The sequence below is a fragment of the Triticum aestivum genome, chromosome 7A (genome assembly GCF_018294505.1).
Source record: "Triticum aestivum cultivar Chinese Spring chromosome 7A, IWGSC CS RefSeq v2.1, whole genome shotgun sequence".
Classification (NCBI taxonomy): Eukaryota; Viridiplantae; Streptophyta; class Magnoliopsida; order Poales; family Poaceae; genus Triticum; species Triticum aestivum.
The window spans coordinates 388,808,815-388,952,993 of NC_057812.1; positions in this window are offsets into that span (position 1 = coordinate 388,808,815).

Sequence of the window (144,179 nt, forward strand, 5' to 3'; positions counted from 1 at the left end):
TTCATTTTGAAGGATTCACAAGGCGATACTGTCATGAGACAATTTGGTGTGCAACACCAACATTTACGAGAATCTCCTAAAGGTGAACTCCTTCCCTTTGAGCCATCCTCAATTACACATACTGGATGGGTCACTCTTTCATTGTTGTCTCCTTCTTGTTGTCTACATGATACATCTCGTGAACGGAGGAGCGACATGGGAGATTGGCTCTATGGACCTTCAAATTGAGGAGCGCTCAGACTTATTGGAAGCACCTTCGAACCTCCACTCATGCCACGACATCGAGCATTGGTACACCAACACCTCCATATTTGTTGATTGTGCTCACACATGTCATGCTCATTGGACATCTCACACTCATGACAAATTTGCATCTTATGCATGGATTGACTCATATTATGATTGCCTTGTTGCATCTTGTATTCCCTTGTCATCCATGATATATGAGCTTGTGCATTTCCTTAGCAAATTTGTTGTGGTCTTTCTTGACGGCATATATATACATCATGATCATATTTCCCATCATCAATTGCATGATCACATACTCATATTGAGCATCCATTGCCATATTCATACTATTGATAAACCGTCTCTCTATGACATCATTTTGCACCATGGTTGCTTTGATCACATTCACAATACATCTGTGTGCACAATGAATGCTTTTGCTCCCATGAATGCTTTGCATACCATTCCATATATTTTGGATAAGCTTCATGCACCTTGTCATGATCAATCTTGTCGCACGGACTCTTTCTTATTTGATGGACACTTTGTGTGCGCTACTAATTGTATTTCTGAGTGTCGCTTGTGTTTTCTCCTTTTGCATGTATACCACTCCGGCGACACCTTGGAGTACTTGGATTGCATAATGTCTTCAACTCCGTCCAACTACAAGTCCATCCACAACAACCGTTTCCATAGTGATGAGGATCACGATCCAAGGTCGGATCTTTCCGAAGGGAGGGGAGATGATGCGGAGCATCCTATGATCATCCCCATGTACACTCAAGCATACGCCTTTGGACCTAAGGTGAACTCGCTCCTTTCGGAATCTTCCTTTTCCGCATGTAAGACATGGATGCTACTTCAAGCGCGGACCTTATGCATACTCAAGTACACCCGAGGAGACCATGGAAAGCCCAAGGACCAAGGCCAAGCGTGCACGTAAGTGAAGGAAGGAGAAGGAAGAAGGGCCAGCTACTACAGCGGCCAGACATCCGGCCCTAGCCCGGAAATCCGGCATCGGCCATCCAGAGGGCACCGCAAAGGCCCAGTGCAGCCCGGACATCCGGCCATCACCCCGGACAAACGGCTCCTCCCAAAGCCATGGACATCTGTCCCCCTTCGCCCGGAAATCCGGTCCCTCCATCACCGAATGCATCTGGAAGACCCACGCCAGCCCGAACATCTGCCCCCTTGCCTCGGACATCCGGCCTGTCCCGAAGCCCCGGACATCCGGCCCCCAACCCGAACATCCGGCCCCTTCCTGTGCATGGACAACGGGCCAAGGGCCCATGTATCCTCTCCCACTTACCCCTTTGTGGATAAGGCCTATATATACTCCTCCACCTCCTTCTAGTTAGGGTTAGCATTGTGTTAGCTCATTTGTGAGATAGAGCTTCGCTCATCCATATCGGATCTACTCCTTGAGAGAGACCGCAGCCCCTCTTTGGAGAAGATCCACATTGGATTCAAGACCTCCTCACGGAGAAGACCATCAAGACCTCCTCACGGAGAAGAACCGATTACCTCTTGCATCGTCCTTTGTTGACTTTGGATGGTGTATCTCTCTTTGTGTTTCGAGGATCTAGCATATGTGTGATCGTTCTTGTTGGTTTGAATGATTCTCTCGTGTTTCCCCTCGTGTTTTCCCTCGTGTTCTTCGTGGGATCCGCTCCTTTCATGAAAGATCGGCCATCTAGGGTTCCACCCTACATCAAATTGGTCCAAGAAACTTGATGATGCATTATGGGCTTATAGAAACGCATATAAAAATCCTATGGGTATGTCTCCGTATAAAATGGTTTATGGTAAAGCATGTCACTTACCTCTCCAACTAGAACATAAGGCATATTGGGCCATTAAAGAGCTCAACTATGATTTCAAACTTGACGATGAAAAGAGGCTTTTTGACATTAGCTCACTTGATGAATGGAGAACCCAGGCCTATGAGAATGCCAAACTGTTTAAATAAAAAGTTAAAAGATGGCATGATAAAAGGATACAAAAACGTGAGTTTAATGTAGGTGATTATGTATTATTATACAACTCTCGTTTAAGATTTTTTGAAGGAGAACTCCTCTCTCGATGGGAAATTCCTTACGTCATCGAGGAGGTCTATCGTTCCGGTGCCATAAAAATCAACAACTTCGAAGGCACAAATCCGAGGGTGGTGAATGGTCAAAGAATCAAGCATTATATCTCAGGTAATCCCATAAAAGTTGAAACTAATGTTATTGAAACCGTAACCCCGGAGGAATACATAAGGGACACTTTCCAGAACGTTTCAGACTCCGAAAAGGAATAGGTACGTGGTACGATAAGTAAACCGACTCCAAAATAGTTCTAATAGCATTTTTCTCCGTTTTGGAATATTTAAGAAAATAGGAAAATAAGAAGCAGTCTGGGAAGGACACGAGGCGTCCACGAGGGTGGAAGGCGCACCCCCTGCCTCGTGGGCACCTCGTGTGCTCTCCAGACTTCGTTTTCTTGCATGATACTTGTTTTGGTCGGTAAAAATTCATTATATAATCTCCCCACCATACCACGCAAATATCTCATGTTTTTGTTTCGAGCTATTTTCTGCCAGGGTTGTCAAGGCCAGGCATCATGTCGTCTCCCTCCTCCTCCAACAATGAGGGCAACGATGCTTGGCTAATGAAGATAGAGCTGAAGAGAGAAGAGCCCAGAGAGATCAGCAAGGATGATGGGATCAAGAAGGCCGTGGGGGATCAAGTTCCAGCAGTAGCAGACGAAGACATCCTTCAACCTCATCACAATCTCTTTACCCCAACAGAGATTGAAGCTTTCAAGATGATTGAGTTAGCTCACATTCAAAACAAGTATCTCACTAGTGAAAATATTTTGTTGAAGGAGCATATCATCGCACTCAAGGGCATTATCCGCAAATTGGAGGATCTCCTACGTTCGATGTGCGACTATCCGTCATCACCAACACCTTCTTCACCAACAAAGAAGAACTGAGTATCGGGTATGGACACTCCCCTTTGCAACTGCCAAGCTTGGGGGAGTGCCCCGGTATCGTATCACCATCACTTTTATCTTTACCGTTTTTCTTAGTTCGATCCTTTTGGTAATATCTTGATCTAGTAGAATAAAGTTTTAGTATGATCTAGTTTTGAGTTTTGCTTTATGATCCTTCTATGTAATTGAGTCTGTGAGCTATATATAATAAAGATTAGTGTTGAGTCAAGGGCTTGATTATCTTGCTATGATCTTGAGGGAATAAAATAAAAGAGAAAGAATAAAGAGAAATAAATAGATCATATGGATTTTATGGAGAGTAATGACTTCACATATAAAGAGTATGATGAACAAAAGTTGTTGAGAGTTGACAAACATAGTTTTGGTCATCTTTACAATTAATAGGAAGTAATAAAGAAAGAGAGGTTTTCACATATAAATATACTATCTTGGACATCTTTTATGATTGTGAGCACTCATTAAAATATGACATGCTAAAGAGTTGATGTTGGACAAGGAAGACAACGTAATGGGTTATATTTTCTTACATCTGAGGTAAATTATATTGTCATGGATCATCCAACATGTTGAGCTTGCCTTTCCCTCTCATGGTAGCAAAATTCTTTGCACCAAGTAGAGATACTACTTGTGCATCCAAATATCTTTAAACCTAGTTTTGCCATGAGAGTCCACCATATCTACCTATGGATTGAGTAAGATCCTTCAAGTAAGTTGTCATTGTTGCAAGCAATAAAAAATGCTCTCTAAATATGTATGATTTATTAGTGCGGAGAAAATAAGCTTTATACGATCTTGTGATGTGGAAGAAATAAAAGCGACGGACTGCATAATAAAGGTACATATCACAAGTGGCAATATAAAGTGACGTTCTTTTGCATTAAGACTTCATGCATCCAACCATGAAAGCACATGACAACCTCTGCTTCCCTCTTCGAAGGGCCTATCTTTTATTCTTGTCTTATACTTCATGCAAAGAGTCACGGTGATCTTCACCTTTCCCTTTTACATTTTATCCTTTGGCAAGAACAATGTGTTGGAAAGATCCTGATATATATATAGCTAATTGGATATGAGTTTTCATGAACTATTATTGTTGACATTACCCTTGAGGTAAAAGGTTGGGAGGCGAAACTATAAGCCCCTATCTTTCTCTGTGTCCGATTAAAACTACATAACCATAAATATCGCGTGAGTGTTAGCAATTGTGAAAGACTAAATGATAGTTGAGTATGTGGACTTGCTGAAAAGCTCTTATATTGACTCTTTCTGATGTTACGATAAATTGCAATTGCTTCAATGACTGAGATTATAGTTTATTGGTTCTCAATGAAGTTTATGATTCATACTGAAATTGTGAATGAATTGTTACTTTAGCATAAGAAATCATATGACAATATTTATATATGTTGCTGTTATAAGAATGATCATGATGCTCTCATGTCTGTATTTTATTTTTATCGACACCTCTATCTCTAAACATGTGGACATATTTATCGATATCAGCTTTTGCTTGAGGACAATCAAGGTCTAAGCTTGGGGGAGATGATACGTCCATTTTGCATCATGCTTTTATATCATTATTTATTGCATTATGGGCTGTTATTACACATTATGTCACAATACTTATCCCTATTCTCTCTTATTTTACAAGGTTTACATGAAGAGGCAGAATGCCGGTAGCTGGAATTCTGGGATGGAAAAGGAGCAAATATTAGAGACCTATTCTGCACAACTCCAAAGGTCCTAGAACTTCACGGGAGCAAGTTTCAGAATATATAAAAAAATATTGGGCGAAAGAGGCATCAGAGGGGGGCCACCCACCATCCACGAGGGTGGGGGGCACGCCCTACCCCCCTAGGCGCGCCCCCATGCCTCGTGGACCCCCTGGCAGCCCTCTGATGCCCATCTTCTACTATATGAGGTCTTTTGTCGAGACTAAAATCATAAGCAAACTCATGGGGCAAAACTCTGCCGCCACGAGGCAGAACCAATCTAGGGCTCCGGTGGAGCTGTTCTGCCAAGGAAACTTCCCTCCGGGAGGGGGAAATCATCACCATCATCATCACCAATGATACTCTCATCGGGAGGGGGTTAATCTCCATCAACATCTTCACCAGCACCATCTCATCTCAAACCCTAGTTCATCTCTTGTATCCAATCTTTGTCCCAAAGCCTCAGATTGGTACCTGTGGGTTGCTAGTAGTGTTGATTACTCTTTGTAGTTGATACTAGTTGGTTTATTCGGTGGAAGATCATATGTTCAGATCCTTTATGCATATTAATATCCCTCTGATTATGAACATGAATATGATTTGTGAGTAGTTACGTTTGTTCCTGAGGACATGGGAGAAGTCTTGCTATAAGTAGTCATGTGAATTTGGTATTCGTTCGATATTTTGATGAGATGTATGTTGTCTTTCCTCTAGTGGTGTCATGTGAACGTCGACTACATGACACTTCACCATGGTTTGGGCCTAGAGGAGGGCATTGGGAAGTAATAAATAGATGATGGGTTGCTAGAGTGACAGAAGCTTAAACCCTAGTTTTAGTGTTGCTTCATAAGGGGCTGATTTGGATCCATATGTTTCATGCTATGGTTAGGTTTACCTTAATACTTCTGTTGTAGTTGCGGATGCTTGCAATAGGGGTTAATCATAAGTGGGATGCTTGTCCAAGGAAGGACAATACCCAAGCACCGGTCCACCCACATATCAAATTATCAAAGTACCGAACGCGAATCATATGAACGTGATGAAAACTAGCTTGACGATAATTCCCATGTGTCCTCGGGGGCGCTTTCCTTTATATAAGAGTTTGTCCAGGATTGTCCTTTGCTAAAAAAAGGATTGGGCCATCTTGCTGCATCTTATTTACTTTTAGTAGTTGTTACCCGTTACAAATTACCTTATCACAAACCTATCTGTTACAGATAATTTCAGTGCTTGCAGAGAATACCTTACTGAAAACTGCTTATCATTGATAACCCGCAAGTATAAGGGATCGCAACAGTTTTCGAGGGCAGAGTATTCAACCCAAATTTATTGATTCGACACAGGGGGAGCCAAAGAATATTCTCAAGTATTAGCAGCTGAGTTGTCAATTCAACCACACCTAGAAACTTAATATTTGTAGCAAAGTGTTTAGTAGCAAAGTAATATGATAGTAGTGATAACAATAACAAAAGGTAACAGTAGTAAAAGTAGTTTTTTTGGTATTTTGTAGTGATGATAGCAATAGCAATGGAAAAGTAAATAAGCGAAGAACAATATATAGAAAGCTCGTCGGCAATGGATCGATTATGGAGAATTATGCCGGATGCAGTTTATCATGTAACAGTCATAACCTAGAGTGACGCAGAACTAGCTCCAGTTCATTGATATAATGTAGGCATGTATTCCGAACATAGACATACGTGCTTATGGAAAAGAACTTGCATGACATCTTTTGTCCTACCCTCTCGTGGCAGCGGGGTCCTTACGGAAACTAAGGGATATTAAGGCCTCCTTTTAATAGAGAACTGGAACAAAGCATTAACACATAGTGAATACATGAACTCCTCAAACTACGGTCATCACCGGTAAGTATCCCGATTATTGTCACTTCGGGGTTAACGGATCATAACACATAATAGGTGACTATAGACTTGCAAGATAGGATCAAGAACACTCATATATTGATGAAAACATAATAGGTTCAGATCTGAAATCATGGCACTCGGGCCCTAGTGACAAGCATTAAGCATAGCAAAGTCATAGCAACATCAATCTCAGAACATAGTGGACACTAGGGATCAAACCCTAACAAAACTAACTCGATTACATGATAGATCCCATCCAACCCATCACCGTCCAGCAAGCCTACGATGGAATTACTCACGCACGGCGGTGAGCATCATGAAATTGGTGATGGAGGATGGTTGATGATGACGATGGCGATGGATTCCCCTCTCCGGAGCCCCGAACGGACTCCAGATCAGCCCTCCCGAGAGGTTTTAGGGCTTGGCGGCGGCTCCGTATCGTAAAACGCGATGATTTCTTCTCTCTGATTTTTTCTCCTCGAAACTCAATATATGGAGGTGGAGTTGGAGTCGGAGAGGCAACAGGGGGCCCACGAGGTAGGGGCGCGCCCTAGGGGGCAGGCGCGCCCCCACCCTCGTGGCAAGGTGGTGGCCCCCTGGCCTTCATCTTTGGCAGGTATTTTTCTTATTTTCTGAAAAGTGTCTCCGTGAAGTTTCAGGTCATTCCGAGAACGTTTGCTCCTGCACATAAATAACACCATGGTAATTCTGCTGAAAACAGCGTCAGTCCGGGTTAGTTCCATTCAAATCATGCAAGTTAGAGTCCAAAACAAGGGCAAAAGTGTTTGGAAAAGTAGATACGTTGGAGACGTATCAACTCCCCCAAGCTTAAACCTTTGCTTGTCCTCAAGCAATTCAGTTGACAAACTGAAAGTGATAAAGAAAAACTTTTACAAACTCTGTTTGCTCTTGTTGTTGTAAATATGTAAAGCCAGCATTCAAGTTTTCAGCAAAGATTATAACTAACCACATTTGCAATAACGCATAGGTCTCAAGTTTACTCATATCAATAGCATAATCAACTAGCGAGCCATAATAATAAAACTCGGATGACAACACTTTCTCAAAACAATCATAATATGATATAACAGGATGGTATCTCGCTAGCCCTTTCTGAGACCGCAAAACATAAATGCAGAGCACCTTTAAAGACCAAGGACTGACTAGACATTGTAATTCATGGTAAAAGAGATCCAGTCAAGTCATACTCAATGTAAACTAACAATAATGAATGCAAATGACAGCAGTGCTCTCCAACTGGTGCTTTTTAATAAGAGGATGATGACTCAGCATAAAAGTAAATAGATAGGCCCTTCGCAGAGGGAAGCAGGGATTTGTAGAGGTGCCAGAGCTCGGTTTTGAAACAGAGGTAAATAATATTTTGAGCGGTATACTTTCATTGTCAACATAACAACCAAGAGATGGCGATATCTTCCATGCTACACACATTATAGGCGGTTCCCAAACAGAATGGTAAAGTTTATACTCCCCCTTCCACCACAAGCATCAATCCATGGCTTGCTCGAAACAACGAGTGCCTCCAACTAACAAGAGTCCCAGGGGGAGTTTTGTTTGCAATTATTTTGATTTAGTTTGCATAAAGCATGGGACTGGGCATCCCGGTGACCAGCCATTTATCTCGTGAGTGAGGAGCGGAGTCCACTCCTCTTGAGAATAACCCGCCTAACATGGAAGATACAGACAACCCTAGTTGATACATGAGCTATTCGAGCATACAAAACAGGATATTTATTTGAAGGTTTAGAGTTTGGCACATACAAATTTACTTGGAATGGCAGGTAGATACCGTATATAGGTAGGTATAGTGGACTCATGTGGAATAACTTTGGGGTTTAAGGGATTGGATGCACAAGCAGTATTCCCGCTTAGTACAGGTGAAGGCTAGCAAAAGACTGGGAAGCGACCAGCTAGAGAGCGACAACAGTCATGAACATGCATTAAAATTAATCAACACCGAATGCAAGCATGAGTAGGATATAATCCACCATGAACATAAATATCGTGAAGGCTATGTTGATTTTGTTTCAACTACATGCGTGAACATGTGCCAAGTCAAGTCACTTAAATCATTCAGAGGAGGATACCACCCTATCATACCACATCATAACCATTTTAATAGCATGTTGGCACGCAAGGTAAACCATTATAACTCATAGCTAATCAAGCATGGCACAAGAAACTATGATCTCTAGTTGTCATTGCAAACATGTTTATTCATAATAGGCTGAATCAGGAACGATGAACTAATCATATTTACAAAAACAAAAGAGGTCGAGTTCATACCAGCTTTTCTCATCTCAGCCAGTCCATCATATATCATCATAATTGCCTTCACTTGCACGACCGAACGATGTGAATAATAATAATAGTGCACGTGCATTGGACTAAGCTGGAATCTGCAGGCATTCAATAAACAGGAGAAGACAAGGCAATATGGGCTCTTTTGTCAGATCAACAATAATGCATATAAGAGCCACTTCAACAATTTAATTATGGTCTTCTCCTATCGACCCCCAAAGAAAAGAAAAGAAATAAAACTATTTACACGGGAAAGCTCCCAACAAGCAGAAGAAGAACAAGAAATCTTTTGGGGTTTTCTTTTTAATTACTACAACAAGCATGGAAAGTAAACTAATTAAAACCTACAACTAATTTTTTTGGTTTTTCTTAAGGTTTATTAAACACACAAGAAGAAAGCATAAAAAGGAAAATAAACTAGCATGGATGGTACAATGAAAAAGTATGAGCACCGACATCTAGCAATGAGTGTGTGAACATAAATGTAATGTCGGTGGGAAATACGTACTCCCCCAAGCTTAGGCTTTTGGCCTAAGTTGGTCTATGGCCACGGCTGGCCTGGCGGATATCCATAATAATAGTTGGGGTCATACTGAGAAGAAGAAGAGGAAGACTCAGCTTGCCACTGGTTGACAATCATCTCCGGATCCCACTGGTAATTAGACTGTCGTGAAGGATCAAATTGTGGTTCCGGCTCTGGCTCCTCGGCTGGTGCAGGGTTCTGGTAGGCGTGGATAGCCGTCAACGGAACGAGGTACGTGCCTACAATCAAATCAAACAAAGAAGGAGCAGGCAAGGTAATAGTCTCGGGATGATGTTTATTAAAGAACAATTGATATTTAAGCTCTCCTTCCCTATTCTTAACAATAAAATCATGTGCTACCATACTTTTATAATCTAAATAAACACGAGGCAGCACCTTTTCTTCCTTCTCACAATGCCTAATAGGTATGTTAAAATGTGCAGCTAGGCGTGTAGCATAGATGCCTCCAAAGATGGGGCCCTTGGTACGGTTCATACTTAACCATTTGGCAATAATGCCGCCCATACTAAAAGAGTTATCTCCGTATAAACCGTGGTGCAAAATAATAATATCAGGGATACTCAGGTTTCCATAGTTTTCGCGACCAATTAAGCAACGACTAGCAAATAATGCAAAATAACGTAAAACAGGAAAGTGTATGCTAGTGATTCGTGCATCGGAAACCTTCCTTGTTTCCCCTACAGTGATAGTGTCAATAAATCCCTCCACATCATCACGATGTGGTTCTTCTGTATTGCCCTCAAAAGGGACTAAACAAACCCGACAGAAATCATAAAGTGACATCTCCTTATGCTCATCATATAAATAACACTCCACCGTAGGTGGTGAGCTCCTAGAATGGAAATGAAAGTTTTGCACAAAGATATTTGTGAGCAAGAGATACTGATCGCATTGGTCGTGGAGGAAAGCGGTAAGGCCTGCAGTCTGAGCCAATTCATGAAAATCTTCATAAATCCCGGCTGCTCTTAAGAAATCCTCGGAAGGCCATTCACACGCCCGAACCTCCGCGGTGCGAGGCAGATTATACTTAGGCTTCGGTGCCTTTTCCTTCGAGCTTTGGCTCGATTAGCCCCTCAAGAGTCTCCTTATCATTTTCTGAAAAATTTTGAAATTTTTTAGTAACTTCAAAATAAAAGTAAACCAAACTCAATAATATTGATAGCAACTACTCCTACAAGTGCCTAGGGCCTAAATCATGCATCAAAACTACTTTTGACCATATAAATTTGACATGCAAGCTCAAGAATAGGGTCACCTAAGCAGAAAAAATTTGAAATGAATAAAGCACTAGAACAAAAACTAATTGTACCAATGGGGGAGTCACATACCAAGGAACAATCTCCCTAAGCAGTTTTGTGAGAGGTGCTTTGAGCAAGGAGATCGAAAATGGCAGCAAAACGAGCTTGGACTCGGGTTTGAGCTGGTTATTCGTGTTTGGGGGAGGAAGAAGGAGTGTATGGGTGAAAGGATAAGTGGAGGAGGGCCACCGTGGGCCCACGAGGTAGGGGGCGCGTCCTAGAGGGGTAGGCGCGCCCTCCACCCTCGTGGGAAGGTGGTTGGCCCCCCTGGTGTGTTCTCAGTTCCATAAATCCTCAAATATTCTAGAAAAAATCATATTTAATTTTCAGGGCATTTGGAGAACTTTTATTTTCGAGGTATTTTTATATTGCACAGATAATTAGATAACAGACAGAAAATATTTATTTTTATTTTATTTAATATAAATAACAGAAAGTAAAAGTGCGGTACAGAAGGTTGTGCCTTCTAGTTTCATCCATCTCATGATCATCAAAAGGAATCCACTTACAAGGTTGATCAATTCTTGTTAACGAACTCATTTCGAATAACATGGAACCGGAGAAATTTCGAATAACACTATGTTACCTCAACGAGGATATGCACATCCCCAATAATAAGAATATCATATTTCTTCTTGACAATAGGAAGAGGAAATTCAAAGCCTCCAAATATAATCGATGGAATTTTTCCAATAGAGTTGATACTATGAACTTGAGGTTGTTTCCTCGGAAAGTGTACCGTGTGCTCATTACCATTAACATGAAAAGTGACATTGCCTTTAGTGCAATCAATAATAGCCCCTGAAATATTCAAAAAGGGTCTTCCAAGAATAATAGACATACTATCGTCCTCGGGAATATCAAGAATAACAAAGTTTGTTAAAATAGTAACGTTTGCAACTACAACAGGCACATCCTCACAAATACCGACAGGTATAGCAGTTGATTTATCAGCCATTTGCAAAGATATTTCAGTAGGTGTCAACTTATTCAAATCAAGTCTATGATATAAAGAGAGAGGCATAGCACTAACACTAGCTCCAAGATCACATAAAGCAGTTTTAACACAGTTTCTTTTAATAGAGCATGGTATAGTGGGTACTCCTGGGTCTCCAAGTTTCTTTGGTATTCCACCCTTAAAAGTGTAATTAGCAAGCATGGTGGAAATTTCAGCTTTCGGTATCTTTCTTTTATTTTTAATAATATCTTTCATATACTTAGCATAAGAATTGGTTTTGAGCAAATCAGTTAATCGCATACGCAAAAAGATAGGTATAATCATTTCATTAAAACGCTCAAAATCATCATCATCCTTTTTCTTGGATGGTTTGGGAGGAAAGGCATGGGTTTCTAAACCCAAGGCTCTCTTTCTTTACCATGTTTCCTAGCAACGAAGTCTTTCTTATCATAACGTTGATTCTTTGATTGTGGGTTATCAAGATCAATAGCAGGTTCAATTTCTATATCATTATCGTTACTAGGTTGACAATCATCATGAACATTATTATTAGCATTATCACTAGTTTCAGTTTCATTACCAGGTTGTGTTTCACCATCATAAATAGAAATATCATTTGGATTCTCAGGTGTTTCAACAATAGGATCACTAGAAGCATGCAAAGTCCTATCATTTTTCTTTTTCTTCTTTTTAGAAGAACTAGGTGCATCTATATTATTTCTGTGAGAATCTTGCTCAATTCTCTTAGGATAGCCTTTAGGATACAAAGGTTCCTGAGTCATTCTACCACCTCTAGTCATAACTCTAACAGCATTATCATTATTCTTATTATTCAATTCATTGAGCAAATCATTTTGAGCTTTAAGTACTTGTTCTACTTGAGTGGTGACCATAGAAGCATGTTTACTAATAAGTTTAAGTTCACCTTTGACATTAGCCATATAATCACCCAAGTGTCCAAGCATATTTGAACTGTATTTTAGTTGTCTACCAAAATAAGCATTAAAATCTTCTTGCTTATCCATAAATTTATCAAACTCATCTAAGCATGGGCTAGCAATTTTAGTGAATGAGATTACAGCTTTATCATATCTGTAGAGAGAATTCACCTTTACTACCTGTGTCGGGTTATCAAGATCATGAGTTTCTTCAATAGGTAAAGGATTTGGATTATATGTTTCTCCAACAGGCGGTAAATTAAGATCATGTATTTCTTCAATAGGAGGTAACTTCTTAACATCTTCAGCTTTAATACCCTTTTCTTTCATAGATTTCTTTGCCTCTTGCATATCTTCAGGACTGAGAAATAGAATACCCCTCTTCTTCGGAGTTGGTTCAGGAATAGGCTCAGGAATTGGTTCCGGAGGTGTCCAATTATTTTCATTTTTCAACATATTATTCAATAGAATTTCAGCTTCATCCGGTGTTCTTTCCCTGAAAACAGAACCAACACAACTATCCAGGTAATCTCTGGAGGCATCGGTTAGTCCATTATAAAAGATATCAAGTATTTCATTTTTGTTAAGAGGATGATCAGGAAAATCATTAAGTAATTGGAGAAGCCTCCCCCAAGCTTGTGGGAGACTCTCTTCTTCAATTTTCACAAAATTATATATTTCCCTTAAAGCAGCTTGTTTCTTATGAGCAGGGAAATATTTAGCAGAGAAGTAATAAATCATATCCTGGGGACTACGCACACAACCAGGATCAAGAGAATTAAACCATATATTAGCATCACCCTTTAATGAGAACGGAAATATTTAAAGGATGTAAAAGTAGCGAGTTCTCTCATCTTTAGTGAACAGGGTAGCTATATCATTTAATTTAGTAAGATGTGCCACAACAGTTTCAGATTCATAACCATGAAAAGGATCAGATTCAACCAAAGTAATTATATCAGGATCAACAGAGAATTCATAATCCTTATCAGTAACAAAGATAGGTGAAGTGGCAAAAGCAGGGTCAGGTTTCATTCTAGCATTTAGAGATTGCTTACTCCATTTAGCGAATAATCTTTTAAGTTCAATTCTATTTCCGCAAGCTAAAATGGCTAAAGAAGCATCTTGATCAAAAACATAACCCTTAGGAATAGCAAGTGGTTCTTCATCATCACTTTCATCAGTATCATCAGATTCAATATTTTCAATCTTTCTAGCCCTAGCAAGTTGTTCATCGAGAAAATCACTAGGTGGCATAGTAGTATCATGCATAGAGGTAGTTTCATCGCAAGTATCATGCATAGCAGAAGTGGCATCATCAATAACATGTGACATATCAGAACGAATAGCAGAAGCAGGTGTAGGTGTCACAAACTTACTCATAACAGAAGGTGAATCAAGTGCAGAGCTAGATGGCAGTTCCTTTCCTCCCCTCATAGTTGAGGGATTTGGTTTTTGGATCTCTCAAGTTATTCATAATGATAAGAAGATATATATCCCAAGTGACTCAAAGAATAGAGCTATGCTCCCCGGCAACGGCGCCAGAAAATAGTCTTGATAACCCGCAAGTATAGGGGATCGCAACAGTTTTCGAGGGTAGAGTATTCAACCCAAATTTATTGATTCGACACAAGGGGAGCCAAAGAATATTCTCAAGTATTAGCAGCTGAGTTGTCAATTCAACCACACCTGGAAACTTAATATTTGCAGCAAAGTGTTTAGTAGCAAAGTAATATGATAGTAGTGATAACAATAACAAAAGGTAACAGTAGTAAAAGTAGTGTTTTTGGTATTTTGTAGTGATGATAGCAATAGCAACGGAAAAGTAAATAAGCGAAGAACAATATATGGAAAGCTCGTCGGTAATGGATCGATGATGGAGAATTATGCCGGATGCAGTTTATCACATAACAGTCATAACCTAGAGTGACACAGAACTAGCTCCAGTTCATTGATATAATGTAGGCATGTATTCCGAACATAGACATACGTGCTTATGGAAAAGAACTTGCATGACATCTTTTGTCCTACCCTCTCGTGGCAGCGGGGTCCTTACGGAAACTAAGGGATATTAAGGCCTCCTTTTAATAGAGAACTGGAACAAAGCATTAACACATAGTGAATACATGAACTCCTCAAACTACGGTCATCACCGGTAAGTATCCCGATTATTGTCACTTCAGGGTTAACGGATCATAACACATAATAGGTCACTATAGACTTGCAAGATAGGATCAAGAACACTCATATATTGATGAAAACATAATAGGTTCAGATCTGAAATCATGGCACTCGGGCCCTAGTGACAAGCATTAAGCATAGCATAGTCATAGCAACATCAATCTCAGAACATAGTGGACACTAGGGATCAAACCCTAACAAAACTAACTCGATTACATCATAGATCCCATCCAACCCGTCACCGTCCAGCAAGCCTATGATGGAATTACTCACGCACGGTGGTGAGCATCATGAAATTGGTGATGGAGGATGGTTGATGATGATGATGGCGACGGATTCCCCTCTCTGGAGCCCCGAACGGACTCCAGATCAGCCCTCCCGGGAGGTTTTAAGGGCTTGGCGGCGGCTCCGTATCGTAAAACGCGATGATTTCTTCTCTCTGATTTTTCTCTCCTCGAAACTCAATATATGGAGGTGGAGTTAGAGTCAGAGAGGCAACAGGGGGCCCACGAGGTAGGGGGCGCACCCTAGGGGGGCAGGCGCGCCCCCCACCCTCGTGGCAAGTTGGTGGCCCCCCTGGCCTTCATCTTTGGTAGGTATTTTTCTTATTTTCTGAAAGGTGTCTCCGTGAAGTTTCAGGTCATTCCAAGAACGTTTGCTCCTGCACATAAATAACACCATGGTAATTCTGCTGAAAACAGCGTCAGCCCGGGTTAGTTCCATTCAAATCATGCAAGTTAGAGTCCAAAACAAGGGCAAAAGTGTTTGGAAAAGTAGATACGTTGGAGACATATCAATCATTTCCTTCTGCTCCTCGTTGGGTTCGACTCTCTTACTTATTGAAAGGACTACGATAAATCCCCTATACTTGTGGGTCATCAGTAGAAAATCCTCTAACCAAATACTAGTAGCTTATAGTGGCAGTTTTCTAGGGAGTACTCTTTTCTGAAAGAAGCACCAATCAATTTTTCTTTATTTGTAAACAATGTCACGACTTTGACCCAAAGGGCCAGAGCTATTTAGGGTGATTTGCGTACTACTCGGAGACTGATTGTAAGCATGATTTTCATTAGCTGTCACACTGATTGTAAGCATGAGCAGATGGAAGATTAGGTTAGTGAGAAGCTTACCTTAAACCCTACCGCCGCTGTTGAAATGAGGCGAGTGTCGAGGGAACCCTGGAGAATGCCGGCGAAGCAATGTCGCACCATCCGGCCTCCTCTTGCGGTGGGAGAACGAATACACATGTGGCTCTAGCTGGCTCTGCACCCTCATGAACGGCACATCATACTCGATCGATTTTTTATCCTCTAGATGCTCGACCTTCGACCTGTACTCCCACCACCTCCACCTGGCTTTTGTCTCGGGCGAATTTGTCTGCTCCATCACCCAAAGGAGATACTCGATGAACTTGAAGGACTGGGGTGTGACTGCCGCTGAGGAGTACACCGCCACCCTCATCACTGTCGTCTCGCTCTTTCGCATACATTTCCACATGGCCCTCACCGTCCTCAAAATCTCCCACTCATTGTCAAACCAAGTAAGGATCTCCTTCAACCCGGCTAACTTTGCCTGGTCGCCGCCGGCGATCTGCCCGATTCGCTGGATCCTCTCCATAGTTGTCCATCTGAGAGGTCCAGTGCTAGCTTTGGAAGATGGGAGGAGAGACGGTGGTCTTGCAATAGAGAAGAGGGAGATGCGAGATGGTGGTTTTGCAATGGAGAAGATGGAGAGGAGAGGGGGTTGTTTTGCAATGGAGAAAAGGGAGAGGCAAGACGGTGGTTTTGTAATGGAGATGATGGAGAGGAGAGGAGGTGGTTTTGCAATGGAGAAGAGGGAGAGGAGTGTGCGGCAGCAATTTAGGATTGGACGAGAGGGTTGGCGCGCTATGACCGGATCAAAATCAAAATCAATTTATCCTTCAATTAAGAAAGCGACCCCACATTAACTAGTCTCCCTTTTATTCTGGGTCATAATTGACCATGATTTTCACAAATAAAATATATGTTATACGTTGCAAAAATAATATAATTTGAAAGTACATTCACATACAAAGCAAACGATACAATTTTTGGTGACATGCATTCACATTTTGCTTGTCAAATACAATACGTGGTCAAACTTTGACCCAAAATATGCAAAACAAAAAATACTTCCAAGACCAGCGCCGCTCCTCTCCTCTTAAACCACCGCCGCTCCTCTCCTCTTCCATTCAAAAACCACCGCCGGCGAGTGAAGGTGCTGTGGAGAAGTAGATCGATGGAGGAGTACAACCGATACGTGAGGATCACAGACGGTGACCCTGTGAATCTAGCTAGGATGTTGGAGATACAGTCTTGGTTTGACAACAAGGACCAACTAGCGGCGACTGCGACATCCATGGCCAAATATCTGCAACGGAGCGAAAAGGCGGCGATACTCCTGAAGGGAGTCGCGCCGGAGTACATAGAGCTGCTCCTCTGGGCCATGGAGCAAACAGATTCACCGAATCTGATCGTGAGGCAGCGGTGGTGGGAATATCGATCCCAGATGGAGCATCCACCAGAGATTGAAGGATCGAGCATCTACAGGGTGTCGTTTGTGAGGGTGTTGCGCCAGAGCAAGCCGATGGAGTCTTCGTCGACCGAACCCAACTACAAGAGGAGAAAAGCAGTTGGCCCGATGACGCTTCCCCGCCATCCTCTCCCTCGCCGTTCACATCGTCTCACGGGGCGGCTGTCTGCCGCCGAGGAATAGGAGGGGACTGCCCCCCCCCCCCAGCCCAATAGTCGGGCAGGTTGTGAATTGTCAGGAGGAGCTTAGGATTGTCAGTATTTGCAGGTTGTGAATTGTGTTTTGTGTTGTGTGTTTTGAGAGTCCTTTCATATATGAATGTCTTTTGAATTTCAGATTTGCAGTATTGAGCATATGAAGTATTTTATGAATTCTAGAGATCTATTTTTAGCACTTAAAAATGTAGTTTCATAGGAGTATAAAAGTGTAGACAATGTGATTCTCAGAGAAGAAACTGCAAGTTTCAGTTTCAGATAAGAAACTACAAGTTCAGTTTCAGATAAGAAACTGCAACTTTCAGAGGCAAAGCATTTATATTAACATGGCCTTTTCAAACAGGGATAACATCATGTTGGAAGTTTTATTCATGGTCGAAAATGGAACTACCCGCCAGTTAACATCATGCTGATCAACACTCATGCATAGCACATCTTAATATGATGCACAGTCAAAAAGATATCCTATTTTCAAAATGCCCACACAACATTGAGTGTGCGAAAAAAATAGAGAAAACGAGGGACAAAGTTTTGGCAAGTGTTGGACATGGTGTGCGTAGATGGCAATGGGGACCCACATGTAAATAATGGCAGAGGCAAAAAAATTGGAGATATTTTCCCTGCATCAGGTGGAATCGAACCCGGGCGGAATAGTAGTCGGGTAGTGTCACTTGGCCACTGGGATAGTTCAGTAGTTTCAGTACAAAAAAAGGCATTGCCTCAGGTGGTCCAATCTCGTCCTGTGCCTTTGTGCGCTCACCGCGGCGCCGCTGTCTGCCATTGTGATGTAGGGTGGAACCCTAGATGGCCGATCTTTCACGAAAGGAGCGGATCCCGTGAAGAACACGAAGAACATGAGGGGAAACACGAGGGGAAACATGAGAGAATCACTCAAACCAACAAGAACGATCACACATGTGCTAGATCCTCGAAACACAAAGAGATACACGATCCAAATCCAACAAGGGACGATACAAAGGGTAGCCGGTTCTTCTCTGTGAGGAGGTCTTGAATCCACAAGGGGATCTTCCCATAAAGGGGTCTTGAATCCAAGGTGGATCATCTCCGAAGAGGGGCCGCGGTCTCTCTCAAGTAGTAGATCCGATATGGATGAGCGAAGCTCTATCTCACAAATGAGCTAACACAACGCTAACCCTAACTAGAAGGAGGTGTGGGAGTATATATAGTCTAAGCCACTAAGGGGTATGTAGGAAAGAGTGATACATGGGCCTCGGGCCCTGTCCATGCACGCAGGCAGGCGCCGGATGTCCGGGCTAGGGCCCGGATGTCCGACCGTTCGCGGGGCACCGGATGTCCGGCCTGGAGGTGGTTGAAACTATTGCTCTCTGGATAGCTGTTGTCCGGATTTCCGGGGGCGATCCCGGATGTCCGGCCTGTTGACAGGCGCCAGATGCCCGGGGGTTGGCCGGATGTCCGACTGCTGAAGCTCTTCCGTGCATGCGCCGGATGTCCGGCCTCTGGCCCGGATGTCCGGACACTGTAGCTTCCAGCAGCTCCGTTTCTTTCGTCTTCGCTTCTAGGCTTCCCTCGCGGATGGTGTAGTTGTTCCTTGGCGCTTGCACTCCTCGTCATCGTTCGTAGTGTTCCGACAATACCTATGCATGCACACGAGAGGGGTGTCAAGTAGTATACCATCCTTGAAGGGGTCAAATGAGCACGTGTAAAGGAGATGATTCACCTTTGGGTATGTCAAGTAGATGTCGCACGTGTCACTTGCCAAACGGACTCTTGACATGGTGATGTCCATAGGATGCTCCGCATCATCTCTCTCCCCCCCCCCATGGGAAAGATCCGACCACGGATCGAAAACCAAATCACCATGGGAAGGAGATGGCTTCGCCATGTAGAAGTGGACGTTCACCAAGTACTCGTCGTCTTGAAGCTCGAAATGGGCACTGTCGGTGTCAAAACCGGCGGATCTCGGGTAGGGGGTCCCGAACTGTGCGTCTAGGCCGGATGGTAACAGGAGGCAGGGGACACGATGTTTTACCCAGGTTTGGGCCCTCTACCCGAGATCCGCCGGTTTTGACACCGACATTGGTGCTTTCATTGAGAGTTCCTCTGTGTCGTCGCCATCAGGAAGGATGCCTCATCCCATCTTTAAAGACGGCACCGTTGCTAAGGGAGCTTTGGCTGTCGGCCAAACTCTCCGGCTAGGTGGTTTCCTTATGACCACCTGTTCGGCTACTGCGCCGACGATGACCTCTCGGGTCATCGAAAGTAATCTTCACGTCAGCTCGGAATTCGCCGAGTAGCTAGATCCAATGGAGCTCTCTTCCCTAAACGAGCTCTTGGATCCCATCGCCGCCCTGGGAGTCGCTACGGATTACGACCAGATTGGGCCTAAACCCGATCTGAGAGAGATTAACTCTCCCCAGGTCACCCATCATGTTGCCATGGTAGAGGGATAGTGCGGTGACCCTTCATCTATCTTAAGGACTAGCTATGTCCGGATTCCCGATCCCTCCAAGCCGGATACCCGTGGAGGGGAGGAAATCACTCAAGACCTGAACTTAAAGTCAGGCGACGGGCTAGATTCATTGGACAGCATCCAAGAATCCAAACTTCCGAGTTCGGAAACTCCTTGGCCCCTGGGTCTTAGATTGGGTGAGGTTTCAGATTTGATTCCACCCACCCACCCGTACATAAGCGATCTATCCCAAATTAGGCAAGAGCCCGAAGAAACAGTACATCATTATTGGGCCAGATTCCTCCTGGTTATGAACAGGATAAAGGACTGCCGCGAGGAAGATGCAATTTCATTCTTCTTCAATAATTGCACGGACAAGGGAATCCTCAACGCCATAAGTCGCCGTGATATTACACGCTTCGCTGACTTAGCGTCCATAGTACGAAATTATTGTGCGATGGAAAGCGCCTGGAAAACCGAAATAAAATTTTGGGACAATCCGGCCCTGAATACAAACCCAGTCCGAAATAAAAGGGTGCATCATCGCCAGACACCCAGGTTCAATACCAAAAAGCAAAAGCCCTCTACAGGGCACGGAACCGTACTGGAAGGATGGCTTAATGGACCCTGCAAAATTCACAGTGCAGAGGGCGCCACACCAACTCACAGCCTTAGAGCATGTTGGATACTCCGGCAGGTGGCAAAAATTGGCGAAAATCTTCTAATTCCAGAAGCCACAGAAAGCCACCCCAGAGAAACCAGTACGGTATTAACAGTCTTCGAGACTTTCGCATCAAATAATATGCGAAAAAGAACACTCCGAAGCCTTGCCGAAGTCTACCAAGTAGCAACAATAAAGCCATGGAGTGACACGGCTATTACTTTTAACGCCAGTGATGAACCTAAATTTCGAACGTCCCGAGCACCAGCGGCATTGGTCCTCAGTCCAATAGTGGATGGCTTTCGTCTTACCAAGGTACTCATGGATGGCGGCAGCGGATTGAACCTCATTTATGAGGAAACCCTTCAAAAAATGGAAATATACTGGAACCACATTGAGTGAAGCAGCACAACCTTTAGAGGAATAATCCCCAGTCGGGAAGCGCGCTGTACAGGAAAAATCACACTAGATGTGGTGTTCGGCACGCCGGATAATTACAGGTCCGAAGAGGTCACGTTCCAGGTGGCCCCGTTCAGTAGCGGATATCACGCTCTGCTAGGGCGGGAAGCGTTTATAGTCTTCCAAGCAATACCCCATTACGGGTACATGAAGCTCAAGATGTCCGGGCCTAACGGAATCATCACTCTCGCTAGTGATCCAGACATAGCACTCCGCGCAGAAAACAAGACAGCCGCACTAGCCCTCGAGGCGCTATCCGAAGCCCTAGCGGCTGAGGAACTGACTGCATTGCGCTCCATGGTGAATAGGGATGCTGTGATACTCGATAAAAGATCCAAGTCCACCTCCTTTAAACCGGCGGATGAAATAGTCAAATTCCAGGTCCATCCAACGGACCCCAATAAAACAGCTTCCATCGGGGCACAGTTAAGCCCTGATGTAGACGCCGCACTGCGAGAGTTCCTACGAGAGAACTGGGACATTTTCGCCTGGCACCCTTCGTACATGCCAGGAATCCCACGCAGGCTGGCCGAACACAGCTTAAATATCCTAAAAGGATTCAAGCCAGTCAAACAGGCTCTTTGGCGTTTTTCCGAACCTAAGAGACAGGCCATGGGAGAGGAACTAGCCAAGCTATTGGAGGCCGGATTCATCAAAGATATAAAACACCCGGACTGGCTAGCAAACCTGGTGATGGTACCAAAGAAGGACAAATCCTGGCACCTGTGCGTTGATTTCAAAGACCTTAACAAGGCTTGCCCAAAGGATCCCTTCCCTCTCCCCCGCATCGATCAAATTATCGACGCTACTGTAGGACACGATTTGTTGTGTTTCCTCGGCGCATACTCCGGCTACCATCAAATAAAGATGGCAGAGTCAGACCAAGCTGCAACGGCATTCATCACACCATATGGCCCATTCTGCTTCAACACAATGCCCTTCGGGCTCAAAAACGCCGGCGCAACATATCAGCGCATGATTTAGACATGTCTGGCAAACCAGATCGGCAAAACAGTGGAGGCATACATAGATGATGTGGTCGTTAAAACAAGACATGTCGAATCTCTAGTAGACAACTTGAGGCTAACATTCGATAACCTCCGAACATACGACATCAAGCTCAACCCGGAAAAATGCATTTTCAGTGTTCCAGCCGGAAAGCTCTTGGGCTTCATTGTATCCAGTAGAGGAATTGAAGCAAATCCAGCCAAGATCCGAGCTTTGTCACAATTGGATATCCCAAAGGACCTCAAACAAATACAAAAATTAACCGGATGCGTGGCGGCTCTAAGCCGCTTTATCTCCCGCTTAGGAGAAAAGGCCCTACCCCTTTACCGCCTCCTTCGGCGCACCGAACACTTCGAGTGGACGGATCTAGCCACAGCCGGACTCGACAAAATAAAAGCCATATTGGCAACAAACCCAGTCCTGGCCGCGCCAAACATTGGCGAACCAATGCTATTATACATTGCAGCAACCCATCAGGTCGTAAGCGCAATGCTCGTCGTCAAACGAGAAACGGACGGACACAAATTCCCCCTTCAAAAGCCGGTCTACTATGTGTCCACTGTCCTTACTCCGTGCATGTCACGGTACCCGCATTATCAAAAGATTGCGTACGCGGTATTTACGGCATCCCGGAAGCTGCGACACTACTTTCAAGAGTGTTCAATAACAGTAGCCTCGGAAGTGCCACTTAACGATATTATAAACAACCGCGACGCAACGGGCCGGATTGCAAAATGGGCCATTGAGCTCCTCCCATTCGACATAACTTACAAGCCACGGCGAGCTATCAAGTCGCAAGTTTTGGCCGACTTTGTCGTAGAATGGACGGAGGCCGAACTCCCTAAAGAGTACGACACATATTCAAACTGGGTCATGCACTTCGACGGCTCCAAAATGTTGGCCGGTCTAGGGGCTGGCATCATTTTGACGTAACCCACAGGAGACACAGTTCAATACGTACTCCAGATAATGTACACAGACTCCAACAATGCAACCGAATATGAGGCCCTTTTACATGGTCTCCGGATGGCAGTATCCATGGGCATTCAACGCCTAGAGGTGTGCGGGGACTCGAACCTCGCCATATCGCAAATAAATGGAGACTTTGATGCCAAGGATCCAAAAATGGCAGCTTATCGCAACGCCGTCCTAAAAATGTCAGCTCGGTTCGAAGGGCACGAATTTCACCATATAGCCCGGGAAAATAATTAGGCGGCAGATGTCCTGGCACGCATAGGCGCAAAACATGATGTAGTCCCCCCCAACATCTTCTTGGAAAGGCTGTTCAAGCCATCCGTAGTATGGGAAGGAGAACCCGGCAATAACAGCCCGGACCCAACCGCACTGCCGGACACCGAACACTCTGACATAATTGGAGGCTCTGCTAATGAAATAACACCTTCAGCCCACGTAATAATGGCCGTCATCGCCCCGTGGACAGAACCATTCCTCGCCTAACTTACTAGGTAGGAACTCCCCGAGGACCAAATTAAGGCACGCTGCATAGTGCGGCGATCTAAATCCTATAAAGTCCATGAGGGAAAGCTTTATAAGAAAAGCACTACCGGAGTCCTTCAAAGGTGCATCTCCGAAGAGGAAGGGCAGAACCTCCTGGCAGAAATTCATGCCGGACTCGGCGGTCATCACGCTGCAGCTTGGTCCCCTGTAAGCAAGGCCTTCCATATAGGCTTTTATTGGCCGACGGCCCGGGCAGACGCCCAGGACTTAGTCCAATGATGCGTCGGTTGCCAGCTTTTTGCAAACCAAAGCCATATGCTACCCACCGCCCTCCAAACTATCCCCATCACTTGGCCCTTCGCGGTCTGGGGACTTGACATGGTTGGACCCCTTAAAGGCGGAACCCACAAGAAAAAATACTTACTGGTCATGGTGGATAAGTTCACCAAATGGATAGAAGCCAAGCCTGTTAAGGCGGCCGAATCCGGACCGGTGATAGACTTTATATCCGGGGTTGTACACTGTTACGGCGTCCCCCACAGCATCATCACTGATAACGGCATGAACTTTACGACCGGCAAGGTAAAACTCTGGTGCAAAAACATGGGCATCAAGCTCAATTATGCTTCCATCTATCACCCACAAACTAACGGCTAGGTCAAATGTGCAAATAGTCTTATCATGAGCGGCATCAAAACCAGATTAGTGCGGTCCCTTAAGGAATCTAATACGCACTGGGTAGAGGAGATCGACTCCATACTCTGGGGGCTACGGACCACGCCGAATCGCACCACCGGATACACACCATTCTTCATGGTGTACGGCGCAGAGGCAGTTTTGCCCTGCGACATAATTCATGACTCACCTCGAGTGTGCATGTACAAAGAAAGAGAAGATGAGCTCGATTGGCAGGACAGTTTGGACGCCTTGGAGGAAGAGCGTGACGTGGCAAAAGCCCGTTCCGCATTCTATCAATAGCAGGCTCGAAGATACCAAAGCAGAGAAGTATGGGCCAAAAATTACAACGTTGGCGAATTAGTTCTACGCCTGCCGGAGAAGAAAAAGGACAAACTCAAGCCCAAGTGGGAAGGTCCCTTCATAATTGACCAAGTCCTGACTGGTGGAGCATACCGCCTACGAGATGCATCGGATAACCGACTCGAGCCGAACCCATGGAACACAGCACGTCTCCGAAGATTCTACGCCTAGTGCCGGACTCTGTGTTCGTCTCCTTCCTCTGTCCATTTTTTATATACTTTCTGTCTTACATTTCTCTCCTTCTTCTCTCTCTCTCTCTCTCTTAGCCTTTAAAGGCTCATAAAGTGATGCGCTATCCGCGCTCATTAAACCTGGGGGCTTCTTTAAACAGAAGCTTATTTATATGGGCTTCATGCCCAACACATGTGTCACACTTCCGCATGTACCTTTTATTCACCATTATATGCATCGATATGACTTAAGTTTTGGCCAAGCTGGGTTGCCTGGCTCCTGTGCTTACCCCTACGTTCCCGATTGTTCGGCTAGGTGGTAAAGGGAGCACCTCTGCGATTGTTACTGCCGGGTCAGCCGGATGTGTACCTCAGACTAGGTGAAGCCGAAAGCTAGCATTCTTAAGGGAATATTCGGTCGGTGAACTAAAGATGATCTTTTTTCACTTATTTATCTATACGCCCCCAGATGTTTTTCCTACGTCTCTTTTCGCAGAATGGACATGCACTTTAGGGCATGCCTCCCAGGGAAAGGAACCCCTAACGGAACTATTCTCCCTGGAAGATGTTTCTTACTAACCATGTAATATAACATAACTAGTTGGGCACTTGTCTGTTCAAGCACTAATGACCCCTACACCTGGTCTCCATGCATACCCCGGTTCTTATATAACCGCGAGGGTATTCGGACACACTCCAGACCGTCAGGTCTCGAGGTTGAAGCGAAAAGGTCGGCCATGACAAACGATCTACAATCCGGCTAGAAGGCATTACACATGTCAATTAAAGTTACATAGTCAATCTGACTGATTGTATTCCTCTTCAATACCATCTAATAGGCTGTCTAGCTTACAGTCCTGTTGGGAATACTTTGCAGCCAATTCTACTTGGCCGTATACTAAGCTCATAGGGATCTCCTTCCCATCGGGCCCCATGGGTCCGACCTCGGCCATGTGGTTTGGGTCAGCCTTCGTGTATCGCGTCTTCACCATGGCCCAGGCCTCCCTGGCGCCTTGATGGCAGGCCGACATCTTCCACAATCAGAAGCGCCGCCGCGCTCCCTTCAGCTTCTCTACAAGCTCTCCAAGGCCTTCGGGCATGGAGACAGATGGTCACAAGGCCTGGGCAACGCCTTGCATCACCTGCCGAACTCGCTCGTGCAGTTGTGAGAGCTCGGGAAGAAGGTCACCCGTAGAACCGGGCATTTCCTCTGCAGGATGACCTGTTAGCATACCTACAGACATTACTCTGTTAGTCGACTTCCTCGCCAAACTCTTTTTTCAAAGTTCGTTTAAGCACTTACTAAATATGCCGCATCGAAGCCGCTGATTCTCCTTAACAGAGTCCAACAGTTGGGCACGAACATCCTTTAGTTCAACGCCCAGCTTGGTGTTGGCATCTTGGAGATCGTTCTTCTCCCGCCTCACCTTTGTCAGCACACTCTCACCAGCCTTCAGCTGGCGTAGGAGTTGTTGCTTTTCCGGATTTAATCCGGCGCCATCTGCAATTTCATTTGTCAGATTTGCACCCACGCCGCACTTCGCAAAATACTTATCTTTCGAAGCGTATATTACCAGAGGGGGTCTCCTTGGGCTCCCCTATCGCGGCTAGTGCGGCCTCAAGTTGGGCTTCGCACTCTTCCAGCTCCTGGGACAGTAGGGTATTCTTTTCTGTAAGAACCTGCATAACAAATGATCCGTAAAACAGTTATTCTAACTGTTTCAAGTCTCGGGGGCTACTGGTATATATATAATTACCAAAATTTTCTTACCTGTATGTCTTTTACATACTGCTTCGTGGCTCTGGCTAGACCATTTTGAGTGGCACGGAGGTACGCATCTCCCGAATTGAAGGCATCCAATGCCTCTCAGGAGAAACAAGCGCCGCGAAGAACTGTCCGGCGACGCTTGTGGTTCATGGCACTCTCCACCTTGGAATTGGTGGCAGATAGCCTGTCCGCATCCTCTGTCGGAGGAGCGTCCGGTGCGCGCCTTGTGTTCGCCTCCGCTTCCGGACCAGGCTTTGGAGCCTGGCTGGTGGAGGCGCGATTGGCAACCTGTAACGCCCCAAGACCGATGTGCCAGGTGTCTTCCAGTTATTCATTGTCATTGCCATGTCATTTGCTTGCGTGTTGCATTTCATCTTGTCATCATGTGTATTGCATCATCATGTTTTCAAAACTTGCATCCGTCCGGGTCTCCCCGTTCCTTCCGTTATCTGTTCTGAGTCCAACCACACTTGCACGCACCCACGGCATGTCCGAAATAGTATTTTACAAGTGGACGGAAAATGTCCTCGGAATGGGATGAAAGTTGGCGTGTGGTCTTATTATAGTGTAGATAGACCGCCTGTCAATTTTCATCGTATTCGGAGTTCGTTTGATAGCCCAACCGGTAAACTATAGCGGCAGTATAGCCGGTCTTTTCGTCGGACGTTTTCGGTCTCCGGAAACTACTGTCGGGCCTCTCTCTCTCTTCTCTCCCCTCAGCCCGAGGCCTTCCACACAGCCCACCGGCAACCCACCTACTCCCCCTCCACTCCGGACCATCCGATAGCGATCGAATGGCTCCAAAACGGAGCAAAAACCCCAACCCTAGACCCATGCCTATAAAAGGAAGGACCCCTTCCACTTTTGTCAGCCGCCAGCCCCTACCCTTGATTTCAGCGAGCCCCTGCCACTTGTCACCTGCGCCAGCTGCCTCCCCCTCGTTTTCCGGCGCCAGCCACCACCATCTCGCCACATGGCGCGCCGCCGTTGGCCGAGACGTCGCCAGCCACCTCCCGCGACCAATCCGGGCATGCCACGCGTTCCCCCTGCCTCTCCGCGCCGTCGTGGCCCGCCCAGGCTTGGAGCAAGCCCGCGGAGCCCATCGGGGCCCGCCCCCGAGCCCGCACGCCGCTGCCTCCGTTCCAGTTTTGGGAGAACCCCGATCACTCCTCCCTCGCGTCCCCGCCGTCCGCCGTCGGCGACCAAGGCCGCCGGAGCATGCTCATCGTCGGCCGCCTTGAACCCAGGTCACGCCGCCGTCGCCTTTTCCTTTCCTCCCCATCTCTCTTTCTCTCCCTAACCCCTTTGCTCTCCTCCTTGGTCCGCGCCGCCGCCATGGCGCCTAACCCTCGCCGGCCCCGCCCGATCCGGTCTCCCCTCGTCGGAAATTGAGCCACCCTGGCCATATCTGCCCAGATCTGGCAGGGCCCCGCCGTCTTCGCCACTGGATCATCACCGGATCACGCTTCTTCATCATCCCGCCACAAGTCCCAGCGCCGCCACCCTCTGCTTCACTGCGAGCACGCCCCTGCATTGCTGCCGTTGACCATGGCGTGGGCCGCAGCCCAACCGCTGCCAGATTCAGCCCACATCTAGCCTCCCACTAAGCCAGGCCCAATGTGAGGAAGCCCATCTCTGTTTGCTCCTGTGCAGCCCAGTTCGGGCCAGTTTCGGCCCATAGATGTTTTTTTCCAGTTATGCGAATTTGTTTAATATCCAGGAGTTTGGCAGTTTTACATAAAAGACTCTCATGTTCATACATTTAATTACTCACAAACAGTGCATCATATTAAGACAAACTTAATATGAAAGTTGCTTAGAATTTTGTCTAGTTTCATAATATGCAACTTTCATCCATGTTTAAAATGTCTAAAATGTTGTTTGGTTAAATTTGATCCTATGCCATGCTAAAATGATTTAATTCATAACTAAATAACCGTAACTCGGAATTTAATAAACTTTATATGTAAATGGGGTAGAAAAATGCCTAGTTTAACATGGTGACATTTATTGGAATGTTAAACAACTCTAAAATTGTGTTTAGGGCAGAACAGTACCAAATCTATAATATGCTCATGAGGAGTTTCCGGAATTGTTGTTCGTTGCTTCCGGCCTCATTTAACCTTGACTAGATAGGCAGTTTTCATTTGCTTCACCCTCTTGCCATGTTAATCAACATTTAATATTGTTGAGTACCTAAACAAGAGAGAACTAAATAATTCATGTGGTGTTCCACAATATGCAACTCGTTGCATATTGAGCTCCACTTAACTTGTAGTGTTGTTTGTGCATTTTGCCATGCCATGTTTCATTAAACCGGACATGCATCACACTTGATTATGCATCATGCCATGTTATGTGGTGGTTGTTTACTATGTTGTGTGCTTCTTTCCGGTGTTTGCTTCTTCGGATTGGTTCCGGTTACGTCGCGTTTGTGAGGATCCGTTCGACTACGTCCGTTTGTCTCCTTCATGGACTCGTTCTTCTTCCTTGCGGGATTTCAGGCAAGATGATCATACCCTCGAAATCACTACTATCTTTGCTTTGCTAGGTGCTCGCTCTTTTGCTATGCCTATGCTGCGATACCTACCACTTGCTTATCATGCCTCCTATATTGTTGAACCAAGCCTCTAACCCACCTTGTCCTAGCAAACCATTGTTTGGCTATGTTACCGCTTTGCTCAGCCCCTCTTATAGCGTTGTTAGTTCCAGATGAAGATTGAAGTTTGTTCCTCGTTGGAACATGGAGATGTTGTTCCTTGTTGGAACCTGTTACTTGTTGGGATATCACTATATATCTTATTTAATTAATGCATCTATATACTTGGTAAAGGGTGGAAGGCTCGGCCTTATGCCTGGTGTTTTGTTCCACTCTTGCTGCCCTAGTTTTCCGTCATATCGGTGTTATGTTCCCGGATTTTGCGTTCCTTACGCTTTTGGGCTATTATGGGAACCCCTTGACAGTTCGCCTTAAGTAAAGCTTTTCCAGCAATGCCCAACATTGGTTTTACCATTTGCCGCCTAGCCTTTTCTTTTCCCTTGGGGGTCGCGCGCCCAAGGGTCATCATTATTTTAACCCCCCCCCCCCCGAGCCAGTGCTCCTCTGAGTGTTGGTCCGACCGAGTAGACTGCGGGGCCACCTCGGGGCAGCTTGCAGGTTGGTTTTACTCGTAGGATGTCTCATCTGAGTGTGCCCTGAGAAAGAGATATGTGCAGCTCCTATCGGGATTTGTCGGCACATTCGGGCGATGTTGCTGGTTTAGTTTTACCCTGTCAAAATGTCTTGTTGTACCGGGATACCGAGTCTGATCGGAATGTCTCAGGAGGAGGTCTATTCCTTCGTTGACCATGAGAGCTTGTGATGGGCTAAGTTGGGACACCCCTGCAGGGATTGAACTTTCGAAAGCCGTGCCCGCGGTTATGGGCAGATGGGAATTTGTTAATGTCCGGTTGTAGAAAACCTGAAGTTGACCTTAATTAAAATGAATCAATCGCGTGTCTAACCGTGATGGTCTCTTTCCGGCGGAGTCTGGGAAGTGAACACGGTGTTGGAGTTATGCTTGACGTAGGTTGTTTAGGATCACTTCTTGATCATACTTTCTCGACCGTGCTTTGCCTTCTCTTCTCGCTCTCATTTGCGTATGTTAGCCACCGTATATGCTAGTCGCTTGCTGCAGCTCCACCTCATACCTTTACCTTGCCCATAAGCTTAAATAGTCTTGATCGCGAGGGTGCGAGATTGCTGAGTCCCTGTGGCTCACAGATACTTCCAAAACCAGCTTGCGGGTGTCGATGAGACCGTGCAGATGACGCAACCAAGCTCAGGAGGAGCTCGATGAAGATCTTCTCCTTTGTGTTGTTTCGTTCTAGTTGATCAGTAGTGGAGCCCAGTTGGAGTCGATCGGGGACCTTTGTTGCATTTGGGGTTCTTCTTTTATTTTGGCTCCGTAGTCGGACCTTGATTGTATTTGGATGATCTAATGCTTTATTCATGTAATTGTGTGAAGTGTCGATTGTAAGCCAACTATGTATCTCTTTCCCTTATGTATTACATGGGATGTGTGAAGATTACCTCACTTGCGACATTGCTTTCAATGCGGTTATGCCTCTAAGTCGTGCTTCGACACGTGGGAGATATAGCCATATCGAGGGCGTTACACAACCTCTCCGGATATAGTCCGGCGAGGTCTCCTTGTCCTGAAGAGAGCACGAGCGTTAATATGCCTCGAAGGAATGACACCTGGGAATAAGATGGCGCGCTATACCTTTGTGCCGGCGTCTCAGTCCGGACCACACTTCTTTTCATCCCGCGGGGCCTTGCCGCCCCTCGTTGGCTAGTCGCCGCAGGCTTGGCCTCCCGTCTCAAGGACCTCCCCTGCAAAACACGGTTGTCATACGACAATCGAAAACATGCGAGGATAGATCCCTTTTCAAAGTGCTGGGACTTCGGTCTCAGTTACCTATGAGGCTGGGAGTAGTCCTAGGTAATCGGCCGTAATGGCCACCAAGGCGTTGTCCTTGCTCAATTGATGAAACACCCCATCAATCAGCTCCACAGATAATTTCGGATCCTCTTGAGAGGCCAGGTCGAGGGACCGTCCTGGATCCTCGGGTTGTGGAGGAGGGCTGTTTATTTCTTTAATAGCCTGGCGCAGTTCCTGCGTTGAAGTCGTTAGACTAAATATTTAACGATGGGAATATAAAACAGATGGGCAAGTAAAAGTGTCCACTGACCCAACTTGGGGGATTATACATAGAAAATCCACCCTGTGGGTTGACGCGGAGAAATTCCTCCTCTTCTCCCTTGTACAAAGCGGACAAGGTCTTTATTAGAGCGGCAGCCGAATCCGGCCCCTTATGGCCGTGGCGGGTGGCGTCGTCCTCCCCGTTGAAGTCGCACATGGGCTGGCCTCTATACTGGAGCGGCTCCACCCCTCACATGATGCATGCGGCCATGACCCCGATCATGGTCAGTCCGGAATGGGCTAACAATCTTATCCGGCCCATCAGGTAAAGAACGTCCTTGTCACGTTCCCTCTGAGGGCTCCATGGACGCCAGCTTAGGCACTTCTTTAGGGGAGCACTGTCGAACTCAAGGAGGCCGATCCGGACAGGATCCGGCAGCGGGACGTCCTCTACATAAAACCATTCCGAAGGCCAGTCCTCGGACGCCTTCTTTGGGGTTCCGGATAGATATCCGGTCCCGGCGATGCGCCACACTTCGGCTCCGCCCACTTGATATATTGACCCCTTCTGAGAATGGGGCACAAGGCAGAATAGCCTTTTCCACAGCGCGAAATGAGCCTCGCAGCCCAAAAACAGCTCACAAAGGGCTACGAAGCCCGCGATGTGCAATATGGAGGCAGGCGTGAGGTTGTGCAGCTGGAGGCCATAGAACTCCAGGAGGCCCCGGAGAAACGGATGAATTGGAAATCTGAGCCCTCTTATTAAGTAAGGGACAAGGCATACCCGCTCTCCTTTGGGATTGGGGGCGCTCTCCGCTTGCTCTCCGCCATTATAGGTGGCAAGTCCGGCTCGAACCGGGGCCATATAGGCCGGGGGGAGAAATCCCTTGGTCTGGAGCGTCACTAGCTCGCTGTGCGGGATGGAGCACCTCTTCCAATCTCCAGGCTGAAGGCTAGAAGGGCAAGAGGAGGAGCTGCGGCGGCCGGTCATGATAGAATGGACCTCTGTCGGATACGCTCTGATGAATACTCGCTGAGGGGAGAAGGTGTGGTTTGGATCTAAATCCTCGTCCCCTTAAATAGGCGGCTCATTCACGCGGCTAGGGGTGTAAATATAAAAAACACCCTGACTTTTCGTATTCGTTTGACACATGGAAGATGGCCATTATTGGATGTAGAAGCCAAGGAGCACTACATTTACAAGAAACCGGACACTATTCAATAGGTACACGGAATTTGGAGGAGAACCCGCCATGCAATGTCAAAGACAATTTGCGCGCCGGACTCGTCATCATTGAAGCCTGGTTCGGGGGCTACTGAGGGAGTCCTGGATTAGGGGGTGTCCGGATAGCCGGACTATACCTTCGGCCGGACTCCTGGACTATGAAGATACAAGATTGAAGACTTCGTCCCGTGTCCGGAAGGGACTTTCCTTGGCGTGGAAGGCAAGCTTGGCGATACAGATGTGTAGATCTCCTACCATTGTAACTGTCACATCCCTAGCTGCTGGCAGTGCTCTAGGCTAGCTTCATGTGTGCATCATATTTAAATTTCTGAAATTTGAACTGAGGGAAATTGGAAGCCTCAAAACCCTAAATAAAAGAGGGGCAAAAACCCTAGAAATCTCATTCATTGCTCCAAAAGGCTCCTCTTAAATGTTTGATAATTTTTGGTAAGGGTTCTGGTCCCAACCAAAATATTGAACATTTTTAAGGATTTATTTTTGGGACTTTGAATTTAATTCATTAACTATTTGAATTTGAATTATATTCATATAATTAGAATATAATTTCAAATACCCCTGAAATATTTTATAAGCTTTTGGAAAAGTCCATCTAGCAATATAAAATATTCAGAGGAGTTTTGGCATTGTTTGAATTATTTTTAAATTCAAAACAGTGGCAAAACAGATTAAATAAAAGAAAACAGAACAAAAATAGAAAACAGTAAATAAAAAAAGAGAGAAGGAACTACCTGGCGCTCACCTGTGCTGGCCCAGCCCCCCCTGTGCAGCCCACCTGCGCGGCCCAGCCCACCTCCTTCCCCCCCTTGTCCTCTTCTTCCTCTGCCAGTAGGCAGAGGCGAGGCGTGGCGCGCGCCCGAAGAGCTCCGGCCACCTCCTGCTTACCTGCTCGCCGCTGGAGGCACCCGAGGGAGCCACGCACTCCCCCCTCGTTCCCCACGACCTCTCTCACTCTCCCGTAGCACTCCCTCGCTCCTCCCCCTCCTCTGCTCTCTCCCTGCACGCGCCCGAGCGGAGCTCGTCGTCGCCGACGCCGTTCGCCGTAGCCACCGTGCTCCTCACTGCCACCCGAAGTACCCAGGAGATCCGCCTCGACCACCTCTTCCTCCTCGCCGAGAAGCGCACCGCGGGAGCCCCTGCAACGTCGCCACCGCCGTCTTCTTCAACCTCGGGACCGCCGGCCATCTTCGTCAAATTCGTCGGCTCCGGTGCCTCCCCGAGCTCCCCGAGGCCACCGTCGCAACCCCTGTGAGCTACTCTTCCATTCCCCCTCCTCCTCGCGCTCGTTCCCGTACCCTAGCCGCCTTTTCACCGGAGCCGATTGCTCCTCGCCGCCGGCCATGGCGTGGCCGTGGCCACAGCCACCGCAGCTCGCTCCTGAGCCCACCCGCGTGCTCACCGCAACCTCAGGAACCCAAAGCACTTAACCATTCGTCCTCCCGTGCACTGCAGCGCCGGTCCCGCGAAACCCCGAGCTCCGGCCGCCGCCTCGGGCTCCACTCCGGCGAACTCCGTCCACCCCCGCACCTCCCGTTGGTTCTCCTAGATGCGCGCGGGCACGGGCTATCCTCTGGTGCCCCTGGCGCGTCGATCCGTCGTCTCTGGCGCAACTCCGGCGAGCCACCGCCGCTCTGATCGTCGCCGTCGTCCAACCGCCGGCGCATCTGACGTGAACCGTCATTAGCGGTTAATCCCCCCCCATTAACACTAACAGACACTGACAGCGGGCCCCGTAGCGGGTCAAAGCCCGAGTCAACGCGGGATTAGCCCCTGTGTCGCTGACGTGTGGACCCCGCATGTCAGATTTGACCTGGACCTGGTCGTTGACTCGCTGACGTCATGCTGGCGTCAGGCTGACGCAATTAAATCATTTCTGGATTTAATTTAATTCTGAAATTTCAGAAAATGCCTAAAACTTCAATAAATCATAGAAAATTAACCGTAACTCCAAATTAAATAATTTATATATGAAAAATTATCAGAAAAATTCAAGGAATCCATCTGTACCATTTTCATGCATGTTAGAACAACTTATCACTACTGTTTAGCACAAATCATATAAAGGGCATTTAATTAATCACATATGGAGTTTGAATTTGAATCTTGGATTCAAACCAACTTCATTTAATCTGGTTTTAGGTGCATTAGCCCAAAACACATTCATATTGCCATGTCATAGCATGCATCATATTGTGCATTGCATTGATCGTGTTTTTCTGTATTTGCCGGTATCTGTCCCCTCTCGATAGACGTGATACCGATGATGTGATCGTTGACACTGATGAAGACTCAATGTTATCTTCAGAAGTGCCAGGCAAGCAAAACCCCCTTGTTCATTCCGATAAAATCCCACTCTTTCGCTCCTGCTCTCTTTTACTGCATTAGGACAACAACGATTCATTTGTTACTTGCTGCGGTAGCTGAACCCCTTTATCCTCTGCATGACCTGTCATTGCCACAGTAAATAGATGAAACCCACTAGCATGAGTAGGAGTTGTTTGAGCCCTGTTGTGCCTACTCATTCATGCTTGTCTGTCATGCCTGCTACTGCTTAGAGTTGAGTCAGGTCTGATTCATCGGGGATGAATCAGAGGCGTGTGAACATGTCCCAATGTGTGTGAGCTAAGTGTGTGAACACGATTTGGTAAAGGTAGCGGTGAGAGGCCATGTAGGAGTACATGGTGGGTTGTCTCATTGCAGCCGTCCTCAGGAACTGAGTTCTGTGTTTGTGATCCATGATCAGTTACTACCACACATTGGGCTCCGGGCGCTCCAAGCTCTCTCGACTTATTAATCAACATGATCTCTGTCCAGGAGTTGCAACTAGTTTCTGGTGTTTGTAGGTAGTGTTAGTAGTCTACCAAGTGGCACCCGGTACAGGTGGGCTTGGGACAGACTAGGCACAGTGGCACGGTGTACCAAGTGGCACCCGGTTGGTGGGCTTGGGAACCCTGCACACATCGTTTGGGGCCGTGAGCGACACCCCGGCCGGATCTCCTTGCGGATGGAACCCGAATAGGCGATAAACCTGGACTAGAGACTTGTTCGGTTAGTCAGGTCGTGGCCGACTCCCTCGCCCGGCTTCCGCTTGAAGGTTGCCGAGGTACATGACGTGTACAGGGCGATAAGTGGCGAAAGCGTGTGTGAAGAAGTACACCCCTGCAGGGTTAACATCATCTATTCGAATAGCCGGATTCCTCGGATATGGAAACTTGGACCCCTTGCATAGTTCATAGACAAGTGAAAGTGGATACTCTAAAATACGCAAGATAAGCGTGAGTGCTATGGATGGCGTTCTCGTAGGGAGACGGGAGCGGATCCATAGTGGTGTATTGGTTGGTGAATATGTGGACTCGTGTGCGCCACCTCAAAAGAGTTACTTGCAGTCGTAGTTCAGGATAGCCACCGAGTCAAAGCTGGCTTGCTGCAGTTAAACTCCACCACCCCTTTGTTGATAATGATGCATATGTAGTTAGTTCTGATGTAAGTCTTGCTGGGTACATTTGTACTCACGTTTGCCTATTTTATGTTTTGCAGAGAGACTTCAGTCTCACTAGTAGTTCCACTGTGGACTTCGACGTTTAGCTTGTTACCTCAGCTACGATCTTGTGCCCCGGCAGGATCTGGTAGATAGTCAGGCTTCTCAGCCCTTTTCAGTTATAGATGTCTGTACCCAGACATGATAGCTTCCGCTTGTGCTTTGATTTGTATGCTCTGATTGTTGGGTCATGAGACCCATGTTTGTAATATCTCGCTCCTCGGAGCCTATTGAATAAATTACTTGAGTCGTAGAGTCATGTTGTGATGCCATGTTGTATTTGCACATATCGAGCATATTGTGTGTATGTTATTGAAATGCTTGGTATGTGTGGGATCTGACCATCTAGTTGTTTACCTTTAGTAGCCTCTCTTACCGGGAAATGTCTCCTAGTGTTTCCACTGAGCCATGGTAGCTTGCTACTGCTCCGGAACACTTAGGCTGGCCGGCATGTGTCCTTCTTCGTTCCTGTGTCTGTCCCTTCGGGGAAATGTCACGCGATGAACACCGGAGTCCTGTTAGCCCGCTACAGCCCGGTTCACCGGAGTCCTGCTAGCCCAGTGCTACAGCCTGGATTCACTCGCTGATGACCGACACGTTCGATGCTGGGTCATGGATGCCTGTCCCTGTAAGTCTGTGCCACTTTGGGTTTACGACTAGCCATGTCAGCCCGGGCTCCTTATCATATGGATGCTAGCGACACTGTCATATACGTGTGCCAAAAGGCGCAAACGGTCCCGGGTAAAGGTAAGGCGACACCCGTGGGAATACCGTGCGTGAGGCCGCAAAGTGATATGAGGTGTTACATGCTAGATCAATGTGGCATTGAGTCGGGGTCCTGACAGCGTTGGTATTAGAGCTTGACTGCCTGTAGGATTACCAAGCCAAACTGGTCGAAGTTGAGTCTAGAAATTCTTTAGTTATATAAGGGAATTGATTGTGGGATGGAACGTAAGGCTCTTTTTACTCCTTATACCTCATGGCCTTCTGATCTGAGTCATCATCTTCTCTTCTACGGGGATTAAGAACTAGGCTATCTCTTCTTTCTATTAGGATCACGTGTTACTAATCCGTAGGCTTATAAGATTGTTGATTCAAGCCTCAGTTCAGTTCCTACTATCTTCTGTATGTTAACTGTTGATCTCGAAACCGTGATATTGTGCTTCTGAGTGGTTATGCCACCATTTTTGTGAATGTCTCAAATCTCTTCTGAGCATTTACAGCCGTTATGCTGTCCGAGTCATCCCAGGTTTCTAAATAGTCGGATGCATTTGCAAATCCCTTCCTCCTGTGTCCGATGTGCCTTTGGGCCAGATTAACCACACTAATCAGTGAGTTGAGGTACTCCGTTACCTTGACATATATGTTGGAGATATTATTATGACCTAGGTGTCTTAGGGGATCACCTAGTAATCTAGCAATGTTTTGTGATCCCAGTGTGATGATTCTGGCTTTTATTCTCGAAAGCATCCCGTGATGCCACTTAGTAGTAGGTATTCTACTCCTTGGGTTCTTGAACCCGAGATTCACTCTACCTACTTCATGTTGATAGTAATTGCTAGTGCCTTTAGGATATTAGTAACCTTTGCGATAGTCCTTGAAGTCCGTGGTATCTTCTTCTTCCAAATACCATGAACTACTTATGGCAGAAGTTCCTCGTTGAACTGAAATATCACAACAGGATTATTCTTGAGGAGTTCTCCATTCATAAATCGTGACTCTGCCAGTTCTACTTTTCTGCATGGGTTATCCGGAAGAAATATGTTGAACTTGGTTCGACATACTAATTTATGCATCCACAACTCAGAAAATTATATGTTCCTTTGAGTTGTTCTCTTTAGTTGCATTCTGACCCTCGTCTATCAATTGTTAGTCAAGAGTATGCGTGCGTTCGTTTATCGATGCCTATTACTCTTGTGGTCCGTCAAGCCATTCTATCGCAGAATGACTAGGAGAAACAAACTCCAGTACCTCTTCCATATCCAGGATTGGGTCAAAGAAGTTGTGCTCCGCAGATCAAATTGCTAATCCAGCTTTTGTTCTGTTCTACCTTGGAGTATTACCATCTTTATATCGGGATTGTTATAGGAATTGCACACCATCCTATGAACTCTTGGTACAGTGATACTTCTTCCATCATTAGTCATTCCTCGGTCTTCGTGTTAATGCAACCGGAATACCGACAAATGAATTGTGATGTGTGAATTCAATACTCCTAGCAACCTTGTTCCTTGGTAGTTAATGGACAATAATTTCATTCTTAGCGTGTTGGTTTTGAATCATCGTTCTAAGGTTGATCATGCTACCTAGTCCTTGTTCTCGGTGCACTCCTCGATCGATGAGTTAGGATTATTTCAAATCTTCGCTCTATTGATCATATCGTCTTGCATCAAAAAGCAAGATTGCTCTCGAGCCTAGTAACATATCGGTGGTTCGTGATTTTCCGAAGATCTTCTCGGAAGTATTACCAGGTTGTCACCTGACCGCTGTGTTGAGCTCGTGATCAAGTTGGTTTCTTGTGAACCACCCTTCTCCAAGAATCTGTGTTGGATATCCCTGAGCTAGTTGGTTAAGCTAGACAACAACTTGGAGAGTTGGAAGGTAAAAGCTTGCCTGACTTAGTTCGTTCCAAAGGGATATTCTTGTGTAGTGTGTGTTGAAGAAAGATGACATCTTCATCGATTGGTCCCTGTGATCAGTTGCTGGACCTATTGTCTTATCAATCCTTTGATTTGAGTGTGGGCTATCGTCAAATCAAATCAGTACCAACGATGCTCGTAATGTTGTCTTATTCGTGGTTGATCCCTCGAGCATACCCCATTACATCTTTGGTCTGACCAATGCTATCACCGTGTTCACTTAACTATGGAATTCCTTTTTAAAGGAAACCTAGATGAATTGTTGTTGAGCCCATTGACAACATCCTTATCTCCTCCATGATTTTGTTGAACATTAAGCTAGTGTTGGAAACTTTTGAAAGCATTTGTTCATGCTAGCTCATGAAGCATATGTTTGGATGAAGGTAGTGACTTCCTTTAATTCATGTGCATCTGATGCAAGTTGCCGCCGTGGATTTGAGAAAGTCAATGTTGTTTCCTTTGGAATCATCCCAAATCAGTCATGCATACGTGCGAAGTATTCTGTGGTTCGGAGACTTGCAACCTCCATTCTATATGGGTCCCTAGCACACCAAGCCACTGACTGATTTGTTCAGGAAAAGGAGTTGATGTGCTAATCCTAGGTCATGCACAAGACTTCAATATTCCCGATTATGGTTCCCCCCCTCCTGAACTCGGTAGTGTTTTATTATAAGACTACCTTGTGGTCATGCTTGTCTTGGACATCGTGTTCACATGTTGTAGCAGAACCAGCTCATGTTTTGGAGCTTGCTATCGTAATTCATCTCCCGAGAATCTCGCAACGTCATCTCGTCGATTTGTGTTGCAAACTTTCATTTTTCTTCCTAGACTCGATGAGTCTGGAATATCCTGACACCAACCAGATCTGAGTCTCAGGCAGATATGATGGTTGGAATATTTCCCAAGAACTATAATATTGGTCCCTCGATAACCGGTAAAGTGGATGTTGTGGCCAACACACCCAGCCGGAAGACCTATTATTGTAGTATCTTGTTTGAGGAAGTTGGCCACCTCCCCATAAGGATTTCGTAGGAATTACCTCCATAACTGTTCCTTATGGATTCTATTGCTCCCGAAGTCCGACCTTTTACTTGATGTCTAGTTACCAAACCATTTCAATGATTGGATTACACTAGCACATCAAGGAGAACATTAGAAGTGGAGTGCTAAATGTCTCTCGGTCGATCATCCAGATTTTGTTTCCTTGGCCTCGCTAGGATGAAATCTGAGTTGATGTTATCTTCCTATGCATCTGCTTCGTCCATCGTTGTTCATCATGGTGGTATGTTGTGTTGCCAGGATCCTTGACACGGATGTTGGTAAAACCTTGATGAATATGGAAATGCTCAAGTTCTTGAGAGCACGCACAAGCGCTACGTGTTATCATCGGCACTAACCGGGATTGCTCCTAGTCTCTTCGGTTATGCTATAACCACTCCAACAGTGAATTCACTCTTTATTGTTGGGTTCTTCCCCAGTTACCAGAATCATTCCCATCATTTGCATTTTGTTCCCAGCTTGCACCGCCAATGTGCCATTCTACCATGGGTCTCTTCCATTTCCGGTGGTAAGCAAGTTCATCCATTACGTTGTCTTCAACAAGGTAATCCACATCATCCAAGTCTGAGTATGCCATTCTACCGACCCCCTCCAAATGATCGCTTGTGATTGCCTTAGGCTGGTATAAAGAGTTTCAATGATCTCTGAATCAAAAGTAATTCTTTTTGCCACTTAAGGGGATATTTCTACGAGTCACCTTCCCTAAGGTGCATCGTTATGGTATCATGGCAACTCAACTCCTAGCTACGTTGGCAATCGTTTACCACCTTCTTAGGTGTGGAATTGTTGTCTACCTAGTGAACCCTCGTCATCTGTCCACTCCATCCCTCTAAAGGTGTGCTTCGTGTCTCAGCTCGAGAGATGTTGTTATGTCTCATTCCGTGGGTTAATCCTGAGTTGTTCGACCTTCGAGAAGAACAATTCTTTAGGGTTTTTCCTTTCCTCTCGTTGTCATGATAGTTGGAGTTCTCAAGGCAAGACTTCAAGACAATGATGGTGAATGAATCAACGTTCCTATGAGGTGCAACCTGGATCGTGAAGATTATACTAGTTGCGTTTTCCCCTTCACCTTACCCTACGCTTGAATCTCGGGACGAGATTTTTGTTTAGTGGGGGTGAGTTGTCACATCCCTAGCTGCTGGCAGTGCTCTAGGCTAGCTTCATGTGTGCATCATATTTAAATTTCTGAAATTTGAACTGAGGGAAATTGGAAGCCTCAAAACCCTAAATAAAAGAGGGGCAAAAACCCTAGAAATCTCATTCATTGCTCCAAAAGGCTCCTCTTAAATGTTTGATAATTTTTGGTAAGGGTTCTGGTCCCAACCAAAATATTGAACATTTTTAAGGATTTATTTTTGGGACTTTGAATTTAATTCATTAACTATTTGAATTTGAATTATATTCATATAATTAGAATATAATTTCAAATACCCCTGAAATATTTTATAAGCTTTTGGAAAAGTCCATCTAGCAATATAAAATATTCAGAGGAGTTTTGGCATTGTTTGAATTATTTTTAAATTCAAAACAGTGGCAAAACAGATTAAATAAAAGAAAACAGAACAAAAATAGAAAACAGTAAATAAAAAAAGAGAGAAGGAACTACCTGGCGCTCACCTGTGCTGGCCCAGCCCCCCCTGTGCAGCCCACCTGCGCGGCCCAGCCCACCTCCTTCCCCCCTTGTCCTCTTCTTCCTCTGCCAGTAGGCAGAGGCGAGGCGTGGCGCGCGCCCGAAGAGCTCCGGCCACCTCCTGCTTACCTGCTCGCCGCTGGAGGCACCCGAGGGAGCCACGCACTCCCCCCTCGTTCCCCACGACCTCTCTCACTCTCCCGTAGCACTCCCTCGCTCCTCCCCCTCCTCTGCTCTCTCCCTGCACGCGCCCGAGCGGAGCTCGTCGTCGCCGACGCCGTTCGCCGTAGCCACCGTGCTCCTCACTGCCACCCGAAGTACCCAGGAGATCCGCCTCGACCACCTCTTCCTCCTCGCCGAGAAGCGCACCGCGGGAGCCCCTGCAACGTCGCCACCGCCGTCTTCTTCAACCTCGGGACCGCCGGCCATCTTCGTCAAATTCGTCGGCTCCGGTGCCTCCCCGAGCTCCCCGAGGCCACCGTCGCAACCCCTGTGAGCTACTCTTCCATTCCCCCTCCTCCTCGCGCTCGTTCCCGTACCCTAGCCGCCTTTTCACCGGAGCCGATTGCTCCTCGCCGCCGGCCATGGCGTGGCCGTGGCCACAGCCACCGCAGCTCGCTCCTGAGCCCACCCGCGTGCTCACCGCAACCTCAGGAACCCAAAGCACTTAACCATTCGTCCTCCCGTGCACTGCAGCGCCGGTCCCGCGAAACCCCGAGCTCCGGCCGCCGCCTCGGGCTCCACTCCGGCGAACTCCGTCCACCCCCGCACCTCCCGTTGGTTCTCCTAGATGCGCGCGGGCACGGGCTATCCTCTGGTGCCCCTGGCGCGTCGATCCGTCGTCTCTGGCGCAACTCCGGCGAGCCACCGCCGCTCTGATCGTCGCCGTCGTCCAACCGCCGGCGCATCTGACGTGAACCGTCATTAGCGGTTAATCCCCCCCCCCATTAACACTAACAGACACTGACAGCGGGCCCCGTAGCGGGTCAAAGCCCGAGTCAACGCGGGATTAGCCCCTGTGTCGCTGACGTGTGGACCCCGCATGTCAGATTTGACCTGGACCTGGTCGTTGACTCGCTGACGTCATGCTGGCGTCAGGCTGACGCAATTAAATCATTTCTGGATTTAATTTAATTCTGAAATTTCAGAAAATGCCTAAAACTTCAATAAATCATAGAAAATTAACCGTAACTCCAAATTAAATAATTTATATATGAAAAATTATCAGAAAAATTCAAGGAATCCATCTGTACCATTTTCATGCATGTTAGAACAACTTATCACTACTGTTTAGCACAAATCATATAAAGGGCATTTAATTAATCACATATGGAGTTTGAATTTGAATCTTGGATTCAAACCAACTTCATTTAATCTGGTTTTAGGTGCATTAGCCCAAAACACATTCATATTGCCATGTCATAGCATGCATCATATTGTGCATTGCATTGATCGTGTTTTTCTGTATTTGCCGGTATCTGTCCCCTCTCGATAGACGTGATACCGATGATGTGATCGTTGACACTGATGAAGACTCAATGTTATCTTCAGAAGTGCCAGGCAAGCAAAACCCCCTTGTTCATTCCGATAAAATCCCACTCTTTCGCTCCTGCTCTCTTTTACTGCATTAGGACAACAACGATATATTTGTTACTTGCTGCGGTAGCTGAACCCCTTTATCCTCTGCATGACCTGTCATTGCCACAGTAAATAGATGAAACCCACTAGCATGAGTAGGAGTTGTTTGAGCCCTGTTGTGCCTACTCATTCATGCTTGTCTGTCATGCCTGCTACTGCTTAGAGTTGTGTCAGGTCTGATTCATCGGGGATGAATCAGAGGCGTGTGAACATGTCCCAATGTGTGTGAGCTAAGTGTGTGAACACGATTTGGTAAAGGTAGCGGTGAGAGGCCATGTAGGAGTACATGGTGGGTTGTCTCATTGCATCCGTCCTCAGGAACTGAGTTCTGTGTTTGTGATCCATGATCAGTTACTACCACACATTGGGCTCCGGGCGCTCCAAGCTCTCTCGACTTATTAATCAACATGATCTCTGTCCAGGAGTTGCAACTAGTTTCTGGTGTTTGTAGGTAGTGTTAGTAGTCTACCAAGTGGCACCCGGTACAGGTGGGCTTGGGACAGACTAGGCACAGTGGCACGGTGTACCAAGTGGCACCCGGTTGGTGGGCTTGGGAACCCTGCACACATCGTTTGGGGCCGTGAGCGACACCCCGGCCGGATCTCCTTGCGGATGGAACCCGAATAGGCGATAAACCTGGACTAGAGACTTGTTCGGTTAGTCAGGTCGTGGCCGACTCCCTCGCCCGGCTTCCGCTTGAAGGTTGCCGAGGTACATGACGTGTACAGGGCGATAAGTGGCGAAAGCGTGTGTGAAGATTACACCCCTGCAGGGTTAACATCATCTATTCGAATAGCCGGATTCCTCGGATATGGAAACTTGGACCCCTTGCATAGTTCATAGACAAGTGAAAGTGGATACTCTAAAATACGCAAGATAAGCGTGAGTGCTATGGATGGCGTTCTCGTAGGGAGACGGGAGCGGATCCATAGTGGTGTATTGGTTGGTGAATATGTGGACTCGTGTGCGCCACCTCAAAAGAGTTACTTGCAGTCGTAGTTCAGGATAGCCACCGAGTCAAAGCTGGCTTGCTGCAGTTAAACTCCACCACCCCTTTGTTGATAATGATGCATATCTAGTTAGTTCTGATGTAAGTCTTGCTGGGTACATTTGTACTCACGTTTGCCTATTTTATGTTTTGCAGAGAGACTTCAGTCTCACTAGTAGTTCCACGTGGACTTCGACGTTTAGCTTGTTACCTCAGCTACGATCTTGTGCCCCGGCAGGATCTGGTAGATAGTCAGGCTTCTCAGCCCTTTTCAGTTATAGATGTCTGTACCCAGACATGATAGCTTCCGCTTGTGCTTTGATTTGTATGCTCTGATTGTTGGGTCATGAGACCCATGTTTGTAATATCTCGCTCCTCGGAGCCTATTGAATAAATTACTTGAGTCGTAGAGTCATGTTGTGATGCCATGTTGTGTTTGCACATATCGAGCATATTGTGTGTATGTTATTGAAATGCTTGGTATGTGTGGGATCCGACCATCTAGTTGTTTACCTTTAGTAGCCTCTCTTACCGGGAAATGTCTCCTAGTGTTTCCACTGAGCCATGGTAGCTTGCTACTGCTCCGGAACACTTAGGCTGGCCGGCATGTGTCCTTCTTCGTTCCTGTGTCTGTCCCTTCGGGGAAATGTCACGCGATGAACACCGGAGTCCTGTTAGCCCGCTACAGCCTGGTTCACCGGAGTCCTGCTAGCCCAGTGCTACAGCCTGGATTCACTCGCTGATGACCGACACGTTCGATGCTGGGTCATGGATGCCTGTCCCTGTAAGTCTGTGCCACTTTGGGTTTACGACTAGCCATGTCAGCCCGGGCTCCTTATCATATGAATGCTAGCGACACTGTCATATACGTGTGCCAAAAGGCGCAAACGGTCCCGGGTTAAGGTAAGGTGACACCCGTGGGAATACCGTGCGTGAGGCCGCAAAGTGATATGAGGTGTTACATGCTAGATCGATGTGGCATTGATTCGGGGTCCTGACAGTAACCGACTCTATGTAACCCTAGCCCTCTCCGGTGTCTATATAAACCGGAGGGTTTTAGTCCGTAGGGACAGACAATCATACCATAGGCTAGCTTCTAGGGTTTAGCCTCTTTGATCTCGTGGTAGATCTACTCTTGTACTACCCATATCATCAATATTAATCAAGCAGGATGTAGGGTTTTACCTCCATCAAGAGGGCCCGAACCTGGGTAAAACATCATGTCCCCTGCCTCCTGTTACCATCCGGCCTAGACGCATAGTTCGGGACCCCCTACCCGAGATCCGCCGGTTTTGACACCGACAGGCACTCTCCAATGTCGCACCGTCTAGTGATTCCTTCAAAAGGAGCAAGGACAACAAACACTTGGAAAAACAAATGTGGTTAACATAGTGCAAAACCAAGCATTCAAGAGGTGATTCACCAAACAAGTGTCGTCATCAAGCATAGCATAGGGTGTGACAAAGGATTGTGACATGGCATGTAAGCATATCAATCGAGCACAAGAAAAGATATCATGGGGACAAGTATGTAAATATGAGGTAGTGATGTGAGTATGTGTGTCAAGATAATAAGCATCCACCTCAAGTTCATAGCAAGCATGCACAAAGCGCTCAATGAAAGGTCTATGGTAGGCATAAGAAGCATTCACAACACCAAATAAAATGAAGTGTCCAAACACATGGGTCAAATGCAAGACAATCCAAGCATAATGTGCATGGGGTGTAGTGAATATCGTGTGGCACTCAACACAATGGAAAGAGCAATTGTTCATCATGTGTGAGGCAATCAAGGCAAGCATGTAGCAATCAATGGGACATGGCATAGACAATGACATATCGCAAGCACGAACACAAAGCATGATCATAGTATCATCATAGGAATGGGGCACAAAGCAAACATGACAATAGCAAGCAATATCTCCACCAAGCTTGCAAATACACATACAAGTACTAGAATCAATCATCACGTGTAATGCAAAGCATGGGTCACAAATGCATGGCAAAGGCATAGGAATGAGCATATCATGCAAAGTGAACATGGCAAGGGCAAAGGATATATAATGGACAACAACCCATAGCCAAGTGAGGGTCATATAGAAGAAATGCGTGAAGTCTTTGCGCGAAGAGAGCGGTGGGAAAGACAATCCATGGGATCCCAAGTCATCATTGCTCTCTAGAGCTCGTTATGTCAACTCGTGGGATTGCGAGGTTGACAAGTATTCATGGGTACCTACACAAAAGAGACACAAACAAAAGAAATTGTGCGCGTGGTAAATGTACACATCATCCATCATGATGTGTTTGTGCACATGAGAGTTAGCACAAGATAAGCATCGCTTAAAGAAGTTTGATGCATGGTATAAGAACATGTCATCCATCATGGAAGAATAGTTATTGTGCATAACACGATGAGGACACAAATTGAGAATGCAAGTATATGGCACAACAATAGCATTTTTATTCATGGGGAGCATATGGTGCACACAAGTATGTGGATCATGCAATGGATGGGATGAATCAAAATCTCCTAAAATGTATGAGGAAACTATGGGGGTCTCCTCATGAGTAATATTGGAAACATCATATGGAGAAAATGGACAACATCCAAAACAATGCATATCCGAAGCTAGGTGGTCATGGCATGGCATATGAGATAAATGATGCAAAGGGAGCATATCAATATCATCACAAGAAAAACAAATGCCGATAACCATGGGCTTGTCATATATGCCATATGTGCAAATTGGGTTTATTTTAATAGCATATGCATAGTCACTATGAAGAGATTGCAAATATGACATATGATTGATCTCATGCATAGCATATGACAAGTCAAGCGGGTTGTCAAACATGTTGTGAGCTAAAGAATTGTCACAAGAAATCCTATGTAACATGGCATCACAACTAATAGAATCCACATGAGAATCATCATACTCATCATAAATGGGTAAATCATCACATGGGGAAGTCACACTAGCATGAAGCATGGAAATAGGTTGATCAACATCATGCAAGCAATCAATGTCACGAATGTCCACTAGTGGGACTAGAGCATCACCGTCACATATGTTACCGTTTTCATTCCACTCAAATGGTGTAGGTGAGGTGGGAAAGACCAGATGGTGGTAATCTTCATCGTGATGGAACCATGTGGGGGTGCATCATATTCCACCATGGCCATCGACTTGTCCAAAGGTAGGATGAAGTCATCGAGAATTGGCGCATCATCATATATGGGACCTAACACCAAATGAGAAGACACAATAGAGGTAGAGGTTAAGTCGTTAGAAATCATAGTGGCCTCACATGCCCTATCAACTATCACACTCTCTCTATGTGGTGGTTCACTCACTCCCTCAAAATAGGTGCACTCAAACTCACATATGGTGGAGTCACTCATCTCACTCAAGTTGTGGGGGTTGTGGCTCTCCTCACATGGGAATTGTGGCAACACATCATATATGGGGATAGTGCTGAAGTCACTCTCACTCTCAATATGGTGGCTAAAGTCACTCAAGTCAATATATGTCGCCGTGGTCGAAGGGAAAATCCCATGCTCAACCATCTCATTGTCGTCGCCGTTGATGAAGGCCGAACATGGCACATCATCACTCTCTCCTCCTGCGATGGAAGCATCCTCCGTGCTCATCACCATGTCGCATGCCTCCAAAGCATGTTCCTTGATTGGCTCCATAGTCGTAGTTATCGCCACACCATCTTGAAAAAGAGTTGAAGTATACTCGTCACCATCAATGCCACAAAGAGGTATGGCGATGAAGTCGAACTTGGGAGCATCGTCTTGGAGCACGTCGGGTTTGAACATCTTGGTGGTACTATCCTCATGCTCGCCTTCTTGGAGCTTGGTCTTCGAGAAGTGTGGTTGGGGTGGAGAAGCCTTGGCATTCATGAGTTCTTGTTCCGCCTTGAGAGAACCAATGTAGTAGTCGTCGAGGGACTTGTAGTTCTCGAGGAAGAGAGTTTTGGAGATGTCGTTGTGCAATCCCATCATGAAATGGAACTTCATCGGAATGGGGTCATCCATGCCGGCTTGTCGCAAGGCTTTCTTCATCTCCTTAAAGTACTCATCGATGGACTTGGATCCTTGGGTGGTGTTCTCCAATTGGCGTAGAAGTTGTTCCATGTAGGTTGGAGGCACGAACTCACGCCGCAAAGCTCTCTTCATCTTGGGTCAACTCATGTTGTAGGTCTCCGAAGGTGTGTGAAGCGACCATGTGGACGCGTAGTCGTGGAAGTTCCTTATGGCGCACTTCACTTGATCTTCGGGAGGAACTTGATGTAGCTTAAGGTAGTCGTCCATCAAACTCTCCCACTCGAGATACTCCTCGGGTTCTTGAGTCCCATAGAAAGGAATCACGTGGTCGATGTCAAGGTCGTAGTAGCTCGTGGAAGTCGCGGACTTGAGCTTGGGGAGCTTCTCTTTAGGTGCTTGTGGGCGAAGATATTGTATGTCCGTAGGCGAAGATGCCTTGAAGTCGCTTGGCGAAGATGTCAAGGGAGATGGTGAAGTCGTTGAGCGGTTGTTGGTGTTGAGCTCTTGACATTCATGTTCTTTTGGGTGATGGTGTCGATGCCGATGTGATCTTGCCGGAGCTGGTAGTTTTTAGGCATGTGCTCTTGAGCGTCTTCTCGAAGATGAGGAAGACCGCTTGTAGGACTTGATGAGGGATTTGATCTCCTCCATTTTAGCTTGCATCTTGGTGTCGCTGGAGTTGTTCATGGCATCGAGCTCGTCGTTGTTGTTGTAGACCGAAGATGAAATGCCTTGCCTATCCATCACAAGACTCGAGCAAATGTGAGTGGATAAAGGAGAAGAACTATACCAAATGTACCTTGACCGATGTTGAAGATGGATCAATGATCACTCAATTATGTAACAAGGAAATAGCACAATCGGTACCAATTCTTGTCGGGTTCTCACACCTACACAAATAAGGCTTATAGTGGAGCTCGTTGAGGATAGTGGCACAAAAATTTGATGCGAAATGTTAGCAAGAGTCAATAATGTTGAAAGAGATTCACAAATTCGCAAGTGAAACAAGTAGACCAATAGCACGGAAACGCACACACGGATAGATAAATGGGGTCGTGCAACCAAGGAATGAGCTCAAAATGTGGAATCCACGGAAAATTCTCTTGTTGCACAACTCTAGAGAGACGCTAGCACAATTTCTCAATAGGCGGATACGTCACTTGTGCAGAACCTATAGGAGACAAAAATGCAACGACCTCTATCCCAAGTATGTTATGTATATGATGTTCCAGTGGTATGATCCAAGATGATTGGATATGACAATATTAAATGCAATGTGGTATGATGCTATGGCACTTGCTTACAAGCTCTTTGTTCACTCTTTTGCTTAAAAGCTTTTTTGTGTATGGCCACAATGCGAAATGCACAAACCAAGATAGCAATTGGGTATATATGGGAACAATCTTGTGACACAAGGGATGATATGATACCAATATGGTATGGTATGTATGCAATGTATGGTGTTGATCACTAATGCGCACAAGTAATGTTGCCGGCAATACTCAAATGGCTAGTCTCGATAGGCAAGTGACGCAAAATGGGCTAGGGGTTATCAATGCAATGGCAAGGAGAATATATAATGGAGGGATACCACGATACCAATATGATATGGAGGTTACGTGGTGATGATGAGTGGCAGTGATCTTGATGGAGATACCAAGATGATGGAGACTCGTCCCTAAGTAGCCGAAACACCTTTGGAAACGGAAAAACCGCAAACTCAAAATCTCAAATGTCAAAAGTCAAATGGTGGTAGCGGGAAAGCGGTGGTGGTTTTGGAAGCTCAATGGGCTTGCGAAAATGCAATGATGGCTTTTGCGAGTAGGCCTAAAGTTGATTTGCGTAGAGGATACCATCAAATTCGTATGAAATTGGGAGATGAATGGAAAACTGCATTTAAAACTAAGTTTGGTTTATATGAGTGGTTAGTCATGCCTTTTGGGTTAACTAATGCACCTAGTACTTTCACGAGATTAATGAACGAAGTTTTACGTGCTTTCATTGGACGATTTGTGGTAGTCTATTTTGATGATATAATGATTTATAGTAAATCTTTGGAGGAACATTTGGAACATTTACGTTTTGTTTTTATTGTTCTACGTGATGAACGTTTGTTTGGTAACCTTGGAAAGTGCACCTTTTGCACCGACCGAGTATATTTTCTTGGCTATGTTGTTACTCCACAAGGAATTGAAATTGATAAAGCAAAGATTGAAGCTATTGAGAGTTGGTCGCAGCCCAAAACGGTCACACAAGTGAGGAGTTTCCTTGGCCTTGCTGGTTTCTATAAGCGTTTTGTGAGAGATTTCAGCACCATTGTTGCACCTCTCAACGAGCTTACAAAGAAGGATGTGCCTTTTGTTTGGGGTACCGCACAGGAAGAAGCCTTCACGGTATTGAAAGATAAGTTGACACATGCTCCTTTACTCTAACTTCTTGATTTTAGTAAGACTTTTGAGCTTGAATGTGATGCTAGTGGGATTGGATTAGGAGGTGTGTTATTACAAGATGCCAAACTTGTTGCATACTTTTCTAAAAAATTGAGTGCGCCTAGTCAGAACTATTCTACTTATGATAAAGAATTATATGCTCTTGTTCGGACCTTAGAAACATGGCAACATTATTTATGGCCCAAGGAATTTGTTATACATTCTGATCATGAATCTTTCAAACACATTAAAAGTCAAGCAAAACTGAACCGTAGACATGCTAAATGGGTTCAATTCATTGAGACTTCCCCTTATGTCATTAAACACAAGAAGGGTAAAGAAAATGTTATTGGTGATGCATTGTCTCGTCGTTATACTATGCTTTCACAACTGGACTTTAAAATATTTGGTTTAAAGACCATCAAAGATCAATATGTGCATGATGCTCAATTAAAGATGTATCGCAGAATTGTAAGGAAGGGAGAACTTGGAACAAGTTCGTCGTTAACGATGGATTTGTGTTTCGTGCTAACAATCTATGCATTCCAGCTAGCTCCGTTCATCTTTTGTTGTTGCAGGAGGCGCATGGAGGAGGATTAATGGGACACTTTGGCGTCAAGAAGACAGAGGATATACTTGCTACACATTTATTTTGGCCAAAGTTGAGACGAGATGTTGAGCGTTTTGTTGCTCACTGCACTACATGTCAAAAAGCTAAGTCATGACTCAATCCTCATGGTTTATATATGCATTTGCCTGTACCTAGTGTTCCTTGAGAGGATATATATATGGACTTTGTTTTAGGTTTACCTCGAACAAAGAAGGGGAGGGATAGCATGTTTGTTGCCGTGGATAGGTTCTCGAAAATGGCACACTTTATACCATGTCATAAAAGCGATGATGTTGTTAATATTGCTGATTTGTTCTTTCGTGAAATTGTTCGCTTGCATGGTGTGCCAAATACTATTGTTTCAGATCGTGATATTAAATTTCTTAGCCACTTTTGGAGATGTTTATGGGCTAAGTTGGGGACTAAACTGCTTTTTAGTACTACATGTCATCCTCAAACTGATGGACAAACTGAAGTAGTCAATAGAACATTGTCTGCCATGCTTAGGGCTGTTTTGCACAATAACAAGAAAATGTGGGAAGAATGCTTGCCTCATTTTGAATTTGCTTATAATCGGTCGCTGCATTCTACTACTAAGATGTGCCATTATGAATTTGTGTATGGTTTCCTACCTCGTGCACCTATTGATTTGTTGCATCTTCCATCTTCGGTGAAGGTTAATTTTGATGCTAAACAACGTGCTGAATTGATCTTAAAAATGCATGAGTTAACTAAGGAATATATTGAGCGCATGAATGCTAAATATAAACTTGTTGGAGATAAGGGTAGAAAACGTGTTGTCTTTGCACGTGGAGATCTTGTTTGATTACATTTGCATAAGGATAGGTTCCCTAATTTGCGCAAGTCAAAGCTAGTGCCACATGCTGATGGTCCTTTTAAGGTGTTAGAAAAAATAAATGATAATGCATATAAACTTGAGTTGCCTGCAGATTTTGGGGTTAGTCCCACTTTAACATTGCAGATTCGAAGCCTTACTTGGGTGAGGAAGATGAACTTCCATCGAGGACGACTTAAATTCAAGAAGGGGAGGATGATGAGGACATCACTAACAAAGTTACACCCGCAGCCCCTACTGATACATATACATGACCAATTACTAGAGCTCGCGCATGCCAATGAAATCACCAAGTACTTTCGTTTCTTGGTAATGATTCTAATGTTTGTGAGAATATGATGCTGCCTAAATTGGATACATTTGTCTTGCTTGCAAATGAAGGGCCTAGCTTGGACAAGAAGGATGACCAATTGGAGCAAGATCAAGCATGGAGATGATGGCATGCGCAAGGGGAACAAGAACAGAGTTACAAGTGATGATTTCAGGACTTTGAAGCCACCATAATGGGTGCATGAAGCCTTGGACAAAATATACAAGATGCCACTTCATAAATTTCGTACAGAGGCTATTATAGGTGCTGCGTCACCTTATTATTGGGCCAGGCCCATGTAATTTCGACATACTTGAGTATAGGCTATTTTTAGAGTCCGTATGTGTGGGGAAACAAGAGTTAGGGTTGGTTTCGGACCTCTCCTCCAAGGGCCACGAAATTCCCCCCTCTTCCTCCATATATACAACCCTTAGGGCGTCGTTTAGACTTTGGGTTTGGTTTAGATTAAAGTTCGCCATAGCTTCAACTTCACGTAGTTCGTTTGTGTTCAACGACCAGAAAAAGGCGTCATAGAACCCCACCTTGATCAATAAAGTTTTCCTCTTATGTTCGCAATATCCAGATTGCAATCTTAGTTTCTTGCTTGTTCTTTGTTTGCCTGGAGGAAACAGACCTTCGTGGTCAGGTTGATAATGCTCCGGCATGGTCAATAACCTCTCGGAGTTGGTTTAGCGATTGCTAAGGCGCGACGTCCTCGCACGTTCATAGTCGGATCGTCAAAGTCGACTTCCTCCAGAACGATAACCACCATCTCATCGAAAGACGGGACATATTGTGATATAATGTGTAATAACAGCCCATAATGAAATAAATATCAATATAAAAGCATGATGCAAAATGGATATATCAACCACCTTGGTGTTCTCGGCACAGCGTGGTCGACGAACGACATCCATCGAAACAGGACTGTACGTGGAGAGGCTGACAGCTGGGTCCACGGCCGCACGCAAGGAAGTGCCTCCTTTTTTGCGAGTAGGAAGTGCCTCCTTATTATGCACAAAATAATGATTCCTCCTCCTAACAGCGGGGACCCACCGGAAGGGCCTCTGTATTTCACGAAGAAAACATCCCCCCTGCTGACAGCTCGGATCCACCAGCTATATCTTCGCACGCAAGGAAGTGCCTCCTTATTACGCACAAAAAATGAACACCCCTGCTGCTAGGTGGGACTCACCATATTTGTAGGCTGACTTGTGGGCCTAGTAAGTTGACGCGGACGCAGGGCTTTGTCAACTTGCTCAATATAAATGATTCTAGTTGTGTTGATCGTACGATGTCCATCCAACGGTCATCGTGCTTCTTCAACCTCTGGTCTTCTTGCTCCAGCCTCCCAAACCAGCGCCGGCCGTGCCGCCTGCTCCTACCTCCCGTGCCCGGTTGTGCTGCCATGCAGGCGTCACCGGCCCACCCTACTACATCCCTGGCCTGGCCATCCCTGTACTCACCAAAACGTCTTGTTATTCTCCGGCGACGGTAGCCTCACTCTGCAACCGAACCAGTAAACCCTCGTACCCCCCTTTGCATGAGAAACAACTGCTGTCGGCGCTCTGGGAACGGGGGTCCCCAGACTTGCCTGCCTGCGGCCTGCGGCGTGGCTCAAGCGGGGCCCCAGCACGGCCCATCTTCATCAGCTCAAGCTCAAAGACCCTCGCGAGGGGCCAAGCCTCACGGGGCGGATGACAGGAAGCTTCCTTAGAGGCAGCCTCATCAGGCAGGCTCGCGAGGAGGCGGAGAGATCAAGGCAGGGGTACCTCACGAGGAACCCATGACGCAAGCCATGACGATTGAGACCAGGCGGGCACCAGGCGGGCGCTGGCCTGCGCAGTGTCCTTGTTTCCCCTTTGGTGCAAAGGGGGCAAGCATAGGCCAAGGCATCAGGCAAAGGTTACCCTTCCGGTCCAACGAGACCAAGACCAGCCGGACGGCAAGACGGTGGTCACCGTGGAGCCCAAGACAGCGTCATCGCCAGTGCTTTTGGTAGTCGGAGACCACCTTTGGTCAGGATAACTTGTACTAGATGTTCCCCTTTGAAATGGCCAATTGTTGGCGCCCTTCCCGCTCATTATTTGGGGAGAGGCCCAGGGCCTCTATAAATAGAGCTAGCCACCACAGAGTAGAGATATCTAGACACCCCAAGAACATCGAGAGATCTGGTAGAACCCTAGCAGAGAGAGAGAGGCGATGAACTCACCCTAGCAGTTCATCGCACCAGCTCAAGAACACCTCTCGCGAGGCTGTTCTTCCCTTGTACTGTCCATCATCAGCCCCAGAGGCAATGCACCACACAACACACTGGAGTAGGGTATTACACCACAACGGTGGCCCGAACCAGTATAAACCTCGTGTCTCTTGTGTTGTTCATCATTTTCATCTTAGTTCGCATGAGAGGATCAGACGTAGATCGGTAGGGGAGAGATCTCCGCGCGCACCCCAGTGTTCGAACCTCAAGGGTCTGCCGGAACCCAAAACCCGACATTTGGCGTGCCAGGTAGGGGTGCGTCGGAGTCCTCCTTCCTGACGACCCGCTCTCCCCCGACATCGCATCCCGCCCTCATGGTGGACAACGCGCCGCCCGCTCCAGCAGCGGATGCCGACACTGGGGCCAGTGGGCTCCGGTCCTTGACCCCGCCTTGCGGCAAGTGCAGTGGCCGCGCAAGTTCAGGCCCGAGATGCCGCCGTGCTACGATGGCGCGACGGACCCAATGATTTTCCTGCTGGCGTATGAGGAGGCCGTCCTCGGAGCCGGGGGCGACGATCGGGTGATGGCCAACTGGTTACCTATGGCCCTCCCCGGCGTCCCACGTGCATGGCTCCTCGACCTGCCGACGGCCTCTGTCACCTCCTGGGAGGAGCTGCGCGACATCTTCCTCGCCCGTTTTGCCGCACCAGCGCCGCCCGTCGTCGCAGCTCTCCTGGGTTGCTCCCAGGCACCACCCTCGAGCCATCACGTCAAGCCGTTCACCCGCCGAATCAGCACCGCCTCCAAGCGCCGAGAAGCCCCCCCGGGCTGGGTGGCGCCCGAGGCCGATCTAACCTTCGACTCAGAGGACCACCCCTTCAACCCCATTGGTTCGGGCGCACTCCCGATGCTGTGCACCCCCACCATCTGCCAAGTGGCCATCACCAGGACCCTCATCGACGGTGGTGCCGGCCTCAACGTGCCCTCGATGGAGGCCTTCAGCCTCCTCCACGTACCGCTGGAGCGGCTCCGACCCAACAGGCCTTTCTCGGGCGTCGGAGCCGGTTCCACCGCCTCCTTGGGGCAGATCCGCCTTCAAGTGACCTTTGGCACCTGCGACAACTTCCACACGGAGCTGGTCGACTTTGACATCGCCCCCATCGGCCTCCCCTACAACACCATCCTCGGCTATCCGGCCCTGGCTTAGTTCATGGCAGCAACTCACCCAGCGTACAACCTCATGAAGATGCTTGGGAGCAGCGGCGTCCTCACCGTGTCAGGAGACACAAAGGATGCGCTGCAGGTGCTCCAGCTTGTTTTCAGGGTGGCCGCAGTGGCGCAGCCCACTGGCACCGATGCCCTCGAACCCAAGGGGGCTGCGCCGGCTAAAAAGAAGCAGTTGTTCACCCAAGACAAGGCAGAAACCAAGCAGGTACCAGTCGACGAGGACGGGTCCGCTAGCACCACCTTCACCATAGGGGCCAACATCGAGCCTGAGCAAGAGAAAGCCCTGATCGGTTTCCTGCGTGCGAACAAGAAGGTGTTTGCGTGGGAACCTGATCAGTTAGCGGGGGTCCCAAGGGAAGTGATTGAGCATCACCTCAACGTGTGCCCCAATGTGCGCCCCGTGAAGCAGAAGGCAAGGCGGCAGTCTACTAAGAAACAAGCTTTCATCGTCCAAGAGACCCGGAAGCTAGAGGCGGCAGGAGTTATCTGTGAGGTCCGCTAACCTGATTGGTTGGCTAATCCGGTCGTTGTGCCGAAAAAGGGAGGAAAGGAGTGCATGTGCGTCGACTTCACCAATCTCAACAAGGCCTGCCCGCAGGATCCATTTCCGCTCCCCCGCATTGACCAGATAGTCGACTCCACCGCAGAGTGTGACCTATTGTGCTTCCTAGATGCCTTCTCGTGCTATCACCAGATCAAGATGGCGGTAGAAGACGTGGAGAAGACGGCCTTCCTGACCCCATGTGGAGTGTACTGCTATATGTGCATGTCATTTGGGTTGCGCAACGCATGCGCGACCTTTCAGCAGCTGATGCACATCGCCTTAGGACGGCAGCTCGGGAGGAACGCAAAAGCTTACGTCGATGACATTGTGGTGATGTCTCGTGAGGCAAGGACCCTGATACAGGACCTGGAAGAAACCTTCGCGAGCCTCAACGAGGTGGACCTACGGCTCAACCTGGAGAAGTGCGTCTTTGGAGTCCCCTAGGCAGCTCCTGGTTTCTCGTATCCCCACAGGCTCAAGGCCAACCGTAGTAAGGCAGGCAGTCGAAGCATGACCCACCAAGACCCCAGAGAGAATCAGAAGCTCACCGGGCGTCTAACTGCCGTAGGGGCGTTTACATTCCAAGCTAGGGCGAACGAGCGCTGCCCATTCTTCAAGCTATGAAGAAAAGCCCTTCGAGTGGACTGAGAAAGGCCGACCAAGGCATTCCAAGACTCAAGAGCTACCCTTACCAGTCCACCAGGATTGGTGCTCCGCTTCCTCAGGAGCCCCTTGTGCTCTACCTTGCGGCCACCCCCTACTCCGCTAGCACCACCTTGTAGCGTTAGGAAGGAGCGCTGGCCAAGGCCGCACAACCGTCTGACTGAAGCGAAAGAGCATGAGGCCTCGCGAAGGCCGCACCCCGCCGGAAGATGTAACACCCTCGATGCGACTATATCTCCCACGTGTCGAGGCACGACTTAGAGGCATAATTGCATTGAAGGCATATGTCGCAAGTTAGGCAATCTTCACAACAACCCATGTAATATGATAATAAAAGGGGAGATAACATAGTTGGCTTACACTCGCCACGTCAATCAAGTACATAAATAACATTACATCATCCAAACACTCATGGCCCGACTACGGCGCCAAAAAGAAAGATAACCCAACATGCGACACGGTCCCTATCACCCCCAATTGGGCACCACTACTGATCATCAGGAAAGGAAACATAGTAACATTGAGAGTCTTCGTCGAACTCCCACTTGAGCTCGAGTGCGTCACCTGGAGCGGAACATCGGGCCCTGCATCTGGTGTGATAGTAATCTGTGAGCCACAGGGACTCAGCAATCTCGCACCCTCGCGATCAAGACTATTTAAGCTTATAGGTAAGGCAAGGTAAAAGTAAGTGGAGCTGCAGCAAGCAACTAGCAAATATGGTGGCTATCCTGTTCGCAAAAGAGAGTGAGAAGAGGAGGCAAAGCGCGAGCGAGAAACTAGAGAACAAACTACGCAAACATTACTCCAACACCGTGTCCACTTCCCGGACTCTGCCGAGAAGAGGCCATCACGGTAACACACTCAGTTGATTCATTTTAATTAAGTTAAGGTTCAAGTTATCTACAACCGGACATTAACAAATTCCCATCTGCCCATAACCGCGGGCACGACTTTCGAAAGTTCAAATCCCTGCAGGGGAGTCCCAACTTAGCCCATGAGAAGCTCTCACGGTCAACGAAGGAATAGACCTCCTCCCAAGACGTTCCGATCAGACTCGGTATCTCGGTTCTTCAAGACATTTCGACAGGTTAAAACAAGACCAGCAACACCGCCCGAATGTGCCGAGAAATCTCACTAGGAGCTGCAAATATCTCGTTCTCAGGGCACACTCAGATGAGACTAGCTACGAGTAAAACCAACCCTCAAGTTTCCCCGAGGTGGCCCCGCAGGCAGCTCAGTTCGGACCAACACTCAGAGGAGCATTGGCCCGGGGGGAGGGGGGGGTTAAATAAGATGACCCTCGGGCTCCAGAAACCCAAGGGAAAAAGAGGCTAGGTGGCAAATGGTAAAACCAAGGTTGGGCATTGCTGGAAAAGCTTTAATCAAGGCGAACTATCAAGGGGTTCCCATTATAACCCAACCGCGTAAGGAACGCAAAATCCGGGAACATAACACCGATATGACGGAAACTAGGGCGGCAAGAGTGGAACAAAACACTAGGCGAGAGGCCGAGCCTTCCACCCTTTACCAAGTATATAGATGCATTAAGATAACATAGCAATATAATGATATCCCAACAAGTAAATAAATGTTCCAACAAGGAACGGCCTCCAATCTTCACCTGCAACTAGCAACGCTATAAGAGGGGCTGAGCAAAGCGGTAACATAGCCAATCAACAGTTTGCTAGGACAAGGTGGGTTAGAGGTTTGACATGGCAATTTGGGAGGCTTGAAAGCAAGTGGTAGGCATCGTAGCATTGGCATAGCAAAGGAGCGAGCAAACTAGCATAGCAAAGATAGTAGTGATTTCGAGGGTATGATCATCTTGCCTACACAGTTGTTAGAGTTGACTGGATCCTCGAAATTAAACTCAACGGGCTCCTCGTTAGCGAACTCGTCTCTCGGCTCTACCCAAACAAGACAAGCAAGCAACAAGGACACAATCAACCACGAGCAAGACTCAAACAATATGATGCAAAGATGATATGCTATGCGGGATGCGATGCGGGATGCATATGCAAGATGTGACAAGGGATGCATGAACCTGGCCTCAACTTGGGAATCCAAGTGTGGCACCGGAAATATGAGATGAAATCGCTTGAAAACGATATAAAGAACGCCGGAATCGGAGTTACGGTTTGGAAATGGCAAGCGATTCAAATATGACACCGGTCTGCGATTTACAGCAAGTAGCCATCTAAATGCAATGAGATGAACATGCTACAGCACCCAAACATGACAACAAAATACATGGCAGGGATGCATACAAGATGCTTAACAAAAGTCTAGCACTGAGCTACGGCCAATTCATCCATGAACAGGTTCAAACAAGCATGGCAAAAATGCATATGGCAAACAGATTTCAGACTTAGTGAAATTAACACTTATCTGAAATTTCAGATCAGGTAGCGCTCTCCGGAGCAACAAAACTACATGCTACAGGACCTGAACATGGCAAAGTAAAGCATGGAATGGAGATACTCAAAGAGCTTAACAAAAGTCCCTTAGTGACCTTGAGCCAAAAGGGATCAGAAAATACAATTGCAAGCAAGTGAACATACCAAAAACATAACTCAAGTAGGCATGTTTACGAGCTCGATGCACTCACCACAGGGAAAGTCATGATAAGCTAAGCATACACCCATCAAGAAGGCACAAAATTCAAGCTATACATGGCAAGAACAATAGCATAGCATGCACGGATCGACTACAACATCATCGGCAAAATTGCAAACAAGTTGACAATCTGCCCAGATTCACAAAGTAGCAAAAGTAGAGCTCGATTGACTCAAGCTAGGGTGCTCCATAAATGCAAACAAAGACATGGATGGATAGATCACTACAAGATTAACAAAACATCCTTACTGATCATCCTCAAAAGAGGCACGGATCACTAGGAAACAACATGAACATATGGCCATATGAAATAAACAGCTCAAGGACTTGGTGAAAATGCTAAGTCCCTGAAAACAGAATTAACAAGTGCACCACTTTGCAAGCTTGTGCAAGTGACCACATACATCACAAAAATACATGGGTTGCACCTCTGGAAATATGACAAAACCCTTAACAAAACATATGTAGAACATCAGGGCATATCATGCACACATTAATCATGGCAAAAATGACAAAAAGCTAAACGGAGTAGCAGATCTGACAATTATCTCAAGTATCCCTCTTCTAACAGCATTTCGGGCATCAAGATGAACTCAAATGAAAATGATGCAATGGAATAAAATGATGTACTCTCTGAGATGAACATTTTGATATGCTATATGCCCAAATCGGAGCTACGGATGCAAAGTTACGAGGCTATGAAACTGAGCACTTGGATCTGGAATTTTGGGACTTAGAAGAAAAAAACACCTCCGGATCTAGGGTTTGACCCGGCACGCAAACCGAGGTTCATCGCCGGGGCTTCCCCGGAGTAGGAGGGAGAGGCCGAGAGGGCGGGGGCAGCGGACCCGGCGGCGAGGCGGCGGCGGAGGGCGGCGTCGGTGGGGCGGCGGAGCCATGGCGGCGGCGGCGACGCGTGGATGCGGCGGCGCCGGCGATGGCGCGTGGTGGCGGTGGCGAGGCTCCCGGGCGGCGCGCGGGCAGAGGGAGCCCGGGTGGCGGCGGGTGGCGACCCGGCCGGGAGGGCCCGCCTGGGCTCTCCGGGCCAGCGATGTGGGCGCAGGGCGCGGGCGAGTAGGACGGCGACACGTGGCGGCAGTGGAGCAGGCGGACAACATCCGTCGGTGGCAATTTTGTCCGGTGGCGCGCGATGATGAGATCAAGGGTTTCAGACAAGGGGGATCCGGATTTTTGGGGAGAGGCCTTTAAATAGGCATAGGAGGAGCTAGGAGAGTCCAAATGAGGTGCGGTTTTTGGCCACGCGATCGTGATCGAACGCTCTAGATGATGGAGAAGGCTTAGGTGGGTTTTGGGCCAAATTGGAGGGGTGTTGGGCTGCAACACACACGAGGCCTTTTTGGTCCCTCGGTTAACCGTTGGAGTATCAAATGAAGTCCAAATGGTACGAAACTTGACAGGCGGTCTACCGGTAGTAAACCAAGGCTGCTTGGCAAGTCTCGGTCCAATCCGGAAATGTTTAATCCCCACACAAGAAAGAGAGGTAGAAATGACCACCGGAGGAGAACGAAGCGCCGGAATGCAAAACGGACAACGGGGAAAATGCTCGAATGCATGAGACGAACACGTATGCAAATGCAATGCACATAATGACATGATATGAGATGCATGACAACGACAACAACACATGGAGACAAAAACCCGAACCCAAGAAAATAAAATAACTTAACGCCGGAAACGGCAAGAGTTGGAGTATAAATTGGGAAAGTTACATCCGGGGTGTTACAACACTCCACCACTACGAAAGGATCTCGTCCCGAGATCTAGGACTGAAAGAACGCCGGGTACTCAGAACGGAGGTGACCCTCGCGTTCCCAGGTAGCTTCACGGTCGGAATGGTGTGACCACTTGACTTTGAGAAATTTGATTGACTTGTTGCAAGTCTTGCGTTCAGTCTCTTCAAGAATAGCAACTGGGTGCTCACGATAAGAGAGATCTTCTTGGAGCTCAATGTCCTCGAAGTTGACGGTGCGGTCAGGAGTCTTGAAGCACTTTCGAAGCTGAGAGACATGGAACACGTCATGAACATTTGCAAAGTTTGAAGGAAGCTCGAGTTGATAGGCGAGATCGCCTCTCTTGCTGACAATCTTGAAAGGTCCCACGTATCTAGGGGCAAGCTTCCCTTTGATACCGAAGCGACGAGTACCTTTCATAGGAGAGACGCGGAGGTAAACATGATCTCCGATCTCGAAAGCCAAATCACGGTGCTTACTATCATAGTAGCTCTTCTGGCGGGATTGGGCTGCTTTGAGGTTATCACGAATGACTTTGCACATTTCCTCTGCCTCTGTGATTAAGTCATTACCCAAAAGCTGACGTTCACCGGTTTCAGACCAGTTGAGAGGGGTACGGCACTTCCTGCCATACAGAATTTCAAATGGGGCCTTGCCCGAACTTGCTTGAAAACTGTTGTTGTAGGAGAATTCAGCATAAGGAAGACAATCCTCCCACTTCATGCCGAAGGAGATCACACAAGCCCTGAGCATATCTTCAAGAATCTGGTTGACACGCTCGACTTGACCGCTAGTTTGAGGATGGAAAGCTGTGCTGAAGCGGATGTTGGTGCCCATGGCCTTCTGAAAAGAATCCCAAAACTTGGAGGTAAAGATGCTGCCACGGTCTGAAGAGATCACTTGTGGAATACCGTGCAGAGAGACAATACGAGAGGTATAGAGTTCCGCCAATTGAGCTGCAGTGATCGACTCTTTGATAGGCAGAAAATGAGCCACTTTGGTGAGTTTGTCGATGACAACGAATATAGCATCATTGCCACGCTTGGACTTTGGAAACCCAGTCACGAAGTCCATTTCAATGTGGTCAAACTTCCATTCTGGAATGGCAAGAGGTTGGAGGAGACCTGCTGGCCTTTGGTGTTCTGCCTTCACTCTTCTGCAGACATCACATTCATTCACGAATTGAGCAATCTCGCGCTTCATTCGAGTCCACCAATAAGCCTGCTTGAGGTCCTGATACATCTTCGTGCTCCCAGGGTGGATGGAGAGGAGAGAATTGTGAGCCTCGTTCATGATCACTTTACGGAGGTCACCTTTGGGTACAACAATACGATCCTCGAAGAAGAGAGTGTCCTTGTCATCAAGGCGGTAGCACTTGTACTTGGGTTGACTCTTGGCAATCCCAATCTTCACCTTTTTCACCATAGCATCAAGAAGCTGAGCTTGGCGAATCTGGTCTTCCAAGGTAGGAGAGACTTGAAGGTTGGCGAGGAAACCTTGAGGAACAACTTGCAGATTAAGTTTGCGGAAAGCTTCACAAAGCTCGGGTTGATAAGGCTTGAGAATCAGACTGTTGCAATAAGCTTTCTGCTCAATGCGTCAGCAATCACATTGGCCTTGCCTGGAGTATACTCGATACTCGGATTATACTCTTGAATCATTTCGACCCATCGAGTTTGCCTGAGGTTGAGATTAGGCTGAGTGAAGATGTACTTGAGACTCTTGTGATCAGTGAAAATGTCCACTTTTCTTCCCAATAGAAGATGTCTCCAAGTCAAAAGAGCATGCACAACTGCCGCCAACTCGAGATCATGAGTGGGGTAGTTCTTCTCATTAGGCTTCAACTGGTGAGAGGTATAAGCAACAACTTTCTTCTCTTGCATCAATACTGCGCCAAGACCTTGGAGAGAGGCATCACAAAAGACCTCGTACGGCTTGGATTCATCAGGCGGAGTGAGAACTAGAGTAGTGATCAATTTCTCTTTCAAAGTGTTGAAAGCAATGTCACACTCCGGAGACCAAACATAGGTGACGTGCTTCTGGAGAAGATTAGAGAGAGGCTTCACGATCTTAGAAAAGTTTTCAACGAATCTTCGGCAATAGCTTGCGAGACCGAGGAAGCTATAGAGTTGCTTCGCGTTCTGAGGAGGTTCCCAATTCACAATTGCAAACACCTTCTCAGGATTCACGGCAATGCCCTTGGCAGAGATGATATGACCAAGATAAAGAACCTCATCGAGCCAAAATTCACACTTGGAGAACTTGGCGTAGAACTGGTGTTCTCTCAGCTTATCAAGAACCAAACGCAAGTGCTTGGCATGATCTTCCTTGTTCTTCGAGAAAACCAGAATGTCATCGAGATAGACCAAAAGGAAGTCGTTGGTGTAGGCGTTGAAGATGAAGTTCATCATACGAGAGAACGTCGAAGGAGCGTTGACGAGACCAAAAGACATGACTGTGTATTCATATGAACCAAAGCTTGTCCTGAACGCCGTCTTGGGAATATCTTGCTCATGGATTCGAATCTGATGATAACCCATACGGAGATCAAGCTTGGAGAATACTTGAGCACCTTTGAGTTGTTCGAACAGCTCGTTGATGTTGGGAAGTGGGTATTTGTTCTTGATGGTCTTCTTGTTCACTGGACGGTAATCAACACAAAGTCGGTCCGTTCCATCCTTCTTCTTCACAAAAAGAACACCACAGCCCCACGGAGAAGAACTAGGCCAGATGAGACCCATTTTCTCTTGAATATCGAGTTGCTTCTTCAGCTCCTTCAACTCTTCAGGTCCGAGCTTGTAAGGACGTTTGCACACAGGTTCCGTGCCGAGCTCAAGATCAATAACGAATTCAACTGGCCGGTGCGGAGGCATTCCTGGAAGCTCTTCTGGAAAGACGTCTTGATATTTGTAAACGACTGGAATTTGAAAGATGGCATCCAGTTCACCCTTCTCATTGAGAGAAAACATACGGATGGTATTATCCCGAGTGGCAAAGACAATTACATCCTCAGACGAATGAGTCAATTGAATCTGCCTTGCCGCACAATCAAGTTGAGCCTTATGCTTAGAAAGCCAATCCATCCCGAGAATGAGATCAATATCCGAGTTACCAAGAACCATTGGAGAAGCCAGAAACTTGAAATCACCCATCATGATAGAAATATCCGGAACCATCATACTAGAACTCAGACGCTTAGCCGGAGAGACGACTTGCATAGCTCTAGGTAAAGCCTTAGTGCTAAAATTGTTCTCCGAAGCAAATGGGAATGACATGAAGGAATGCGATGCACCAGAGTCAAAAAGAACTTTTGCAGGAACATCGTTAACAGGAAGGTTACCCATGATGACATCTGACGAATCTTCTGCCTGAGCTGCATTCATCAAGTTGACCTTGGCGTGCTTGGGGTTATGCTTGACCACAGCTGTACTTGCTGATCTGACAGGAGGAGGAGGAGGAGGAAGACGCCTCTGGTTGAGACACTTGTTGGCATAGTGACCCTTCTGTTGGCACTTGTTGCACGTGACCTCTGAAAGCGGACGGTGATACGGAGCACTCGATCTTGGAGCTTGAGACGAAGTCTTGTTCTGAAAGCCAGGGTTGGGTGGGTGGGAAGAACCACTGCCACCTTTGCTCTTCTGCTGATACGGCTGACGGGACGGAGGAGGAGGAAGCCAATACTTCTGCTGCTTGGCCACTTGAGTAGAGGAAGAAGGAGTAACATCTCTGACTCGCTTCTTGGAAGCATCACACCTCAACTGAGCAGCCTCTTGCTTCATTGCCATGTTGTAGAACTCATCGTACCTCAAGGGCTCAAAGAGAACAAGAGCTAGCTGGATTTCTTCTCTGAGACCACCCCTGAACTGGTATATCATGCTCTTCTCATCAGGTACGTCCTGCTTGGCAAAGCGGGCGAGCTTCTGAAACAAATTGTTGTAGTCATAGACAGACAAAGAGCCTTGCTTCAGGTTGCGGAATTCCTCATGCTTGCTTCCAACCAGGCTCTGAGGGATATGATGAGCTCGGAAATCTTGACGGAATTCATCCCAAGTGATAACACATCCACCTCTGGAATCTTTGTACTGCTGGAACCATTCTGCAGCTTGATCTTTGAGTTGGAAGGAAGCGAACTTGACAAAGTCCTCAGGCCTGACGTTACTGCACTCGAAATGCTTGCACAGATCCACTAGCCAATCGTCAGCATCGGTTGCCTCAACACAATTGCTGAAAGTCTTTGGCCCGTTAGCAAGGAACTGGTTGAGTGAAGCAAAGTGATTCTGATTGTTGCCTTGGTTCTCTTGGTTGCCTTGATTGCGCTGTTGGAGAATTTGCATGATCAAATGTGTGTTTGCATTGGTTGCGGCCATCACAGCTTGCCATGCCTCCGGAGGAGGTGGAGGTGGTGGCGTATCAGGATTCGGAGTCGTGCGCGTTGGAGGAGCCATCCTGAAGAGGTTGACATCCATTAGCACATCGATAGACAAGTATTGAAGCTGAATCCAACGGAATGAAAATTGCAACATATAGTCTTCACATCCGAACAAAATGAACGAATGCATTCCTCTTGAAATGGTCACATATCCATAAATTGAGAAGCCACGTAGAATTAAGGTAGAGAAATAAATCAACAAGGTACGGATCAAGAACGAATAATCGGTAAGAAATCCCAATCTCAAACCAATATTCGTGGAAGAAGAACTAGAGCTACTAGAATTCCCACCTATGAAACTCCCGAACCTTTCCGGTTATGCAATCAGGTGTTGGGGATATAGGGGAAGCATAATATCTCACCCAATTCTAGCAAATCCTACATCCAGCTGTATCCATCCTTCAACACATAACCAAGAAACCTTCGGAAACCATCTACCTCAACCTTCAAAAAGCATCTGTTATACAAGTTATGGCGATACTCCCGAACTCCCGCCCCAGTATTGGGTGGCGTCGAGGTTATCTCACCAACGAACTACATAAAATAGATTTTTGATGTCGGTGTACTAAACTCAGGTATTCCAGAACTGCAACGATAAAATTATGATGACAACACCTCAGAGCTCAACTCCCCGGGACACTTCCACTAAACCCTTGACAGGAGGCACCAAGACAATGTTCTCATCATAAAACCATCAGAACGATTCCAAGATACCCGCGTGATCCTAAAAAAATTTAGTGAAATTTGAGAAGAGAAGAGTCAAAACTCAATGTCAGGATGCCTTACCAGAGCGATGAGGAGACTGGGAAGTAAAAAGAATTCCTAAACTCTCCGATATATAATTCCTAAATGACTCAAAACATTTTTCTAGACACAACTCGGCTGCTAATAACGATCAAGCAATGGGGCTCCTAAGGTCGGGGAAGGCTCTGATTACCAACTTGTAACACCCTCGATGCGACTATATCTCCCATGTGTCGAGGCACGACTTAGAGGCATAATCGCATTGAAGGTATATGTCACAAGTTAGGCAATCTTCACAACAACCCATGTAATATGATAATAAAAGGGGAGATAACATAGTTGGCTTACACTCGTCACGTCAATCAAGTACATAAATAACATTACATCATCCAAACACTCATGGCCCGACTACGGTGCCAAAATGAAAGATAACCCAACATGCGACACGGTCCCTATCACCCCCAACTGGGCACCACTACTGATCATCAGGAAAGGAAACATAATAACATTGAGAGTCTTCGTCGAGCTCCCACTTGAGCTCGAGCGCGTCACCTGGAGCGGAATCATTAGGCCCTACATCTAGTGTGATAGTAATCTGTGAGCCACAGGGACTCAGCAATCTCGCACCCTCGCGATCAAGACTATTTAAGCTTATAGGTAAGGCAAGGTAAAAGTAAGTGGAGCTGCAGCAAGCGACTAGCAAATATGGTGGCTATCCTGTTCGCAAAAGAGAGCGAGAAGAGGAGGCAAAGCGTGAGCGAGAAACTAGAGAACAACCTACGCAAACATTACTCCAACACCGTGTCCACTTCCCGGACTCCTCCGAGAAGAGGCCATCACGGTAACACACTCAGTTGATTCATTTTAATTAAGTTAAGGTTCAAGTTATCTACAACCGGACATTAACAAATTCCCATCTGCCCATAACCGCGGGCACCGCTTTCGAAAGTTCAAATCCCTGCAGGGGAGTCCCAACTTAGCCCATGACAAGCTCTCACGGTCAACGAAGGAATAGACCTCCTCCCAAGACATTTCGATCAGACTCGGTATCTCGGTTCTTCAAGACATTTCGACAGGTTAAAACAAGACCAGCAACACCGCCCGAATGTGCCGACAAATCCCGATAGGAGCTGCACATATCTCGTTCTCAGGGCACACTCAGATGAGACTAGCTACGAGTAAAACCAACCCTCAAGTTTCCCCGAGGTGGCCCCGCAGGCAGCTCAGTTCGGACCAACACTCAGAGGAGCACTGGCCCAGGGGGGTTAAATAAGATGACCCTCGGGCTCCGGAAACCCAAGGGAAAAAGAGGCTAGGTGGCAAATGGTAAAACCAAGGTTGGGCATTGCTGGGAAAGCTTTAATCAAGGCGAACTATCAAGGGGTTCCCATTATAACCCAACCGCGTAAGGAACGCAAAATCCAGGAACATAACACCGATATGACGGAAACTAGGGCAGCAAGAGTGGAACAAAACACTAGGCGAGAGGCCGAGCCTTCCACCCTTTACCAAGTATATAGATGCATTAAGATAACATAGCAATATAATGATATCCCAACAACTAAATAAATGTTCCAACAAGGAACGGCCTCCAATCTTCACCTGCAACTAGCAATGCTATAAGAGGGGCTGAGCAAAGCGGTAACATAGCCAATCAACGGTTTGCTAGGACAAGGTGGGTTAGAGGTTTGACATGGCAATTTAGGAGGCTTGAAAGCAAGTGGTAGGCATCGTAGCAATGGCATGGCAAAAGAGCGAGCAAACTAGCATAGTAAAGATAGTAGTGATTTCGAGGGTATGATCATCTTGCCTGCACAGTTGTCAGAGTTGACTGGATCCTCTAAAGCAAACTCAACGGGCTCCTCGTTAGCGAACTCATCTCCCGGCTCTACCCAAACAAGACAAACAAGCAACAAGGACACAATCAACCACGAGCAAGACTCAAACAATATGATGCAAAGATGATATGCTATGCGGGATGCGATGCGGGATGCATATGCAAGATGTGACAAGGGATGCATGAAACTGCCCTCAACTTGGGAATCCAAGTGTGCCACTGGAAAGATGAGATGAAATCGCTTGAAAACGATATAAAGAACGCTGGAATCGGAGTTACGGTTTGGAAATGGCAAACGATTCAAATATGACACCGGTCTGCGATTTACAGCAAGTAGCCATCTAAATGCAATGAGATGAACATGCTACAGCACCCAAACATGACAACAAAATACATGGAAGGGATGCATACAAGATGCTTAACAAAAGTCTAGCACTGAGCTACGGCCAATTCATCCATTAACAGGTTCAAATAAGCATGGCAAAAATGCATATGGCAAACAGATTTCAGACTTAGTGAAATTAATACTTGTCTGGAATTTCAGATCAGGTAGCGCTCTTCGGAGCAACAAAACTACATGCTACAGGATCTGAACATGGCAAAGTAAAGCATGGAATGGAGCTACTCAAAGAGCTTCACAAAAGTCCCTTAGTGACCTTGAGCCAAAAGGGATCAGAAAATACAATTGCAAGCAAGTGAACATAGCAAAAACATAATCAGTTTTCAGACTTAGTGAAAACTGGAGCATGCTGAAAACATAACTCAAGTAGGCATTTTTACGAGCTCGATGCACTCACCACAGGGCAAGTCATGATAATCTAAGCATACACCCATAAAGAAGGCACAAAATGCAATCTAGACCTGGCAAGAACAATAGCATAGCATGCACGGATCGACTACAACATCATCGGCAAAATTGCAAACAAGTTGACAATCTGCCCAGATTCACAAAGTAGCAAAAGTAGAGCTTGATTGACTCAAGCTAGGGTGCTCCATAAATGCAAACAAAGACATGGATGGATAGAGCACTACAAGATTAACAAAACATCCTTACTGATCATCCTCAAAAGAGGGACGGATCATTAGGAAACAACATGGACATATGGCCATATGAAATAAACAGCTCAAGGACTTAGTGGAAATGCTAAGTCCCTGAAAACAGAATTAACAAGTGCACCACTTTGCAAGCTTGTGCAAGTCACCAAACACATCACAAAAATACATGGGTTGCACCTCTAAAAAGATGACAAAACCCTTAACAAAACATATGTAGAACATCAGGGCATATCATGCACACATTAATCATGGCAAAAATGACAAAAAGCAAAACGGAGTAGCAGATCTGACAATTATCTCAAGTAGCCCTCTTCTAACAGCATTTCATGCATCAAGATGAACTCAAATGAAAATGATGCAATGGAATGAAATGATGTACTCTCTGAGATGAACATTTTGATATGCTATATGCTCAAATCGGAGCTACAGATGCAAAGTTACGAGGCTATGAACATGAGCACTTGGATCTGGAATTTTGGGACTTAGAAGAAAAAAACACCTCCGGATCTAGGGTTCGACCAGGCACGCAAACCGAGGTTCGTCGCTGGGGCTTCGCCGGAGTTTTTCGCCGGAGTAGGAGGGAGAGGCCGAGAGGGCAGGGGCGAGGGAACCGGCCGAGAGGGCAGGGGCGGCGGACCCGGCCGCGAGGCGGCGAGGCGGCGGCGGAGGGCGGCGTCGGCGGGGCGGCGGAGCCGTGGCGGCGGTGGCGCGTGGATGAGGCGGCGCCGGCGATGGCGCGTGGTGGCGGCGGCGATGGCGAGTGGTGAGCGAGGCTCCCGGGTGGCGCGCGGGCAGAGGGAGCCCCGGGCGGCGGCGGGTGGCGACCCAGGCCGGGAGGGCCCCGCCTGGGCTCTTCGGGCCGGCGATGTGGGCGCGGGGCGCGGGCGAGTAGGACGGGGACGCATGGCGGTGGTGGAGCGGGCGGACAACGTCCGTCGGTGGCAATTTTGTCCGGCGGTGCACGATGATGAGATCTAGGGTTTCAGACGAGGGGGATCCGGATTTTCGGGGTGTGGCCTTTAAATAGGCATAGGAGGAGCTAGGAGAGTCCAAATGAGGTGCGGTTTTCGGCCACGCGATCATGATCGAACGCTCTAGATGATGGAGAAGGATTAGGTGGGTTTTGGGCCAAATTGGAGGGGTGTTGGGCTGCAACACACACGAGGCCTTTTCGGTCCCTCGGTTAACCGTTGGAGTATCAAACGAAGTCCAAATGGTACGAAACTTGACAGGCGGTCTACCAGTAGTAAACCAAGGCCGCTTGGCAAGTATCGGTCCAATTCGGAAATGTTTAATCCCCACACAAGAAAGAGAGGTAGAAATGACCACCGGAGGAGAACGAAGCATCGGAATGCAAAACGGACAACGGGGAAAATGCTCGAATGCATGAGATGAACACGTATGCAAATGCAATGCACATGATGACATGATATGAGATGCATGACAACGACAACAACACACGGAGACAAAAACCCGAACCCGAGAAAATAAAATAACTTAACGCCGGAAACGGCAAGAGTTGGAGTACAAATTGGGAAAGTTACATCCGGGGTGTTACAGAAAGGAACAGCTCCGGCAGGAGAACGCACCCGGAGCAGGAGAGGCCCCCTCAGGAGACCAAGCACTGGGAGCTCCGTCGTCTCAAGAGACGCCTCGACCTCCGGAGGACACAAGCAGTGCCAGCACCCTCAACCTCATCGAGCACCCCGTGTATTTCGTCAGCACAGTGCTACGGGACGCGAGGGCGTGGTACCCCATGCCTCAAAAGCTCCTCCTCGCTCTATTGGTGGCCTCACGCAAGCTGCGGCACTACTTCCAAGGCCACCCCATCAAGGTCATCTCGGCATACCCCTTGGAGAGGGTACTCAGGAGCCCCAACTCGGCTGGAAGGGTTGCTGAATGGAACATCGAGTTGCAGGCATTTCAGCTAGAATTCAGTACGACCAGAGTCATTAAGGGTGTCGCGTTAGCAGATTTCATGGCAGAATGGGCAGAAGCGCCGGGTCTCGAGGCAGGCGAAGACCGGTCACTTTCCCCGGGAAGTGAAGCACCGGATGGTTGGGTCATGTACTTTGATGGGGCGTTCTCCCGGCACGGTGCGGGAGCTGGCGCAGTGCTCGTATCTCCTACCCAGGACAAACTCTACTACGTCGTGCAACTTTGCTTCCAGCACAGAGAAAAGGTCTCCAACAACATAGCGGAGTACGAAGGCCGAATAGCAGGCTTGAAGGCCGCAGCTGCCTTAGGGGTGAAGCGCCTCATCATCAAGGGCGATTCGTAGCTCCTCGTCAACTTCTCCAACAAGATATACAAGATAAAGGACGAGCACATGGAGGCCTACCTCGCTGAGGTCCGCAAGATGGAGAAACAGTTCTGGGGACTGGAGTTGCAGCATGTGCCTCGCGGCACCAATCAGGAGGCTGACGACATTGCCAAGAGGGCATCTAGGCGGCTGCCTTAGGGGCCCTGCGTCTTTGAGGAGCGGCTCTTCAAACCCTCGGCGTTGCCGTCGCTATCTAGCACGGCACAACCAAGGGAGGAGCTCCCTCAGCCGCCTGCCTGGGAGCTCCGGTCTGCGGCCCGGCATCAGGGGCACGCCTGCTCCTGGCGTTGGAGCCTCAGGAGGGATGTTGGATCCCAGAGCTCAAGGACTACCTGATGCAAGGGATTCTGTCGGAGAACAAGGAGGAGGCGGAGCGTGTGGCACGGCAAGCCACGGCTTATTGCATCCAGGATGGCGAGCTCTATAGGAAGCGGCCAAATGATGTGTCCCTACGTTGCATTTCCAGGGAGCAAGGAAAGGAGCTGCTGGCGGACATACACAGCGGAGACTGCGGGCACCACTCGTCGTCACGAACCCTCGTCGGCAAGGCGTTCCGCAGTGGGTTCTACTGGCCCACAGCACTCAGTGACGCCGTTGATCTGGTGAAGGCTTGCGAGGCCTACCAGTTTCACGCTAAACATATCCATCAGCCTGCGGGGGGGGGGGGTCTGCAGACCATACCCCTCTCCTGGTCATTCGCAGTTTGGGGGTTGGACATTCTGGGCCCGTTCCCTCGGGCGCCAGGGGGCTATCGCTACCTCTACGTCGTCGTGGACAAGTTCACAAGTGGGCCGAGGTGGAAGCTGTCCGCACAATCCCGGCAGGCTCGGCAGTCAAGTTCATCAAGGGCCTCGTGAGCCGGTTTGGGGTGCCTAACCGCATCATCACTGACAACGGTTCGCAATTCACCAGTAATCTCTTCAAAACGTACTATGCTAACCTTGGAATGCAGATATGCTACGCTTCGGTAGCACACCCCCGGAGCAATGGCCAGGCTGAACGAGCCAACGCGGAGGTCCTGAGGGGCCTCAAGGCCAGGACCTTCAAGAAGAAGCTGGAGGCCTGTGGCAGGGGCTGGCACAACGAGCTCCAGTCCTTGCTATGGTCAATCCGCACGACAGCGACCAAGCCGACTGGCGAGACCCCGTTATTCCTCATCTACGGAGCGGAGGCTGTTCTCCATCACGAGGTCAGACGTTGCTCCGCACGGGTCCTGGCTTTCGACGAGGCTTAGCAGGACGCCATGCGGGGGACGGATCTCGTGCTGGGGGAGGAACACCGTCGGGAAGCCGCACTGCGAGCGGCAAGGTGTCAACAGGCTCTACGACGATACCACAGCTGCAACATCCGCCCCAGGACCCTTGAGGTAGGGGATCTCGTGCTCAGAAGGGTTCTCTCCAGGGAGGGGCTGCACAAGCTCTCTCCCATGTGGGAGGGCCCGTTCAAGGTTGTTCATGTTTCCAGGCCTGGCTCCGCGCGCTTGGAGACTCCGGAGGGAGTAGCCATCCAGAACCCATGGAACATTCAACATCTCCAGAGGTTCTACCCCTGAGTGAAGCCGCTGTGTTTTGGAAAAGGCCCGGTGCCTGTGAAGAAGGCGAATGCCTGTGAAGCCGCTGCGTTTTGGAAAAGGCCCGGTGCCTGTGAAGAAGGCGAATGCCTGTGAAGCCGTTGCGTTTTGGAAAAGGCCCGGTGCCTGTGAAGAAGGCGAATGCCTGTGAAGCCGCTGCGTTTTGGAAAAGACCCGGTGCCTGTGAAGAAGGCGAATGCCTGTGAAGCTGCCGCATTTCAAGACAGGCCCGGTGCCTATGAAGAAGGCCAACGCCTGTGAAGCTCGCCGCCCATGACACTCTCACGTAATAATGAGTGGGGCTGTACACGCCCCGGAGTCTCCGGAGTGCCGCCCTCGGGCCTCGGGGGCTCCCGCCCACGCCCAGTGGCAGCACTTAGCTCCGCGCTGGTGAGAAGACGTCGAAGACTAGAATAGGCGCCGGATGCGACTTTCCCATTTGCTTTCTGCAGTTGGCTTGTTTATTCCCGTTTGAAGTTTTTATTGGAGTTGCTGACGTTCCTGGCTTGTGGCTCTTTGTCTTTCTCTCTCGCTCACCTCGTTTTCTCTCGCGAAGTCTCGCGAGGGAGGATCGCGGGCGCCCTCGCGGGTGTTTTCTGCCCCGATCGTTTGGAGCTTTCCTATCCGAGTCCTCTGCGGGAGCACCCCTCCCAGTCCGTGCCCCACGGGCATCGCGACACGAGCGCAGGACCTGGGCCGATCGCCCCCACAGCTAAGACCATAAGTTACCCCTCCTACTGATCCTTGCAGGGCACGAAGCGCATGTGGAGGCCACGGCCTCGGGAGGCGAGGACCGCGCCAAGCCCCACCGAGCTAAAATAGTTCCCGCACATGGGAGCGCGGCGTGAGAACACGGCGCAGGAATAGCGGAAATGGCGCGATGGTTAAACATCAATAGTTCTAATACGCCCCCGCAGGGCCCTACATTACTTACTATTTTTGCGTAGGATAAGAAAGAAAACAAAACGAGCGCGATTCGTCATGCGCCAACCCACAGCAAAGGCTCGAGCTGCTCCTGGGACTCAGGCGGATCCTTCCTCTCGCTTCACGGGGGCGCGACGGCGGGCTGACCCGCTACCTTCACCCAAGCGGGCGCGACGGTGACGAGGATGGTCACGGCCACCGCTGGAGGAGCTGCTGCCTGAGAGGGGGTTGCTGAAGCTCGGCAAACCCCGAGCACCGCCGCCTGTACGCCAGTCGCCATCTTCATCCTGGTCAGAGCCGGGGCTGGGCAGGCGGCCGCGGTCGTCGTCTTCAGGGCAACACCCAGCATGGCGACCGTCTTCCCCAAACACCCTCATGTAGAGGGTGGCGCCGCCATCAAAATTGAAGTATAGGGTGCACCACCGGCTCAGGCCACGCACGCGGGCAAATGTTTGCCAGCCACGTGTCAGAGCCCCGTTCCCAGAAATGGAGACCTCCGGCGACGCCCAGGAGGCCCTGCTGCAGCATCCGTCTGCCTGGAGCCAGAAGCCGCACCGGGCGCTGGCCGGCAGTTCATCTACGAAGAAATGGGGGAGCTGGAGCCTGGTGCTGGATGGGTCTGCCGACCACACGACAAACTCCGGCAGCACCTCCACAGAGCGAAAGCGTGGCCTAGGGGGCGCACACCCATGGCGTGCCCCCCGTCGGCAACCTTGTGCTCACCACCGCGCCGGGAACCGCCTCCATGGCCGCGGGAGGCCACCATGGGGAAGTGCAGACGCCCACGCCCACGCCCAATCAACCGCCACGCGGCACCCAAGGCCGCAGGCTATTAGGGCCCACGGCGCTTTGCGCTTGCCCCTTCGCTTCTCTGCTAAGCCAAGCCCGCGTGCGCCTTGGGCCCGGGGGCTACTGTCGGCGTTTTGGGAACGGGGGTCCCCAGACTTGCCTGCCTGCGGCCTGCGGCGTGGCTCAAGCGGGGGCCCAGCGCGGCCCATCTTCATCAGCTCAAGCTCAAAGACCTTCGCGAGGGGCCAAGCCTCGCGGGGCGGACGACAGGAAGCTTCCTCAGAGGCAGCCTCATCAGGCAGGCTCGCCAGGAGGCAAAGAGATCAAGGCAGGGGTACCTCGCGAGGAACCCGTGACGCAAGCCATGACAATCGAGACCAGGCGGGCGCCAGGCGGGCGCCGGCCTGCGCAGTGTCCTTGTTTCCCCTTTGGTGCAAAGGGGGCAAGCACAGGCCAAGGCATCAAGCAAAGGTTACCGTTCCGGTGCAACGAGACCAAGACCAGCCGGACGGCAGGACGGAGGTCACCGTGGAGCCCAAGACAGCGTCATCGCCAGTGCTTTTGGTTGCCGGAGACCACCTTTGGTCAGGATAACTTGTACTAGATGTTCCCCTTTAAAATGGCCAATTGTTGGCGCCCTTCCCGCTCATTATTTGGGGAGAGGCCCAGGGCCTCTATAAATAGAGCTAGCCACCACAGAGTAGAGATATCTAGACACCCCAAGAACATCGAGAGATCTGGTAGAACCCTAGCAGAGAGAGAGAGAGAGAGAGGCGATGAACTCACCCTAGCAGTTCATCGCACTAGCTCAAGAACACCTCTCGCGAGGCTGTTCTTCCCTTGTACTGTCCATCATCAGCCCCAGAGGCAATCCACCACACCACACACTGGAGTAGGGTATTACACCACAACGGTGGCCTGAACCAGTATAAACCTCGTGTCTCTTGTGTTGTTCATCATTTTCATCTTAGTTCGCACGAGAGGATCAAACGTAGATCGGTAGGGGAGAGATCTCCGCGCGCACCCAAGTGTTCGAACCTCAAGTGTCTGCCGGAACCCGAAACCCGACAACTGCCTAGTCTTCCCCAGCTCCAAGTCATTCCCTTCCAAGGCCTTGTCGTCGTCCACCGCCTTGGTGCTCTCGGCGTGGCATGGTCAACGTGGTCAAGCAATGACTTCCATCAGAAGAGGATTGTATGTCAAGAGGCTGACAACTGGGTCCATGGCCATAGCAATGAAGTGCCTCCTTATTACATGCAAAATAATTATTCCTCCACCTAACATTGGGCACCCACCGGAAGGGCCTCTGTATTTTGCGAAAAAAAGTTATCCCCCGACAGCTGGGATCCACCAGTTACATCTTCGCACATAAGGAAGTGTGTCCATATTACGGGCAAAAATGATTCTCCCCTCCCCCCCCCAACAGCTGGGACCCACCAGTTATATCTTCGCATGCAAGGAAGTGCCTCCTTATCCTCCCTGACAGCTGGGACCCATCCGGTCGAAGCGTACGTAGTGTTGTTTGTCTGGTTGCGACGTGTATGTATGTACAGGTTGATCGGTCTCTCTACAAGTACGAACCGTGGCCGAGTAAGTAGCGGCACGTGTCGTAGTAGAGCACCCGGCGTAGCAGTTCACACAGTCCCGTCTAAATCCTGTACATGTACGTACAACCACAGGGCAAAAAATACGGCCACATACGTACATACAAGCAGGGTCTCGAACACGTACTCGCGCATACGGACGGCCAGGGATCATGTGCATGGAGAGGCAACGGATGGCAGCAACTGCGTCCTATTCATCGGGCAGCCAACCAGCTGGGTCGGAATGGAGAAATAATGTCCTGTTCATATGGAGGCAACAGACTGGGTCGGAATGCATCATGTTCAAAGGGAGCCAACCGGCTTGGACGGAATAGCCTAAACAGAGTCTGGCATACCGCAAAACGGAGGAAACAGACTTGTGTTCGAGCTCCTACGGTCGAAACAGGGTGTTGTTGATCGGGAGGGGTGTGGTGTACCGCAAAAAGAAGGAAATGAACTTGTGTTGGAGTGCCTACGGTCAAAACGGGGCCCTGTTCATCGGGAGGGGTGTGGCGTACTGCAAAACGGGACTCCACGGGATACTGTTCATCCACCGTCTACTGCCTCACTCCAGCCTCCACGGGCTACTGTTCATCCATCGTCGACTTCCTCCACCCTTCACCTGCTACTATTCATCCATCGCGTCGTCCTTCTGCCTCCACCAGCTACTGTTCACCCACGGGCTACTCTTCACCCAGCCTACACCGGCTACTATTCAACCAGCCCTCCACGGGATCCTGTTCATCCACCCCAACCGGCTCTGGTGTGTGGTGGCCTCCTCGATCAGGGTCCTATTCATCCAGCGGCAACGACCTACTACTACCACGGGGTCCTGTTCATCCAACCCCCACCAGGAAATTGTTCATCCAACCCCCAACAACGGTCACTGTTCATCAAGAGGCAGCAGGTTCGATCGGCTTCAGTTAGCAGCAGTAGCGAAGGAATCACTCGGGTTCAGTTAACAGCCAAGGGATCGGTCGCTCGGGTTCAATAACGTAGCTAGTGCAATCGCTCGGGTTCAGTAAGCGAACGCCTCACTCCGGTTTAGTTAGAGCCCAACGCCTCGCACACACGCGCATACATGTACGAGAGAAACATGCAAACCTCCGTACATCGCTTGGCCCCACCCACCCACCGTAACTGGGAACTCCCTGATATTTTCCTCGCCCTCACTTCTACCATGATTTTTTCGGTCATGGACGGCCCAAAGAATGTCATGCAAGTGCGTCTCAGGCCTGCCCATGACAAAAAGCCCATTTTCTATCGTGATTTTTTGTCATATAAGTAGGAGCACACCATATATATGATGATACATGCTTTTGTCACAATTACCATCATAGAAGTGTCATAAGCATGACAGAAAAAATATGTTTGGGCCAAAATGTCACGGATGTGTCTTTTTTTGTAGTGGAGAGACTGTAGCTTGCTTACAAGAATTCCAGGCAATCAAGTTGGGACCAAAATATACTGCATATCCCCATGTGGATTGACGATCTTCTGGATTAGCAACCACGTTAGCATCAAAGAAAGCAGATAGAACAGTAGAAGGAGCAGCCTGAAGATGAATACCATGTGAAGAAGTAGAGCGAACATAGCGCAGAATGCGCTTAACAGCGGTCTAACGAGTCGCCCGTGGAGCATGAAGATACTAGCAAACACGGTTAACTACAAAGGAGATATCAGGTCTTGTGATAGTGAGATACCAAAGACCACCAACAACACTGCGATACTCTACAGCGTCTTCAGACGAGAGCAACGAGCCATCAATAGTAGATAGTTTGTCAGTCGCTGACATAGGTGTGGTGGCCGTTTTGCATTGAAGCATACCAGCCCGATGTAACAGATCCATGGAATACTTGCGTGGAGTGAGAGTCAGTCCATCATTCGAATGAGTAACCTCTCAACATGGCAATGGGTACCCGCAACCCGCGAACCCGGCGGTTAAAAACCCTATGAGGGTAAGGGTTTGGGAAAAATAAATACCCATGGGTTTATAAATGGGAAAAATTATACCCATCGGGTAAGCCGGGTACGAGTACCTGAAGGCAATACCCATACCTACGTACCCGCATATGGTAACACAACCACCAGCCTCAACACAAAATCCTTTGCCCTTACCCATGTGCATGATCTTTTGAAAATGTATTGATCTTGTTTTGTGAACTCATGATTTTGTCTACAATTTTGTTGATCTTATTATATAGTCTCCTTCATTTGATCATTTCGAGTAACTTCAATAAAATAAATTAGAGAAAATTGTCTCCCTCTTGTTTGTCTTGTAATTGGAAAAAAGAAGAAAGAATATATGTGAATGTTTATCTAAGAAGTACACTTACAAGCTACCCATCCACAAATGTAATTGAACATTGTTCCATCTAGTTCATGCTTATTGCTATCCACTTGTGAAAATTAATACTATTTTTTATTCCATCGCATAAAAAATTGTGATATATATCTGCTGAAATGCTAAAATGTGGTATATATGTGCCGAAATTTTGAGGTATGCATGTCGAAATGTTATGTATATATGCAGAAATGCTAAAAAATTACATGATAAGGTGTGAGTTGGGTAAGGTGGCCGAGATGGGTATTTTTACTCGCGGGTATTACTCGCCCCCGGCCGGGTACGAGTATGGGAACCATTTGAAACCCAAGGTGCGGGTACAGGTATGGGTTTGGGTGAAAAATATTAAGACGGGTAAGGGTTTGGGCAACCAATACCCACACCCGAACCCGATGGGTGCCATGTTGAGTAACCTCCAAGCCCAAAAAGAAATGTAGCTCACCCAAATCCTTAAGCGCAAATTCAGAACTCAAGGCAGCCATAAGGCGGTCAGGAGATGAGACAGAGGTGCTCACCAAAATAATGCCATCGACATAAACCAGAGGATACATAGTGACCCCTGATCGCCAAAGAAGAAATAGAGAGATGGCATGTGTAGACGGAACAAAACCAAGCTTGAGACAGAGGAGCTCACCAAAATAATGTCATCGACATAAACCAGAGGATACATAGTGACCTTTGATCGCCAAAGAAGAAATAGAGAGATGTCATCTATAGACGGAACAAAACCAAGCTTGCAGAGAGCAGGACCAAGCCTGGCATGCATGCATGGGGAGTCTGTTTTAGCCCATAGAGCGCCTTAACAAGATGACACAAAATGTTGGGGATGATTCTGATTAGCAAAAGCAGGAGGCTGGTGCATATAAACATCTTCCTCCAAAACACCATGCAAGAAAGCATTCTAGACATCAAGTTGGCGCAAAGACCAGCCTCTAGTGATAGCCAAAGATAGGAGGAGTAAAATAGTGGTCGGCGCAAGCGCCGAGGATGTCGAAGCTACATGGGGCGCGTACGCTATGGGCTGCGCATAGCCTGTGGGCGAATAGGGCCCATAGACGATAGGTACGAAGCCTGCGGGCGTGTATCCGTTGGGCGCGTAGCCGGCGGGTCTATAACCGGTGGGCGCAAAGCTTGTTGATCCATATGGCATCCGGAAGGGCGACAGTTAAGGAGCAACCAGACACTACTAGGGAAAAGCCTAGCAGTAGCGCGAGGTGCTAGGCTACTGATAAGGCGCTACAGCTAAAGGTTAGCAATAGTGTTGGTCAACACACGTTGTTGCTATAAGTACTTAGTAGTAGCGAGTTTTCCGGAACGCGCTACTGGTAAGTACTAGCAGCGCGCCTCTACGCCCGCACTACTACTATTATTGTGTATTCTATTTCTTTTTCATTTTATGTCGTATTCATACACCATTATACAAGTTTTCATACAATAGCAATTTAGAGATTGTTTTTACATCATAATGGGTTATTACATCACTGGGTGAAAGAACCGTGGACTAGTTTCAAGTGGATGGATCCATCCACTTGAAACTAATATGTGGTTCTTTCATCCAATGATATAATAAATCATCATCGTCATATCATTAACAAGTTATCATCATAATACATCATTGTCATGTAAAACCTCCTCATGATCATCATTTTCATCAATGAGACATCATATAGCAAGTTGGTCACTAGTCATAATCACAACTCCTCCTCATCATCACTAACTCTAACACATTGTAGCACATAATAACACATTGTACCTAGGACCTACTCCTCTCTCATAGGGCCTACTACCTTCTCTTAGGTAAAATAGCATAAAACAAGATAGGCCCTGACTCTCCATTATGGAGAATGGAGATTATCCTGTGTCCAATTATTGCGCTTCACACAATGTTGCTTCCAAGTAGTTCCATATGATTGACCATACATTTTTTCCAATCTTTGATTGTCATGTCTCCATCGGTTTTAGAAATCCGGTATGAATAGGAGACATTCGTAGGATGACCTGGCCGTAAGTTCAAAACATCAAGGCGGCCTTTCGGAAACATCAGATGAGGCACACGATATTTCGGGATTTTCTATTTATTTATTTTTTTGAGAGTACGCCAAGAGCGTACCTAAGCTTTATAGAAGGGAGAAATAATTACAAGAGGATTGTTTTGGCCATCACCACAAGTCGGCAAGGCCAACTAGACTCCCACTCCTATCCTACCAACATGACTACTCACACAAGTGTTGAACACTCCTTGCTCCTGTCGCTAGCCAAAGTTGCAGCTCTTGATGAATCTTCATGGAGAGATCCGCTTCCTTCCAAATGCCATATCCACCAAAAACTCTCCCATTCCTTTGCTTCCAAATGCTCCAACAAATCAAAAGCACCAGCGAATCAAATCCCTTTCGATACGCCTTGGTGATCCGCTTCCGGACAGTTGGCCACCAATCCTGTAGTATATCCGTCGGCGAGGGCATCATCCGCATGTCGATCTTAGCCCACCTGAGGCATTGGAACCACACCTACCTCGAGTAAACACATTGGAGAATTATATGCTCCACCGAGTCCTCCTCTTGATCACATAGAAAACAAACAGATGAGGCATCGTGAAGTCCATGCCGGAATCTACGATCGGAGGTCCAAAGTCTTTGCTGCAGCACCAACCACATGAAAAGTCTGCAGCCCAGTGGAGCCTAGCATTTCCACAGTCCTTTTGCGCAACCCAATCTGATAGACCCCTCGTTCATGATCCGGTAAGCCGAAGAAGCCGAGTACTGTCCCGAAGCCGACCACTTCCAAATCGCTTGATCCTCCCGTGAGGGGTCAAGCTCCACAGCATCTAATCTCTCCCACAGTTGGATGAACTGGACAAGCCCGTCCGTTGACAGCTCACCTTTGATGTCATTAATCCAATTGCTTGAGGTCAACCCATCCTTTGCCAACCGCCGGTTCACCGTTTGGGTTCGAACATGCACTACCACCAGTGGTGCAATTTCCAAAATGCGAAGACCATGAAGCCATCTATCCTTCCAGAAGAGGATTTGACTACCATTGCCCAGAGTCCAATGCAGCAAGCTAGTGAAGGCGGCTTGCATCTCCTTGGCTGCCGACATAGCCAGCCCTTGCCAGGGTTTGGAGCTGTCAGTATGTCTGATCCATTCCCATCTGAGCCGGAGTGCAATCCCTTGTGTGTGCAAGTTCAACACGCCCAGCCCGCCAAGCTCCTTGGGTCGGCAAACCCTGCTCCAGGCCACTAGGCACTGTCCACCGTGAATCTCCTCTGAACCGGCCCAGAAAAATGCCTTACACCCTCTGTCAATGCTATCCAAGGCCCACTTCGGAGCGTTGGCCATGATAAGATGATGGATAGGCCTCGCTCTAACTATGTTGTTGATCAAAACCAATCTGCCAGGCCTAGTTATCAGACCTCTCGACCATCCTGGCAGGAAATTGAGCACCGCATCCACCATAGGCTGCCACTGGTTGCGAGTTAGTTGCTTGATCGAGAGTTGGATGCCAAGGTATTTACACGAGAAAGTTTGAATCCTCCACGGTAGCGCTGCAGCAACTCTTTCGGTGTCTCACGCACCCGGCCTGATCATGATTGCCGAAGACTTTTGATAGTTAATCTTCAGTCCCGATGCCTCTCCAAATATGTGCATAACTTCCTTAACAAAAGCCAGATCCATGAGAGTCGGCCTAATGAAGAGAACCACATCATCCGCATAAATCGATAGCCGTTGGACCGGAGAACATCCTGGCATCGGGCTCAGAACTCCAGCAACTTGTGCCTGAACTATGAGGGTCGACAGGGCATCCATCGCAATGACAAAAGGAGAGGAGAGATTGGATCGCCCTGCCTCAAGCCACAAGCATGCAAGATCTTATCTCCAACGCTGCCATTCACAATCACTCTCGAACTAGCCGAAGATAACAGCGTGGCAATGAGCGATCTCCATTTCTCCGTGAACCCTTTCGCACGAAGCACTTCAAAAAGGAATGTCCAGGACAATGAATCAAAAGCTCTCGAGATGTCCATCTTAACCAGAACTCCCTTGGCTTTCCGTTTGTGTAGGTTCCTCGCCACTTGACGTACCAGCATGAAGTTGTCATGGAGATTTCTGCCCTTGATAAAGGCAGATTGATTAGGGTGAATCATTTCCTCCATACGCCCACACACTTTGGTAGCTAAGAGCTTTGCGCAGATTTTAGGGATGCTATGCAGCAAGCTGATCGGTCTAAAGTCACCAATCTCTGAGGCATCCGGCTTTTTAGGGATTAGGGTAATCAGCGCCTTGTTAAATCTGCCAAAACCTCGACCATTGTCCAGCATGAACTTCTGAATCACAGCGATCACATCCCCCTTGATAACAGGCCAGGCTTTGTGGAAGAAAAGCCCAATGAATCCGTCCGGCCCAGGCGCTCTGTCAGCAGGCATGCCTTTAATGACCTCCCAGATTTCCTCCTCAGAGAAGATGGCATCCTGATCAGATAAGTTGATAGGCTCCATGTTCAGATATTGTAGGTCGATAGTAAAATCCCTCGCCTTCGCAGAGCCCAGAATCTCCTTATACGCCTGATGGAAAGCAGACTCCTTGCCATGTTGATCGGTGATGATCTACCCTCTGATCCATTCGCAAACAGCTGGAAGAATTTTGAGTTTGCATCGCCCTCCTGAAGCCATTTAATCCTAGAACGCTGCCTAGCAATCGTTCTTTCTAGCGAAGCCAGGCCAAGCAGGGTTTTTTTCAATGTCCCACGAAGCCATCTCTCCTCAGCAGTCAGGCTTCTATCCTCCATGGCCTTATCAAACAGCTTGATGACCAATCTCGCGGTTGCCATTTGGATTTTGACATTGCCAATCTTTTTCTGCCCCCAGGACATGAGGAATTTAGCGGTGTTCCTAAAGAGCTCATCCAGCCGCTTATACGGATCCGAGATGCCCGGCTCGCAGACCCAGGCCTCCGTGACTGCCTCCTCAAATCCATCTATCTTGGTGCAGAATACATCAAACTTGAAGCACTTGGGGGTAAGAGTGTGTTCCTCCAATGCAAGGTGCAGGGGGCAATGGTCAGAGACATCCGTTGACAGAGCTTGGAGCATGCAGCTTGGATATTCCAGTTCCCAATCAACCGAGACGAGAGCGCGGTCGATCCTGGTGAGGGTGGCAAGCTCTCGTTCATTGCTCCAAGTGAATTTGCGCCCATGTAGGAATAATTCTTTAAGCTCCATGTTATCAATAAAACGCCTAAATCGTCCCATCATTCTCCGGTCAATATTGGCGTTGCTCTTGTCAGCAGCACAAAGGATGAGATTGAAATCTCCAATGACCATCCAAGGTCCCGGGCAAAGAGCACGCCTTTCCACCAACTCATCAAGAAAGGCAATTTTTTCCACGTCCTCCTGTGGCCCATACACTACCGATAGCCACCAGGGCGATCCCACCAGGTGGGGTAACATAGCCCGTGATGAAGTGAGAGTCATTGACAAGGTTAGAGATGTGGACAAGGTTAGATTGCCATGCTAACAGTATGCCTCCACGAGTCCCATTGGCCGGGAGATAAGCAAAGCCATCATAAGCCGGACCAATACATTGCATAATAGTAAACCTGTCCACAACAGGCAATTTTGTCTCCTGGATACATATGATAGCCGCAGTGATAGAGTCTACAAATTCTCTAAGGGCCTTCTTCTTGGCCGGACTATTAAGCCCTCTCACGTTCCAACACACCAACTCCACATTGGTGCCAGACATCTAGACGTCTAGCATCCAATAAGCACAAGCGGGACTAACTCACGCAGTGCCCACCATTGCCCCTCCATCCAGCCTCTCCAAGTCCATGGGAATAGATTTGCCAAAGATTGCTGCTGTCGCTCTAAGCTGCGTCTCTTGAATAGGCGAATCAAACATTTCTTTTAGCAACCCTAAAGCACCATCCTCGACCGCAAGATCATCCTCCGCAACACCCAGGGTCTTGAGAAGCACCGCTTCAGCTACAGAGGTCTTTTGCTTCCTAGGCGCTGCAATGCTCACCGAGCGGGTGGTGCATCTAGGAGTGCACATCTCCTGTCCCAACTGCACCCCTTTGACAGCTTCAATCTCCTTCAGAAGTGGAGGTGCTAGCTTCTTGAGCAAACCCGCATAAGAGGATTTAAGCTTTCCCATCGCCACTCGTTCTTTGTCCGTCAGGCAATGAACCAACTGATCTCCGCCAACCGTACCCGGCAGCACGTTGTGAGCCAAGGGAGGCGTGGTTGCCACACAGTAATGTTGCATGGGCACGTCACATCCTGCATGCCCGCCAGCGATAGGTTGCATGGCGGGGTCACGTCCATCAGTGGGGGAATCTCCTGGGGCCCGCCCACATGCACCAAAGCGGAAGAGGCCGACAAGATCTCATCCACCGGGGCCCAGCCCGCAGCGGGGGGGGGGGGGGGGGCAGGGGGCAGCATCATCTCGGGTACTGGCCTCACCCCCACCCCCATTCTGTGACACCCGACCAATCCGCATATCCTCTGGCAGGCCAACCATTATTTTTGTCCCCAACGCGTTGTCGCACTCCACCCCCCGCGTCTCAGGCTCGGCAATGATTGCCCCAATCTGCGTGCCCGATGAACCCCCCACTTCCGCCTCGGGATCCTGAGGGCTACCGGCACAGCCTCCTTCCAGACCCACCTGACCTTTGTCGGCTTCCACGGAGGGCACGACCACCTCCTGATTTGCCAACGACAATTGGATAGAGGGAATCTCCAGCACAACGGGCTCCACCACCGCAGCCGTCTCGGGTCCCACGCCTACTGTAGGCGTCACCCGTGCCAGCACAGCTGTCTCCGGCACAGGATTCACAGTCACCAGCTGCCGTGGGAGCGTCGCTGTGGCCGGCGCCTCGGCCGCCACCGGACGGCCCCCAGAATCCAGAGCGCCAGCCGGGGAAGCTGGCACCACAAATGCCTGTCTCGAAGCACGGGGCTCACCGGGATTGTTGATCCGGCATGCCGGCGCTCCAGCCATCTGCGTGCTGCCAGAACTAATCGCCGGCAGCCGCCAGTTGGATTCACCCAACTTGCCCATCAGAACTTGCCTGAAGGATCTGCCTGTAGCTCCAACTCCGGACGCTCCAGCCGCACCACCACGGTCATGGATTTTCTATTGAAAAACATAGTAATAACTTTGTAATTAGCAATGTAGTTGAGTTTTAGAAGAATTTATGCAAAATATGCATGGATGTCGTAATAGTAAAGAACCTTACCATGACATCTCCATGGATGTTACTGTAGTTCAACCCGTGCACTAGTGGCACGTATTGACCATAATGTGGAGGAGTTTGATAATAGATATTGTAATTCTCAAGATCAGTAATAAATGAGATCAGATGATTTTTCTCCTGATAAGTTAATTCTGAGCCATCGGTGTAGTAGGTTCTGTCTACCATCGTCTGCACATTCTTTGAAGAATGAAAATATGCTATCAATGGAAATAAGCTATCAACTATTTTAAAATAAACAATATAAATTACTTAATAACTATGTTTGAGAAACTCACATAGCGGTAGAATTGGAAGTGTATCAACAAGGACCCAAATGCCATATTGTCTTGGGCAATGTCAGGATCACCAAGATCTATGGTGACAAGCATACCTTCATGAAAATCATACATCTTGCAAAGTGCTTGCCAATTCGGGCAACCAAAATGGGATACGCTCTCAGAATTGTATAGATTTACATCAAAATCCATACCATGATGAGTACATAGGTGAATTTTCTTTGTTTCCATACTCTCATGATCTTCAAAATCCATCCTCTCCAAGACATAGCGTCTTGCGTGGCATGGGATAAGCTAGTCGAATTGTAAAAGACGAAAATTACACGTTGAAGTAGTAGAAGTAGTGCTTAATTACGAAAAAACACTTGACGTCGTTGCGTACCATCGGTGATGGTCGCTCCTCCCTTTGTCCCCGAATGCATTACACCAAAATGTCTAGCACACGGGAATGAAGTAGAAGCGACCGCCATGACAATAGTCGGGATTCTTCGTCCTCTCATATATGGTGGAGACTCTCCCTGTGATTCCTCTCTGACATTTGCGACCGTCGGTGATGGTCGTTACTCCTCCTTCCCCTAGTGCATAACAAAGTTCTAGCACAAGGAGAAGAAGGATAAATGACTCCCATGACAACATTCAGGATTCTTTGTCCTCTCTCATATATGTTGGATACACTCCCTCACTGATTTTTTGACTATCGGTGATGGTCGTTATTCCTCCTTCCCCTAGTGCATAACAAAGTTCTAGCACAAGGAGAAGAAGGAAAAACGACCCCCACGACAACAGTCGTGATTCTTCTTCTCTCATATATGGTGCAGACTTTCTCCCTCACTCATTTGTTGACTGTCATGTATGGAGCCTCGACAGACTTAAAGTCAACCCAAAATGTCGTTTAATTATCTTTTTAGAAAATCCAGGCCACTCGATATTTCCTACATATTCTAGCACAAGTCATGCCAAAATTCACGGAAAAATCCGGCATGACCTTTGCTAAAAAAGGACATATCGAGCGCCTGAAATTAGCTGGAACGGGAATTAATCAACACTCCGGCAAAACATAGGCCACTCGGAGGTGTAACCTGCAAACATGGCTGGCCACTTGGCAAGCACATATCCTATTTGAGCAACACAAGATATACATGTTTATATATACATCTTATGAGCATTCAAACTTGATGGTCATTGCATTTCAATGGTTGAAAATATGAACAAAAACATTTCAAAAAATCTTACTCATATTGACATGGAGATTTGGCTGATCTCACCTCGAGGTCGGAGGGGGTCGGTGGGGATGATGGCGGGGATGATGGAGGGTCTCCTTGATTTCTGCAAAAACAAAAACCATATAAGCTATCAACTAATCAAATGCATATGCCTTCACTACAAAAAAAGACACTTCCATGATGATACGTGTTTGTCACAGTCGGTCACGTTTTCTGTCATGCGTGTACATCCATGACAAATTTATGACAAAATTAAGATAGTCATACATGTGTTGTCGTAGAAGTGTTCCATGACATTACCAAAATTATCATCACGGAAGTGTCCACTTCCATGACGATAAATCATGTGTCATGGAAGTGCTTTCGTCAAGGGTGACCGACACGTGGCATCCACCGTAATGGAACGCCGTTAAGCTATCGGGTCTGGTTTTGGATCCGATAACCCGCTAACAGGCCAGACCAATGAGGATTTTCCACGTGTAAAATTTTCATTGGCTGGAGGAAACACGTGTTGGTTCACCGTTGGGACAGATGTCATCCATTCATTGGACAGGAGGCACCTATGATACGTCGACACGTGGCATGGCCCAACAGAGGCCCATTCCGGTGAAAAGTTCGGCCCGTTTGACTTGGTCAAAAGGTAATGGGCCAGCCCACGGAAAGCTTGTTCCTATATAGCCCATTTACGGCCCGCTAACTCATGGCCCATTACGGCCTATAGGAATTAAGCCCAGTAGCTTCATCTGGGCCGTCCAATATGATTCCAGCCCATTGTAACTTTTGGCCCATGTATGGCCCATGATGTCTTTCAACCCATACGAGGCCATTTGTAACTCTTGGCCCATTAACGGCCCATGGTGAATCTGGCCTGCAATGAATAGTGTACCACTTTATACCCATTAACGGTCCATTATTCATTTGGGTCGTTTCCAACCCATGTCATCTTTCGGCCTTCTCAGGGCCCATTTATTCTTGGGCTCATTTCCAGCATTCGGTTACTTACGACCCGTTATTGGCCTTTTCTGCTTGTGGGCCAAATTCAGCCCGCGGTTACAACCGGACCATTTGCAGCCCGTTAAACATTTTCATAGCGTCATCCAATACGACCGATTAACGACGGCCCGTTATTGTCGGCCCGTGAACAGATGATTCAAAATGTAGCCCGATTACGGCCCATAATGCGGTCTGTTATTGGCCCGTGTTTGGCCTATCGAACATACGGCACGTAGAAGGCCCATTGATGCTATGGCCCATAGAAGGCCCATTGTTTCTACGGCCCCTAGAAGGCCCATTGTTTCTACGGCCCGTGGAAGGCCCATTTTTTCTACGGTCCGTAGAAGGCCCATGGTAACTACAGTAAATATGTAGCCCATGGTTATTGTGGCCTAATTTTAAAAAAAATAGGTTATTGCGGCCACTAGTAAACCGCGGAAAAAGAACTGCACTGACTACAAGAAAACAAATAAACAAGACAACAAGGAACTAAATAAGCAAGCAACTTACGCTAGGCTATCACGACTATTACACATATGACATCCACTGGGCATCAAAGTTTGCTACCAGTGCAAATACAGGGAACAAAGCAGCATATCACATACACTGATCGTCAAAGTTGGCGACCAGTGCAAATAAACACCGTAGAAAAACAAGTCCAGAACTGAAACCACTTCAGAAGAGCTCAAGAAACAATATCATGGGTACCCATAATGATGGCAAGATGCTTAGCAAGCTTATTAACTTTCTCTTGTTTGGAGCTTAAATCCTCCAGCGCTTGTTGTTGCATAAGAAAGTATGCATCTGAATTCTACAGGGACGTCCTCAGTCCTTCGGCTTCTAGCCGCAGCACAGCTGACTGATGCCTTTCAGCTTGTAGCTAAGACTGAAGAAGCCGAAGTGATCCAGGCAGCGAGGTTGAAGAGCTTGTGCCAGCGGTACTGGCCAGTAACTCAAACACTACATCAACGCAGGACTGTGGGGTTTTCTCACTGTCTACAAGATCGTTTTTATCACCTTTCTTGGAGACCAAGAGGGTTGTCTCACTATCTTGAACCTTATCTGCATTACTTTCTCTACCATTGCATAGTGCAGTGCTCTTCTCCAATATTCTGTTCGCATACTACAAGAGAAACAAGTAGACACATCACAGGCTTAGCATGTAGTATACCAAACTCATTTTGGTAAACCGGTTCAGTAGTAAGGTGGAAAGGATAACAGCATGAAACAAACATATATCTATGTACTATGGTCACTATATTGTCCATATCATTCTAGTTTATGTTGCCAAATCAAGATAGAGACACAGTTCAACTCATATATTTTGAAGACATAGCAGCATAGACAAAATATAAGTGTGAGAAACTACACATCATTGGCAACACTTGTAATGTGCATCACATGAGAACATAACTATTTATACAACTGAAACTGAAATCAACATAGAGCGAGAAGTTAGAACAGCAATCCAGTTAAATAAATAGGTTTAAAACATACCTGTTGCGCCATTGGAGTTTCAATTGGATCCTTCATATTCGAAAGTAGTTAGTATGAGTAAATACAGTGATGCAATAGCAAAGGGTTATGGACCATAGATACGGAATCTGACCTGAGAACAGTTGCTCTTCTGCTTTAGATGTGGAGTTTGGGTTCGTTGTGGTGGTCTTCGTGCTTTGGGCGCTGCAGTTGCTTTACAAGATGCTCGTGTGGGGTTACTCTATGGTGGACATGGTGCTTTGTCAACTAGAAGTGGGTTACTATCCGCTGGGGTTGGGGTTAGATGGCTTGTAGCTGGTTCTCTGCCCAACGGTCTAAGTGTGCAATCTGGAAGAGTCTCAATTATGTGTGGTGGGGCAAGTTTGTGGGCCAGTACAACCATGGTTCTATCTGCATCGACGGGTAGCACTGCCTTTTGTGAAGAACGGGTTTTTCCTCCCTTAGATATAGTCATCACCCCCTCTAATTCAAATGGCTGATAAACAAGAAAATAAATTGAACGGATATACATTGTATGATAGACAGATGTGGTAATTCACATATATGTTATCTAAGCAAACAGGACAGCATGACACAATTTCACATATATGATGCCTAACTAAACAGGATAGCATGACACAGATTCAGATATATGATGGATAACTTAACAGGATATAATGGCATAATTCAACATATGATGAGTATCTAAACAGGATGACATGACAAAACTATATGATGTCTTTCTAAAATAGGTTGGGATGAAATAATTCACATAAATGTTGTCTAAGTATACAGGATGGCATGATATAATTGACATAATTGATTCATATACTAAGCAGCTGGCACTCGCATGTATGATCTCTAAACTAAGCAGATGGAATTCAATATTGTGCATATGATGTCTAAACTAAGCAATGCAAGACACCATATGCATGATATGAGAAATATAAACATTGCAACTTAGAGCCTACACCTCAGGTGGGATATAGGATTGGTCATCTGTTTCTGAATCCTCCTTTGAGGAGCTCCCTGTAACCATCAAGATATATGCTTCAACAGGTACCATTGCCTTCTCTAAAGACCTTATTTTCACTCCTGATTTTTCCATAACTAGCTCAAATGGCTGATACACATGAAGAGTAGTTTAATATACATAGATTGTCAACAAATGGAATACGTAATGAAAAAAAGATGGCATGAGGTAATTCACATATATGATGCCTGGCGGTGCATAATTCACATATATGATAACTGGCTGAAAAACATGGCATTGCATAATTCCCATATACTCCCTCTGTTCCTAAATATTTGCCTTTTTAGAGATTTCAAATGGACTACTACATACGGACGTATATAGACATATTTTAGAGTGTAGATTCACTCATTTTGCTCCGTATGTAGTCACTTGTTGAAATCTCTAAAAAGACAAATATTTAGGAATGGTGGAAGTATGATATAGAAACCAAACAGGTGGCATTCACACAAAGCAAATTTAAACTAAGTTGATGACATATAAGATGAATAATGTAAGCAATGTGAGGCGCCATATGCATGATATGACCAACATCAGCATGCCAGGTTAGAGCAAACACCTCAGGTGGTAAATAGGAGTGGTCGGCTCCCTCTGAATCCCCATCTGAACAGTTATCTTCCTTTGGAATACAATCTGGAATGGTGGGAGGGGGGCACTTCGCCCACCATGGAGCGGCGTCTGCATGACATTGTATTCCCACGCAACGGTCTTCTCTTTTTCTCTACATGTTTAGTACGATTGTGTACAATAATTGACATGCATAATAAAAAATTAGTTAGATTTTGTAAGGCATAAGGGGTGCATGCAGAAATCAAGACTGATGGTAGAAAACGAGTGGATAGATCCAAAACTAATAATAGCAGGTAGATTATAGCTTCAGTTTAAAAAGATAGACAATGGATCATCTACTATTTGTTGCCCACCCAACATGAACCACATAGAAGACCCCAGATGAACAAGATAGTAGACAGATACTATTCGTTGTTGCCTCAATATGAGACCCACGGGCATTTTAAAACTCAAGTTTGAACGATAAAGTAGCAGGTAATAACAACCGATGTATAACGTAAGCAAACACGAAAGACTGCGACCTCTCTTATGGAACTGTGTAGTTCTTAGGTTCATCTGCTCAGTCAATGATGGTAATGCAGTTGGCGTGGCTGCCGGCAATGGGGAAGATGATCCGAGGCGGCGAAAGAAAGTTTGTAGGGGGAATCTCTGCTGCAGTGAATGCTTCTGTCAAGGGTGCACCTCAGATGGGTGGATGACGGCACGGCAGGAGCAGGACATAACACACAGAGTTTTCTTTGACGCCTATATGAAAATGAAGTAAATCTGTAAGGCCTCCTTAGAATTGGGGGATCCTATAAACGCAGGGACAGGAAAAACACAGGAATGGGATAGGAATGCATGAGCAAAATAGACATTTGGAAACTTAGGATTTCTGTGAACCTCGGTGTTTGGTTCACATGAATTGGAAGAACACAAGAATGGATAAACATGGTCAAATTAAAGTCAAACCACGTGAAAATGAAAAAAATAAGAATCTTATTATGCCAGTAATGCAATTAGTCATGTTCTTCCTGCATATTAATTTGAAAAGGACGTCCAACTGGATATTAAAATTCGTACCATTTTGAAAGAGACACCAAAGGAAAAAAAATCCTCTAGTTTTGCTTTGCTCCACTCCTAACCAAACACACGAATAGTAGTACCATAGTAGTTCTATAGCAAAGGATCCCTGACGGATCGACATGAATGCACAGTAACAAAGTGATGCACGATACGTCTCCAATGTGTCTATAATTTTTGATTGTTCCATGCTATTATATTATCCATTTTGGATGTTAATGGGCTTTATTTTACACGTTTATATTATTTTTTGGACTAACCTACTAACCCAAGGCCCAGTGCAAATTGTTGTTTTTTTGCCTATTTCAGTGTTTCGCAAAAAAGGAATATCAAATGGAATCCAAACGGAATGAAACCTTTGGGAGAGTTATTTTTGCAACAAACGTGATCCAGAGGACTTGGAGTAGACGTCAAGCAACCAACAAGGTGGCCACGAGGCAGGGGCGCGCCTACCCCCCTGGGTGCGCCCTCCCCCTCGTGGGCCCCTCGTGGCTCCACTGACCTACTTCTTCCTCCTATATATATATATATATATATATATATATATATATATATATATATATATATATATATTCATATACCCCGAAAACATCCAGGAGCACCACGAAACCCTATTTCCACCGCCGCAACCTTCTGTACCCAAGAGATCCCATCCTAGGGCCTTTTTTGGAGCTCCGTCGGAGGGAGCATCGATCACGGAGGGCCTCTACATCAACTCCATGGCCCCTCTGATGATGTGTGAGTAGTTTACTTCAGACCTTCGGGTCCATAGCTATTAGCTAGATGGCTTCTCTCTCTTTGAATCTCAATACAAAGTTCTCCTCGATCTTCTTGGAGATCTATTCGATTTAACTCTTTTTGCAGTGTGTTTGTCGAGATCTGATGAATTGTGGGTTTATGATCAAGTCTATCTATGAACAATATTTGATTCTTCTCTGAAATCTTTTATGTATGATTGGTTATCTTTGCAAGTCTCTTTGAATTATCAGTTTGGTTTGGCCTACTAGATTGATCTTTCTTGCAATGGGAGAAGTGCTTAGCTTTGGATTCAATCTTGCAGTGCTCGATCCCAGTGACAGAAAGGGAAACGACATGTATTGTATTGTTTCCATCGAGGATAAAAAGATGGGGTTTATATCATATTGCTTGAGTTTATCCCTCTACATCATGTCATCTTACCTAATACGTTACTCTGTTCTTATGAACTTAATACTCTAGATGCATGTTGGATAGCGGTCGATGTGTGGAGTAATAGTAGTAGATGCAGGCAGGAGTCAGTCTACTTGTCACGGACGTGATGCCTATATACATGATCATGCCTAGATATTCTCATAATTATTCGCTTTTCTATCAATTGCTTGGTAGTAATTTGTTCACACACCATAATACTTATGCTATCTTGAGAGAAGCCACTAGTGAAACCTATGGCCCCCGGGTCTATTCTCCATTATAGTAATCTCCCGTCAACAAGTTATTTCTAGTACCGTTTATTTTGCAATCTTTACTTTCAATCTATATCATAAAAATACCAACAATATTTATCTTATCATTATTATCTCTATCAAATCGCACTCTCGTAAGTGACCGTGAAGGGATTGATAACCCCTTTATCGCGTTGGTTGCAAGGTTCTTATTTGTTTGTGCAGGTACGAGGGACTTGCGTGTAGTCTCCTACTGGATTGATACCTTGCTTCTCAAAAACTGAGGGAAATACTTACGATACTTTGCTGCATCACCCTTTCCTCTTCAAGGGAAAACCAACGCAGTGCTCAAGAGGTAGCAAGAAGGATTTCTGGCACCGTTGCTGGGGAGATCTACGCACAAGTCAAGACATACCAAGTACCAATCACAAACTCTTATCCCTCGCATTACATTATTGGTCATTTGCCTCTCGTTTTCCTCTCCCCCACTTCACCCTTGCCATTTTATTCGCCCTCTTTTTCTGTTCCCCTTCTCTTTTCCAGTTCGTCTCTTTTCACTTGCCCCTTGTGTGCTCGTGTGTTGGATTGTTTGTCACGATGGCTCAAGATAATACTAAATTGTGTGACTTTTCTAATACCAACAATAATGATTTTATTAGCAATCTGATTGCTCCTCTTACCGATGTTGAATCTTGTGAAATTAATACTGCTTTGCTGAATCTTGTCATGAAAGATCTGTTTTCCGGCCTTCCTAGTGAAGATGCCGCTACCCATCTAAACAACTTTGTTGATTTGTGTGATATGCAAAGGAAGAAAGATGTGGATAATGATATTGTTAAATTGAAGCTATTCCCGTTTTCGCTTAGAGCTCGTGCTAAAACTTGGTTTTCATCTTTGCCTAAAAATAGTATTGATTCTTCGAACAAGTGCAAAGATGCTTTTATCTCTAAGTATTTTCCTCCCGCTAAGATCATCTCTCTTAGAAACGATATTATGAACTTTAAGAAACTAGATCATGAGAATGTTGCACAATCTTGGGAGAGGATGAAATAAATGATTCGCAATTGCCCTACTCATGGTTTGAATTTATGGATGATCATACGAAAAAATTATGTTGGATTGAATTTTGCTTCTAGAAATCTTTTAGATTCGGCCGCGGGAGGCACTTTTATGGAAATCACTTTAGGAGAAGCTACCAAACTCCAAGATAATATTATGGTTAATTATTCTCAATGGCACACTGAAAGATCTACTAGTAAAAAGGTCCATGCAATAGAAGAAATTAATGTTTTGAGTGGCAAGATGGATGAACTTATGAAATTATTTGCTAATAAGAGTGTTTCTTCTCATCCTAATGATATGCATTTGTCTACTTTGATTGAGAATAATAATGAATCTATGGATGTGAATTTTGTTGGTAGGAACCATTTTGGTAATAACGCATATAGAGGTAATTTTAATCCTAGGCCGTTTCCTAGTAATTCCTCTAATAATTATGGTAATTCCTACAAAAATTCTTATGGAAATTATAATAAGATGCCCTCTGATTTTGAATCTAATATTAAAGAATTTATTAGTTCGCAAAAGAGTTTCAATGCTTTGATTGAAGAAAAATTGTCTAAGATTGATGAGTTGGCTAGGAACGTGGATAGAATTTCTCTTAATTCTTTGAAACTTAGATCTATTCCACCTAAGCATGATATCAATGAGTCTCTCAAATCTATGAGAATTTCCATTGATGAGTGCAAAGAAAGAACCGCTAGGATGCGTGCTAAACAAGATTGCTTTGTGAAAGCGTGTTCTTCTAGTTTCCATGATAATAATGATGAAGATCTAAAAGTTATTGATGTGTCTCCTATTAAATCCTTGTTTTGCAATATGAATCTTGATAATGATGGGACTGGAGATGAGTCAACTTTAGTTAGAAGGTGTCCCAATGATTCAAAGTTTTTAGATCTTGATGCAAAAATTGATAAAAGTGGGATGGGAGAGGTCAAAACTTTACATAGCAATGAACCCAATATCTTGGATTTCAAGGAATTTAATTATGATAGTTGTTCTTTAATAGATTGTATTTCCTTGTTTCAAACCGTGCTAAATTCTCCGCATGCTTATAATCAAAATAAAGCATTTACTAAACATATCGTTGATGCCTTGATGCAATCTTATGAAGAAAAACTTGAATTGGAAGTTTCTATCCCTAGAAAGCTTTATGATGAGTGAGACCAACTATTAAAATTAAAATTAAAGATCATGAATGCTATGCTTTATGTGATTTGGGTGCTAGCGTTCCCACGATTCCAAAAACCTTGTGTGATTTGCTAGGTTTCCGTGAATTTGATGATTGTTCTTTAAACTTGCATCTTGCGGATTCCGCCATTAAGAAACCTATGGGAAGAATTAATGATGTTCTTATTGTTGCAAATAGGAATTATGTGCCTGTGGATTTCATTGTTCTTGATATTAATTGCAATCCTACATGTCCTATTATTCTTGGTAGACCTTTCCTTAGAACGATTGGTGCAGTTATTGATATCAAGGAAGGGAACATTAGATTCCAATTTCCGTTAAGGAAGGAAATGGAACACTTTCGTAGAAAGAAAATTAAATTACCTTATGAATCTATTATGAGAGCCACTTATGGATTGCATACCAAACATGATAATACCTACATCTATCCTTGCTTTTATGCCTAGCTAGGGGCGTTAAACGATAGCGCTTGTTGGGAGGCAACCCAATTTTATTTTTGTTCCTTGCTTTTTGATTCTGTTTAGTAATAAATAATTCATCTAGCCTCTGTTTAGATGTGGTTTTATGCTTTTAATTAGTGTCTATGCCAAGTAGAACCTTTGGGAAGACTTGGGGAAAGTCTTTGCGATCTTGGTGTAAAAACAGAAACTTTAGTGCTCACAAGATTTGCTGCCATTTTTTACTGGAGAGTGATATTTAGTTAATTCTTTTTGAAGATGATTAATAGATAAATTACTCACGACAGAAATTTATTTTATAATTTTTTGGGCTACAGAAGTATTTGAAACCTACAGATTACTACAGACTGTTCTCTTTTTGACAGATTCTGTTTTTCGTGTGTTGTTTGCTTATTTTGATGAATCTATGGCTAGTATTTGAGTGTATGAACCATATAAAAGTTGGAATACAGTATGTTTAACACAACCATAAATAAAGAATGAGTTCATTACAGTACCTTAAGTGGTGGTTTGTTTTCTTTTACTAACGGAGCTCATGAGATTTTCTTTTTAAGTTTTGTGTTGGGAAGTTTTCAAGTTTTGGGTAAAGATTTGATGGATTATGGAACAAGGAGTGGCAAGAGCCTAAGGTTGGAGATTCTCAAGGCACCCCAAGGTAAAATTCAAGGACAACCAAAAGCCTAAGCTTGGGGATGCCCTGGAAGGCATCCCCTCTTTCGTCTTCTTCTATTGGTAACTTTACTTGAGGCTATATTTTTATTCACCACATGATATGTGTTTTGCTTGGAGCGTCTTGTATGATTTGAGTCTTTTCTTTTTAGTTTACCGCAATCATCCTTTCTGTACACACCTTTTGGGTAGGGATGGCAATGGGTCGGGTTTGGGGCGGGTGGAGCTGGTCCAAATCCAACCCATGACCCATCTTGCTACCCTCTGCCCATCCACCAAATTATCCATGGGCACAACTTGTGCCCATGCCCAAACCCGTTTGATACACACATACCCATGGAGCTCCATGGGCATAGAAAAGTCAGCATGAAGCCTTCCCAAAGATCAAATTAACTCATCATTATTCACTCACAAATGACAACATAAGCTACATGCATAAGTAGGTAACAAGTAATACGATGAGTCCTTAAGTGTGACATACCAGATGTTGATTCTGCAGCATATAGCTCATGGCAAAAGTTGCATATTCCCTGCCATTTCCCATTGATTCGCTCTTTCTACTGTCACTGGCATATGGCCCCACATGTCATATGGGTATCCATTGGATATCCACGGAGCACAAACTATAACCATGCCCAACCCAGCTATTCATGGGTATCCATATCCACAAACCCATGGGCAGAAATGTGCTCCATACCCTTGCCCAACTGGGTGGGTATCCATGGGTATCCAGATCCATGGATAAAATTGCCATCCCTACTTTTGGGAGAGACACACATGAATCAGAATTTATTAGAATACTCTATGTGATTCACTTATATCTTTTGAGCTAGATAACTTTGCTCTAGTGCTTCGCTTATATCTTTTAGAGCACGGTGGTGGTTCTATTTTATAGAAATTATTGATCTCTCATGCTTCACTTATATTATTTTGAGAGTCCTTTAGAACAGCATGGTAATTTGCTTTGATTATGAATTTAGTCCTAATATGATAGGCATCCAAGATCGGTATAATAAAAACTTTCATAAAAAGTGCATTGAGTACTAGGAGAAGTTTGATACTTGATAATTGTTTTGAGATATAAAGGTGGTAATATTAGAGTGTGCTAGTTGAGTAGTTGTGAATTTGAGAAATACTTGTGTTGAACTTTGCAAGTCCCGTAGCATGCACGTATGGTGACTATTGTGTAACAAATTTGAAACATGAGGTGTTATTAGATTGTCTTCCTTATGAGTGGTGGTCGGGGACGAGCGATGGTCTTTTCCTACCAATCTATCCCCCTAGGAGCATGTGCGTAATGCTTGGTTTTTGATGACTTGTGATTTTTGCAATAAGTATGTGAGTTCTTTATGACTAATGTTGAGTCCATGGATTATACGCACTCTCATCCTTCCATCATTGCTAGCCTCTTCGGTACTGTGCATTGCCCTTTCTCACCTTGAGAGTTGGTGCAAACTTCGCCGGTGCATCCAAACCCCGTGATATGATATGCTCTGTCACACATAAACCTCCTTGTATCTTCCTCAAAACAGCCACCATACCTACCTATTATGGCATTTCCATAGCCATTCCGAGATATATTGCCATGCAACTTTCCACCGTTCCGTTTATCATGACACACATCATCATTGTCATATTTGCTTGCATGATCATGTAGTTGACATCGTATTTGTGGCAAAGCCACCGTTCATAATTTTTCATACATGTCACTCTTGATTCATTGCCCTCCCTGGTACATCGCCGGAGTCATTCATATAGAGTCATACTTTGTTCTAGTATCGAGTTGTAATCATTGAGTTGTAAATAAATAGAAGTGTGATGATCATCATTAATAGAGCATTGTCCCAAATAAAAAAGGCCAAAAAAAGAAGGCCCAAAAAAAGAAAAAAGAAAAAGAAAAAGGGGCAATGCTACTATCCTTTTTTTCCACACTTGTGCTTCAAAGTAGCACCATGATCTTTATGATACAGAGTCTCTTGTTTTGTCACTTTCATATACTAGTGGGAATTTTTCATTATAGAACTTGGCTTGTATATTCCAACAATGGGCTTCCTCAAATGCCCTAGGTCTTCGTGAGCAAGCAAGTTGGATGCACACCCACTTAGTTTCTTTTGTTGAGATTTCATACATTTATAGCTCTAGTGCATCCGTTGCATGGCAATCCCTACTCCTTGCATTGACATCAATTGATGGGCATCTCCCTAGCCCATTGATTAGCCGCGTCGATGTGATACTTTCTCCTTTTTTGTCTTCTCCACATAACCCCCATCATCATATTCTATTCCACCCATAGTGCTATATCCATGGCTCACGGTCATGTATTGCGTGAAAGTTGAAAAAAGTTTGAGATTACTAAAGTGTGAAACAATTGCTTGGCTTGTCATCGGGGTTGTGCGTGATGAGAGCATTCTTGTGTGACGAAAATGGAGCATGGCCAAACTATATGATTTTGTAGGGATGAACATTCTTTTGCCATGTTATTTTGAGAAGACATAATTGTTTAGTTAGTATGCTTGAAGTATTATTATTTTTATGTCAACATTAGACTTTTGTTTTGAATCTTTCGGATCTGAATATTCATGCCACAATAAAGAGAATTACATTGAGAATTATGCTAGGTAGCATTCCACATCAAAAATTCAGTTTTTATCATTTACCTACTCGAGGACGAGCAGGAATTAAGCTTGGGGATGCTTGATACGTCTCCAACGTATCTATAATATTTGATTGTTCCATGCTATTATATTATCTGTTTTGGATGTTAATGGGCTTTATTTTACACTTTTATATTATTTTTGGGACTAACCTACTAACCCAAGGCCTAGTGCAAATTGTTGTTTTTTTGCCTATTTCAGTGTTTCACATAGAAGGAATATCCAATGGAATCCAAATGGAATGAAACCTTCGGGGGAGTTATTTTTGGAACAAACATGATCCAGAGGACATGGAGTAGACGTCAAGCAACCAACAAGGTGGGCACGAGGCAGGGGGCGCGCCTACCCCCCTGGGCGCTCCCTCCCCCTCGTGAGCCCCTCGTGGCTCCACTAACCTACTTCTTCCTCCTATATATATTCATATACCCTGAAAACATGCAGGATCACCATGAAACCCTATTTCCACCATCGCAACCTTCTGTACCCAAGAGATCCCATCTTGGGGCCTTTTTTGGAGCTCCGCCGGAGGGGGCATCGATCACCGAGGGCCTCTACATCAACTCCATGGCCCCTCCGATGATGTGTGAGTAGTTTACTTTAGACCTTCGGGTCCATAGCTATTAGCTAGATGGCTTCTTCTCTCTCTTTGAATCTCAATACAAAGTTCTCCTCTATCTTCTTGGAGATCTATTCGATGTAACTCTTTTTGTGGTGTGTTTGTCGAGATCTGATGAATTGTGGGTTTATGATCAAGTCTATCTATGAACAATATTTGATTCTTCTCTGAAATCTTTTATGTATGATTGGTTATCTTGCAAGTCTCTTCGAATTATCAGTTTGGTTTGGCCTACTAGATTGATCTTTCTTGGAATGGGAGAAGTGCTTAGATTTGGGTTCAATCTTGCGGTGCTCGATCCCAGTGATAGAAAGGGAAACGACACGTATTGTATTGTTGCCATCGAGGATAAAAGGATGGGGTTTATATCATATTGCTTGAGTTTATCCCTCTACATCATGTCATCTCTAGATGCATGCTGGATAGCGGTCGATGTGTGGAGTAATAGTAGTAGATGCAGGCAGGAGTCGGTCTACTTGTCACGAACGTGATGCCTATATACATGATCATGCCTAGATATTCTCATAATTATTCGCTTTTCTATCAATTGCTCGGCAGTAATTTATTCACCCACCATAATACTTATGCTATCTTGAGAGAAGCCACTAGTGAAACCTATGGCCCCCGGGTCTATTCTCCATTATATTAATCTCCCGTCAACAAGTTATTTCTAGTACCGTTTATTTTGCAATATTTGCTTTCAATCTATATCATAAAAATACCAAAAATATTTATCTTATCATTATTATCTCTATCAGATCTCACACTCGTAAGTGACTGTGAAGGGATTGACAACCCCTTTATCGCGTTCGTTGTGAGGTTCTTACTTGTTTGTGTAGGTACGAGGGACTTGCGTGTAGTCTCCTACTGGATTGATACCTTGGTTCTCAAAAACTGAGGGAAATACTTACGCTACTTTGCTGCATCACCCTTTCCTTTTCAAGGGAAAACCAACGCAGTGCTCAAGAGGTAGCAATGCAACGAGTGTACAACCTCTTTGGCATAGCCTTGTCAACCTCAGCATCGTTGGGTTGGACCCAGAGGGTGGTGATGCTGGTGTGACTGTCGGAGGCGGGGAAGAAGATCTGAGGCCTCTAGAAACGGCGTCGAGGGTACTGCTCCGTTGTGATGGATGGTTCCCTCGTTGGAGCAGCTCTGGTGAGGTGTACGGCATCGAGGCTGAAGCAAGACAAGACAGACAATGTTAATCTGAAGTGGGACTCTAATATCATCTGAAGTAGATGATGTAAAATACATCACCAAAAAGTGCTAGATGTAAAACGCATCAGTCACGCCACGGCCGCTCCGACAGATGTTGTAAATAGTGTTTACTCTGAACTTAACTGAAGAAACTGAACTTTATAGTCGAAACTGAATTTTACTGTCGAAACTGTTTGAACTAGTAGAAGAGCATTGCAATAGATGTTTAGGGCGTTCGAGCACTAGTAGCAGAGAAGCAGTGATCTAAATCAGTAGATGCTTGAGCAGGGAACACACTAACAGAGAGCAAGTCGTGCAGCAGAACCACGAGTGAGTGCTAAAGCAGCAACTCCTGCAGCTATCAGAGGTCATGCAGCAGTAGCAGCAGCGCGAGCGAGAGCAAGAGCAGAGCAGCAGGATGAATGAGAGCAAGAGTGGAGCAGCAGCGTGACCTACAGCAATAGTAGAGCAGTAGCACGAAGTGGCCGCCGAGGAAGCAACGACATGGGGGAGAGATGTCGTGGATGAAGTGGTCGGCAATGGCGTCGTTGATGGAGACCTTCCATGGCTGCTCGGTATCGAACACCGGCAGCCCTGTGAGATTGAATAAAAGATAAAATGCAGCGATGAGTGCAGAACCTCGTTGGTGGTGCCGAGTTGGCCTCGGCTTCATCGGAGGAATTGGTGAAGGTGCTGCGGTTCCGGTGGGGCAGGTCAAGACGACGATGTGGGGATGGAGGTGGCGCGATAGATGAGGCAAACGTCGGGGCAGCTCCTTGGAGGTGGAGGACGGGGCGACTGATCCAGCGGGACGACGAGATCGACGATGGATCCTCATCTGGTGCGGTGGATGAGGGACGGCGAGCAATTGTGGTGGACGACGTCGTCAGGGAAGAGTCTCTGGCTGGGAAACGGTCGGCAGGCCTACCAAGGAGCATGGGGTTTCATGCGTTTTGGCGGCCTTGGTGTACGAATGGGGGGTGAAGGGGAAGGTAGGGGGAGCCATGGCTTAGGGACGCGCTTGTCCGAAATGTAGGGTAAGTTACCAGCGTGCCCCCACCGGTTTTGACACCACGACATCGAGCCGGCATTTCCGGCTGAGGGGTAGACGGGGGATTTCGCGTGTCTGGGCCGCGGGACCGATTTCGAATGAGGAGGGAGATTTCGCGCACGTCGAAATTTTGGGATAACAAGGCGCGGCGTGGGTTGAAGAGGCGGGAGTTTCAAAGCAGATGAGACATAAGATACTCAAGCTTAAAATTATGGGATAATGATACGTCTCCAACGTATCTATAATTTTTGATTGCTCCATGCTATATTATCTACTATTTTGGACATTATTGGGCTTTATTTTCCACTTTTATATTATTTTTGGGACTAACCTATTAACCGGAGGCCCAGCCCAGAATTGTTGTTTTTTGCCTGTTTTAGGGTTTCGAAGAAAAGGAATATCAAATGGAGTCCAAACGGAATGAAACCTTTGGGAACGTGATTTTCTCAACGAACAAGACCCAGGAGACATGGACCCTACATCAAGACACAAAAGAGGAGGCCACGAGGTAGGGGGCGCGCCTACCCCCCCCCCCCCCCAGGCGCGCCCTCCATCCTCGTGGGCCCCTGTTGCTCCACCGACGTACTCCTTCCTCCTATATATACCTACGTACCCCCAAACGATCAGATACAGAGCCAAAACCCTAATTCCACCACCGCAACTTTCTGTATCCACGAGATCCCATCTTGGGGCCTGTTCCAGAGCTCCACCGGAGGGGGCATCGATCACGGAGGGCTTCTACATCAACACCATAGCCCCTTCGATGAAGTGTGAGTAGTTTACCTCAGACCTACGGGTCCATAGTTATTAGCTAGATGGATTCTTCTCTCTTTTTGGGTCTCAATACAATGTTCTCCCCCTCTCTTGTAGAGAACTATTCGATGTAATCTTCTTTTTGCGGTGTGTTTGTTGAGACCGATGAATTGTGGGTTTATGATCAAGTCTATCTATGAACAATATTTGAATCTTCTCTGAATTATTTTATGTATGATTGGTTATCTTTGCAAGTCTCTTCGAATTATCATTTTGGTTTGGCCTACTAGATTGATCTTTATTGCAATGGGAGAAGTGCTTAGCTTTGGGTTCAATCTTGCGGTGTCCTTTCCCAGTGACAGTAGGGGCAGCAAGCCACGCATTGTATTGTTGCCATCGAGGATAATAAGATGGGGTTTTCTTCATATTGCATGAGTTTATCCCTCCACATCATGTCATCTTGCTTAAGCCGTTACTCTGTTTTTAACTTAATACTCTAGATGCATGCTGGATAGCGGTCGATGAATGGAGTAATAGTAGTAGATGCGGGCAGGAGTCGGTCTACTTGTCTCGGACGTGATGCCTATATACATGATCATGCCTAGATATTCCCATAACTATGCTCAATTCTGTCAATTGCTCAACAGTAATTTGTTCACCCACCATAGAATACTTATGCTCTCGAGAGAAGCCACTAGTGAAACCTATGGCCCCCGGGTCTATTTTTATCATATTAATCTCCTACTACTTAGTTATTTCCTTTGCTTTTTACTTTGCCTTTATTTTACTTTGCATCTTTATCACAAAAATACCAAAAATATTATCTTATCATATCTATCAGATCTCACTCTCGTAACTGGCCGTGTAGGGATTGACAACCCCTATTCGCATTGGTTGCGAGGATTTATTTGTTTTGTGCAGGTACGAGGGACTCACGCGTAGCCTCCTACTGGATTGATACCTTGGTTCTCAAAAACTGAGGGAAATACTTACGCTACTTTGTTGCATCATCCCTTCCTCTTCGGGGAAAACCAACGCAGTGCTCAAGAGGTAGCAAGAAGGATTTCTGGCGCCCGTTGCCGGGGAGGTCTACGCAAAAGTCAACATACCAAGTACCCATCACATACCCTTATCTCCCGCATTACATTATTTGCCATTTGCCTCTCGTTTCCTCTCCCCCACTTCACCCTTGCCGTTTTATTCGCCCTCTCTCTCTCTATCCTCCATCTCTTTCTCTATTTGCCTCTTTTTGCCCGCTTGCTTTTTGTTTGCTTGTGTGTTAGTTTGCTTGCTTGTCACGATGGCTCAAGATAATACTAAATTATATGACTTCACCAATACCAACAACAATTATTTTATTAGCACTCCGATTGCTGCTCTTACCGATGCTGAATCTTGTGAAATTAATACTGCTTTGCTGAATCTTGTCATGAAAGATCCGTTTTCCGGCCTTCCTAGTGAAGATGCCGCTACCCATCTAAATAGCTTCGTTGATTTGTGTGATATGCAAAAGAAGAAAGATGTGGATAATGATATCGTTAAATTGAAGCTATTTCCTTTTTCACTTAGAGATCGTGCTAAAGCTTGGTTTTCGTCTTTGCCTAAAAATAGTATTGATTCATGGAATAGGTGCAAAGATGCTTTTATCTCTAAGTATTTTCCTCCTGCTAAGATCATCTCTCTTAGAAACGATATTATGAATTTTAAGCAACTTGATCATGAACATGTTGCACAAGCTTGGGAGAGAATGAAACTAATGATACGTAATTGCCCTACTCATGGTTTAAATTTGTGGATGATTATACAAAAAATTTATGCCGGATTGAATTTTGCTTCTAGAAATCTTTTAGATTCGGCCGCGGGAGGCACTTTTATGGAAATCACTTTAGGAGAAGCTACTAAACTCCTAGATAATATTATGGTTAATTATTCTCAATGGCATACTGAAAGATCTACTAATAAAAAGGTGCATGCGATAGAAGAAATTAATGTTTTGAGTGGAAAGATGGATGAACTTATGAAATTATTTGCTAATAAGAGTGTTTCTTCTGATCCTAATGATATTCCCTTGTCTACTTTGATTGAGAATAATAATGAATCTATGGATGTGAATTTTGTTGGTAGGAACAATTTTGGTAACAACGCGTATAGAGGAAATTTTAATCCTAGTCCTTGTCCTAGTAATCCCTCTAATAATTATGGTAATTCCTACAACAATTCCTATGGAAATTATAATAAGATGCCCTCTGATTTTGAATCTAATATTAAAGAATTTATTACTTCGCAAAATAATTTTAATGCTTTGATTGAAGAAAAATTGCTTAAGATTGATGAGTTGGCTAGGAACGTTGATAGAATTTCTCTTGATGTTGATTCTTTGAAACTTAGATCTATTCCACCTAAGCATGATATCAATGAGTCTCTCAAAGCCATGAGAATTTCCATTGATGAGTGCAAAGAAAGAACCGCTAGGATGCGTGCTAAGAAAGATGCCTTTATAAGAGCGTGTTCTTCTAGTTCCTATGAAAATAATGATGAAGATCTAAAAGTTATTGATGTGTCCCCTATTAAATCTTTGTTTTGCAATATGAATCTTGATAATGATGGGACTGAATATGATCCACCTTTACCTAGAAGGCATTCCAAGAATTCGGAATTTTTTGATCTTGATGCTAAAATTGATAAAAGTGGGATTGAAGAAATTAAAACCCTAGATGTTGCTAAACCCACTATTATGGATTTCAAGGAATTTAACTATGAAAATTGCTCTTTGATTGATTGTATTTCCTTGTTGCAATCCGTGCTAAATTCTCCTCATGCTTATAGTCAAAATAAAGCGTTTACTAAACATATCGTTGATGCCTTGATGCAATCTTATGAAGAAAAACTTGAATTGGAAGTTTCTATCCCTAGAAAGCTTTATGATGAGTGGGAACCAACTATTAAAATTAAAATTAAAGATCATGAATGCTATGCTTTATGTGATTTGGGTGCTAGTGTTTCCACGATTCCAAAGACTTTGTGTGATTTGTTAGGTTTCCGTGATTTTGATGATTGCTCTTTAAACTTGCACCTTGCGGATTCCACTATTAAGAAACCTATGGGAAGAATTAATGATGTTCTTATTGTTGCAAATAGGAATTATGTGCCCGTAGATTTTATTGTTCTTGACATAGATTGCAATCCTTCATGTCCTATTATTCTTGGTAGACCTTTCCTTAGAACGATTGGTGCAATTATTGATATGAAGGAAGGAAATATTAGATTCCAATTTCCATTAAGGAAAGGCATGGAACACTTTCCTAGAAATAAAATTAAATTACCTTATGAATCTATTATGAGAGCCACTTATGGATTGCCTACCAAAGATGGCAATACCTAGATCTATCCTTGCTTGTTATGCCTAGCTAGGGGCGTTAAACGATAGCGCTTGTTGGGAGGCAACCCAATTTTATTTTTATTCCTTGTTTTTTCTCCTGTTTAGTAATAAATAATTTATCTAGCCTCTGTTTTGGTTGTGTTTTTTGTGTTTAATTAGTGTTTGTGCCAAGTAGAACCGTTGGGAAGACTTGAGGAAAGTCTTGTTACACTTGCTGTAAAAAACAGAAACTTTAGCGCTCACGAGAACTACTGCCATTTTTATTTGGAAGTGCTATTTAGTTAATTATTTTTGCAGATGATTAATAGATAATTCCTCACGTCCAGAAATTTATTTTAGAATTTTTGGGGTTCCAGATCTTGCGCTAGCTACAGATTACTACAGACTGTTCTGTTTTTGACAGATTCTGTTTTTCGTGTGTTGTTTGCTTATTTTGATGAATCTATGGCTAGTAAAATAGTTTATAAACCATAGAGAAGTTGGAATACAGTAGGTATAATACCAATATAAATAAAGAATGCGTTCATTACAGTACCTTGAAGTGGTCTTTTGTTTTCTTTCGCTAACGGAGCTCACGAGATTTTCTACTTTAAGTTTTGTGTTGTGAAGTTTTCAAGTTTTGGGTAAAGATTTGATGGATTATGGAACAAGGAGTGGCAAGAGCCTAAGCTTGGCGATGCCCATGGCACCCCCAAGATAATCTAAGGACACCTAAAATCCAAAGTTTGGGGATGCCCCAGAAGGCATCCCCTCTTTCGTCTACTTCTACCGGTAACTTTACTTGGAGCTATATTTTTATTGCCACATGATATGTGTTTTGCTTGGAGCTTCTTGTATTATTTGAGTATTTATTTTTTAGTTTACCACAATCATCCTTGCTTTACACACCTTTTGAGAGAGCCATACATGATTTGGAATTTGTTAGAATACTCTATGTGCTTCGCTTATATCTTTTGACTTATGTAGTTTTGCTCTAGTACTTCACTTATATCTTTTAGAGCACGGTGGTGGATTTATTTTATAGAAACTATTGATCTATCATGCTTCACTTAGATTATTTTGAGAGTCTTAAATATCATGGTAATTTGCTTAAAATCCTAATATGCTTGGTATACAAGATTAATAATAAAACTTTCGTATGAGTGTGTTAAATACTATGAGAAGTTTGATGCTTGATAATTGTTTTGAGATATGAAGATGGTGATATTAAAGTTGTGCTAGTTGAGTAGTTGTGAATTTGAAGAATACTTGTCTTAAAGTTTGTGATTCCCGTAGCATGCACGTATGATGAACCGTTATGTGATGAAGTCGGAGCATGATTTATTTTTTGGTTGTCTTCCTTATGAGTGGCGGTCGGGGACGAGCGATGGTCTTTTCCTACCAATCTATCCCCCTAGGAGCATGCGCGTAATACTTTTCTTTGATAACTTGTAGATTTTTGCAATAAGTATATGAGTTCTTTATGACTAATGTTGAGTCCATGGATTATACGCACTCTCACCCTTCCACCTTTCCTAGCCTCTCTAATACCGCGCACCTTTCGCCGGTATCATACACCCACCATATACCTTCCTCAAAACAGCCACCATACCTACCTATTATGGCATTTCCATAGCCATTCCGAGATATATTGACATGAAACTTTCCACTGTTCCCTTTATTATGACACACTCCATCATTGTCATATTGCTTAGCATGATCATGTAGTCAACATCGTATTTGTGGCAAAGCCACTGTTCATAATTGTTTCATACATGTCACTCATGAGTAATTGCATATCCCGGTACACCACCAGAGGCATTCATATAGAGTCATATTTTGTTCTAAGTATCGAGTTGTAATTGTTGAGTTGTAAGAAAAATATAAGTGTGATGATCATCATTATTAGAGCATTGTCCCATTGAGGAAAGGATGATGGAGACTATGATTCCCCCACAAGTCGGGATGAGACTCCGGACGAAAATAAAGAAAGATGCCATAAAAAAATAGAAAAGGCCCAAATAAAAAAATGAGAGAAAAAGAGAGAAGGGGCAATGCTACTATCCTTTTACCACACTTGTGCTTCAAAGTAGCACCATCATATTCATAATAGAGAGTCTCTCATTTTGTCACTTTCATATACTAGTGGGAATTTTTCATTATAGAACTTGGCTTGTATATTCCAATGATGGGCTTCCTCAAATTGCCCTAGGTCTTCATGAGCAAGCAAGTTGGATGCACACCCACTTAGTTTCTTTTTGAGCTTTCATATACTTATAGCTCTAGTGCATCCGTTGCATGGCAATCCCTACTCACTCGCATTGATATCTATTGATGGGCATCTCCATAGCCCTCTGATACGCCTAGTTGATGTGAGACTATCTTCTCCCTTTTTGTTTTCTCCACAACCACCATTCAATTCCACCTATAAGGGCTATGTCCATGGCTCACGCTCATGTATTGCGTGAAGATTGAAAAAGTTAGAGAACACCAAAAGTATGAAACAATTGCTTGGCTTGTCATCGAGGTTGTGCATGATTTAAATATTTTTTATGGTGAAGATGGAGCATAGCCAGACTATATGATTTTGTAGGGATAACTTTCTTTGGCCATGCTATTTTGAGAAGACATAATTGCTTTGTTAGTATGCTTGAAGTATTATTATTTTTATGTCAATATTAAACTTTTGTCTTGAATCTTTCGGATCTGAATATTCATACAACAATTAAGAAGAATTACATTAAAATTATGCCAAGTAGCACTCCGCATCAAAAATCCTGTTTTTATCATTTACCTACTCGAGGACGAGCAGGTATTAAGCTTGGGGATGCTTGATACGTCTCCAACATATCTATAACTTTTGATTGCTCCATGCTATAGTATCTACTGTTTTGGACATTATTGGGTTTTATTTTCCACTTTTATATTATTTTTGGGATTAACCTATTAACCGGAGGCCCAGCCCAGAATTGTTGTTTTTTGCCTGTTTTAGGGTTTTGAAGAAAAGGAATATCAAATGGAGTCCAAAAGGAATGAAACCTTCGGGAACGTAATTTTCTCAACGAACAAGACGCAGGAGACTTGGACCCTACGTCAAGACACAAAAGAGAAGGCCACGAGGTAGGGGGTGCACCTACCCCCCCCCTCCCCAGGCACGCCCTCCACCCTCGTGGGCCCCTTGTTGCTCCACCGACGTACTCCTTCCTCCTATATATACCTACGTACCCCTAAATGATCAGATACATAGACAAAACCCTAATTCCACCGCCGCAACTTTCTGTATCCATGAGATCCCATCTTGGGGCCTGTTCCGGAGATCCGCCGGAGGGGGCATAGATCACGGAGGGCTTCTACATCAACACCATAGCCCCTCCGATGAAGTGTGAGTAGTTTACCTCAGACCTACGGGTCCATAGTTATTAGCTAGATGTCTTCTTATCTCTTTTTGGATCTCAATACAATGTTCTCCCCCTCTCTTGTGGAGAACTATTCGATGTAATCTTCTTTTTGCGGTGTGTTTGTTGAGACCGATGAATTGTGGGTTTATGATCAAGTCTATCTATGAACAATATTTGAATCTTCTCTGAATTATTTTATGTATGATTGGTTATCTTTGCAAGTCTCTTCGAATTATCAGTTTGGTTTGGCCTACTAGATTGATCTTTCTTGCAATGGGAGAAGTGCTTAGCTTTGGGTTCAATCTTGCGGTGTCCTTTCCCAGTGACAGTAGGGGCAGCAAGGCACGTAATGTATTGTTGCCATTGAGGATAACAAGATGGGATTTTCATCATATTGCACGAGTTTATCCCTCTACATCATGTCATCTTGCTTAAGGTGTTACTCTGTTTTTAACTTAATACTCTAGATGCATGCTGGATAGCGGTCGATGAGTGGAGTAATAGTAGTAGATGCAGGCAGGAGTTGGTCTACTTGTCTCGGACGTGATGCCTATATACATGATCATACCTAGATATTCTCATAACTATGCTCAATTCTGTTAATTGCTCAATAGTAATTTGTTCACCCACCGTAGAATACTTATGCTCTCGAGAGAAGCCACTAGTGAAACCTATGGCCCCCGGGTCTATCTTTATCATATTAATCTCCTACTACTTAGTTATTTCCTTTGCTTTTTATTTTCCTTTATTTTACTTTGCATCTTTATCACAAAAATACCAAAAAAAATATCTTATCATATCTATCAGATCTCACTCTTGTAAGTGGCCGTGTAGGGATTGACAACCCCTATTCGCGTTGGTTGCGAGGATTTATTTGTTTTGTGCAGGTACGAGGGACTCGCGCGTAGCCTCCTACTGGATTGATACCTTGGTTCTCAAAAACTGAGGGAAATACTTACGCTACTTTGCTGCATCATCCCTTCCTCTTCGGGGAAAACCAATGCAGTGCTCAAGAGGTAGCAGGGCCGCACACGGCACCAACACGACACAAGCATCGTCTGCCTGGTGCGCATGCAGTCAGGTGAGTTGTCCAAGTATAAGACACAACCAGGCCCTCATTGGTATCCGCGCCTCGACTAGTACCTTCATAGTGGGTAGTGTCATATACTCTCCACTATGACCAGCCTTAGACTACCCACAGTGGGAGTAACATACTTCCTCCTTTCCGGTTTATAGGGCTTATCTCAAGTTTTTTGTTTTTTCAATTTATAGGGCTCATCTCCATCTCATTTTTAGTTTCTGAGACGCATTAAATCTTTGCATGTAAGAACTAAAAAGGAACACACCAATGCATGTAATGTTTCTGCTTATCTATATCTAGGCAAAATATATGATGTGGCATGTAATTAATGAAGAAAGAGAGGCATGTGGTAACATAGCTAGTTACTGTAACATCACACATATCAAGAAAGAGAGGCATGTGGTAACATAGCTAGTTACTGTAACATCTTTATATACAACAGACACAAAATATCCATTCGATTGTTGGAAATTACTTTAACTGCTGATTTGATGTCAAAGTAATTGCTGCATGGCCACCAAAGCCCACCATCTCTTAAGCTAAAGTAGACCGAGATAACCCCTATATTAGCATATTACTAAGATAAACAAAAGGCATTGTAGAATCACTTAGGACGTGAGCTTGTCAATCTGAATGTGGAGGGACACCAGCTTAGCCCCGGCTAGCAGCTTGGGCGGAACTGTGAAGAAGGTCAGTGTCGGTGTCAAAACCGGCGGATCTCGGGTAGGGGGTCCCGAACTGTGCGTCTAGGCGGATGGTAATAGGAGACAAGGGACACGATGTTTTTACCCAGGTTCGGGCCCTCTCGATGGATGTAAAACCCTACGTCCTGCTTGATTAATATTGATGATATGGGTAGTACAAGAGTAGATCTACCACGAGATCAGAGAGGCTAAACCCTAGAAGCTAGCCTATGGTATGATCATTGTTTTTTCTACGGACTAAAACCCTCCGGTTTATATAGACACCAGAGAGGGCTAGGGTTACACAGAGTCGGTTACATTGGTAGGAGATCTACATATCCGTATCGCCAAGCTTGCCTTCCACATCAAGGAAAGTCCCTTCCGGACACGGGACGAAGTCTTCAATCTTGTATCTTCATAGTCCAGGAGTCCGGCCGAAGGTATAGTCCGGCTATCCGGACACCCCCTAATCCAGGACTCCCTCAGTAGCCCCTGAACCAGGCTTCAATGACGACGAGTCCGACATGCAGATTGTCTTCGGCATTGCAAGGCGGGTTCCTCCTCCAAGTACTTCATAGAAGATTTTGAACACAAAGGTAGTGTCTGGCTCTGCAAAATAAGTTTCCACATATTGCCATAGAGAGAATAATATTTACACAAATATAATCTGCTGACGTATTCTGTAGCGTGACATCACACCACGGCCAAGTCTTGATTCGAATCGTTTTACTGTCCCACCTCAGCGCGTTTAGCGAGGCGGTTTCCTTGTCACGTCTTGTCAAAGCAGAGATCGTGTCCCCTTATTCCAGGATTCTCATCAATACGGGCGTGGGTAACCCAACCGCGCCATTGATTACGGCGCTTGGGAGATAAGTGAGTTTTACCAAGCTGGTGGGGACGCATAGTCGCGTCCGCCCATATAAGGGGATAAGGATCCACCTTTTCATCCACGCCTTCTTCCTCCTTTGCCTATCCATTTCCGCGCACTCGAGCTCCAGCGCCCAAGTCCGCACACCCCACCTCAACCTTCTCCAGCCATGTCCGGAGCGGGAGGCAAGTGGATGGTCTCCTCCGTCACGGAGGGACACATCAAAAGAATGAGGAAGGCCAGATACTTGTCTAACGACATTGCGCACCGGCTTCCCAAAGAGGGGCAGCTCATCCCCACCCCCGGGCCCCATGAGAGGGTGGTGTCCCTCCCCCATTTCCACCGCGGACTAGGTTTCCCTCTACACCCATTTGTCTGGGGGCTCATGTTCTACTATGGCCTGGATTTCCATGATATGGCCCCGAACTTCATCCTCAACATCTCGGCGTTTATCGTCGTGTGCGAGGCTTTCCTCTACATCCGCCCCCATTTCGGCCTATGGCTCAAGACTTTCAATGTCAAGCCGAAGGTGGTGTGTGGCACCCAAGCGGAGTGTGGAGGCGCCATGGTGGGCAAGATGCCCAACGTCCTATGGCTCGAGGGCTCCTTCGTGGAGATCCTAAAGGGGTGGCAATCAGGGTGGTTTTACATCACCAAGCTGCGCGACCCTGAATGGGTCACAACCCCCGAGTTCCGATCCGGACCCCCTACGCGGCTCACCTCCTGGAAAGAGACGGGCCTGTCGTGGGGTAAAAAAGGAGAGCTGACCGGACTACAAACATGCGTCCAAACCCTGGTGGACAAGAAGCTCAAACTTGTCAACGTAGTCCAGGTTATGCTCATCCGCCGGATCCTCCCGTGTCAACGACGGGCTTTCAACCTGTGGGAGTTCGACCCGGCACAGCACCGAACTCTGAGCAGGCTCTTCGACACGACGTACGAAGATGCCTGGAAGGTGCTTTTCAATGGCACTGAGGCCCCCGCATCCGCTACCGAGGATCGCGGATTCATCATGCAGCGTCACGCTAGTGCGGTAAGCTGTTTTTACCTTTTACAGGGTATTAGTTTTTCATAGTTTGACTCCATGCGGGATCTAAGCTCCCTTACCTTTGACAGGATTGGCAGGAGACGTCAGGACAAATCAACTGTCTGGCTCCTTTGCCCGAAGGCCCAGCGGACGCTCGCTTGGCGTGGCTGCTGGTTCCGGCACCCTATGTGGTGCCGGAGAAGAATGCCAAGAAGAAGGCCGCGGGGACTCGAAAGAGTGCCCGGCGCCTGGAGGTGTCGGTTTCATCATCCGACGACTCCAAGACGCACTCCTCCCGTGAAGATGAGGAGGAGGAAGAAGAGACCTCTCCCCCTCCAACGGGGGAAGGGAAGAAAAGGAAGGCCGCCCCAACTGGGGAGGCCGAAGGGTCCAAGAAGGGGAAAACCCTTCCTCCAGACTACTCCACCAATGCCGACGACGGCGAAGAGGAGTGGCCACTCAGGGCCAAGCCCCTGGCGAAATCGTAAGTATCCGGATACCAGAGTGATTCATAGTATTCCTCCATTGCACAGCTTTTCCTTACGTCGAACATGTTTATGCAGTCCATCCAAAGACTGGCTCGACGTGTCGTCAAGCGGTTCCCTGGATTCATCGGATGTGAATTCGCTTCCGACTGCTACCTCCCCCCACCCTACGGACGATGCTGAGGTGGCGTCCCAATAGGTTCCAAGCCAAGAGGAGGTGGTCCTGGAGGCGCCGCAAGGCGACCTCCCGGACTCCAAGAGTAAAGGGGATAGAACCCCCAAGGGCTCCAAGTTCGGCCTTGAGCCGGACACCGCGTCGGAACCTTCAACGGTTCCGGACTCTAGTAGGCAGCCTCCTTCCAAGAGGAGCAAGCCTACCAAGCCGGCGACCTCCGTCCAACCGGAGGCACCGGACAATTTGCTGGAGGTGCTTAACGGCGCCTCCATCGACGAGGAGCACCGCACTATTATGAGTGTGGTGATCCAGAAGGTTCAGTCCGCCAAGAGCGGACTGACTGAAGCCTGTGCCAGCCTTCTAACAGGCTTTGAGGTAAGTAAAGAATATGTAAAAATATTACCGCATAGACAGTAGCCCCAGATGCTTTGTTCGGCGTTCGGAAAGAAAAACCGAATAGAGGATCTAATAACATTCGCAGGAGTCTAGCATAATCAAGTCAATATGCGTATGCAGGCTTCGCTGCTGGCCTCCGCCGCACTGACTGCGAAGGTGGATATGCTGAAGCAAAACCTCGCGCGGTCCGAGAACGAGCTCGGCCATGCCAAGAGGCAACTCGAGGAGAAGGAAGGTAAGTAATACCTTGCGCAAGTATATAGAGAAGATGTGGTTGCAAAAAATGACAGGATCAATGTGCTATTATAGGGGCCACGACCGAGGTGGCAACCCTTAAGAAAGCGCTGTCCGAGGCCGAAAACAAAGCGGCCGTGGAGCGCACACAGAGAGGGAAGCAGGAGGCGCGGGTGGAGGAGGTGCAGAAAGAGCTCCAGGCGCTCATGAAAAAACACGAGAGTTTGGAGCTTGACTCAAAGACGCAAGCGTCTGAGCTTGCGGCAGCCCTCGAAAGCGTGAAGTCTGCCAAGGCCGAAGCCCAGAAAGCCCTCCAAGAAATTGAAGCAATGAAGAAGATAGCGGCGGGTAAGGCATTCAGTATGCAAAGCAAGCACGTGAAAGTGAATTACTTGTTACTTACCCGAGTCCGGAGCTCTCTAGGAGCATTCGCAGATTTGCCCCGCAGTGCATTTGATGCCGCCGCCTACTATCGAGCCGAGGAGGGGAGCTCGACGGAGAAGGTGTTCTGGTCTCAGTATGCTGAGGCCGGACACCTGGTGCCTTTGAGCGACCAGCTGAAGCAAATGGTCGAGCTCCACAAGGTGGCCGAACAGGCCATAAAGGGCCTCATAGTTCGGCTTTTGCCTGGAGAGGCTCTGCCTGGGAGCTACTTTGGGCTGGTGAGGCAGCTGGTGGATGCCTGTCCACGGCTTGAAGTAATCAAGCACTCCGTTTGCATCGAAGGTGCCCGTAGGGGGCTTGCCCGTGCTAAAGTGCACTCGGGCAAGATGGATGCGGAGAAGCTGGTGAAGGACGGGCCGCCGCCGGGCAAGGAGCATCGCGTCCCGGAAGCGTATTATGAGGGCGTCCTGAAGGGTGCCCGCCTTATAGCGGATGAATGCTCCAAAGATGCAATTTTTGAGTAAACTTGCATTTGTGATCCTGTACGCTGAAAACTTGTTCATATGCGCTAAGCAACACTTTTGAATTTAAAATATTACCTTCTGTGCGGCCGTTTATCAAATTTGAGAGATGGCGAGTCGTCGGCTTCTGCCCCCATGCCACCAGTGCTAGGGTGTTCGGGATAAACATGAGTGCTCTTTTTCCCATTCTTGGGTCCTTCGAGGGAGGCGCTCAACACAACGAACAAGGCAATCGGACTATAATGCTTGAACACTCTCACTTAGCCATAGAATTCTATAATTTTAAATTTCGGCGAAGCCCCTAGTGTTCGGAAGACCGAGTTCGGGGCGCTATCCATGCCTAGGCCGGACAAAGCCGACTCCTCGCTCTAAGCGGCATAAGTCTTTAGGGACTCGAAAACCTCTTGAACAGCAACCAGTTCTCGCCTCATCATGACGGTAAGTTTTAGCTTTCTCTACTGAGGTGCTTAGCCCAGCTCAACTGGGGCACAATCACAGTAGTTCTCCTAGTGCTACCTTAGCCGATATAACGAAACGTAAGGTACCAAAACATAGGAGTCGGGCAAACCCAACTATTGACCCAAGACATGATTCGGAGCCGATGCATATAATGCTATAAGTTCGTGGTGCCGCACTTGTGAAAGTGTTCGGACTTCTCACACCGTATTGTGGGCTACTTAAGCCCCTGGCGTATTGGCTGTACCAAAGTGTACGGGTGCAACATGTCATTAATGAACATATATTCGTAAAAAAGAGTAATGCAATAATAGACGGAAGCTATGCATTGTTTATTTAAAAAAGCTGCAATCAAAGCAGAACGATACAAATAGTGCAATAAGCAAAAGACGGGACTATTTAACATGTCCTTTCCAGGGGCGAGCTGCGGAATGGTATGTGAAACAGGTATATTGCTCGTTATAGAGACCACCTTAGAGTTCCATAGTGCGGCGTACCTTTCTGCTCCCCTGGTTTTTGTATCGTTTGTGCGGCAATTGTACTGCCGGACAAGCCTTCCGAAGAATGGAGTCCTAAAAATAAGAGAAAATTAAGAAATCGGCAGCCCCTAGTGCGGTTTAAGCCGTGTTTCGGGCGTGCCATGATGGTGCCCCTCCCCCTGTGCCCATGGTATTTCCAGAGCGTAGTTATGTACGTGCAACACTGGTTTCGCAAGTTCGCGAGGGTTGGGGTTGGGGCCGCATTGCTACGCTTGCTTGGAACGTGCCAGGCGGTCTTGTCGTGGGTTGCTCCGGGCACACTTGGCAGTGTCTGGACGTTTAATGGCCAGACTGGAGAATTGCCTTGAGAGGCTGCTTTGTACTTCCGCTGCGAGAGCCGCCGTATGCTCCTCCGTTCGGAGAGAGTGTTCGGTGTTTCCATTGACCGTAATGACTCCTTGAGGGCTTGGCATCTTGAGCTTAAGGTATGCGTAGTGCGGAACCGCATTTAACTTGGCAAATGCGGTTCGCCCGAGGAGTGTGTGATAGCCACTGCGGAACGGGACTATGTCAAAGATTAACTCCTCGCTTCGGAAATTATCCGGAGATCCGAAGACCACTTCAAGTGTAACTGAGCCTATACAGTTGGCCTCTACACCTGGTATGACGCCTTTAAAGGTCGTTTTAGTGGGTTTAATCCTCGAGGGATCGATGCCCATTTTCTGCACTATATCCTGGTAAAGCAGTTTCAGGCTGCCACCGCCGTCCATAAGGACTCTAGTGATGTGAAATCCGTCAATAATTGGGTCTAGAACCAATGCGGCGAATCCGCCATGACAGATGCTAGTGGGGTGGTCCCTTCGATGAAAAGTGATCGGGCAGGAAGACCATGGGTTGAACTTTGGGGCGACTGGCTCCATCGCGTATACGTCCCTTAGCGCACGCTCCCGCTCCCTCTTGGGGACGTGGGTTGCGTATATCATGTTCACCGTCCGCACTTGTGGGGGAAAACCTTTTTGTCCACTGTTGTTCGGCGGCCGGGGCTCCTCCTCGTCATCGCTATGGAGCCCCTTGTCTCTGCTTTCGGCATTTAACTTGCCTGCCTGCTTGAACACCCAACAATCCATGTTGGTGTGATTGGCTGGTTTTTTGGGGGTGTCATGTATCTGGCATGAGCGGTCGAGTATTCGGTCCAAACTGGACGGCCCCGGAGTATTTCTTTTGAATGGCTTTTTCCGCTGACCGGGTTTAGAGCCTCTGAATCTGGCATTAACTGCCGTATCCTCGGTATTGTCACCATTAATGCGGCGCTTTTGCTTGTTGCGATGCGACCTGCCACTGTTGTCCTTGGTATCCGAATTACCAGGGCTCTTGGTCATGTTATTGCTGTGAGCTAGCCAGCTGTCTTCTCCCGCACAAAAGAGGGTCATAAGTGTCGTGAGGGCTGCCATAGATTTCGGCTTTTCCTGTCCTAGGTGCCGTGCAAGCCACTCGTCGCGGATGTTATGCTTGAAGGCTGCTAGGGCCTCTGTGTCCGGACAGTCGATGATTTGATTTTTCTTGGTTAGGAACCGTGTCTAGAATTGTCTGGCTGATTCCTCTGGCTGCTTAATTATGTGGCTAAGGTCATCGGCGTCTGGTGGTCGCACATAAGTGCCCTGGAAATTGTCGAGTAATGCCGTTTCTAGGTCCTCCCAACAACCAATTGATTCTGCTGGAAGCTGTTAAGCCAATGCCGAGCTGGTCCTTTAAGCTTGAGTGGGAGGTATTTGATGGCGTATAGGTCATCACCGCGGGCCATGTGGATATGAAGGAGATAGTCCTCAATCCATACCGCAGGATCTGTTGTGCCATCGTATGATTCGATGTTCACGGGTTTGAAACCCTCGGGGATTTGATGATCCATTACTTCATCTGTGAAGCATAGTGGGTGTGCGGCGCCTCTGTATTGGGCTATATCATGACGCAGCTCAAACGAGCTTTGTCTACTGTGTTCGGCCCGATCGGATTTACTATATCCGGAGTGACGATTACCGTCTCGTGCCGTGGGGCGCCCACGCGATCCGTTGATCGATCTTGTTTGCCTTGCCTTGTCCTCCAATATATCTCACAGGTCTGGCGCGTTTTCCCGTGCCTTGGTATTTTTTGAGCGGCGCCGGGGTGCGGCTGGAGTGGAGGGCCGAGAGGCCTCTCTGTCGCGGCCATGGGGTGGCCGGTCGGCCGCATCATGCGCTGGTGATGTAGGTTTAGGTGCTTCCTCCTCTAATCGGGGTAGCAATCTGTCCTTTGGGTAGCTCTTGGAGGGGTGTTCGAGTTCATACTCTTCAGCCGCAAGTACTTCAGTCCATCTGTCGACTAGCAAATCTTGATCAGCTCTAAGTTGTTGCTATTTTTTCTTGAGGCTGCTCGCCGTGGCCATAAGCCTGCGTTTGAAATGCTCTTGTTCGACGGGATCCTCCGGCACGACAAATTCGTCGTCGTCGAGGCTTGCCTCGTCTTCGGAGGGAGGCATATAATTATCGTCCTCGACCTCTCTGTCTGCCGCTCTCTCATGAGGGCTGGCTTCTCCATCCTCCTGTGCTGAATCTTGCTGGAGGTGGTTATCTTCGGCACTGTCCGGGGTGTTATTATCTCCCGTGCCGGAATCACCGTTTTTGCTTTGGCAGGATTTAGAGCGGCGCCACTGACGCCGGCGCTTAGGCTGCTTCTTGGAGGGGTCATCCTCCGTTGTTCCACCGCCATTGCCTTCTTTTGGGGTGTCCACCATGTATATATCATATGACGAGGTGGCTTTCTAGTGCCCTATAGGCGCTGGTTCTTGATCGTCTCCTACATCGGCGTCCATACCGTCGATGTCTTCGGAGTCGAAGTCGAGCATGTCGGTTAAATCATCGACAGTGGCTACAAAGTGGGTGGTGGGTGGGCTTTGAATTTCTTCATCATCTGCATCCCAACCTTGCTGACCATAGTCCGACCAGGGCTCTCCTGATAAAGAGAGACACTTTAGTGAATTGAGAATATCGCCGAAGGGCAAGTGCTGAAAGATGTCCGCGGCGGTGAACTCCATGATCGGCGCCCAATCGGGTTCGATCGGTAGGGGCGCGGAGGACTCGGAGTCTGGAGAGGAGTCTGGCTCCTTGGAGTCATGGGCTTCGCAGAGAATAGGGCTGGTGTTCGGCTCAATCGCCGTAGAGATTGCAGCCCCCGAGGCGGTGTCCAACCACCCATCCTCGATTGGCATAGTTGGCTCCGAATTAAGGGTTGGAGCTGATGCGGGTGCGGCCTCTAGGGCACTGTTCGGCGGCAGAGCTAGATCATGCCCATCATGACAGTGCGGCGCGCTCAGCTGTGGCTCGAATCCATCGAAAATCAAGTCTCCACGGAGGTCGGCCATGTAGCTCAAACTTCCAAATCTGGCCTGATGGCCAGGGGCGTAGCTTTCGATCTGCTCTAGTTGACCAAGCGAATTGGCCCGCAGTGCAAAGCCGCCGAATACGACGATCTGTCCGGGGAGAAAAGTCTCACCCTGGATCGCATCGCTGTTGATGATCGGAGAAGCCATCGGGCCTAAAAGTGACGACACAGAGGAACTCTCAATGAAAGCACCATTGTCGGTGTCAAAACCGGCGGATCTCGGGTAGGGGGTCCCGAACTGTGCGTCTAGGCGGATGGTAACAGGAGACAAGGGACACGATGTTTTTACCCAGGTTCGGGCCCTCTCGATGGAGGTAAAACCCTACGTCCTGCTTGATTAATATTGATGATATGGGTAGTACGAGAGTAGATCTACCACGAGATCGGAGAGGCTAAACCCTAGAAGTTAGCCTATGGTATGATTGTTGTTTTTTCTACGGACTAAAACCCTCCGGTTTATATAGACACCAGAGAGGGATAGGGTTACACTGAGTCAGTTACAATGGTAGGAGATCTACATATCCGTATCGCCAAGCTTGCCTTCCACGCCAAGGAAAATCCCTTCCGGACACGGGACGAAGTCTTCAATCTTGTATCTTCATAGTCCAGGAGTCCGGCCGAAGGTATAGTCCGGCTATCCGGACACCCCCTAAACCAGGACTCCCTCAGTCAGCTCGTGCACGGCGATGTAGCCGGGATCCTTGTTGCTTGTCACGTCCATTTCCACCTTGACGATGTCGGTCCTGCCTTTGGGATCCCCTGGCAGGCCGTTCGCCCACAGCTTGGCTACATATTCCAGAAGTGGGGACGACCCCATTTTGACACAAACGACCGACATGGTGATAGGCGTGCTGATGTCGAGCACGCCGTCGACCAAGAAAAATGCGCAGCCGTCCTCCTCCGCAAACAGCAAAAGCCATGGCTCCGACAGTGGCACTTGCAGCTGGAGCACCTTGCCGTACTGGATCCTGTGCACGGGCATGGGATGCACGGTGCTGATGTGGTGGGAGAGCACTGGCGGTGGGCCTTCGTAGCCGCAGACGGGCACGGGGCAATTGCAGGGCGCGAGCGGACACATGCTCTGGTGATCGGCGAGCTTGTGGTAAGTGACGTAGAGCCCACACGCTTCATGCGGGCACTCCACCCTCATTGAGGAGAGGACGGCGTCCACCGCTGTGTTCCGCACGTCGAAGCCACCACCACGCTCGCACTTCTGGCACTGCCGCTGGTTCTCGGGGCGCTCGACACGGCAGTCCGCGCAGGCCAGGTGCCCTCCCTTGCACTGCACAAATCAATCGAACATCACATCAATCAAGAAACCTGCACCTTGCTCGATCAGCTGAATGGAGGAGGTGTATTCGAACCTCATACACTGGAGGCTTCAAGGGGCGGAGGCACAAGGGGCAGTGGAGAAAGGTGAGGTCCATCGTGACCATAGAGAGCTCCATCGTCGGGTCCTGTTCCGTCTGCATGATCTCGCCCTCCTTGTGCACAACTATCTCTCACTTTATTACAAAGCTTTACCATCACATATTCATACTACTTCAAGGTGCATTAAATCAACACATGCAAGTATCAAAAGGAGAGTCACGGCATGCATGCATGTGTTGTAATTAATGCATCAGTAAACGCAAATTATTGAAATATATCGAGTGCAGTGCTTTGATGTGTCGCGTCAACTCGTGCAAGACCGAGAAGTTTGATTACTACAACGCCGTCTCGCCTTAACCGCACCTTCCTTTGGCTGCATGACAGGTGGGTCACCCTCCTATTGGGCCCACCTTTCATACACGCAAAGGCAGGAACACTAAGTCAATGAAGTTGCGTCCCTCCCTCGCCCATGAGCGTGGTGGCTGGCAGGACTAGGAGAAGCTTTCGTTCGCTACACGCTCTCCCTCCCGCACGCGGTGGACATGCAGCAGTTCAATTGATGTCAGATGGCCAGAAGCATACTGTAGTACTCCTCCACTGTAGTAGTACTCCATCATTGTTCGACTTCCCAAAAGGCGAAGAGCCAAGCGCAGCCCGGATGCTCGTGTGGCAGTTTCATGTGTAGAGTAGTCTAGGATAGCGTGTACCGTGCCTGTAAGCATAAAATCATTGGGGTCAGCTCCACACTTTTTTGTTTTATGTTACCACTTCTCATTAACTACTTGCCACATAAGCAAAAATATCTCGAAGTGTGTTATGTTACTATCTAAGTTACTCATGTTGGGGAACGTAATAATTTCAAAATTTTCCTATGCACACACAGGATCATGGTGATGCATAGCAACGAGAGGGGAGAGTGTTGTCCACGTACCCTCGTAGACCGTTAAGCGGAAGCATTATGACAACGCGGTTGATGTAGTCATACATCTTCACGATCGACCGATCCTCAGTACCGAACGTACGGCACCTCCGCGTTCAGCACACGTTCAGCTTGGTGACGTCCCACGAACTCACGTTCCAGTAGAGCTCGGGGAAGAGTTTTGTCAGAACCCCGATTCCAAGCCACATCGATCTAGCCGGTAACACCTCATATCACTTTGCGGCCTCACGCACATTATCCCACGGGTGTCGCCTTACCATGGCCTGGGACCGTTTGCGCCTTTTGGCTCATGTATATGATAGTGTCGCTAGCATCCATATGACAGAGAACCTGGGCCGACATGGCTAGTCGTGAACCCAAAGCGACATAGACCTATGGAGACAGGCATACATGAATCACATCAAGCATGTCGGTCATCAGCGAGTGATTCTGGGCTGTAGCACTGGGCTAGCAGGACTTTGGGGAACCCGGGCTGTAGCAGGCTAGGCAGGACTCCGGAAGTCACCGCGTGACATTTCCCCGAAGGGACAGACATAGGAACAAAGTGAAACACATGCCGGCCAGTCAAGTGTCCTGAATAGTAGTGCTGGGCTAGCAGGACTCCGGTGAACCGGGCTGTAGCGTACTACTATGGCTCGAGGAACACTAGACTACATTTCCCCATAAGAAAGGCTGCCAAGGATAAACAACTAGATTGTCGGATCCCACTCATACCAAGCATTTCAATCATACACACAATATGCCCGATATGAGTACATACAACATGGCATCACAACAAAACTCTACAACTCAAGTACTTTATTTAAAGGCTCTAGAGAGCCATACATAATATGTTCATACAGATAGGGGTCACATGACCCGACACTCAAGTCATATAATCATACAAGCACAAGCGGAAGCAACTAGTTTGAGTACAGACACTAGAAAGAAAGAAGGCTTCTCGAAGCCTGATTATCTATATAGGGCCCTCCATGGCCAGGATCACCACCTGGGTGGCTAGTCACTCGTCGATGTCAAGGTCTACGTAGAACCCATCGAAGGGGGCGATGTTGTCGTCTGAAAACAGTAATTAGGAAAACATGAGTACAAAGGTACTCAGCAAGTCTTACAACAGAACCTACTATACATGCTTATTCTCAAGAAGGGGGTGGGGTTATTGCAGCAAGCCAGCTTTGACTCTTGGCTAAGCTATCCTACGGAACTCCACTAGTAAAATAGTTTTCGCACACGAGTCCACTACTCACCAACACAATACTCCACCGGGGATCCTCCCTCGTCATCCTACGAGAGGGCCATCCTCGGTACTCACACTTGTCTTGAGTCTTTTAGTAGTATCCATTAACTTGTCTATGAACTGTATAGGCAACCAAGTAGTCCTTTACCGCGGATGCGGCTATTCGAATAGTTTTATACCCTGCAGGGGTGTACTTCGTCACACATGTTTCCACCACTTAGCGTCTGTACACGACATGTGCTCGGCAGACTTCAAGCGAAAACCGACGTGGGTGTAGACCACGACCTGACTAACCTCACAAGTCTCTAGTCCAGGTTTATCGCCTATTCATGTTCCATCCGCAAGGAAATCCGGCTGGGGTGTCCTCAACGGCCCCAAACGATGTGTACAGGGTTCCCGAGACACCAAACGGGCGACTGGGTACACCGTGCCACGGTGTATTTACCGCATCATAGCCCACCCCTAGGGTCAGCGCTACGCACGGCCGCCAACACATAACCTACAAACACCAGAAACTAGTTGCAACTCCTGGACAGAGGACGAGATGGGTCAGTAAGTCGAGCGGGGTCATATTTCAGGGCCCAATGTGTGGTAGTAACTGAATCTTAAATCACGCATACAGATCTCAGTTCTTATGGACGGCCTCAATGAAACAACCCACCATGTACTCCTACATGGCCTCTCATCGATACCTTTACCAAAACGTGCTCAACACATCCCTCACATTACCGACATAAGCGTTTCACTCTAGCCCGTCACCCAGATGAACCAAACCTGACACAACTCTAAGCATAGCAGGCATAGCAAGGTAGGAATCACATACATGGCTCAATCAACTCCTACACATGCTAGTGGGTTTCATCTAGTTACTGTGGCAATGACATGTCATGCAGAGGATAAGGGTTCAACTATCGTAGCACACAGCAGTTTGAATCGCGTTGTCTTAATGCAGTAAACAAGAGCAGAAGCGAGAACATGGGTTGTATCAGAATGATCAATGGGTTGCTTGCTTGTTGTAGAGGTAGTAGGGTACTGCCCTTCAGACGGATACTCAGGGTTATCCTCGGAGGCAGAACCTACCACGGAAGACACACCGAAACATAATCAACACATGGCAATATGCAACAATATGATGCATGCTATGACATGGCAAGATGAAAGTGTCTTGGCCTAATGCAAGCTAAAACAGAAGGGGATGAACTCATTTGAATCAAAGATTCAATTATTAGCTCATTAAACATGGCTTTATTAGTGCATTACCTTATTCTGCTTAAACAGGAAGGTTAACTTGTTTTGTCATGCATGAAACCATTACAGATGGATAGATTGAATTTTTCTAATCATTTTTCATATATAAATCTTTTCATTTGGAGCTATGGTTGATTTTCTATGATTTTTAGAAGTTTTGACTATTTTCTGGAATTTCCTATTAAAGAATAAATCCAGAAAATGAATTAATGCGTCAGCACTGCGTCACTATGACGTCAGCAGGTCAAAGGCGCCAGCCCAGGTCAAACCTGACTGGTGGGCCCCTTCTGTCAGTCTCTCATCTAACTAACAGAGTTAGTTAGTGTTTAGTTAGCACTAAACTGGGTTAGTTAGGCTCTGGGCCCACATGTCAGTGAGAGAGGGTTAGTTAACGACGTCATTAACCTCTAACAGAGTGATTAGCTCTAATTTAAACTAATCTAAATTAGTTAGAAGCTGGCCCCACATATCAGTGTGTCAGACGGAGTCAAACTGGGGTCAAACCCCTGGTCAGCGGGGTTAATCCGCCGGCGTTGAGTCGCCGGCGAGGCCGAGACGGCGGAGAGCTTCGGAAATCGCCCACAGGCGATCAAATCGACCGTAGTTTGGTCCTACGCGTAGCTGGGGCTCGCGCGCATCTAGTGGGGCAAGTGGGAGGAGCTGGGGTGGAGCGAGCTCGCCGGAATCGAGCTTGTGGCGGCGGCCGGAGCTCGGCCGTTGGTGGTTTTGCTGCTGCAGCAAGCTAGGGGGAAACAGACGTTCTAGCAAGACTCTACGAGGTGCGGTGAGTGCGTTAGGCACCCGCGCTTGACCAAATGGCCACCTGAGTGACGTCGGCGTCGAGCTCGCGCGGTAGCGTGCTACGGTGAGAAAGGGGGCGGTGTCTATGGCGAGCAAATGAAGCAGGGAAGAGGGGGGGTCGATAGAGGAGCTCACGGCGGTTGCAGAGCGCGTCTCAGCGGGCTCGGGGGAGGTCGGAAGTCGTCGGGGCGTTGCCGGCGATCTCGGCGGACCGAGGAAGAAGAAGGCTTCGGGGAGGCGCTTGGAGGCGTCCGGCGTCGCGTGAGTCGATGAGGAGGTCGAGGACGGCAGCGCGGAGCTAATGGGCTTGTCGGAGGGGCGAGGGGGTGGCTCTGGTGACAACTACGGCGAATGGCGGCGAGGATAGCGCTCGGCCATCGCGGGAGAGGGTGAGGGAGACGAGGGGGAGAGTGAGGGAGGAAGAGAGGGGGGCGTGGGGGTCGGCGTGGCATCCCTAGACGTCTCCAGGGCGTCGGCAGAAGCAGGAGGTGGCCGGCGTGTGGCCGCGGGCGCCGGCCACGCGCTCCTCGTCCTCCTGGCGGGAGGAGGAGGATGACTGGCAAGGCCAATCGGCTGGGCCGAGCCAAGTGGGCTGGGCCAGCACAGGTGAGGCCCAGGTGGTTTCCCTCTCTCTCTTTTTTTTGATTTGTTTCTGTTTTCTATTTTTTTTCTGCAACTGTTGGGCTTTATTAAAAATACTAAAATGTTTCCAAAAATCCTGAAAATAATTGTGGGCTCTGTTTAGAATATTTTCAGCAGCAAACATTTATTTCCAGAATTATTTGAGCATTTAAATTATTTTATAGCATTTAAATGCCCAAAATCAAATACTTATGATTTAATTCAATGACCTTCTATTGACCTAGAAAATTGTGCACCAATTTTGCGAGAGGTTCCAACCCAAGACAAAGAGGATGAACTTTTTAGAAGGGCATTTTAGGTTCATTGAAAATAATTTTAGTAAACCCTAGTTGTTTCCAGGGGGTGTTGGGGGTTCTGTCTTCCCCATTTCAAATTTAAGAGGAAATTAAACATGATGCACACTCTAATGCTTGAACTAACTAGGGTGTGACAAGTTTCGTCAGCATGACGGCGTGGTGACGATGTTGATGAAGTTCTGCAGCAGGGCTTCGCCTAAACACCACTACAGTATGACTGAGGTGGATTATGGTGGAGGGGGGCACCGCACACGGCTGGGAGAGATCTTTGCGATCAACTTGTGTGTCTAAAGGTGCCCCCCTGCCCCTGTATATAAAGGAGCAAGCGGGAGGCCAGCCGACCCTTGTTGGCGCGCCTAGGAGGAGGAATCCTCCTCCTAGTAGGAGTAGGATTCCTCCATTTCCTACTCCTACTAGGAGGGGGAAAGGCAGGGAGAGAAAGAGAGGGAAAGGGGGCGCCGCCCCCCTTCTCCTAGTCCAATTTGGACAGGGGGGAAGGGGGCCCGCTGCCTGCCCTAGTCCAGCCCCTCTCTCTTTCCCTTATGGCCCAACAAGGCCCATTAGCCCCCGGAGGGTTCCGGTAACCCCTGTGGTACTCCAGTAAAATCCTAATTTCACCTGGAACTATTCCGATGTCCATGTAGGCTTCCAACATATCAATCTTTATGTCTTGACTATTTCGAGACTCCTCGTCATGTCTGTGATCACATCCGGGACTCCGAACTACCTTCGGTACATCAAAAACATATAAACTCTTAAAACCGATCATCACAGAACTTTAAGCGTGCAGACCCTACGGGTTCGAGAACTATGTAGACATGACCGAGACACGTCTCTGGTCAATAACCAATAGCGGAACCTGGATGCTCATATTGGTTCCTACATATTCTATGAAGATCTTTATCGGTCAAACCGCACAACACTATACGTTGTTCTCTTTGTCATCGGTATGTTACTTGTCCTAGATTCGATCGTCGGTATCTCAATACCTAGTTCAATCTCATTACCGGCAAGTCTCTTTACTCATTCTGTAATACATCATCCCATAACTAACTCATTAGTTATCATGCTTGTAAGGCTTATAGTGATGTGTATTACCGAGAGGGCCCAGAGATACCTCTCCGACAATCAGAGTGACAAATCCTAATCTTGATCTATGCCAACTCAACAAGTACCATTGGAGACACCTATAGAGCACTTTTATAATCACCCAGTTACGTTGTGACGTTTGGTAGCACACAAAGTGTTCCTCCTGTATTCGGGAGTTGCATAATCTCATAGTCATAAGAACATGTATAAGTCATGAAGAAAGCAACAACAGTAAACAAATGATCAAGTGCTAAGCTAACGGAATGGGTCAAGTCAATCACATTATTCTCCTAATGATGTGATCCCATTGATCAAATAACAACTCATGTCTATGGTTAGGAAACTTAACCATCTTTGATCAATGAGCTAGTCAAGTAGAGGCATACTAGTGACACTATGTTTGTCTATGTATTCACACATGTATTATGTTTCTGGTTAATACAATTCTAGCATGAATAATAAACATTTATCGTGAAATAAGGAAATAAATAATAACTTTATTATTGCCTCTAGGGAATATTTCCTTCAACTCCCACTATGAATAGCCTGAGAGACGATTGTTTTCGGTTACCGCGCCTCATCCAAGTACATGCAACAATTTTTGACCACCACCAGCGCTTGTTGTGCATGCGTCATGCATGCAGGCTTTGCCCCACTAGTAGAATGGTGGTGCATGTGCGTGTACTTGCCATGCATGCGCAGAACAAATCAAAAACCCTACAGTCGAGGTACCTGCCACCACAGGAGGTGGCGGCGCCACTGCTTTAGCCCACTAGCGTGTCTCCATTCTGTTCGCCCGGCCAATTCCCTGTGATGCACACGCTGCCGCCATGCGCTGTGGCGGCAGGCCCTGCCGGAGTGCACTGTGGCTACAGGTGCCACATGTCACCTGCCGAGCTTGCCGCCATGGCGTACCCGGCCTTTTAGGTCAATACGATGAGCAGGTGGTCTTTTTTGTCAATCCGAAAACGTATGTTGTTTTTTCTGACAAAAATACCGGGTCTTTCAGCCAAGTTTAGAGGCAACCATGTGGGGCCAATGCTATGATGTGTCGCGTCAACTCATACAACAAGGAGAATCTTCATTTTACTACTACATGCCTTCTCCCTCGCCCATGCGCGTGGTGGCTATCCCTCCCGCATGCAGTGGACGGACATGCAACGGTGGATTTGATATTGTAGAAGCAGTAGTAGTAACATCATTTTTCGTCTTCTCAAAGAGGCGAAGAGGCAAGCAGAACCCGAACGTGACAGTTTCGAACCTTGGAGCACGCATATAGCCAGGCTCTTGCATGAGACAAAATTGTTATGTGAGCCCACTATTACTTGCTAGTATAGCCCTGTAAACCAGAAAGGGGTATTTGCCTTTCTAGAGATTTCAACAAGTGACTTAGACTACACCGAGACGGAGTACATATGGAGCAAAAATGAGTGAATCTACACCATAAATAAATATGTAGTTCTCTCCTTTTCCTCTCCGCCTTGGTCGCGGTGCACAATAGGCACCATAGGCACCTCATCATCGATGGGAACGACTCCTGACACACGATAGAGGTGAGGGGTAGTCGCCTCCATAGGTGCTTGAGGCCCTGTTTGGTTCATAAGTCCTAGGACTTTTTCCAGTCCCAACTAAAAAGTCCCTGGTCCCTAGTTTTTTTAGATGGGTTAGAGCAAACTAGCTCAAACTAACCCTCATGTTTGGATAATTTGAGGCTATTTCAACCCAAACTAGCTCTAACTCAGGGATCCAAACAAAGAGGAGTAGTATTGTACATGCTACAGCCTGGACCGTAGCACATTGTTTTTATGGCCATATCAGCACATTGTTTTCTACTGCTGATTCATTGGGCTACCGTGGTTCGCACTCCTTTGTCGTGGTTCGCACTCCTCCTACGTACTTCACCGACATGTGGGAGAGCCAGCATCCGGGTCGACGTGTCATGCACCAGATTAGAGTGCGGAACGGAAGGGGGGCATCACCCCGGTCGTACCGCCAGTAATTCATGACTATAGTGAGTAGTCATATCACAAGTCTTTCCAGCAGTAACACGCCGTCAAATCGGACAGCCCGACCTTTCTAGCAGTAAGTAAGTTTAATCCGCTACTCCCTATGATAGCCTGGCTTAATACAGATGATAGACTACTCATATCAATAAGGAATTCCTTCTTTTCCGGAAGCCCATTCAGACAGAACTCCAAAGTTAAGCGTGCTCAGCTTGGAGTAATTTCAGGATGGGTGACCGATCGAGAAGTTGATCCCGGGTGCGCACAAGTGAGGACAAAGTGCGCAGAAAAGACTAGTACTGATCTGTGGGGCCAGTCTAGATCCTGCTAGGAGTAACGACCACCGGCGGGTGTGTCCGGGGCGTTACAAGTTGGTATCAGAGCCGACCCTCGTGGTTATACGGATGTTTGCGGACAGGTGCACGGTCATGTTGTGCATGACGTTTGTGACCCGTCGTGGCACACGGCATGGCACATGTGCCGGACTGGAAGCATAGACGTATGTGCCAAGAGGGAACGTTCATGTGGCCCGACGAGGACGTCGGTTCCTCTGAGTGGGGGTGTATGTGATAGCCTGGCTTAATACGGATGATAGACTGCTCATATCAATAAGGAATTCCTTATTTTTCGGAAGCCCATTTGGACAGAACTCCAAAGTTAAGCGTGCTCAGCTTGGAGTAATTTCATGATGGGTGACCGATCGAGAAGTTGCTCCCAGGTGCGCATGAGTGAGGACAAAGTGCACAGAAAAGACTAGTATTGATCTGTGGGGCCAGTCTAGATCCCGCCAGGAGTAACGACCACCGGCGGGTGTGTCTGGGGCGTTACACTCCCTCACCCTCCTCGCCTCTCTGTCAAACCGCCTACGTGAAAACTGCTGCGCGTGCTACCCGGGAAAAGCCCCGCCCTCAACTTTTAACTACGTGAAAATAGTTCGAGCTTGTTCGTTCTATATAAATACTAGTATTGTATGTTTATTCACCCGTGGGGTTGGTCAATGAATGGAGGGCCGGGGAACACAAGTGAACAATACTACTACTACTACTACTACTACTACTACTACTACTACTACTACTACTACTACTACTACTACTACTACTACTACTACTACTACCTCCATCCTAGTTTATTGGTCCCCATTATATATTGTGTCAAATTTTGACTATAGATTGAACTAACAAAATGTTCATGCATGTTACCAAAAATTATATCATTAATAACTATGTTGAAATACAAGACCAACGATATAATTTTTGTTGACATGCATTAACATTTTGTTAGCTAAATATTTGGTCAAAATTTGGCACGAACTACAAAGGTGACCTATAAACCAGGACGGAGGTAGTAGGAGTCGTACAGTTACTCACCTTAAATAGAGAGTTTGTTTTCTTTAATGCCACGTACACAAATTGAAACGCTTGTTGTGGAGAGAAAAAGATAATCACTCCACTATATATGTACGTCGGGGCCTGAGTGCTTGCTTTACTAGGGTTGCTCTCTTTATTCTCGCATCCTCTCCAGATCTAAACAAGACAGCGGTAGCGACATTTTCTCTCTGCTCATCGCTGGTCATAGATCCGGTCGGATCCCTTCGGCTGGTGTGTGTAGAGGACTAGGTGCATCGTTCACGCGGTCATCGCCGGCGAGGGAGTAAACCCATAGCTGCCGGAGGGGCCCGATCCTCTGCCTGTGCCGTTCTCTCTGACACAGCGCCGGCTGGGGAGGTCCTCTGACCCTTGTTCCTCCCTGCCGTATTGTGCGCAGATCCAACCTGCCACCACCGACATCCCGATGACCCTCGGGTATAAGTTCTTCGAAAGCGGCCTTGCTCTACTGCCCCAGATCCCCACGTGTTTGCATGTGCATCTTTTTCTACTCCCATCAGCCCTTCCAAAGCCACCTAAACTTTTAGTATTATTAGAGGTAAAGCTACTTCATGCATTCGAATCTAGGACTTGGTTAAAACAACGAAGAAAGGGGGAAAGTTGTAGCATGAATATAGGACTTGATTCAAAGAGAAAATAATATGGTGAAAGTAGTAGAGACCGGATACTCAACCGGTCTCTTGGTTGAAAAGGGAAATAATGGGAAAACGCAGTAGATAAGGAACAGATCTATTATTGGTTGAAAAAAGGATAGAAAGTGGCGGCTGGTGGACAAGTCAACAGAGTATGTCCAGGATGAGATTTGTTGCCCTCACATAGTAAAAGGTATCCAGGATTAGAATTGCTGCCCTCACATAGTAAAAGGTCCCCAGGATTAGATTTGATGCCCTCAGATAGTAAAAGGTCTCCAGGATTAGAATTGCTACCCTCACATAGTAAAAGGTCTCCAGGATTAGATTTGCTACCCTCACATAGTAAAAGGTCTCCAGGATTAGATTTGCTGCCCTCACATAGTAAAAGGTCTCCAGGATTAGATTTGTTGCCCTCACAGAGCATGAACAAACTCGGCATCACCACTTTATGCCTCCTTGTAGGTACATTGTGCTGATGTGACCACTGTTGCATGTCCTTATACCAACCTTTTGTTGTTGTTAATGTAAGGGCGCATGTAAAATGAAGCGATCACACTGTTACCTTAGGGACATGTCTAACCAGTGTTGTTGTTAATCTAATGCCTCCAGTGATATGATGTAATTAAACTGTGTTACAAGTGGTACTCCTGTTGTTTTCTCCAGTATGATAAGTAAGTTGCCCCTTTACGCTGCTGAGTGTCCTGGTGTCCCCACGGTTCCATGCCCTTAAACCAACTCTTTAGCTGCTGTTGATTTACTATATCTGGTAAACAAGCAATGCCACCATTAAAGTAATCCCATATTTGACGAATGTCATTGTTGATCGTAATGCTTCCGGTAACATGAAGCATTGCTGACGTTTTAAAATTTCTACTGTCCTTGCATGATTGCCATGAACATAATTAAGATGCTTCTTTTCATTTCGTGTATGTTTCGTATATTCTAATTGACCAGCAACTGTTTGCTTTCTATCTTTTTGTGCAGATAGGGATATCCATTTCACCTTGATGCTATTGTGACCTTTTGGTGAACTGCACAAAACACTCTTTTTTGGAATGAGTGTCTTGTGCAGTTCAACTAAAATATCACGTGGGCAACATCTCTCAATTTTGGTGGAACTACACAAAATGGTGATTGGAGTTTCCAATATCTCTGTCAAATTCTGGTGGTAATCTCATGCAACATTTTATTAGCCTTTGCAAGATGAGCCGTCACTGTCACCACAATGGCGCTTTATTTTAATGGGACTGCACAAAAGGATTAGCAAATTACAGTTGCACCTTACATGAGCAGGACAGCCAACCTTAATGTTCCTCAATTTTAGTGCAACAACTAAAGAACCTGCCAGCTCACGAGAGCAAGTACTTCTTGCTAGCTAAATGATGCAATCTTTGCTTCATTTCAGGTGAACTGTAGAAAAAGGTGCATGAATTGAATTATGGAAGTCCAGGCAGGCCTCATCCGAGTGGAACTGCAGGTTGAGTTCAAGGATTGCCACAATTATACTAATCAGGATCTTCTTATTTGTGATGTGCAAATAGTAATACTCAACTACAGATGTTGTGACGGTCAAGAGCATTCGCCAAGTTCTTCAGTTGTATGACACGGCTAGCCAAGATGGATTTAATACCGATATTCACTTTATCAAAAGGCACTAATGGGTTGGTTCTGAATCTTGCAAGCTGGGAATCAATGAGATGGGTAGGCATATTTGTTGTACTTACGATTTGAGTCTTATTTGTTGGTTATGAATTTTGCAAGCTGGGAATCAATGAGATGTGTAGGCATCTTTGTTGTGCTTATTATTTGGATCTTATTTGTTGGTTCTGAATCTTGCAAGCTGGGAAACATGGCATGATGATGCAGAGGACAACAACCATAACAAATGGTTCAAACTTGGTAGTATTATCTGTGTGGAAGTGCCAATACAGACCCGCTCGTGAACCGATGTGTGGACAGAGTAGAGGTTTCTTAATGGAGGCGTTTGAATGTGCAGAGGGTGCATCTTCTATCGGGCGTGCAACAGGCGAGGGATGGGTACTAACTATTGTCGCTTGTACACACTCAATTTACTGTTGAATCCAATTCCCCAAGAGCTGAAAAACAAACTGCTTCCACCTACCCACTCGTTCACTTGAAGAGACTCCAATGGCGATCCGAGGGGTGAGCCTGCTGGATATGGACTTCAGCAAGGAGTTCCCCTTTGAGTTCGCCATTCAGTCCTATGGCTGCACCAAGTTGAATGTGATGTACACCAACGATTCGGACTCGGTGAAGCTCTACCTCACCGAGTTCAAGCAGTACCTACAGGACGAGAAAGCACAAGGTCGCAGGACTTAGACCTTGTGCCCATCCATTCATCTCCTGACAGGGACCAGCGGATCGTCGTCGCCCAGGTATGTGTGCGGGACGAGGTTCTCGTCTACCACTGCTGTAGGGCCATCAAAGCTTCTGGAGCATTCTCCGGTTTCATCGGCAGCGCTGACTGCACCTTTGCTATGGTGGAGAAAAGGAAGAACGCGACGATTCGGCCATCTGGTGCAACAAGCTTGTCGATATCCAGAAGCAATACAAGATCATTGGCAATGGGCAGGAGAAGGACTCCGTGGTTTACCTCGTAGAGACCATCATCGACCCCTGATACGCCAACATGAAAGAACACAATGATACCAAGGACCTGAACACGTGGGAGGTACCTCGGAATCTAGCCTACATAACCTATGCTTGATCGTGATGACGCTGCGGATCTTGGACATGAGGGCATGTCTGCTTCCCGTAACCGACGAGTACACGGACAACCGCAGCATCATCACAATCAAGCGTGCCAGGAAGGTCTAGATGTTGTACTTTATCTGTTTATAAGCACCTTTATCATCTAAGTGTTTCATGCATTAGCCTATGTGTCATAATTATCTGTTTTGTCCGAAATATTTCTTTTAAGAACGCATTAACTTGTTTGTTTTTTAGTGGTTATTTGCTTATGTATGTAACTAGTTCACTTGTCTGTTAAAAAAACTAGTTCACTTGGGTGTCGTGCTTTGAATCTCCTTCCTGCCAACATATTCCCCTTCTCGGGTGGACCCAGCAGGTCTCATACACAGACATATGGGACCAACCACCTATCCATTTGTAGTTCTTTATTTTGTTCAATCTTTCATCCTCTCCCTATACAGCGGCTGGCCATCCCTCTACTCCCACACATTGTTCTGTGGCGGCAGCTCCACCGGCCCACCCCGCACCCGAACAAGTCGGCCCTTGTACTCCCCTCCGCCTGCGTCTTCCCCGCTTCGGTTCGTTCGGTCCGAGGTCTCGACGTCGTCCTCCGCCTTGGTGCTCTCGCCGCGGTGCTGCCGTCTATCGTTCCCAACATGGTCAGCAAAACAAGACAAATTGGGAGACAACTGTTCGTCGAGAGGCTGACAGTCCCGGGCCCACCAAGTCCATGGCCTAGGTTTTGTTGTTTAACATGGGCAGTCCACGACATGTTTCAACATTTTTTGGATCCAGCAGGTATCAAGCGGCCTCTGGGCCTCCCAACCTAGCTTGTCTATAACATTAGCAACCCAAGTTATGTTTGTTTTTTCAAGACGACGCACAGCTCAGTTTTATTTTTCTATAAGAATGCAAAACTGAACCTATATTTATATCTTATTTTATTATATATATATATATATATAATAGAAACAACATAAGGTTCTGTTAAACCTATCATTCGTCCAACCATTTTATAGACCTTCCCACTTCCTTTATTTTTTGTTTTCATTAATCCTATATCTGAATTATCTCCCACTTTATTTTTCGATGTAAACTGAGTTTTCTCCCAGTACTTTTCCCTAAACCAACTCAACTGTCCCACGTCTAGCCTAAAAAATAATAATACCCCATGTCCTGTTAACTCATCAAATTAAAATGATATTTTATTTCGTAAGTTGAAAGTTCTTACAAAATAATAATAATAATTGTTTATATATAACTTGGCAAGTTAACTCCAAGTGATTGCGTACATAAGCTTGCAAAGATCTTACTGACCAATGCAGTAATAGACGTGCAATCATGTGTTTATGTTTTTATAACATTTCTCCGTCCAACCCAACATGATATTTTCACCCAGCCCAGCAAGTCCATGGATTTCGAGAAAAATGCAAATGGGCTTTAAATTCTACCATATATATAAACGGGTTGCATAGATGCTACATCATTGTTTCACCCAGCCCACCAAATGGACCAAACAAATGGACTGGCTGACATGTGGGCCAGTAGCTCGAAGCCTAACAATGTGTTGGATTTACATCCAACGGCCAGCATTCTTATTCAATCTCTCGTCTTCTTCCCTCGGCGCCGCCGGGACCGCCTGCTCCAGCCTCCAGTGTCCAACGGCGTTATTTTGCGCGCCTTAGCGAAACGCTACCCTGCCGATAGCCAGGCCATCCCTCCACTCCACACCTCCTGTTATTCTCTGCCGAGTGTTGGCCCACCCCGCACCCGAACTAGTCAAGTTTCCCACTCATCTTTGTCTGCGACTCCACTGCCGTGTCTTCCCCATCTCCGGATTGTTCCAGTCTAGGGTCACTCCGTCGTCCATCGCCTCGCTGCGCTCGGCGCGGCATGGTCAACAAATGAGAGTCGTCGGAAGAGGACTGTACTTGGAGAGCCTGACGGCTGGGACCCACGAGGTCCATGGTCGCATGCAAGGAAAGTTCCTCCTTATTTAGGTGTTTCCTCCCCCTGATAGCTAGGACCCACCGGCTGTATCTTCGCACGGAATGAAGTGCCTCTTTGTTATGCGAAAAAAATTATTCCTCCCATTGACAGCTGGGACCCGTCAGATTTGGTGGCTGACTTATGGGCCTACTAAGCGGACGTGTATGCAGGGCTTTGTCAACTTAATCAACAAATGATTCTAGCAGCTGGACCATTGGATGTTAATCCAACAGCCATGCTCCTTCTTCAACCTCTGTTCTTGCTCCTGTCTCCCGTGGGCGGCACCACGGCAGTGCTGCCGCGCACCGGAACCAGTCAAGTTTCCCACTCCTCTCCATCTGCGACTCCACTGCCGCATCTTCCCCATCTCCGGGTCGTTCCAGTCTGGGGCCTCGCCGTCGTCATTGGAAGATGACTATACGTGAGAGGCTGACAGTGGGGACGCATGCATGCAACTGCATCCTTTTTACCCTGAAAAATAATGTTTTCTCCCCCTGACTGTTGGGACCCACCAGCTACATCTTCGCACGCAAGGAAGTGCGTCCATATTACGGGCAAAACATGATTCACCCCCTGACTGCTGGGACCCACCAACTACATCTTCGCACGCAAGGAAGTGCCTGACAGTCGGGACCCACCTGGTCGAAGCGTACGTAGCATTGTCGTTCTGGTCGTGAACATGTACGTACATACGATCGTTCTGTCTGCAGGCTGCAGCGATGAACTGTAGCCGTGCAAGGAAGGGCAAGTGTCGTAGTAGAGGCGCGCACGTAGCATGTACACGTACGTACAACGGCCAGGGTGCAAGAAAGTAAATACGGCCACATACGTACATACGGGCAGGGTCTCGAACGCCTACTCATGCATACGTATGCCCAGGGCTCGTGTACATGGTTGTGGCTGGGTCAGAACGGAGAAACCGCGTCATTGTCGTGTTCATGGGGAGGCAACGGAATGCGTCGTGTTCATCGGGAGGCAACGGAACGCGTGCTATTCATTGGGAGCCAACCGGCTTGGACGGAACAGGTGATGGAAACGAGGCCTGGCGTACCGCAGAACGGAGGAAACTGCCTTGTGTTCGACCGGCCACGGTGGAAACGGGATCCTGTTCATCGGGAGGGGTCTGGCATACCGCAAAACGGAGGAAACGGACCTCCTACGGTCGAAACGGTGTCCTGTTGATTGGGAGGGGTGTGGCGTGCCGCGAAACAGAGGAAATGGACTTGTGTTGGAGCGCTACGGTCGAAACGGGGGTCCTGTTCATCGGGAGGGGTGTGGCGTACCGCAAAACGAGACTCCACGGGATACTGTTCATCTCCACCGTCGACTGCCTCCATGGGCTACTGTTCATCTACCGTCGACCTCCTCCAGCCTCCACCTGCGACTGTTTATCCACGGGCTCCTGTTCATCCAGCCTCCACCGTGCGCTCCTCCACCGGCTACTGTTCAACCAGCCCTCTCCACGGGGGTCCTGTTCAACCACCCCTCCATGGGCTACTGTTCATCCAGCCCTCCACCGGCTACTGTTCAACCAGCCCTCCACCGGCTACTGTTCAACCAACCCTCCACGGGGTCCTGTTCATCCATCCATCAAATGGGTTGAAAGCAGAAGTGCTCCCTGGGTGGTTTTGGTAATTAATGTCAACATATCTCTTGTTGGACTAACACTTTCACCTAGTATGTTTCAGATAAGTTCAACAATGGAGTGGCATTGACTAGAGGATGTGAAACCCCTTCAAGATGCTAAGGATAAAGGATTGGCTCAAGCTTCAAGATCAAGACTCTACATTTTCTATTTTAGTGATCCAAGATCACATTGAGTCTATAGGAAAAGCCAATACTATCAAGAGGGGATGAGGTGTTGCTTAATGGCTTGCTTGCTCAAAGTGCTTAGTGATATGCTCCAAAACCCTCAACTACCTTCCTACATCCACATATGACCTAAACCAAAAGTCAAACTAGGCCCCACCGATTCTATCTATCCGGCGCCACCGAGTTTCAGATGTCATAGCCACTGCCACAAACCCTAGCAAATCGGTTTCACCGATAGGGATCTCGGTTTGACCGAGATGGGATTGTAATCTCTCTGTTTCCCTTCATAACATTTTGGTCTTACCGAGATGAGCGATTGGTCCCACCGAGATTGCAATGTAAACTCTTTGTTTCCCTTTTGTAACATTTCGGTCTCACCGAGATGAGCGAATCGGTCCCACCGAGTTTACCTGACCAACTCTCTGGTTAGCTTATTACCAAAATCGGTCCCACCAAGTTTGTGTAATCGGTCACACCGAGATTACGTTATGCCCTAACCCTAACCATATCGGTCCTACCGAGTTGCATCTCAGTCCCACCGAAAATCCTAACGGTCACTAGGTTTGCTGAATCGGTCCGACCGAGTTTAACCATTCGGTCCCACCGAGTTTTGCAAATTGTGTGTAACGGTTAGATTTTTTGTGGAGGCTATATATACCCCTCCACCCACTCTTCATTTGTGGAAAAAGCCATCAGAACATACCTACACTTCCAATACACATTTTCTGAGAGAGAACCACCTACACTTGTGTTGAGGTCAAGATATTCCATTCCAACCATATGAATCTTGATCTCTAGCCTTCCCCAAGTTGCTTTCCACTCAAATCTTCTTTCCACCAAATCCAAATCCTGTGAGAGAGAGTTGAGTGTTGGGGAGACTATCGTTTGAAGCACAAGAGCAAGGAGTTCATCATCAACACACCATTTGTCACTTCTTGGAGAGTGGTGTCTCCTAGATTGGCTAGGTGTCACTTGGGAGCCTCCAACAAGATTGTGGAGTTGAACCAAGGAGTTTGTAAGGGCAAGGAGATCGCCTACTTCGTGAAGATCTACCGCTAGTGAGGCAAGTCCTTCGTGGGCGACGGCCGTGATGGAATAGACAAGGTTGCTTCTTCGTGGACCCTTCGTGGGTGGAGCCCTCCGTGGACTCGCGCAACCGTTACCCTCCGTGGGTTGAAGTCTCCATCAACGTGGATGTACGATAGCACCACCTATCGGAACCACGACAAAAACATCTGTGTCTCCAATTGCGTTTGAATACTCCAAACCCTTCCCTTTACATTCTTGCAAGTTGCATGCTTTACTTTCCGCTGCTCATATACTCATTGCATGCTAGCTTGATATGTATTGTGTTTGTTAAACTTGTGCTTAAACTCCACTTAAACTTAAGAATATTAAAAACTGCAACTTTTGGCACTTAGTGTCTAATCACCCCCCCCCCTCTAGACACCTCTTCTTGATCCTTTCAATTGGTATCAGAGCATTGGTCTCCATTGCATTGGTTTAAACACCATTGGAGGAAGATGGATGTGTCTACTTTGGGAAGTCTTAGACATAGAGTGCCTATTCTTGATGGAGAGTATTTTCATGAGTGGAAAAATGAAATGCTTGAGATTTTCAATGAATATCATTTGAACAAGTACATTAATAGGCCTTGTGCACCTCATGTTGATCCTTTGCACCCTACCCTAGATGAAGATATTGACATGATTCGCAATCTTAGAACTGTTGAGCTCATCATTAGAGGCTTGCCTAGAAACTTGATTAGATGTTTGCCTACTCTTAAGTGTGCCTAAACCATATGGAAATTTCTTGAGGAACTCTTTCCTAATTACTTCTTGAAAGATCTAGATGAAATCCTCCATAAGTCTATTGCTTTGATTAAGATGAGTTCCAATGATCCCAAATTTGGTGACTGCTTATTTGAGCTTACTAATCTTACGAGTGCCAAAGGAGATGTTGGAATCATTAGCAATATCATTTCTAGAGCTATTAGAATTCATAAAGATAACTATTGAAATGATCATTTATCTAATGAATTGCCCTCTCTAGGAATTGATCAATCACAAGATGATGTTGAACATGAATACTCGGATGAGGATGATGATGATGATGATAGTGACTATGATCTCGATGATGCGATGAGACACTTTGGTCTTATGGCAAATCTTCACGGCTACATGGCTGGAGGAAAGGAATGGGTCCTTGATAGTGGATGTACTGATCATATGACCGGAGATAAAGACATGTTCCGTGAGCTTGCTGAAAAATGACGGCCCTCGAAAGTATGTCACTTTTGGTGATAATTCAAAGGGTAAGGTGGTTGGCCTTGGTAAGGTAGCCATCTCACATGATAACTCCATACAAAATGTCATGCTCGTTGAATCTTTTGGATACAATTTACTTTCAGTTTCTAGACTTGCGGATTTCGGTTTCAATGTCTTATTCACTGAAGTAGATTGCCAAATGTTTCGTAGAGACAATCATAAAATGGTCTTTACCGGTATACGTAGAGGAGATCTTTACATTGTTGATTTCACCAAAAAGGCTCAACCTAGAACTTGCTTAATTACCAAATCTTCTAAAGGCTGGTTGTGGCATAGAAGACTAGGTCATGTTGGTATGCGAAATCTTGATAAGCTTATTAAAGGTGATCATATCCTTGGAATAAAAGATGTCATATTTGACAAGGATAGACTTTGTAGTGCTTGTCAAGCAGGGAAACAAGTTGGAGGAAGTCACCGCGCGAAGAACATCATGACCACAAGAAGACCACTCCAGCTACTTCACATGGATCTCTTTGGTCCAAATGCCTACAAGAGTCTCGGTGGTAACTCATTTGGTCTAGTCATAGTTGATGATTTTTCAAGGTTTACGTGGGTGTTCTTTCTTGATGACAAAGCGCAGGTCCAAAAGATCTTCAAAAACTTCTCTAGGAAGGCCCAAAATCAGTTTGACGTGAAGATCGAGAAGGTTCGGAGCGACAACGGAACGGAGTTCAAGAACGCAAATGTGGACACCTTTCTTGACGAAGAAGGGATTTCACACGAGTTCTCGGCTATGTACACATCTCAACAAAATGGAGTTGTTGAGAGGAAGAACCGGAATCTTATAGAGATGGCAAGAACGATGCTTGATGAGTACAAAACGCCAAAGCACTTTTGGGCGGAAGCAGTTGAGACAGCTTGTCATGCAACAAATCGCTTGTATCTTCACAAGCTACTCGGCAAGACGGCATACGAGCTCCTCACCGGTAACAAACCCCAAGTTGGATACTTTCGAGTATTCGGCTCAAAGTGCTACATTCTTGATAAGCATCGTCGTTCTAAATTTGCTCCTAAATCTCATGAAGGTTTCCTACTTGGTTAGCTCAAACTCTCACACTTACCGTGTCTATAACAATTTCACCCGAAAGGTTGAAGAGACAGTAGATGTGAAGTTTGATGAATCTAACGGCTCACAAGTAGAGCAATTGCCAATTGATGTAGGAGACAAAGACCCTTCGGAAGCAATTCAAGACTTGTCCATTGGCAAGATTCGTCCAACGGAAGTGAAGGAGAGTACCTCGTCCGTCCAAGTGGAAGCTTCTACCTCATGACAAGGTGAACCAAGAGTTGATACGGAAGCATCCACAAGTGGGACACGCCAAGATGAAGAAAACGAGGAAGCGCACCAAGATGAACATCAACAACCTCCTTCTCCACCATGACAAGAGAACGACAACGTCAACAATGAAGAAGGCCAAGAAGAAGAACAAGATGAAGAGGATGTTCCACCCCGACCCAAGCAAAAGCTTTCATGAGTTCGAGCAAGAATTGCCAAAGATCATCCCGTCGAGCAAATCTACAATGATATCCAAACCGGGAGAATCACTCGCTCTAAAACTCGTTTAGCTAACTTTTGTGAACATTACTCATTCATCTCTAGCATTGAACCTATGAAGGTTGAAGAAGCATTGGAGGATCCAGACTGGATAAACGCTATGCATGAAGAGCTACACAACTTTGAGAGAAATCAAGTGTGGACATTGGTTGAGAAGCCCGACAACAACCACAACATCATTGGTACCAAATGGGTGTTTCTCAACAAGCAAGATGAAGATGGACAAGTGGTTCGCAACAAAGCACGTCTCGTCGCCCAAGGCTACACACAAGTTGAAGGTATGGACTATGGTGAGACATATGCTCCCGTTGCCAGACTTGAGTCCGTTCGCATCTTACTTGCTTATGCTAATCATCATGATATCACCTTGTACCAAATGGACATTAAAAGTGCTTTTCTAAATGGCAAAATTGAGGAAGAAGTTTATGTTAAGCAACCTCCCGGCTTCGTCAATCCTAAGAAACCTAATCATGTTTACAAACTTCACAAAGCCCTTTATGGTCTTAAACAAGCTCCTAGAGCATGGTATAAATGCTTGACCAAGTTCCTTATTGAAAAAGGCTTTGAAATTGGTAAAATTGATTCAACTCTTTTTACTAAAAGGGTTAATGGAGAACTATTTGTGTGCCAAATTTATGTTGATGATATCATATTTGGTTCAACTAACCCTCATTTTAGTGAGAAGTTTGGAAAGCTAATGTCGGAGAAGTTTGAGATGTCTATGATGAGTGAACTCAAATTCTTTCTCGGTTTGCAAATCAAGCAAACTAAGGAAGGTACCTTTGTCTCTCAAACGAAGTACACCAAGGACTTATTCAAGAAGTTCAATATGCAAGAATGCAAAGGTATGACTACACCCATGCCTACTAGTGGACATCTTGATTTGACCAAAGATGGTGAACCGGTTGATCAAAAAGTTTATCGCTCTATGATTGGTTCATTGTTATATCTATGTGCCTCTCGTCCCGATATTATGCTAAGTGTGTGCATGTGTGCACGATATCAAGCTGCTCCTAAAGAGTGCCATCTTAAGGCTGTGAAAAGGATAGTGAGATACCTAATCCATACACCAAATTTTGGCATTTGGTATCCTAAGAGATCCTCTATTGATCTTGTTGGCTACTCCGATTCAGACTATGCCGGAG